Source organism: Clytia hemisphaerica, unplaced genomic scaffold (genome assembly GCF_902728285.1).
Source record: "Clytia hemisphaerica strain Z4C2 unplaced genomic scaffold, Clytia hemisphaerica genome assembly, whole genome shotgun sequence".
Lineage (NCBI taxonomy): Eukaryota > Metazoa > Cnidaria > Hydrozoa > Leptothecata > Clytiidae > Clytia > Clytia hemisphaerica.
The window spans coordinates 605,102-749,280 of NW_027104548.1; the positions used below are offsets into that span (position 1 = coordinate 605,102).

The 144,179-nt window shown below is 34.7% G+C and overlaps 10 protein-coding genes across 13 annotated transcripts in view; 6 read left to right on the forward strand and 4 right to left on the reverse strand.

Moving 5' to 3' along the window:
* Nucleotides 1–10,244: 10,244 nt before the first annotated feature.
* LOC136822771 (WD repeat-containing protein 87-like) lies at nucleotides 10,245–14,691 on the forward strand. Its single transcript, XM_067079053.1, has 4 exons — nucleotides 10,245–11,763; nucleotides 12,266–12,490; nucleotides 13,040–13,321; nucleotides 14,029–14,691. Exons 1-4 carry the CDS (start codon nucleotides 10,245–10,247, stop codon nucleotides 14,607–14,609), a joined length of 2,607 nt encoding a protein of 868 aa, XP_066935154.1. The 3' UTR covers nucleotides 14,610–14,691.
* A 6,918-nt stretch (nucleotides 14,692–21,609) lies between these two features.
* Nucleotides 21,610–102,966, forward strand: LOC136822730 (neuropeptide Y receptor type 6-like). 3 transcript variants are annotated; one of them, XR_010848938.1, is made up of 3 exons: nucleotides 21,610–21,646; nucleotides 35,235–35,302; nucleotides 50,071–50,335. XR_010848938.1 is itself a non-coding variant. In XM_067079010.1 (3 exons), the coding sequence occupies exon 3, from the start codon at nucleotides 101,606–101,608 to the stop codon at nucleotides 102,860–102,862; it is 1,257 nt and encodes a 418-aa protein (XP_066935111.1). In that variant the 5' UTR covers nucleotides 21,610–21,646; nucleotides 35,235–35,302; nucleotides 101,598–101,605; the 3' UTR covers nucleotides 102,863–102,966. The 3 variants fall into 3 exon arrangements, 2 of the variants coding, with proteins under 2 accessions (XP_066935111.1, XP_066935112.1); XM_067079010.1 differs by lacking the exon at nucleotides 50,071–50,335 and adding an exon at nucleotides 101,598–102,966; XM_067079011.1 differs by lacking the exons at nucleotides 21,610–21,646; nucleotides 35,235–35,302; nucleotides 50,071–50,335 and adding exons at nucleotides 100,979–101,035; nucleotides 101,598–102,966.
* On the reverse strand, nucleotides 39,528–41,286 carry LOC136822728 (D(1) dopamine receptor-like). Its single transcript, XM_067079006.1, has one exon. It carries the CDS (start codon nucleotides 41,197–41,199, stop codon nucleotides 39,745–39,747), a length of 1,455 nt encoding a protein of 484 aa, XP_066935107.1. The 5' UTR covers nucleotides 41,200–41,286; the 3' UTR covers nucleotides 39,528–39,744.
* Nucleotides 47,814–71,516, reverse strand: LOC136822727 (histamine H2 receptor-like). Its single transcript, XM_067079005.1, has 2 exons — nucleotides 71,357–71,516; nucleotides 47,814–49,944 (listed from the first exon to the last, which is right to left on the reverse strand). Exon 2 carries the CDS (start codon nucleotides 49,718–49,720, stop codon nucleotides 48,263–48,265), a length of 1,458 nt encoding a protein of 485 aa, XP_066935106.1. The 5' UTR covers nucleotides 49,721–49,944; nucleotides 71,357–71,516; the 3' UTR covers nucleotides 47,814–48,262.
* LOC136822729 (octopamine receptor beta-1R-like) lies at nucleotides 51,899–69,057 on the reverse strand. 2 transcript variants are annotated; one of them, XM_067079009.1, is made up of 2 exons: nucleotides 68,793–69,057; nucleotides 51,899–53,770 (listed from the first exon to the last, which is right to left on the reverse strand). In XM_067079009.1, the coding sequence occupies exon 2, from the start codon at nucleotides 53,702–53,704 to the stop codon at nucleotides 52,394–52,396; it is 1,311 nt and encodes a 436-aa protein (XP_066935110.1). In that variant the 5' UTR covers nucleotides 53,705–53,770; nucleotides 68,793–69,057; the 3' UTR covers nucleotides 51,899–52,393. The 2 variants fall into 2 exon arrangements, with proteins under 2 accessions (XP_066935110.1, XP_066935108.1); XM_067079007.1 differs by lacking the exon at nucleotides 68,793–69,057 and adding an exon at nucleotides 54,563–55,224.
* Nucleotides 102,967–104,446: 1,480 nt separating the features above from the next.
* LOC136822759 (folate receptor gamma-like) lies at nucleotides 104,447–105,590 on the reverse strand. The gene has a single exon (XM_067079040.1). It carries the CDS (start codon nucleotides 105,463–105,465, stop codon nucleotides 104,674–104,676), a length of 792 nt encoding a protein of 263 aa, XP_066935141.1. The 5' UTR covers nucleotides 105,466–105,590; the 3' UTR covers nucleotides 104,447–104,673.
* An 8,446-nt stretch (nucleotides 105,591–114,036) lies between these two features.
* Nucleotides 114,037–115,837, forward strand: LOC136822733 (tetraspanin-33-like). Its single transcript, XM_067079015.1, has one exon. It carries the CDS (start codon nucleotides 114,073–114,075, stop codon nucleotides 114,901–114,903), a length of 831 nt encoding a protein of 276 aa, XP_066935116.1. The 5' UTR covers nucleotides 114,037–114,072; the 3' UTR covers nucleotides 114,904–115,837.
* Nucleotides 115,838–116,098: 261 nt separating this feature from the next.
* LOC136822732 (phosphopentomutase-like) lies at nucleotides 116,099–127,005 on the forward strand. Its single transcript, XM_067079014.1, has 18 exons — nucleotides 116,099–116,224; nucleotides 116,606–116,705; nucleotides 116,881–116,948; nucleotides 118,085–118,173; nucleotides 118,370–118,454; nucleotides 118,662–118,769; nucleotides 119,095–119,264; nucleotides 119,957–120,080; nucleotides 120,267–120,332; nucleotides 120,627–120,724; nucleotides 121,166–121,263; nucleotides 121,760–121,842; nucleotides 122,291–122,384; nucleotides 122,780–122,909; nucleotides 123,598–123,697; nucleotides 124,683–124,772; nucleotides 125,034–125,164; nucleotides 126,091–127,005. The coding sequence occupies exons 1-18, from the start codon at nucleotides 116,138–116,140 to the stop codon at nucleotides 126,197–126,199; spliced, it is 1,830 nt and encodes a 609-aa protein (XP_066935115.1). The 5' UTR covers nucleotides 116,099–116,137; the 3' UTR covers nucleotides 126,200–127,005.
* Nucleotides 127,006–138,186: 11,181 nt separating this feature from the next.
* LOC136822803 (homeobox protein SMOX-3-like) lies at nucleotides 138,187–140,618 on the forward strand. Its single transcript, XM_067079109.1, has 3 exons — nucleotides 138,187–138,505; nucleotides 139,114–139,307; nucleotides 139,829–140,618. The coding sequence occupies exons 1-3, from the start codon at nucleotides 138,451–138,453 to the stop codon at nucleotides 140,339–140,341; spliced, it is 762 nt and encodes a 253-aa protein (XP_066935210.1). The 5' UTR covers nucleotides 138,187–138,450; the 3' UTR covers nucleotides 140,342–140,618.
* Nucleotides 140,619–143,037: 2,419 nt separating this feature from the next.
* LOC136822802 (acid-sensing ion channel 1-like) overlaps nucleotides 143,038–144,179 on the forward strand; it is a 2,952-nt gene continuing 1,810 nt past the window's right edge. The window contains exons 1-2 of the mRNA XM_067079107.1: nucleotides 143,038–143,066; nucleotide 144,179. The exon at nucleotide 144,179 is cut by the window's right edge and continues 1,810 nt beyond it. The gene's annotated coding sequence lies outside the window, so the exon portion shown is untranslated. The remainder of the gene's footprint in view (nucleotides 143,067–144,178) is intronic.

Here is a 144,179-nt window from a genome sequence, read left to right on the forward strand (position 1 = left end):
CAACTAGCGTTTTTTCTTAACCCTTCAAACCCGGCAGACGTGTACACACACGTTTTGAATTGCCAATTTACCAAGTACCAGACTTAAGGCCTATAACTCCTGAGAACTTGATTTAAAAAGGGCGCATAAACCGAATGCCTTTAGATAGAGAATAAATTACCTTGTTAATGCCAATTTAAAATTTAGGATTTCAAAAAAAAAGTTCGAAATTTTCACATTTTTTGAAAAATGTTGCGTGTTGGAAAGGTTATAATATAAAAGTTCTTAAAATTACTCCAAACTGCCCAGAACGACTGAAAATCATGTTTGAAGGTTATTAGAAATTGTTTGGAGCATTAAAAATATTTTTCAAGCATTTCTTTAAAAAGTTCGATTTTATAAGGTTTTTTTTGTGACGTCAAATATCTTTCTGGAGTAATGCGACGTTTTGTATCCATGGTGAGAGTTGGTCTCTGTGACTTGTGTTCTCGGATAACAACTTCCCCAAGATGAGTGTAGGGGTAACTCCAGAAGTTCGGATTGATAATCAGGAATCATATCAAGCGTTTCAACCACCAGTTCCTTTTTTGTGGGTGGAAGGACCAGTACGTATATTAACAGCAATTATTGACCAACCTTTCTTTGTTATGTGTGACCTTGATTTTGAAATCATTATTATTTTGCTACCTATAAGTAAATTTCCAAATTTCTTTATCTCCTTAGAAAATTCATACTTTTTTTACAAGAATATAATTATTTAAAAAGTGAAACATAAAAGCCTTGTGATGTGCAACCAAATCAAGACACAAAGTGGTCGAAGTATCGTAAAGAAAAAAAAATGTGTTATGTTTTATTTTACTTTTTTAATAAGAATACTCATGATGAAATTGGCCAAAAAATTAAGATTAATATGCTAAGAATATCACCATCATTGAATTTTGCAGCAAAACCTAAGAATTTCATTTATAATCCAAAATCTTTGAAACCTTTGGATACTTTTTGATTTTTAAGCTTAAAAATGTTCTTATACCTTAAGGGGGTAGTCATATGAGATTTTGAAAATTGGTGAAAAATTTATCAATTTCGGGATTTAGGGCTTTTTAGGATCCTTTATCCTTCCTGAACATACCCTGAAAATTTCAAGGCCGTAGCATAAATATCTGCCGATATATTGGGTTTCTTATGAGCCCTGGTATATAATTTTCTCCTTAGCAACGGGAAATCGCATCCGTTGCTAGGGCCTCATTTCCGTATGGCTGCTCTAAACATAGCATCATGACATACCAAATGAAAGCTCTTTTTACGCCCTTTTTGGGCGTCTAAGTCAATACCGCCTTTTTTCCCCGGGATTTCTTAATATTACGTAATTAAAGATGGTAGCCGAAGAAGTGGTATTTTCAAAAACATTCACATTTTGGAGGCAGTCAGCTGTGTTTTTGACATGGAAACTGAGCTTATGTATTGTTTTGGATTGAATTATGATATTATTGAATGTTTCATTTCATTTCTCACATCTGGGAAAGCTTTGGAAGCCTATAATTTTAGTGAAAGCAACAATTTGATTCTGCGAACTGATGTTTTCGAACAGTAAAACTTGTACACCGAATAAAACTTTTCAAAGTGATGGACTATAGACTTTGAATAAAGTTTGAAGCAAGGAACCAAACACATTCAATGATGTATCTATTATGAGTCTTAAATCCAGTGGAAATCTAGTCTTTGATGAATCATGGCTCTCATGGCGCCAGAGGCGATCCTGGTAAAAGTATGCATGATTGACATTCAACCTGAAGACACGTTTCCCTAAGATCAACACTGAAATTCAACTGTAAATGATATAAACAGATTTGAGAGAGCACAAGGATGATATGTTTTGTTGGCAATAGTTTTTTTGATGAGAAAATGCACTTTTATTGACTTAAAGCCATGTTTACGCGTTGTACGCAGAGTTGACGTAAAATACTTGGAGATTCCGGAGCACGTGGAAGGCCATTTTTTTCAAAAAACTTGGACTATTTTAGTATTTCCAGTACCTTTTCAACATTAAAAGTTATGTGTCAATCCATTTTGGTCCACCACAGCAAAAATTTTGTAAAACGGTCTATGTATCGCAGAAAAATTTAGAAAAACCTATATTTTCAACTTTCTGCGCCGTTTTCTCAAAACCTGTTTTAGGGGGTTTTCGCGCACCTTGTCAGCCTTTTCTCAGGATTGAGAAAAGCTATTGACTTGAAATTTTCAGGTAGTTTTCAATGGTAAGCCTCAGGATGAATGAAGCAGTTTTTTCAAAAAAATCATTTTTTGACTTTTAAACTGAAAAGAAATTTTAGAGTTCCAGACCCCCTGGCTTGAATTTGGAAAAATTTTTCCACTCATTCTGGAGACTTTCATAATACTAACCTTCACCAGAAAAAATTTTTATAATAGCTTTCTTAGCTTTTCCTAAAAGGTTGACACAATTTTTATAGCTTTTACCCCCTGGACGATATTACCCCCGTCTTGCTATTTTTAGAATTTTTTTTAATTTTTCATATTCTTTATAGTTGTGCTACATTGTGGAAGTTTCATTGAAAATATTTACTACTTCACAAGATAACAAAAAGTTTAAAAATGACTTTCAATTTCTCATATGACTACCCCTTAAGGGAAGAATTTCGCGAGAAAATTTTCGCGGAAGAAATTTTCGCGGAATTTAATTTCGCGAATTGGGCGCGCGAAATTAAATTCCGCGAACACACCAAAATTGTTTGAATCGCGAAATTCCGCGAAATTCTCGTCTTCTTTTTTTTTGTTGTTTTTGCCAGGTGTACCCCCCCCTATGGACACAATTAATTTTTAAGCATTATAACGTGATTTTTATCAAATATAAACAAATATAAACAACTCCGTGATGCTTAAAAGTTAATCTAAGTTGATAATTTCTTCTCAATCGCGAAATTAAATTCCGTGAAACTTTTGAAATCGGCTCATTCGCGAAATTAAATTCCGCGAAATTTGCCATTTTGAAACTCTGATTCGCGAAATTAAATTCCGCGAAAATTTCTTCTCGCGAAAATTTCTTCCCTTAAGGTAAATATGTTCTTATTTTGACCATTTTGTGAATATTTTGGACCCTTTTCCTAAGAAATAAGGTGTTTTGAGTCCACAAAGCCTTAAAATGTTCTTAACTTGTTCTTAACATTTTGGCCAGCGAAGCCTTATGTTCTTATATAGTTTGTTCTTATAAAAAACGTGTAGCATCGAGAAAAATAACTTTATGATAGGAGCATGTAAGGATGAATTATTCCATTTTCACTGTGAAAATCATGGTATCACATAAACGATGGGTGTGAAAATATTCATTCCATATTCTAATTAGGGAGCTTGGCTGAGAAATCTAAGAATTTTTGTAAAAAGAGCAATCCAGGATGACAATATTCCAAGTTTCTACTAGAAAGTGATGGTATAACAGTTCATTACGTCACCATCGATTCCTTACCCTATCAGAGTTTGAGTTTTCAAAGAATATATTAGCGAGGTTAAGCAAGAAGCTATCTATTACGTACGGAATCTATTACGTGAGTTTTTAGACTGGATCCGAGGCGTTTTAGCCTGATTCCTAAATCTTCACGGCATAGAAAAAAAAGTGGTTAAGCAAAAAGGCGATCTATGACGTATGACGTAATGTTTATTTTTCCGTATCTCACTTTCGGCCCCAACTTATAAAATTTTATTTTTCTTTCTTTCTTTTCCAGCTTTCTTGTTGGTGGTTGGTCTATAAAATCCCCTTACTTTCAATCTTAATCTACTAAGTTTTTTCCCAAGACAAATGTTTTCACAAAAATTAAAACTAGACAAGCATAGTCAGAGTTTTCTCTGTATTACTTTTACTATTTTTTATCACATTTTTATAAACAAAAAGTATGTGTCTATGACTTATCATTTCAATTCTTAACCTTGCAATAAAGATATATAATTTCATAATTTCATTCCTAGTTTACATAGGTAAACCAATCATAAATTACTGCTTTATTTATAAAGAAAAAAATAATCTGTAAGAGCATAGTGTACCAGTCTGTCATCCTTATTTAGCTGCATTTCCATATGAATGCTTCACCATTAGCATTACCAATAAAAACACTCTTATAATAAAGTGTGCAAACCAGGTCTCGAGTTTCATATCTGGCAGGTGTTCCTTCTTCTACTTCTTTGCATTCCAAGATATCAATATCACCTTTTTAGGAAGGGAGATGTCTCTTTAGAGTCAAACTAAACTTTCTGCTGGAACGTATAACATAATGTCGAAGAGTTGAAGATGACCAGTCCATAAAAATTTTTCAGTAAAGGATTGAGACTTAAGAGTAGTTGTCCAGAAGATAGATTTATATAATTTTTGAGAACGGTTTGAAGTTCAGCGGTTGTGTGAATAGTTCTTACTCAGGCCTGATTTGTACGTACAATATATGGTTGATGATGGAGAGCAGAAATTGAATCTCGTTGCTTAGTTGGAGCAGTTGAATGGAACAATAAATAAAGATTTCGTCTGTTATGCTTCGGGTGAAGGGAAATTATTGAGTTGGCAGAGCATCTTTTTCGTGTTTTTTGCTTGGTTGGGGACATTATAACTTTGGCTTCTTCGCACTTGATGGTGGCACCACAGAAACACTAAAAAACATGAAAAGAATATGGTTACATGCTGTTCATTGTAAAGGTTTATTTGGAAAGTATTTGGACTTTGAGCATAAAAAAGCAAGATAAAAACAGACGAAAAAAAAACGACAAAACGATAAAAGAAACTTCTGTTTTTTTTGGTTTGATAAAACGTCAGCAAAGGTTATTTATTACATACATCTTGACCTTCTTTTGAGCAATAAATTCTTTCACTTTGTTTGGCTCATAGTTTCCACGATGAGATTCAAAAACTTTCTCTGTCAGCTCAAACTGTGTCGAAATCAAAAAGCTACCAAAGTTTTTTTCTGTTTACTTTTTCGGTGATTTTGATCCTAAACGATTCAGCCCAATCTCCGTAAGGTAAATTTCCCTGGATCATGCTTATATCCTAATCGATATCTATTACGTGAGATTGGAGAATTTCGCGCAATAGATCCACTCCCCAAACTATGACGTACAGGTTAAATTTCACGGGACAGAGTTAGCCTTGAGATTTGGGCGCTAGCCTGCGAAAAACTCACGTAATAGATTCCGTACGTAATAGATAGCTTCTTGCTTAACCTCGCTATTAACCTCTAAAGACCAATAATAGAAGTTTTATCGCGCATGTGTCAATCTAATCATTGTAGAATGAATCAAAGATGAAGAGCAAATATTACTAATATATACATGTTTACTATTGAAGAATTCCCCAGTGTAATTGAAATGAGTTTCTTTCAAAAGAAATCTTATACATGATTCCCAAGTGTATAACAATAATCGAAATAGTAGACCAAATCTTTATTTTATGATTCTCTATCACTGACTCTTTTTAGAAAGCGTTGATGACATTTCTGAGTTGTGTTTTCAACGATCCGAAGAAAAAATCAACTTTGAACTTAATCCAAGATCTTGGATTGTCGTCATGGTTACTTTTCTCTGCGTTAATTGCGCGATGAATAGAATCTGGATTGGTCGGCACAGGTCGATATATGATTTCGGCCTGTTCATTTCACGGTATCAATTCCTACCAATAGAAACTGTATATTTGAGTTAAAGTTTTGATGGAATGTCTATCCTGTGAAATTCCTTATCAAATTTTACCAGTTTCATGCTTTTTGGAGCAACTATGGATATGATTTATTCCAATTTCTCCTCTAAAATGGATGTCGCGATTTTCGGAATATTTGACAATCTCGTGCTCGGACTTTCGAGTTTTTCATCAATAAAATTTATTACTTGTCTTGGAGTATCGTCCTATTAAGGTATTTGTCGATATAAGAGCTCACAACATTGAATATATTCCAATACGTTTTGCCGTCCTAGGTTCGTCTTCGTCGTCTTTCAAAATATTTCTTCCTTGCAACGCTCCCGAGGCACGGCCTAATCTTAATTTGTATTGTAACAACCCATTTTCATCTAATCCTTCACAAATTGACTTTTAAAATCAAAATTTTGAGCTTGAAAAAAAATCGGATTTTCTTATTTGGGGAAATTCCCTTATGTCATTTTTAGGGAAAAAGAGTATTTCTCGCGATTGGCTTTATATTTTTTGCTGAATTTTTGCACAGTAATGTAAAATGGTAAATTTTATAATCTGATGGAGCCCGATTTTCAAAAAATAATTTTTTGTGGCAAATTTGGGTAAAAAAGTGCCTAACATGGGTTTTTTTTGGACTTATTTTTGGAAAATCACCTTTTATCGTTAATAGGGAAATCACGCTAAATTATTTATCCACCCCCGTAACTACGACTATAAGTTACTATACTTCACAGGTCGATATTGATTTGAGCTGTGATACTCACGGTATAATCTATTCAAGCTGCTCACTACACTTTCTTACTCTCTTGCTATTTGTCCTTCTTTTATCTGATTCTCATCGTCAGATAGGTCCATTCAGCATGTTGCTTGTCTGCTCTTTAAAGTGTTATCCTAAAAATTGGGCTCTGCTTTATATATCTACTTCAGTTAATTTTAAAAATCAAGTTTAGAAATTCCTTAAAGTTCCAACACCGAAAATCGCACTTTTTTGAATAATTCATCCTTCTTTGCTCCTCAAATAAAATTCTCCGGTAGCGGCATCAATAGGCCTATTTGTTGGTCCAAAGAAAATTCTATTTAAGGAGATATTAATTACCTGAGGGCAAAATAACAGATTTATGAGTTTTTCAATTTGCCATTTTCGTGCAGTTGAAAAAGAACACTCACTTAGGTTGATTTTCGATCCTAACCTAAAAATATACCGTAAGAATATTTTAGGATGATTATTCTCATTTAAAAAGCGTGTACCAAAGGATATTTGACAGGACCAGAAATCAGTTACATGCGCGTTTGCCAGGCCTGTAATTTATAACGCCATGGTTACATGAAATTATTTCCATAAAAAGAGTGGGAGCCTCTTTTTTAACCCTGCTGTGGCGAAAATATGATGCACTTAAAGAACTTTGAACCGACCTGTCGAAAGGGGTGATTATTTAAATTTGATGAAATTTTGATAAATGTAATGCTTAGGTACATTAGTATATAACAATTTATAAATATAGCTTTTTAGTTTGATTTAATGTTTAAGGATGAAACTGAGCTCAAAAATGAGCAAAAAAGCACTATAGTTAGGCTCTTTCTAAAGTCTCTAAAAATTGACAGATTAGATTGAAATTCGGTATACTCATTTCTGAGATAGGTATATTGTTTCAATTTAGTTCAGATAAATTCATATTTCACAGTTGATACCAGAAACCTTTGTTTTTCCAATATTTAGATTATATCTGGGGCTCGTCGCTCACTTTTGTTTTCATTTCTACATAGTCCATATTATGATAGATTTAGCTCTTTTTTTGGTTATTTCATGTTCCTATCCACACCTAAAATTTAAGATATTTAGTCGCTTGACTTACAGTAGACGCTCTCTAATTCGATTTTCAATGGGAATCGGGTTTTCATCGAATAATCAAGCGTATGGAATAGAAGAGCGCTTTTAGGAGAGTTTAAAACGGTGACTTTCCATGTTATCGAAAAATGGAGCGCATCGAGTAGAACGTCGAATTAGAGAACACCGAACTGTATTTTTAAAAGTACCCTTTATAGCTATTATTGTCGAACTTTTGGGTTGGGTTTAAGATCTTTTTAATGTTACATCTATGTATCATAGTATTGTTCGTTAAGGAAATTCTCATTTCTAATGTGAACAACTCTAAAGTTTTGGTCTCCAAATTAAGATTTCTACACGTTACTGCCGTTATCACATTAATTTCAAAGCCCCTGCTATAAATCCGAAACTCCGGGACGGAAATTCAGTCACTTATTTCCCATCCAGAACACGTGACCCCTGTGTTTTTCAAACAAAATGTATAAATGCGGGTTAAACTTAAGACTTCACTTTTTCTTGCTTGAGAAAGGTCGAAGATTCCTCTCTAGACCCTTTCGGGGCTTCAAACTCAATGGTTTTTCAACTATTTTCAAACGTCCGCCTATGGAAATTAAGATTTTAGATGTTAGATGTTTTAGCTAAATGTCGTGTGTTTGGACCTAGCACATACTTTCTTACGGAGTGCAGCATTATTTAAATGTACTAATATTATCAAAGTAGTCGCTACACAATACGGAGAAAATCTAACAGATGAAGAGGTGAATAATATGAGCTGGAGTGAAAAAGTTCAATATTTAAAAAGAAACCCTGTCACAGTAGCCAGACAAATCGATCACATTTTCAATAAAGTTTTTCCAAAAATGCTCATGAGCGGCATACATCCAATAGATAAATTATGACGATAGAAGAGAATTTCAACATCGTACGGGGCTGGAACACGTCCATTCACAAATCCATATTAAAGATGCGCCTAAAATCAATGAGAGAGACACTAGCAAAGACAACGAGGTTATCGATTTTATTGACAAATATATCACGTGTCAGCTACCGGATAAAGAAAAATATCCTGAGCTCCATCATCTAGTTAACACAGTTCAAAAACATCATCACACATTTACTTGTAGAAAGAAAAGTGGATCAAGATGTAGGTTTAAAGCACCTGTGGTGGATTTAATTTCGCGAGTCAGGAATCTCACGCGTTTTCGCGAGTTTTAATTTTGTGAAAATGGCAAAAATTCGCGAAATTGTGAAATTTAATCTCGTGAAAGTTAATCCGATTAAAGTAAGCTCCTTCTTGCAATCCAAATCAGCTAGAAATTATTATCCAGTTACTGAAACAGAAGTATAATGTTAGTAGTTCCTCTGGTACATTATACTTTTTCCAGAATAAACCAATGCCCTTGAAAAATCAAGTGAAAAAAAAACATGTAGAAATGACAATTTTCCAAGGCTGGTTGGAAAACATGACTTTTTGGGTGGGAAATTTTTATTTTCCAAACAGTTTGGGAATTGAAAAAAAGGTCAAAAATCGATGTGAAAATACATATTTTTGTAAATTTGATACCTCAGGTTGAAAAACTAGACTTTTTGGGTCTGAAATTTGTGTTTCTCCCAAACAGTTTGGAAAACGTTAAAAATCCATGTGGAAATTACATTTTTGTGAAATTGAAACTCTTTCGATTGGAAAACTAGACTTTTTGGGTTGGAAATTTTTGTTTCTCCAAACAGTTTGGAAAACGTTAAAAATCCATGTGGAAATTAAATTTTTGTGAAATTGAAACTCTTTCGATTGGAAAACTAGACTTTTTGGGTTGGAAATTTGTGTTTCTTCAAACAGTTTGGAAAACGTTAAAAATCCATGTGGAAATTACGTTTTTCTAACCATTTTCTGCGCATGTCCTTTGAGAAAACCACAAGCGATTTTTCGCTCAAAACTGTTTTGATGTATAGCTAACCTAGATATTCGGTTATAATGTGAGCAGTCAAGCTGTAAGCTTCCGTCAAGTGAGGCGTCCCTTCGGAGCGGCCTCGGCCAATCGCAGTGAGTTCGCACAGTGAAGCACAATAGGGTACTTGTGTCATAGTTTCAAATAGTGCCCTGCTGAGCTGTGTGAGTGATCTAAGATCAACCACGTATCTGTGCGAACAATAACGAGAGATTGACCGGGAGCCATCGAGCCTAGGCTAGCGAGTGACTGTTCACGAAAACAAAACCTTGTTTAAGATCTCTTTTCCACATCTCTGCCATCACTTTTTGGATTTTGGCTTTTTTCAACCTGAATTTACAAAAATTCCAACCATGTATTTCGGCTTTTTTCCACCTGGATTTTCGAAAATTCCAACCTTGTTAAATTTGGATTTTGGCTTTTTTCAAACTAGATTTTCGAAAATTCCAACCTTGTTTGGTTTGGATTTTGGCTTTTTTCCACCTGTTTTTTTTGACAATTCCAACCTTGTTAAATTTGGATTTTGGCTTTTTTCCAACTGAATTTTAAAAAATTCCAACCTTGCTAAATTTGGATTTTGGCTTTTTTCAGTACCTGGATTTTTGAAAATTCCAAGCCATGGAAAATGCAAAATTTCCAACCTTGGAGAATGTCCCACATTTCCAGGTTGGATTTTCCATTGGATTTTATCTTTTTTCCAACTAAGAAAACTTGAAATTTCCAACCTTGGAAATCTAATTTTTTTTCCTGTGTACTGTAATTACTATTTTTTAAACTTGTAAACTTTAACGATTTGAACGAAGTTTAATAGTAAACTTTCAAAATGTCTACTTACATCACTGTCACAAAGGCTATCCAAGAGATAGAATATTGGTTGCGTCTTGCCACCTTACTTCATGAGCCAATGAAAGAATCTCTTCTTAATGTCTTGCATAACAAGTACAATCAGACTGATTATGTTGGACTCCCCTCAAATCCTGTTCTTCTAAACACAGAACTTAAAAAACATCAAAATAAAATCAACCAACTAAAAGGAAAGAAACTTTTAAACAAAGATCAAATTGAACTTTTATTACCTACTGGTAGTAATCAAACAGATAGTTCAAAGTTCGATATCACTTTGATCATACTTTTGATAATTGATTTCACTAATTTACCACCGCCTACAAATGGTTGGAAAAAGGAACCATCACCAACTGACATGAGTTTGGGTGCATTCGTTCTCCGTGCCCGCAGGTGGAGAAATGACCTCATTCATGGAGATGCGAGGGGTATTACACCACATGATTTCAACCTTCGTTGGACTGAAGGGGAAGTGATCATTAAAGGTCTTTTACTGGTTAATTACAATACCAATATACTAAGAACCATTACTTTAGATGTCCGAAATAGCACTGTCTTAAATGCTCTTTCGTTTTTCTCCAAAAAAATTCTCGGCCAACTTACTGCACATGACTTAGAACTTAAGGATCACGAGAATAGGTTAAATACCCATGATACAACACTCGCCGACCATGACGCCATACTTGCCGACCATAATACAACACTCGCTAAGCATGATACAGCACTCGCTGGCAATAATACGACACTCGCCGACCATGATATAACACTCGCCAAGCATGATGCAGCACTCGCCAAGCATGATACAACACTCGCCGACCATGATACAACACTCGCCAACCATGATACAACACTCACCGACCATGATACAGCACTCGCCAAGTATGATACAACACTCGCCAACCATGATACAACACTCGCCAACCATGATACAACACTCGCCGACCATGATACAGCACTCGCCGACAATGATACAAAACTCGCTGATCATGATAAAGCACTCGCTAAGTATGATACAGCACTCGCCGATTATAATACAACACTCGCCGATCATGATACAACGCTCGCCGACCATGATACAACACTCGCCGACCATGATACAGCACTCGCCGACAATGATACAAAACTCGCTGATCATGATAAAGCACTCGCTAAGTATGATACAGCACTCGCCGATTATAATACAACACTCGCCGATCATGATACAACGCTCGCCGACCATGATACAACACTCGCCGACCATGATACAGCACTCGCTAACAATGTAGCAACACTCGCCAAGCATGGTGATCAATTAAATAAACAACAGTTTGATTTAGCTGGCCTCGATGCAAAGTTTGAACAACAAGCGAATAATTTAGCTGATAATAAAGAGTCTTTGCAAGACTTGACACAGAAAATAAACGAGAACGAAATAAAATTTGTACAAACAATTGACCGCTTGGAAAAGGAATTTAATTTTATCCAAGCCATTCCTCAAGAGAAAAATGACCAATCGCTAGGTATGTTCAAGTTGAATTTTATCAATATGATAGATACAGTATGGAATATAACTTAACAGCAGCTCTTAGACTCGGCCCGCAAATATTGTTAAAATTACTCAACCCTTAGACAATCATGGTGTACTTATAATAATAGTGTGATGGCTTGACTAGCGACTGGCACTAAAATTAGTCCAAAAGAAGGGTTCATTTCACAGGATCCTCAGTAAGCAGGTTAGCTTTGGGGTCGAACTCATAACCTTACGCACCGTAGCTGAATGATTTACCTTCGTGCTAGGACTGCAGGTTAGCTATCTCAGCAACACGAGTTTCTCAACGGTCTCAAAAAGCTTTTATGAATGACTTATTTTAGAGCCACAGTTTAAACGTTTTATATAGAGAAAACGGTAAGAAAATGCCAACTCTAAAAACAGTATCCTGTAGAGTGGATCTGATCTTTCCTTTGGTTTATTACATTTGTTGAAAGATCACATACCCGATTCTTATATGTTATTTATCTTAGAACCAAGAGGTCTTTGTTTGGCTGAGGTTCTCGAACACATCTTAACAAACATTGGTCCACAGGAAGACGAATTACTTAAACGACTAGGATTAGAAAATGTGGAAGAAGATAATGTTTATGAGCTCCTTAAATTTGTACCTTGGTCTCGTATCAAGTTTCATCTCGAGCGACTCGAAAGATCAGACATCGTAGATTTTATCACTGCAAATACACTTATTACCGAAGGTACAGGTTCTTCCACATTTAGATTTTCGCCTATACCTTCCGAATTCATGAGCAAATTAAAACTAGTACCTAGCTAGATTTCTCAAATGATTTAGTTATTTACAGTTTACACTTTTTGATTCGCAAAACGTTCCTAAACATTCCTAAACAACGCTTTGCTGTTCAATACGCTCCCTTATTCGATGAAATAATTAGAGAGTATCAATGAATCGGGTTCTAGGGCAAAATGGGTTATGGGAATGCGCCGCTGGTTAGGGTACCTTTTTTATCCTCCACCAGTCCCAGTTAGGGTCGCAAAAATACTAAAATAGAAAAATCAGTCCCTCGTAGGGTGCCTTTTTTGGAAAATTTGGGGAAAAAGTAGAAAATTTCATCTCATCATCATCATCATCAAAATTTTGGAATTTTAGTCCCATTCAGGGTCACTTTTTTCGCAAATTTCGAGTCCCCCGTCGGTCGGCAAGGGTAGTACCCCCCCCCCCGCCAGGTAGTGCTGACGCCTTAGACCACTAAATCGTTTCTCCTACCTTGTCTTTTCTGTCTTTGTAGACATAAAACTTGCATCTACCAAACTCCGATGTAGATACTCTGAAGAAGTCATCATATCCCTTGCTAACCAATCTTTGAGTGGAAGTCAAGAGACATCGTATTACAACAGTAATGATATGTATACAGACTTAGCTGTCCTTAAAGCAAACGTTGTCGACAGTGAAATTGACAACTCTGATCGAAAAGCGCTCATGGAACAAAGATATTTCGACAAAGAGAGTATTGAACTCGATGATTTGTTTCAGCAAAAGAATGACACTGTATTCGTACGTGGCGTTGGAGGTATTTTTATTCTTCTAGCTTTTTGTTCAAGAGTTACAGTCTTAGGAGGCTGTCGGTTGAATACCCGGCGGGAGGTGGCACTCATATGGTCTGACCCACGTGCAGCCCTAGGTTTTTCGAGAGCCTCTAAATGCACTGTAAGGGTGTACTTTTGAAAGAGCGCACTATAAGGGTTTTCTTTTAGCCGGATACACTGTAAGGGTGTGTTTGGGGACTACTGAATTGCAAGTCTGACAGTAAAAATCTGACAAAGTTTTAACCCGCGCCCATTTTGATTTGTTTTACACATTGTGTCGACATCTCTGGCTCACTTTTAGGTGCCTTTAGCAAATAAGATATGAAATCAAACTATACTGTCAAACATGCTGTCGTTTAAAATCGAGCCCCCTCCCCGGGGTGAATGGTGTTTTTTTTTCGGATGATTTTTTTCAGATAATTTTCAGGCACGGTCCAATGTTTGTGGTAAACTCTCATTCTGTGGGGACCACTGTATAGAAGTACCATCACTTTAAATTTCGGAAAATTGTTTGTTTGATTTCAACGAGACTTCACACCCAAAATAAAAAAATGTTGTCACTCTCGACTTAATTCAGGTGGGGTCAAAAATAAGACGGCGCCGGTCGTGGCATTTAGACCTACCGGGAATTATCTTATAAGATGCCAATGGCTCTTGATAGGTTAACATAATTTGTATTTTTTTGTCTTAGGTATGGGCAAAACGACGATGCTCGAAATGTATACGTTAAAATGGGCAAAAAAGGAACTTGAACTTGACCTTCCTCTAGAATTCATTTTCTTGTTTTCATGTCGAGAACTGAACCGATTGACTGGGCGTATTACATCAATTGAAGATTTGTTCACAGAAAAGTATCCCGAAATATTCTCCATAGTTTCTTTGGAAAACCTTGCACAAATAGCTGATCGAGTCTTAATCATCATCGACGGTCTTGACGAAGTTCATGGTGTTTATGAAACAGAGGTATCCAAAAACAGTCCATCTTTGACATCCATTCAAATATTATCAGAATTAATCAACACCCAAGGACCTCTTCTAAAAGGACATAAATGCATTGCTTGTGGTCGACCAAAGCTTGTGATTTCATCAAGAGAAAAATACATCAAATGGAAAGGCACTCAACGAAAGTGGCAACTAACATTAAAACTGTTGAAGTTTGTGGTTTCAGTAAAGCTAATGTTGAGAAATATATTGAAAAATTCTTTGCAGGTAACACTGAAAAGGCGAATCGTGTTCGAGAAGCGATTAAAACCTCAGAGAATTTACGTGTAATGGCATCTGTACCTGTATTCATTTGGGTTATCGTGAATGTTTATAGCGAAGACCTGATCACGAAGCCACTGAACACGCATACAGAATTATACATGTACGCTTGTCTTGTGTTCCTAAGAAACCACATGCATGGTGTTGGGACGAAAGATTACAAAACATTGATTGAACTTCTGGAAGATAACACCATTTTTGAGGTTGTTTACTCGCTGATGACTCTTTCAGTGAAAACTTACATGAACAACAAAGTTTTATTCACGGAACAGGATATCAAAAGTTTGAACTGTCCTATTCATTTGGAGCAGACTGGCCTCATTGTTAAGTATAGTCGTGGTGAAATACAAGAGCCGATATACCAGTTTAAGCACATTGTGCTTCAAGAGTTCCTAACGGGACTTTTCTTTTGTGTGACTAAAGGGATTTCGCCCTACTTAACTAACCGTGAGTTGTCAAGTTGTTCACCTATTATCTTTGGTATTCTTAGGTTGCTCGAAGAAAACGACAATAAGCTATTTGTTGAGTTCTTTACTCGCTTAACAGGGGTTCATCGAATGAAATCAAGCCTTTTTAAGAGGATCCAAGGAACATTTCAAGCCCGAACATTTCAAAAATTTATCTCTCGCAATACAATCGAATTTCCGAAATGCATGATCTATTTTGATTCATTAGTCATAGACACAACCATACCGGAATGTCAAGAATTCTTGACAGTTTTCTACGAAGCTAAATTCAAAATTGAATGTCCGTTTGCCACCGTTGAAATTTTTGGTTGTCCTATCGGTATTGAAAAAAGGAATATAGTTTTTCTTATTTGGTATCTGAACCTTGAACTGAAACTGCCAAATTGCATGTGGAGCTGCTCTGGATTATCACTTACTACAAAACCCGAGTGTAATCACTTCATATCACTTTATTATGGAAATGGAGACAGAATCAAAGTACAAAACCATTTTCGAAAGCTGACAATAGATGAACCAATAAGTAATTTCAACAAAGAGGAAATCTTGTATCTGATTGAAAAATTGAATCTAAAATCTTTAGAGATCCCGAGGTATATGTTTACAAGTTCTAGAGAGCGAACTGAACTAACTATAGATGCTAGGAATCTACAATGTTATCAATTCATTGAATTTGTTTGCGAAAATAAACTGAATGTTGAATGCGATGGGTTTAAAATGGTTGAACTGCGAGGAAAGTTTAATGAAAAGAGCAGGAGAAATGCTTTCTTCCTCATGGATCAACTTGAGCTTTCGTTGAAAATTCCAGAATCCATGATTTTGAATGATACGTTAACAATGGATGATCGTGTGAATCACATCACATTTCTGGATGCTTTTCAACACGGAAGAAAAATAAGCACTCACGGTTTGCAGGGAGTCATTAAAGCACAGATCATGCCGTCTTTTGTTTCAAAACATCCTTTGGAGCCGTATGCAGTACTGCTTCATCATTTGCAGATATTGGAAATCAAAGTTCCGCCTAGTATGATATATAATCGGGACTCTGTAATCATTGATGCGGATTCTAAAAAGTGTATGGCTTGCTTAAAGCTTTTTACATGTCTCGCTAAACTGACGGAGAAGATTCGCACTATAAAAGAGAGTTTTCCAGAATTAAAGTACGCCAATGTAAGGTTCGATAAAATTGGCGATTACGACAGCGTAGCTTGTTTCATTTCGAAATGCGGACTTTTGATCAGGTTGCCACCAACAATGACTATAAGCAGTTGTGTTTTCTTCAGCGATGGCGAGAGGTATAATTTTGATAACTTCTATAATCTTTTGAAATATGATGGTATTCAATGTGCTTTGGGCGGGGTGACCCATTTTTCCGTATTTGATACAGAATTTGAAGAATCGTGGCTTCAAAAACTAAAATTTATCGTATCAAAATTAAGGCTGGATTTGGAATTACCACATAACTTTCTAAAAGGAAAGGATGTTTGCATCAAATCAGACAGAGATCAAATAAGATTTTTCAAAATCGCAAATATTCTACCCTCCACAATCGAACGACCATTCAATCCAAAATATGCAAGTATCTATTTACTACCACCTGATACCAGAGAAGTTTCTACATTTATCAAATATCATAATTTAACCGTTAAAATTCCAGACCAACTGCTGATGGCAGACGGTATATTAAACCTCGATTTTAACTTACCTCTAACAACCCCTTTCCTGAAGATGATTTATGAAGAAAATCTAACCTTACAAAATGAAAATTTGAATCACGTAAAAATAATTGGTGAAACCTCTATAGATGTTTTAAATGCTGTTGTCAGTCTTATCACAAACTTAAAATTGAATATTTTGGCGCCCGAAAAGCAATTCAATGATTATGGATTATTCACAATTGATATTACTGTACCAGAAAGTTTTAACTTCATTTATGTTGTACCACGTATTCAGCAAAATGTTGACCATTTGCATTTCTATGTAAAACATTTTTGTTCTGAAGATGAAATTGTTGAAGAATTTTTGCAACATATCTGTTACAGTTGTTATTATGAATAATTTTATTTTTAAGATGATGCTCTTATATGTGTTACAATCGGCGCCGAAATATATTGGCACTTTTGGGTATTTTAACGTTTTTCAGAATTTAAAGATCGGGCGAGAATTGCACTTTCAGTACTTCCACTTTGTTTCATTGGATTTTTTTACTTGAGAGGGGTTAAGTGGCTTTCCAGGCTATATTCTCAGCCTTATTGGAACATTTTTGAGCTTTTAGATTCTGAGATCTTAAGGTCTTAAGTTATAACTCATCTTTCCAACCGTACTTTAAAGCACTTAAAAATCACTTGCGGTTTTCAAATTTAAGGGAATTCCCCTTTTGTGCCAAATATTACGGCTGCGGGATTGTATATGTTGTTTTCTATTTTTATCATGGAAGCTTTGGCCATTGTTTTGTTACTTTTCACATTTCCTTCGGTAAGCTGAAAGAAATTTTTGTTTATTTGTAGATTTTCATGCTATATCTTAGCTATGGAGGTCTGATAATAGAGTTAACCCTATTTATATCAGGGGTTAAACCACTACTTTCCTATAATTCTTTGATATGTAAGCAATGCCTTGAGAAGTTCGACATTAATCCACCCTCAAATATCTCTTCAACAAGCACAACACCGCTTTTTAATTGAAATTCTATCAAAAGTTGCCATCTTTTTTGTCCCCGCTAAAGATTATATTGAGACAGACTTGTAGTGATGTCTCATTGGGCTTATATCGTTCTTATGTTGCTTTTAAGCTTGATTATAGGTATTATTGAGTCTTATCTGTTCTTAATTTTCTATGATAAAACTTGGTTATATTCATCATATTATTATTACACATTAAATTTAAAGCATTTGTAATCTATTTACATATTACTGCTTTAGCTTTTCCTATAAATATACTATTTTTAACTTCTAATTTTCATAATATATGGAGAAGCGTTTAAACAAGAGGAATAAGAGACTTATTCTGTAAGCTGTGGCCTACTATGGCTAGCCGCTTTGTAATAACTAGCCCGGCGTCGCACCCGCCGAGGAGTGGATAAGCTGAACGTATCATAAGCCCTTTGGATGGTGGGGAGGGTAAAAAAATCTCATTTGTAAGCCCAAAGAAGAAAAAAAAACTTTGAATGGATGAACACTATAAATATTGCAAATTTAATGTTTTTCATAGAAGGTGTAATGAACTTTTCACATGACTGAAACTATTTCTTCATTGATCAAATAGATTCTTTTGATGATTTCCGATCCAATGAGGGGCAATCGTATTGTTTAAATCCTTGTCAAACTCGAGATATCGCTTTTTCAGGTTTTGATGACGTCATTGGACCCGAAATGGCCCAAATTGCATACAGCATGTGGCCCCCAAAACGTCGATCAAATTTAGAATTTCTCTCAAATCTAGAGGAAAAGAGGTTTTACAAAAATCTTTGCTGCATAAAAAACTTTAACATCTCTACTTTATTTCCCGACAGTTCTTTTTCAAAATTTTCAATTTCAACAATATTTTTCAATCGCTTAAAGATAGGTAGCTTTTTTCTAATGGCCCCCAAAACGGAGGTTTGCAATTTTAGGGATTTCTCGAGATATCTTTAGGATATGAATACAAAATTTTTACCATAGTTTGGAAATGTGATTTAGAGGGTTTTGGGCATAAATTTGTTTGATAGAATTTTTACAGTATACCGCTGGTTGTCAAAACGCAGGTTTGGGGCCCCAAAACGGAGGTGTAGTTAAAATCAAATTATTAAGCCCAGTGGTAATAGGGGGAAAACTATGAACATATTTGTGTTTACCCCTAAAGTTACGACCCGATGGATATAAAATTTATGATTTTTATGAAATATTTCAAGATTTTCGATATTGCAAAGCTGAAAATTTAGAAATTTTCAAAATGACAATTTTGATTTAACAACGTCTTAATCAAGTTTCTGAAACCAATCTCTTTTGAAAATAGTTCCATTCATGTATGGAATAAGCTGTGAAAATTTTAGAAAAAAAGCTTAGCTGAAACTGAAAATATTGAGCTTGAAAGGTATTTCAAGGTATTTCTTCTATATTTTGCAAAAAAATGACAGAATTCGCCGTTTTTGCTGATTCAGCGAAAATTTTTATATATAATGTTAATTTTTTGTTATCAGCTATTACCCCAAGCTGATAGGAATGGAATTCCAAGATTTTTTGCTGTTCCTCATATTTAGAATTTTAGGTTTTATCAATGCTGATTCTACGGTCCCAGCATACTGGTTGACCTTTAAGATGCTATATCCATCCTCTAAAGTCACAGATGTATCTGCATTTTCTTAACGGCATTAGGTGTAGAAAGTCTCCTTTACCCCATTTTCATTACTTATTTTCAATATCCAAGGAGCTATAGTGAGTTATATGCAATTTTTATCTAATTTTGGTGTTAAAATATTTCCTTCAGACACAAATATGTTATTTTGAATCTGTCTCAAACCATCAAAAACGTGCTCATTTTTAAGTATAATCATCATTCTTTCAAAATAAACAAAAATCGTCTAACTCTGATAAATCTACATGTCAGAATCCTCATTTTAATGACGACCTCCGTTTTGGGGGCTCCAAATATACCCTCCCAGCCTTATAAGTTTTAGGGTAAAATGGTCCCCCGCACCAATAAAATCATTTAACTATACTTAAAAAGGCTCTCTGTAGCCGTAGCTGTAGAGCGGGAGGGTGGTTCAAGTCACTTACTGGGTGATCGAAGGAGCCCATACGATAGTGAACCAGCGTTACTTTTTTTCGAGTCTACTCGCTATCTTTTTGCTTTGATTAAATGATTTATGTATTAACATACCATAGCGGAACTTGCAGGTCAAAAGGTGATAAAGGCCTGCAAACAAACCTAAAACAATTTTTCACAGACCCTGTGGGGCCCACAAACCACTCAAAAATTTGTTCAAAACTCCGTCTCCAGTGAGAAAAAATACCCTACAATTTCAGACCCACTGAGAAATTGACTTTGATTGCGTCCCTATTCAAACTCAATGTAAAAATTGCACTCCAAAACCATTTCAACTGAATTTTATGATCTTGGAACAAAATAACTTATATCCCCATTGGGATTTCAATTGGAATTTTTATCCCCGCCATGGCAAAAAATTCCACCGATGCTGTGAGGCAGGGGTGTAATACAAGTATTATCTGTAATTATCTTACCTGGCTTGTACGACAATTTCCAAGTTCTTTGGCTGTGAAGGTCTGTGGTCATTGTTTGCTCTAATTTGAGATTTTCCGGAGGTGATCACAAAATATTATTTTCTCATAGAGAAGTATTGACCTAAATCCACAATATGCACAGAAAATTTATTCACACCACAGAGTGCACTAATAAAGGATAAACTTTGGTGCTAAAGCGAAATTAACCATGTGAAAAAAAATCGGTAAAAGAACCAATCGCTACTCGATAGCCCCATTTTCTCATTTACGAAGCCTCGCTAAATCTCTGTGACAATAACAGTATGGATTCAGGCGCCATTTGATCAAAAATGGTTACTAGAGTCTTTAAAAAAAAAGCCAGTCCGCGCTATTTGATACATTGCTCTTGAAGGAGAAAATATATAATTAAAAGTCATATCTCGTTGAAAAGATAATCTGAAGCGGCTGATTTTGAGACTTAAAATTCTTTCTAAAATTTTGAATTAATATTTTTCTGAAATTTTGATGATTTCAAATTTGTTTTCAGGTTTTTCATATCTTTCTTGGCTCATAAGTTACAGTCCTCCAAAGTGGGTCCATTTTTGCGTTTTTGGCCATGTTTAGCCATTTCTAGCCTACTATGGATTTTTTTTGGAACAGACTTAAATTAGTACCATATACCAACACGTACCAATACGATTAGATTTTGAATAACTAACATTAAAGGTACCCAAGCTCGCGCAAAAAGTTGAAGTTTCTCACTCTTCAACTCTTCCCAGGGAATTTCAAATTTTAAAAATCTAACCCCACTTGCTGCTCAAGACCCACTGGGGTACAGAGACAGGGGTGTTTTTTAAAGTTGTCATCCCATGAGATAGGAAAATAGCCTTTCAAAATCATCTCACTGAATTTTAAAACTGCAATTAAAATGATCATATATTCCTATTACAAGATTTTTATCCTTTACTGAGTGAAAAGGATCCGATGGGTCACCGTCTTTGAAAATGTCTTTAAAATCAAGTTTGTGAATCTATCCACATTTTTTTATAACAACATTTAAACTTTTTAAAGCCTTTGGATGTTCTTAACTTTTCTAATTTTAAGCCTAAAAATGTTCTTAACATGTTCTTTTTTTCACCATTTTGTGAGTATTTTTGTTTATTTTCCTAAGAAATTGGGTGTTTTAGAGTCCGCAAATCCTTAAAATGTTTTTCACTTGTTCTTAACATTTTGGCCATCGAAGCCCTATGTTCTTATTTAGTTTGTTCTTATAAAAAATCGTGTAGTATTGATTTCGATTTTCATCTTGTGATTTCTCCATTTTTCAGATTTTGTAACTGGGAACAACTGTAGGATGAACAATTATTGGTTGACTTTTAAAAAGGTATACTTGTATTTACGTATCTGATTATTCTCTTTATTTCAGGCCCAATAACCCCATTAAAATCACTTTTTTTTAAAGAACTAATTTTATAAATTTTTCGTTTCGACTTGGCTCTGTTCTTATTTTTGTTGACACTTATAGTCTAAAATTGTTCTTATTCTGTTCTAATTTTTAGGGAAAATTTGGATGATTTCTGGTATGATAGCCTTTTTTACCGTTTTGACTCTTGATTTGCCCAAAACTCAGCCATTCCAGGCTGCGGGTTGTTTTTAGAATGTTGTTATATTTTGGCATTTTTGAGTCGCATTGCTCTTATAAAGTTGTTCTAATGAAAAAAGAGTGCAGTGTAGGAAGTGAGTTGAGTTTTTTTAATGGGGATGAAAACAAAGTCAATTCCAGCCCCCCATTCCAATTTCCAAGTGCGTTTTGTAATAGTAGGGTATTTTTTTCCCACCAGGAACAAAATTCTTTTTGGCGTGTGATACAGGGGCGTGTTTTCTTTATTTTGGACGTTTTTTCTCTCTTTAACACGACAGAACCCACAATTATTCTCAACTTCAGTTGAGCTAGAATCTGAGAATGTGTGTCTGTCTGTGTGTCTGTCACAAAAACTTTGGGGTAGGCTGGAGACAAAAATTGTCCGATTTTGTTGAAATTTTGCGCACTTGATCCTTGGGCGAATCCCTGGGGGTATTTTTTCATTTTTAAGGGCGTGGTCACGAGTTTTAGTCCCAAAACGAGGCTAAAACTTTGGGGCAGGCTGGAGACTTCAAAAATTGTCTGATTTTGTTGAAATTTGGCACCCTTGTTCCTTGGGAAAATATTTTGGAACGGTTTTTTTATTTTTCGAAAATTATAATTTTTGGGGCCTGGGGACAAGTTTTTAGCCTAAACGAGACTAAAACCTATTTAAGAAATGCTAAAACTTTCCTTAACCCATTAAGTTTACAATTGGGCCTACGAATGATTTCAAAGATACTGAAGTTGAGCCAGTTGAACCTATTTAAGAAATGCTAAAATTTTCCTTAAGCCATTAAGTTTACAATTGGGCCTACGAATGATTTCAAAGATACTGAAGTTGAGCCAGTGCGGTTAGCACGTTCGACAGTGGTCATAATACTTGACAAAATGGGATTTCCCTGCACAATTTTAGAAACCACAAATTATTTTAAAGTGCTCTAACTTACATGTTTTTTTTCTTAACAAACTATATAAGATGCGGATAAAAATCAGTAGCGTAGCCAAGAGGGGCGCAAAATTTGTATAGGAGAGCAGATTTTTATGCCATTATAATTATCTTTTAATGCCATAAATAGATAATTACAGTGTCATAAAAATCTGCTCTCCTACACAAATTTTGCGTCCCTCTTGGCTACGCTACTGAAAATATTGAGAACATATACAAATATTTTAAGGTTCTATGGACTCTAAAACACTTAATATCTTAGGATATTGCAAAAAAAAATACTAACAAAATAGTGCAATTAAAAAAATTTTTAGAACATTTTCAGGTTAAAACTCAAAAAGGTAAGAACATTCGAAGGTTTCAAAAATTTTGGACTTTTTATTAAAAAACTTGAATGTTTTTAGACTTGGGGATTTTAGGATCTCATGATCCATAAGCTCAAGAGTTTTCGAAAAAGGCTGAGAAAATAATCTGGAAGCTACCAAGCCCCTCCAAAATCGAATTAAAGTGGAAATGCTGAAAATGCCATTCTTGCCCAAACTCTAAATTTATTTTAGATTAGATCCAGAGCAAATTGCCTATATAATTTTACAGTAAAAGGCTTCAAAATACAATATTTCCAAGCTTAAGACCGAGCTGTAGAATGGATATTTGTCCGATCTACAGAAGAATAGTTTGCCGTGGGTTCTAATGATGTGAACAAAGCAAACAAAAGAAACTTAAAACAATAAACAATGATACTCTTGTTTCTTTAAGCTTGGTTGGGCACAATAACATTCTTTATTTTTCACAGAAATAGTTCGTTCACGTTATGTTAATTGAAACAGAGACAAAACAATGTTGAACTGTGCTTTTGATTACTTTCTAATTAGACATAATTAACTAGACGAAGAAGTGAAAATTAAAGTTTGTACAAACAAATTATTGCTTACTGGCAAATGAACCAAACACCTGTCACGAGCATGCCTAAAGTGTGCTAAATATTATGCAGAAAGAACAATTAACGAGTATTTTCTTCATGAATAATTAATGAAGTAAAATTACCAAGGCGTATCTTTTGTTCAGTAAACTTTTTTTTTCATCGGAGAAGACCAATTCAAATTTTATTATTTGATACTTGAGAAAAATTTTAGCGATTAAAATTTTTTCTCAATGTGTCGGTAATATTATAAAATATTTTTGAAAATAATATTAGGAAGGAAGAATATTTTTAATAAATCATGTTGCCGGTCAAAGGCAATTTACTTGTGTTATCACTTGTGGTTTTTTGTGTGGCTGTTAATGGCTTACCATTTAATGCTAAATATAGATTTGCTAGAGACACTGCAGAAGAATTAATCCCTGAAGAAGAGGGAAGTGGAAGTGGTAATTTATATGAACGTGATGCTATTGCTCAGAATGCTAGTGTATTAGCTGCTCCAGTACCAGGAGGTCATGCTAATGCTACCAAAGAAGGAGCTAAAGACTCTAAAGCTGCATCTGAGAAAGCTGAAGCTAAGGAAGAACCAAAAGAGAAAGCTACTAAAGAGCAAAGTAAATCTTTCGATGATGGGCAATCGTTGACCAGCAGTGAATTCGCCAATAAACCAGCTGCTGATAATAAGGATGTTAAAGAAGCACCTAAAGTTGAAGAGAAGAAAGCTCAAAGTAAGAGTGATATCAATGAGAATCAAGCTGAGGATGAGGTGTCAGAACAACAAGAATCACCAGCTGAGGAAACTTCTGAAGAACAACCCGCTCAAGAAGGTGAAAGTGAAGAGGAACCAAGTGAAGAAGACGGAGGAAATGAGGAACAACAAGATAATGAAGAAAACCAAGAAGATTCTAACGAAGAAGATAGTGGTAACAATGAAGAAGAGAAGAAGAAAGATCAAGTTGCATCAAACCTCAAAATGTTCTTCATTTCACCATACCAAAAGAACGGTGAAGAAGATCCATCTACCAGACAAATCTTGACTTACCCAGCTAAATCACAAGGATGGGGAAACACTCATCAGTTCGGACCATCTCACATTTGGAACAGTGATTACCCATATTTTGCATATGGATACAGTTGGGGCTGTGGACACCACGGCTATGGAGGTATCGGTCACGCTAAGAAATCTGGAGTTGCCAAAGAAGAAGATGCTCAATGCCGTGATTACGTTTTGATTCCTGCTGCCCCACAAGCATCAGCTGTGTTGTCACCTGCTGAAAATGGAGTTGCACGAAATTTTGTCAACAAAGATATCGCATGCAACGACGGAGATACGGAATGCACACAACGTCAAGTCATCGGTAGCATGGCAGGTGGATCTATGTTTGGTGATGGAATGGGTGGTTTAGGTCTTGGATTCCCAGGTGTTCCAGGACTCCACACTGGTATCAGTGGTTACAATATGGCTGGTGGTTTCGGTGACCATATGGGAAACGGACATGGCGGTCACCATGGAGGTCATCGTGGTGCACATGGAGGAGGTGCTGGTGGTGGATACGCTGGTGGTTATGGTGCTCATTTCTTCAAAGCTGAAGAGCATGGAATCCCAAGCTACTGGAACGCACGTGCTGATATTCCAAAAGGAGACGTCAAAGGATTCTTCGGTGGACGTGGAGCTGCCTTCTTCCACGGTGAAGACATTTTACCTATCCATGAAGCAGCTAACGGCATTGGATCAGGAAGCAGCTATGGCGTCGGTAGTGCACAATACTGGGACAAAACACCAAACTTTGGTGCCATTCATTCCGGATTCTTCGGTGGACGTGGTGGATTTGGAGGATACGGTGGAGTCGGTTATGGAGGACGTGGTGGTTTCGGAGGATATGGTGGACGCGGTTATGGATTAGGAGGGTGGGATTCTTCCGGATGGTGGTGGATGGTGTCATGGAGGAGGTGATGGGTGGTGGATACGGCTGGTGGTTTTTCTCTTCAAAGCTGAAGGGCATCCAAGCTACTGGGGTGGAGAAGTTGAGACTGTGGAGGTACTGGATGTGGTGGTCTCGGCTTGGGAGGTCTTGGTGGTGGTCTCGGCATGGGAGGCCTTGGTGGTGGTTGTGCTGGTGCTGGCTGTGGTGTCGGTGTTGCACATGCTGGTCTTGGTGCAGGATGCATCGGCGATGGTTGCGGTGCTGGTATTGGGCACGCAGGAGCTGGCTGTGTCGGAGATGCTTGCGGTCTTGGAGATGGCTGTGTTGGTGACGGTTGCGGTGCCGAACTTGGTGCCAGACTTGGTGCCGGACTTGGTGCTGGATGTGTTGGAGACGGTTGCGGTGCTCGGCTGAGAGCTCTACGCCATTGATCAGAGAAACGGCATTTTCTTAGTGCGTATTAGTGCACAAATACTAACACCAACAAACAAGCCATTGGTTGATTTCCGGATTGATTGGTGCGTGGTGGTTTGGCGGGATGGAGTGGCGTTGGTTAGGACGTGGTGGTTTAAAGGATATATGGTGGACGCTTGGTTATGGGAGGAGGGGAGGTGTTACTGGTGGTGGACGGGGGGGTCTCGGGTGGGAGGCATGGGAGGCTTATGGGGTTGACTTGGTGGTGGTTCGGTGGTGCACTGTGGGTGCGGTGCTGGTGATGATGGTAAGCTGGATTGGACACGGGTCCGCTGGTATTTTGTGCTTTGCTTTGGAGATGGCTGCGGGGTTAAATGGCGGTGTTGGTGGTTGTGGCGGTGCCGATGTGGGAGATTTTGCGGCTGGGCTGAGCTGTGTCTACACCAAATGGCTAAATTGGTAAATTATTAATTTTTGGTCAAAAAAGAATTTCAGCTTGCATCGAATCCAACATTTGTCCTTTAACTATTTTTGAAAGAATAATTTTGACAGAGAATGCCTTACGACTCATAGTGTTGGTCAATCAAAGGACTAAGATCGAGTCAGCCTGATTACTATCCGTGTCCCCCACAGATTTTAGATTTTCTGATAATTCGGAAAAATACGCTTTTACCAGTTTTATATTACTCAGGTTTAACCCCCCTCTTTCATTAGTACTTGAAGAATGCGAACATAGTTCCAGAACCCGGTAGAACTATTCTTTTGTAATTGATTTTCTTGTTTTCCAATGCTTCATCATATTCTCTTCGTTGAAGAGTGATTTTACCCGCATATTTTTTGCAAAAAAAACTAAACGATTTTACGGAGAAATTTCGGATCTACTTTCTTTTTTAATAACGGATACTCCCACAACGCTGTTCAATACGCCAACGGTGGATTCCCTGGTCGTGCAACCACCCAATACACCTCAGTCCACCATCAGTCAATCTCACATGACGATGGAGATGCTGATGGCTACGTTGATGGAGGCGCAGGATACGTAGGTGGCGCCGCCGCTGCCGTCCCTGCTGTCAGTGCCGGATACGTCACCGGAGGTGCTGTCCCAGCTGCTGGCTACCTCGGAGGAGCCAGTGTTGTTGGTAGTAGATATGCAGGATCAGGATATTTGGCACGCTCTTACCACCCACGACATGTCCATGTTGGTGTCGGTACCCCAGGTGTCAAAGTCGAGGTTGAAACTGCCAAATCTGTCATCACCTCAAAACCAGTTCATGTCACTGGACAGGTATGGTCAAATCAAATTATTTCATTCACCAAAAATGACGATATAAAAACGTTTTAAATGAATGCGCACTTAAAGTTCAATAACTACCCCCATCACAATCAACGTTCGATTTAGATTTATTGGAATCTGTAGCAATTCTTTTAAAATTCATTTTCATTTTAAAATTCACAGAAAATGAGTGAAATCAAGAACATCGTCAAGGATGTTACAGCTTCATTGGCTAAAACCAGCAAGAAATTGAAGTCCTTGAAAACTGGTGCCAAACGTCAAATCACACCAGCTTTTACTCCAGTCGTTTCTGAGCCAGTCGGTGTCCCATCAAACAGATACCCAGTCCCAGCTGCCGACAGATACCCATTAGGAGCTGGGTAAGCTATTTTCTCTTTTCAAGGTTATACATATCAAAGTTATGCAGACAGTCCCTGTAAAATACAGTCAATATATTTTTACCTCTACATATTTTTATGGAGAAGATAAAGGGTCAGTCGATGAAAGAGTCATATACTGTATCATCCTTTTTACAGATTACAATTACAGGTGAGTCTCCATAACTCGAACACCCACGAGTGTTTGCTCGAGTTAAGTAAATTTCGAGTTATAGAGTAAGATTAATAGGGCATTCTTAACTGGAGGGACGAAAAACTTGTTCGGAGGAGAAATTCAAGTTATAGAGGTTCGAGTTAAAGAGATTCTATTATACTGGAATTATTTTACGGGTTTTCACGGAGGGCACATGAAAATTTACTCTACTGAGAAACATTTAATTCTCTTTTGTCCTTCAGATACATCTGGCCATCAGCTAACTACGGCCATCAATACGGAGGTCCATACTCATGGAGCAAATCTCACACACCAAAAGCTGCCCCAGCTGTTGCTGCAAAACCAAGCACTGCCAAAACAAGCAAGAAAAGCAATACCAAGAAAAGCAGTAAGTTCACTTAAGCATGAATTTATTTTGATGTGTTAAGCCTCGGGGATTGTACAGTCTATCCGTTGATCTCTTTTGCATTTACACTTGGCATGTATTTTTCCTTCGGGCTTGGTAAAGGAGATTTTTATCCCTGCAGTATAGTAAATTATCTGATGAATTTTATTACGATTTTGTTGATGTTATTGTATTGTACAGGTGAAAAAGCTAAGCGTTCAGTATCTGTGAAAACACCAACGGTCGTAGTTGCCAAGAAAGGAGTCAACAAGAAAGGTTCCAAACGTCAGTTTATCCAACGTGGTTACGGAGGTCAGTTCCTTTACAACAGCGATAAGGAATGATTTGCAAATTTCTCCCTGAAATTTTGTTACACTACATACACACATAATAAAAACATTCACTCATACCATTTATAGGCATACAAAAACCTAGAAAGTAAAATTTGGACAAAAAAAAACGAAAAATTTGATTTATAAAATAATGAAATTTCATCAAGAATTCGCATTTCATTTCTTGGGCTATCATTTTATTTATTTAATGTCAAAATTGATCTTTTGAGTATCATTATTTAAACAAAACTTTAAAAAAAGATTCGAAAACGAATAGCAACAAAATCAAAACGAAAAACAAATCCTGAATTCGAATTTTTTGTCCGTTCTAGGTATGCCTATATATGGTATGGGAGGAGAAGGAGGAGAGGTCATGCCATCACCAAGGTCATTCGGATATGGTGGTATCAGAGGTTATGGTAGTCATCATCTCATGGAAGGAGGTTTCGATGGATTCGGTGTCCCTGGAGGACATATGGGGTACGGTCATGTTGGTTATGGTCATCATGGGGGTTACCCAATGAGTGTATTGTCAAACCACGGTGACTTTGGTGCTGGATACGCAGGTCCACTCGGTGGTAACTTTGATGCAGGACACCATGAATATGGAGTTGAAGGTGATATTGGTTTCGGTGGACATGGTTATGGTGCAGGTTTAGGAGGTGCAGGGTTAGGAGGTGCAGGATTAGGAGGTGCAGGATTAGGAGGTGCCGGATTAGGTGGTCTCGGTGGACACTATGGTGGTAGATATGCTGGTCATGCCGGTATCTTTGGAGGTAGCTTCCATCATTTGGGAGGTCCTGGAATTGTTGGTGATTATGAAGGAGATCGCGGTGCATTGGTTATGTCTGACCATGCTGGGTTTGGTGCACATGGATATGGAGGACCTGCATTATTAGGTGGACGTGTTGGATTTGCTGGTGATCACGGTTACGGCTATGAAGGCCGCGCTGGTTTAGGATATGGCCATGGATTCGGTGGATATGGACATGGTATTGGTTACGGACATGCTGGAGTCATGGACGGTCATTTAGGCTATGGTCATACCAGTTTTGATGCTGGAGTACACGGTGGTCTAGGACTTGATATTGGTGCTCATGGTATTGAAGGACACAGTGGATATGGTGGTATGCACGGCTTTGTAGGTCTTCCTCATGCTGCTGGTGCTGGATTTCCAGGCTATGCTAGAGAAAGTAAGCATCCTTTAGATATAAAGCTACACAGTAAAAGCTATCAACAAAATAAGTTACACTTTAAAGTTTAGATCTTTTTTGTTAAGGACAGAGAATTTACTCAACAAAATGTTATATTGTACCGAACGTGTAGCGAACAGTCCAACATCAGAAATGTTTAAAAATGTTAGGACGCGTCATCCACTCGAAACCGTTGTAGAAATAGCACTTCCTCCGCCGCGCGATATCGGTTTAGTGCCCACCCTCTCCAATAAGAGATGATATATATTCCATTATAATAGCTTTCATCAACGATAATCAAGAAATCTGCTACGAAACACTGATCTTCCGAAGCCTGTAAAATAATTCTTTCGGAATTTTAGTATTATTTTTACTGTAAAAGATATGATCTTAGGTTAAGTTAAAATCAGTAACGATATTTGAAAATTCTCTATTTTCTGCTCTGTCACTAATCTTTTATTTTCATTATTTTCTCTTACCAGACATCGAACAAGCATCAGAAGAGCAACAACAACAACAATATGCACCAAGCAGCCGTTCAATGATGCCAGATCCTATGTACAGCAACGAACAAGAACAATATGCACCAGTAAGTCCATTGTCTTACTTCACACAACTCTGAGTGACATCATATCTTTCATATGATCCTAGAATCGGCGTTGCAACTTTTCCTTTTGTAGACGAAAATCCGTCCAGGGGACTTTTTTTTAGAATTTCTGTCTTAATTGTAAGCTTCTGACTAAGGGCCGTTTTTCCCTTTCGCTGCAAGTCCCAGTTAGGGCTGCAAATACACAAATTTGCAAGATTCATTTTTCTTAGGGTGCCATTTTTGGTAACAATTGATAAGAATTAGGAATCAGTTTCTATTAATCGGCAACCAAAAGTTTCTAATTTTTTATTGGATACTTTTCTTTCAGGAGAGCCAGTACGAGATGCAACAACGTATGCAACCTGAATATATGTCAGCCAAAAAATCATCCGTACCAAAGAAAGCTAACCACTAAAGGAGAGAAAGGTATGGGGAGGACTCTACTTTCTATGTTTGGCAAAGTTTCTATGGCATCCACTACCTTAACATTTTTCCTTGATTGGCTTAACAAAGTCCCGCTAACCTTTCTACCTGATATTAAAAGTTTTGTAACTCAGGGAAGGTATTCGAGCAATTTTGCGTAGAAATTTCAATTGCTTTCCACACACATCTATTTGCTTTGTTTAAAATGTTAATCCTTATAATTAATGAAGATTGTTAAATAATTATCATTAATTGACTTTTTACCTCGTTTCTAGAGCATTCAAGGATGGCTTTACAATCGCCAATATTGATGACTGGGTATTGAAGAACCAACCCAAATATTGAATTTTCCTGCCGTAAAGATCCTCGGATGGGAGAAATGATCGTACATACACTGCTTCGCTACCATATTGCTTCAAAATAGATCAAATATGTGTCCATTATTATTCATTTAAAAAATTTGTGTTTTATTTTATTTGTTACTAACCATGTCATACTATATAGGAGCCTTGTAAATTTTTTAAAAATTATATGTGTTCGGCTCAGGTTATACTTTATTTAGGGTCGATCATGTTGTTGTTTTTTCTGTTAGAAAGCTAATAGGCATAATGCCAGGGAAAGTAAAAGATCAATGTTTTTTTTGCTCAAGCCTTACATTTTGTCTTTAGTTTTTATTTGAATTTTTTGTTTTTGTCTGTTTGTTTCAACGATCTTTAAGCAATTTGGAAGCACTGTGAAGTTGAAAGTTAGAAAAAAGTGTAACTCTTAGATAATTATATACATATATTTTTGTCCTCGCATTTATTTAATTGTCTAATTAATTTGTTAGAGTATTTATTGCAAAATATAAATATAGTTTTTTACAAATAATCGAAAAAGTTGATATTTGAATTCATGTCGTTCTCCCAAAAACAACTGGATAAATTTTCGTTTGAAAATTACTGTGAAATTTTGTTCTCGTTTGTGAGAGTAACACCGGTGGTCATGGGGTGCACACTGTGAAATCATATCATGGTTCTAATTGCATATTTAATTTGCAAATGAAATTGTCAACTTACTATACTTACTTTTTACGTCAGCCCTTTATTTGCGTCGATTTTTTGGTAAAAATAGGCTGGCAGTGACCCCTTTGATTTTTTTCGTTATAAGAAAAATTATTTCATTCAGTTAATTTTAAATTCAATTTCCAAGTGGGCTGAAATGTTGAGGTATTTCTTCCACCGTGGCTAAATTTTCTAGTGGGGCTGGGGTCCCAGCGAGTGTGTGACATAGAAGCGTCTTTTAAAGTTTTTGAAGTAAATTTAGCGCTCTTTTTGTTTTTGGCCCTTATTTGCATATCAAAATTGGAGATCTTGGAGGCTTCCTATTTGAAATTTACGCTTTTGTTCCATTTTAATTGTACAATTCTTCTTGGTGTCTTTGTTTATGTGAAAATCACTATGGTTGCCACCGCTTTACGCCTACGTGAATTTTCGTTTGTTCCAACCAATCAAAAGAAGCTAATTTCATTCAATATATATTTACCTACTTTTAGAATGATCTTGTGCAAAAAGCGGCATTGCAAAATTTTGGCCAACCATCTAAATTTAGATCTTTTTCCAAATTGTATATTGATAGAAAGTATAGATTGCTTAAATCAGATTGATTGACGGGGGGTGGAGGCCTACGTATTTTAACTTTAAGCCACGTCATTGGCCTAGCTGGCGCATGAGGTTGTTTCGACGTTCATTCAGCACGCACAAAGTTTTGACTGAAATCTGACCACTGCAGTTCAATTCTTTTCCAGTTTTATCCATCTCTGCCCTTACAGTGTATTTTCATAGCCTTTGGTCTGATAGGTTACTTGTGAAAGGGCTTTCAAATCCATTCGCTTTGATTGTGCACTTACAAATCTTCGTTGTATTTCGCATTTGAATGAACTTTTATTCTAGAAACTTCATTTTTGGTTTAGAGGTATTGTAAAGCATCCAAATCCCAGCTATATAGTTATTCTTCCTGTAAAATTCTTACCTTAAAAGTTGCAGCCTCTAGAAGGTAGCTCGTCTGAGTCGAAAACCCTTATTGTTTGCTACAATCATGGAGAAAAATGTTTGAGAAAAACACATGAATTTGCAGTAAAAATGTAGAAAAAGGCTCTGCTTCCTCCAGCTGCAATGATCAGTCCGCAAGGCCGTCACACCAAGCATTGAACATTGCAAATGGGGGAAGGGGGAAGCAGCTTAGAATTAGCTTTTGTCTCAACATTTTGTCCATGATTGTAGTTATTGCACTCCAACTTAAGCAACTTTCTGAAAAAGGCTTATAAAATTTTTTATGTATTAATGGCATTAATTCTATGTTTAAAATAATGTACATCTCAAACCAGAAGGCTTTAAAGACCCCCTCTGGACCAAAAATACAAGGATAAAAAATTGATTTTTTCTTCTTCATTTTTATCTTCATTTTCTAGAATTTGTTTAACTTAGATGTTATAGTACTCTAAATTTTCTTTTCAACGGTATATAATTTGTTAGATTTGAAGCATGTTGAATTTATTGAAAAAATGGTAAATGAAACAAAATTTAGTAGTAATGCACACGTGGCCTTAAATACTCTGTTCCCTTCGGGGTAACTCTTTTGTTGTTAAATGCATCATTTCTGAATCAAATGCTTTGTTGTTATGCAGTCGGTGAACCAGAAAAATTACCAATTGACGTCCTTTTCAACATATTTCGTACCGGCAAGGTCATATTTCCCAGGTCATCTAAAATCCCTTTGAAAATCACACCAAATCAGTGTTATCAACTTCTACTGAAGGTTTTGTTGTCAATAAAACAGAAGAGTGAAGTGGTGCTAGTATAGAATGGTCAAATTTGTGATTTTTTTGCATCGTAAGACTATTTTCTAATATATTTTTTTCATTTTACCTTCGGTTGCTGCCAACTGACCGTAATATAGGACTAATTGTATTCTAAACGATGGAGTTTAATATGCTTATTAAGCTTACGAAATTTTTTAATGAGCTCTCATTAAATGGACTTAATTGTCTAAAAATTTTAGAATGAGCTACTGCTAAACCAATATTTTTTAAAGAAGCATGTTTACAGACTAAACTTAATAATTTTCAAACTGGACCCATGTCCATTCCAGTTAGACCATTTAAGCGCCAATAACTTTTACCCTAGACTTTCAAAAAACTTTGCAAGTGATATCTAGTTCCGGGCTATGTTTACTGCAACCCTGCATGGACAATAGAATCTTCTATTGACCTTGTCTCCGCCCCTTTCTAATTAATAATATTGATTGACGTATAATCAGTACTAAAAATTTGTGACAGTGTAAGAAGAAAAAGGGAGAAAAAGAAGTATTATTTTTTGAGATGCAATATCAAAAATTGTTGATGGTTGAATCAATAGTATTGGACAGATGCCACAAAATGACAGCCTTTCTATTGACATTGTGGCTTTTACATTGGTTTCGTGTTGCACAAATTGTGAAAATAAAATACCGCCTTCTTTTCAATGTTTGGTGGAAAAGCACTTGGATAATCACTTTATGTCTCCTTAAACAGTTAAAATTCGTCTAAAGCCTTAATATTTACACAATAGGGGGTTTCAATAGCACCTCCCTCTTTTGAACGCCAAATAAATACTCAAACTGTGGCAAAGTACATGTAATAATTCATATACTCCTTATAAAGACTTCACCGTCCTCCATCACAGAGTTTTTCAAATCTTAACACGTTCGTCGATTTTTTAATGATTCGCGCACGTCATTAAATGGTTAATGCGCATCTTTGTAAATCATAGGCTAATTACATTCACTTTTTCACTTCCGTTTACTTTAAAGAAATTTAATGTAATCTTCAAAGTGAAAACTTAATTTATGTTAAGGCCCAGGTGCTAGGGGCTTGACCAGTTGAGGAATGTGCATGGCCAAAAATTACGGATGTCAAAGTTTGACCCTTAAAGTGCTCAGAAATTTTTGGTGCAAGATTTAAGCAAAAAATCAACTCTAGTGTTGCAATATTTAAAAACTTTAAATCCTTAATGATTGAAGTCGACCATACATTGCACTTTTCGCGCCCTCAATCGAATCCTAAGGGCCGTTCCTATTGTTCGTCATTTATTTTTAGTTCCCCTTCAAGGAGGCTCATACTTGTGAAGTTGACTCCATCGTTCACCTAAATCCCCTACTCTAATGAGGTATTCCTCAAGATGGATTCCAATATCTTGATATTTACAGGTGGGCAACTGACCGAAATTCTACCTGGAGAAATTGAAATTTCAATGCCAGGGGAGGGGTGGGTGGTAATTTATGGAAAACCGTTCATTGGAGTAGTTGGCAGTTTGGTAAAGCCTAGTTGGTTACAAAAATTCATCAGTCACAAGCCTTCATTTTGTTGCATTCTTCTTTAGAATCGATGTACGGTACGCTGTTTGAATCTAGAAACTCATCATTGGACAGCTCCTCTAATTAGCTTGAGGTGAGAAATTTTGTATGAAGATTTTATAGGTTTTTATATAATTTCTGATACTTGACATTTCTGCTTTAATAAACATGACAATGGATATACATGTTTTGAATGTGGGTGGGGTTTCATGTCCGACAGCCCCAGGTGGGATAATAACAGCACAAAATTGAAAATAAGTTTCTCATAGAGTACTTTTTGTTGCTAAAAATGAGAAAAAATAGGGAAATTAGAAGAAAATTTAGGGATTTTCATTCCCCACCTTTTAGTCACCTTTTATATGTTTACAAGAAAAGGCATAAATAAGGGAGGGGTACCTCGTCAGGAATACCTACTTAACCCTCCCTTCGCTCCTGTGTTTCATAGAATTTGCCATGTAGGGAAGATTCCAATGGCGAAATATCCATTCTTTTCAGGTAAATTTGGAAAGTTTATTTCACACTTTATTCTCAATGGGGTGGGGCTGTCTAGGAATTGTTCAGTGAAAATGACATTTAATCTTTAAATTTTCCAGTTGGGAATAGGGAAACGGCTCAGGTATCTGTCTGGTAATTAACTATACATTGGGTATAAAAAAGTAAAGATGCCATTAACTTTTTAACCATTTTGATTGAATACTGATGTGAGAAATGGCTTGGGTTTTCTCTACAGAGCCTAATGGAGTTGTTATTAAAAAATATACAATTTCATTTCCGGTCTAGAATCTCGTATTGAATGGGTTGTTTTTCATTTGTCAATTGCACAATGGAAATATCAATTACTTTCAATTTATATTGAGGTTTTGTCGCTGTAATTAAAATTTATACTGGTAATGTTAATGATCATTGAAGGTCATTAATATGGTTAATTTGAGATGTAAACTTTGGGAACGGGGGAGGGAAACCTTGAACTACGTATTAGTTTGGTTTTTGTGACGTCATCAAGATAGTAAAGATTTGTTGGTTGAATAAGGAAAGAGTGGGAAAAACTTCTTTGTTTACTTTACATGTAGTTTTTCATGAGTAATAATTATTTGACCGTCTTGATAGATTGTAGATGAGGTAAAATTATAGAATTCGAGGGACATATAAGATATGACATTCCAGCTTTTGTTTAGCGGGGGGAGGGGGCTTGTTCGGCTCTCTCCCCCGCTCTCTCATCTGCGGAATAATAAAATCATTCACTCTTCTTATCTTCACTCTCTTATGTTGGTGTTTTTTACATTTCTGGCAAAAACGTGAAGTTTTTTTAAACAGATTTTAAAATAAATACAAAATGCACCTTTTCTTAATATGATATCAGGGGGATCGGCAAATGATTGAAGATTTCATTCCATTTTTCCCGAGCCTTCTAGAGAAATTAAACCAGTACTTATAACCTCCTAAAGCTAGGAGCACGTTAGGATTAAACGATTCCATAATGAAAATGGATTATGGATTCCATGAGTAATAACTTTTGATCTAATGGGGCTTTAGAATTGAAATTTGGCAGGATGGAGCATTTATGTATTTTCTATTCCTAAATAAAAAATCTTCCAACTGGGAGCAGTTTGGGATCACTTATTCGTAATTTTTCTTTGAGTTCAAGCCTTTTTAAACTGAGGATTGTTTGTTGTTTATTTGATATTAAGTAGTTCAAATTTAACTATTTGGAAGGTTCAGGCTCTTAAGAACAAGAAAATAAGATTTTCCACTAGAATAGAGCATCTAAGGATTATCAAATCCTTCATTGAAAGTAACATACTTTGCCTTATCCGAAATGAGCGTCTTAATCTGGAATGAAATATCCTACAAGGCTCTAAACTGATTTTTTACGTTATGCATGATATGTCGTTACGTTAATGACCTAAAATAAGCTCAGATAGAGCCCCGAAGGATTAATAATTCCATTTTGCGACAAGTTGGGGTTGGGGTAGGTTCACCACTTGTTCACCGCACAAAATGAAATTTTTAATCCCGAAACGCTCGCGAAACCGCACTTTTTGGTATCTAAGAATGTTTTAAAATTAAGTGGAAGTGACTTTTGATTAATTTTAGATTGTGATCAGTCCATTTTAACGATGAAATGCATCTTTTATAATTGTTCAAGTTCAGAGATGTTTTTCGGATGGAATTTCGTATCCAAAAGTGCTCTTCATCATTGTTTCATAAAATATAGAGATCATGTAACAAGTTCAGACCATCAGAATCAATCCAAGAGCCACTTAACTCTCATAATTCCAAAATTCTTAAAATCTAATATTTTGGAATATTGGATCCTTCTTCACTCCTGGAACCAAAACCAAAAGTTCTAAGCTCGTGTGTTACACTTTTTTGGAAGATTTCATCCCAAAATGCTATTTCAAATTCATTTTATTCAAGAAAAACCATTTTTTAGAAAATTTAATGTCACGTTTTTGCCAAAAGTGTAAAAAACACCGACTTATCCTCTATCATAAGTTTAAAATGCAAGGCTTTATGTCAAAATCTGTTCTTTTCTGCTATGATGAAAGCTTCTTTCTCAAACTTTCCAATTCAAATCTGGTAATTATGTGGAATCTTTCCTCATCATCTTATTCTGGTCAGTAATCAGTAATCAGCTATTCATCCTGGTCCAAGGATTTGCTCTTTCACATCTCGAAGGAAGTAATATCTTTAAGGCTTTGCAGACTCTAGAACACCCGATTTCTTAGGACAAAAATACTCCAAAATGGCGAAAATAAGAACAAGCTTGAGAACATATTTTTTAGGCTTAAACCTCAAAAAATTAAGAACATCCGCCCTTATTTTCGACTTTTACAGTACAGTATAGTACATATTTACGTTGCCTGACAAACCTAGTACACGGTTTTTTTATAAGAATGGTGTTTTTCTTTTGAATCATATATTCTTAAGCTTTTTGAGATAATCATCCTAAAATATTCTTAAGATGATTAGGATCATCTTGGTTAGGATCCAAGTTCAACTGATAATACATTCCTCAATGGAAAATATTTTTGTGAAAGCTTTGATGCTTGGAGATAATTTCCAATTTACAGGTAAAAGTGCTCTCGAAATTCAATCATAGGTCCTAGGTTCAGTTGCAAGATCAAAAAAGGGGCATATACTTAGCATATTCTTAATTTTTGGCCATAATATAGATAACATTTTTTATAAGATAAATTTACAGAGAATAAGGTTACAGAGTAATCCCATGCGCTTATAATTTGTTTTTCCAGAGAAGTGCAGATAACTGGCTCAGGCACACTAAGTGAATTTTATTAGATTTTTACATCAAGATCTCTATCGAACTTTTTATCTGATATATACCTTCGACGCCATCTCATAACCGTACTAATACAATGTTATGACGCCAATATCACTATGGTGATTATCGTTCTCCCTCGTTCTCTAGCAATATTCAATAAAAGGGCTCTTTGTACAATCTGCTCCTAAGCTAGTTTTCTCTCCCGAATGATGTATTAATTTTTATGATTATGCTGCAAAATTTGTGTAAAATTTTGAAATCCATGGGGTGCGTAACTGAAATTAAATTTGAACAAATAGTTATCTCATTTTAAACAATCTTAGGTTAAATAAATATACAATTATAAAAAAAAAATGAATAAAATCAAGTTCGATTTTAATTATAAAAAGAATATTGTAATTTTAAAATTATTTACAAATTGTCAAGCATAAATTAGCCATACTGGCTTGCGTTTTATAATAATATGATATTAAGATATCCCCAGAAGTCAAAGCAACCTAATTTAGATTTTGTAGACCCTAAGATCTCTTAAGCTCTACAAATTTAACTAAAAACCTCTGTAATTTGATCGACATTCGAGAGATTCAATCTGATCCCATTATGAAAATGGTTCCCATTGCAAACGGATAAATTAATAATTAACCCCTCACTTATTGGCATACTGAAATCAACAACGGTGTTAATTTCCGCTTTTAAATACCTTATCCCAAGGTCACCATCGACCCCTATGTCATATGTGTCATCTTTGATCGGAGCTTTAGAGCTTTGGTACCCTAATAATAGCACTTCTTAAGGTGGATATTACTCTTTTATACACCCCTTCTCACAGACCCACTGGGAACCCTTCCCACTGGAAAAATTCGCCAAAATATTGTCCCCGGTGGAAAATTATCCTCTATTTTTTGTCCCCACCGAAAAAAATCAAATAAACCAAACCTCGCTGCGAAATATTTATTATCTTTCCCATCTCCACTGAATTTTATTAACTTAAAAACTAAAGAATTGAAATCCTCATTCATAAAAAATATGAGAATACCAATCCCCACTGAGTTTTAGTCCGCTATTTTCATCCCCACTGGCGGAAAAAATCCTACCGGGTCTGTGAGAAGGGGGTGTTTTTATAACAGTATCCCATTAAGAAAAGCAGTACTTACATTATATTAGTACTACACCGGTAGGCTACCAAATTTCTAAATTCCAAATATTTTGTTAATCGGTAACCAGTATTTATAATGATCAGTGCTATTCACTCATCATACTTTAACACCTTTTCCAAGTTCTACTTTTTCAATCAGAGTATCCTGTTCACATGACTCAGACGGCTTCTTTTCATTATCATTATGGTCTGATAAGTTAGCTGATTGTCTTTGAGAAGCCGGTTCACCTACAACTAGACTGTTCCGATCGTTAATCACGAACGACATACTTGTTAAGTCGCCTTCCCGTTTGATGAGCGACTGTGTTAGTTTTTTACATAATTTTGATCTGGACAGTAATACCAGCGAACTCTTCCTCAGAGATCGAGTGAACATTAAATAAGTCAATGGATTTAAACATGAAATTACGAACGGTACGAAAGGGATTAACCAATTTTGAAAACCGGTAATATCCTTGCCAGCTACAATTTCATACGTATTACACGTCATGAAATAACCCCATCCGCAAACAAAAGGAACTGTCATTATTGCCACGTTAAAAGCGATCTTGATTTCTCGAAACCTTGCTGGTCTCATTGATGCAACTTTTTCCAGATTCTCTTGATCCATTGTGGATATAACGACAATAACTTTGCTGATTTTCTTTTCCATTTTCATATTCTTTAACGCTGATACCAGAATAAAACCATAGGAGACAAGTACTAATATACAAGGGATGAAAAAGCTCAATGTAGCAGCGATGAAGAAAAACACTGAATTGTAGACATCGCTGACAATCGGTATTCTTAGTAAACCCATGACGAGGAGCACCAAACAATAAATCCAGATTCCAACAATGGTACGATTCGCTGTTCGTTCATTAAGGTACCTTGGATATCTCAAAGGCATTGATACAGCTATGCCTCTTTCCATAGTCACTGCTGTTACATGTAGCAACGAAGCTGAGCCAATAACGACATCGATTGTTGGAAAGAAGAAGCTTTGAACTCGGGGACTTGCATCTGACATTGCACCAGACGTATACATGGTCACAAATAGTAACATCTGAAAGATAACCAGAAGATCAGAAACTGCTAGATTGCAAATGAAGTAACCAGTGGTATTGCGAAGATGTTTGATTTTGTATACGGTCATTAGAATCAAAACGTTAGCAAAGAAACCGATCGGTGTCAACACAGAGAGGATAATGAATGTAAGTAAGCGCCAGGCTGGATTCAAAACACCTGCTGCGTGATGATTAGCTGACAAACAAACATCTCTGTATAATTGCTCTTCCTGTGGGCTTCTATTATCTTTCATATAATTGCAAACATCCCTAATGAGTATATCAGGATGAGTCTCATTGTTAGGGTTCACAGTCTTGTTCAGGATCATGAACGGTATCGGGTCACAGCAATGATCGTAAAAAATTCTCTCTTCAAATGTCACCATTGATGCATTGATACTTTCAATTATACCACAAATGTTCGGCAAAATAACATAGATTAGCTCAGAAACACTTCCTGTCGGCTGCATCATCTGCATAATATCATTGCAAGATGTAACATTCATCTTTATTCGCTTTTTACTTCGCCACGTTGATTATGGTCACTCTAGTTTTTTTGCCTAACAGAATCAGTAGCATTGAAACTTATCTCATCATCTAAAAAGAACAGTTAGAATTACTTTACACATCATTATAGTCAATCAAGCGATAAAGATTTACGAAGAAACATGTAGATAGAGGAAATATCTTAATACCAAGGCATCACGCCTTAAATCAATTAGGAAGACTTTTAAGCGGAGGAGAATCCCCTGATAAAAGTTCTCTATTATACAGATAATTGCAAAAAGTATTTTTCAGTTCTATTGTTATCGTGTATGGTTGAAAGAAATTTCCCATTTTTAAGTAAACAAACAAACAAACACACAAATTAAACTTTGACAGCAAACTTTAATTTATTCCTCATCAGCATCATAACGATCATCATCAGCACATTGTTCACTTGACAAAAAACAAATTGCATCTGACAACTAGATGAGAAAAGTACCAAAAATATTTTTCAATGATCAGCTTGTAATTAGATCTAATTTGATTAGAATGTGAGGCATTTATCATAACTTTGTGACTATTAGAGACCTCTTTAAAATATTGTTACTGCTAGCTCAATGATAGCCATACCTTTTGTCATTTGGATCGAGCCAACAAATAATTAGAAAGGAAGGCAAATATTGGATATATAGGTCCTTCTTTGTTCCTTCTATAGGGGAGGGGTTCTTCGTTTTGCAATTTCTAAATTGCATGATAAACAAATAAATAAAAAGGAGTTCCATCGTTGACACGGAATCAAATTGAAAAATCGTTTGAATAATTTCTCAAGGTAGCCGATTAATTTTGTGTTTCTCAAAAAAGGAAGTACGTCATTGCAGGGACTGATCACCAAGAACAGACCCAGGTTGTGTTAGTTTAGACAACATAGTGACTATACCGAATGAGTCCGTTGCCTTAAGTGCTCCCCCTTGGAGAAACAACATAATAACAAAATCATCAGAATAAAAACAAAATTATGAGCATAAATGCAAATTCATCAACATAAAGGCATAAAATATTCAGCATAAAACACAAAATATTCAAAATATTCAACGCCTAGTAGTGAGTGGTCATCGTTTTTTACTTTCGTGCTGAAGGTCAGGGTTCGATTCCCACTCGGTGCTACGGTTCACTTAGCAAGTGAATGTACCTTGGCCCGAGTCAGCCTATACCATGTGAGGGGAATAGGGTACCATCACTCTGATACAAGAGTATGGGGAGCTATGCCGGGCATTGAATGTGGTGTGATGTTGGTACTAATATGTTCAGTACCTGCGAGAACGCAAGGTTCTCACGTACTGTGCGAGTATCATCATCAATACAGCACGGCTCTAATGTGTCGCAAGCACATAGTATAATGTCTGGTAAGCGCTGTGATTTCCCTATCAAGGGGTAGGAAACTATCCCGGGATAGGGCCCGGTCCGATGATATCGGAGGGTCTGCTTCTCTTCTCTTCTCTCATTCAACGTGAAAGCAAAAATATTAACATAAAAACAAAATCATCAATGTAAAAACAAAATCATCAACATAAAAGCAAAATCATAAACATGAAAGCAAAATCATTAATGTAAAAGCAAAATCATCAACATAAAAGCAAAATCATCAACATGAAAGTAAGCTGATAACAGATAGTCATGATTTTCTTATTCACTATAAACCTCTGAAGGTGCTTGAAAATTAACCATCTGAAGAGCCACCTTCATAACTTGTTAAGTGCCGTGATGTCAAAAGGATCTTTTTCTGATGGATACAGTGCTCTTACGCGACGACGTAGTGTAAAAGTCGATGTAAAAGGACCTTGTGTAAAACGGGCCGCAAAGGCTTTCAACCGTTACGTCAGATCGCGCCAATGGAATTGCTTTATTTTTCTTTTGACCAAAAGCGTGGAAGCTTTGTTCGAAAAAGTGCGATCGCAGCGCGTGCAAGTGGACACCGGCCTTTAGATTACTCTGTAGACTTCAGAAATGACTAAAATTACTCCAAACCAAAAAGGGTGCAAGCTGACAAATTGGGGTCTTGAGTGCTCCCAAAGATTTGGGAATACCAGGAAATGGAATTAACTCTCCTACACAACTGATTCTACAGCTTCAGTTGAACTCGTAATCAACACCGATAAATCGAATGTGTCACCATGAACTGTACTGTTAAGCAACATCTTATGGTTAGTTCTAAAGCAGCTGAAAAGAGTTTACAATTTCTGGTACTTGCGGATCCATGGTTGCAAATAGTCACAAAGACTTCCAAAGTAGGTTTGCGTTCAGTAAACTTGAAAAGATTTTACGCTAAAGCTCCTTCCTATTTTACAGTTGTGAAATTTGGACCATCTACGAAGAAATATGTTTGGAATCAAAAGTTTGATAGAGTTCCAAATTAAAAGATCTAAAACATCTCCAATGATAACTGTTAGATTGAACCAACCAGAATCAACTGAAGTTTCTTGGTCACAACTTGTCATTGGACAACAATGAGATGACAAAAAATCTGTGTGCTCTATCTTCACGGAAAATGGAGAAGCTGTCAATCTTTATTATTATTATAATGTAAAAAAGTTCTAGACGCACGAGGGCCTCTGGAACTGATCGCGATTATACGTATTTTACAATTGTCTTGTGTTGAATCTTTTCGGATGTTTACTCCATGCAGTGTTGAGTCTTTCTTTGAAGACTTTGACTGTCTTTGCCTCAGCGACATCTTTTGGCAATTTATTCCAGGTTGGTATAGTTCGATAAAAGAAGGAATTCGTTTGTACACCACGGATCTTGATTTAGATTATAAAATAAATCGGCCCAACTGATATTTCTGTGGTTCAAGGCTGAACTGACTCACCCGCTCTGCTCGGCTTAGGGGCCACTCACATATCGATGTTTCCAACGACTAACGTCAAATCGACGCAAGGGGGTGGGGGATCAGAGGCATTGACGCTAAGAAGCTGATTGAATACTCATTTTTCTAACAGATATGCCAGATATTTTTTTTATTTTGTTAACTACTCTCGCTACTCATAGTTTACACAAAATATTGGTGTCAAGACGAGACGAGACGAGACGAGACGAGCCAATCGATTTTCTAAATTTTCAAGTTTGGTTGGTTCGTGTAAAAAAAATAATAGATTACGATTTTATCGATTTTCGGTGGCTGATGCTGATGCTGAGGGTAGGGGTGGGGGTCTTGGACGAGGGCCGAGTCTCAGTTATCTTCTTTTTGGACTATGGAAGGCTTTTCCCGTCAAAAGGTGGACTTTTTGAAATCAAATCAAAATGAAAAATCAAATCTTTCGAAAGGTTGAAGTTTTACGAAACAGAAGGTTTAAAAGTTCTGTATTCCGCCCTAAACGATATTATTTTTTCTTTCGTCGTCGGCTTTCGACTGTAGAGCAGATGAGTCAGTTCAGTCTTGAGCCACGGAAATATCAGTTTTATTTTATAATCTAAATCAAGATTGACAGCTTCTCCATTTTCCGTGAAGATAGAGCGCGTATATTTTTGTAATCTCATTTTTGCCCAGTGAGACATTCAGTTGATGCAATCTGACAGTTATCATGTGAGATGAGATGTAGCTTCAAAGATTTGTTAATTTGGAGTTCTATCAAGCTTTTGATTCCAAACATAATTACACCCCTGTGTCACAGACCCACTGGGACCCAAGCCCCACTGGGAAATTTGGCCGAAATTTGTCCCCGGTGGGAAAATACCTTGAAATTCCAGCCCCATTGGGATATTAATTTTGATTTCATCCCCATTAGAAATTCAAAGTTTAAAAATTGCACTCCAAAACCATCCCCACTGGATTTTTTAACCTTGAAACAATAGAATTTCTCTCCCCATTGAGATTTTGATAAGAGTTTTTATCCCCGCTGAGGAAAAAAGTTCCACCGGGGCTGTGAGACAGGGGCGTATAATTCATTTTTGTATGAAATGTGTTAATCTTTGAAGTCATTTCTTCGTAGATAGTCCAAATTTCACAACTGTAAAATAAGACGGAGCTTTAGCGCAAAATCATTTCCAATTTTTGGAACACAGACCTACTTTGGAAGTCCTTGTGACTATTTGTAACCATGGATCCCAAGTACCAGAAGTTATCGACTCTTTTCAGCTGCCTTAGAACTGACCACAAGATGTTGCTTAACAGTAAGGTTTATGGTGACACATTCGATTTTTCGATGTTGATTACAAGTTCAACTGAAGCTTTAGAATCAGTTGTGGCAGAAGAGTTGTTAAAAGTCCACATCTGTCAGACTCTATTCGTTTTTGTTTTGGAGTAATTTCAGTAATTTCTGAAGTTTGCAAAGTAATGTAAAGTTGAAGATCCACATCTCTTTGAAATCTCAATATTATTCACTGTTCGTCTTTATGTGAAGTCAACTCAATTTCTCTTAATCTTAATCTTCATAATGATTTTCGAATAACGACCTTGAATCCCGAATAACAGGGAAAAATTTATATTTTATACATAGGAAATGTTGAAAATTCAAATTAAAGGCAGTGGGTACCGTGAGTATCAGATTGTATGAATCTTATATAATGTAACGACATTTTGCGATTTTAATCAGCGAGAACCAGAACAAGAGTGACCATGGTTGCCATCCCAGATCTTGGATGAAGGCCAGTCAATCGAATCACAAGAAACAAGGGCAAAAAAGCATAGTACAGAGTAACATCTCAGAATATAGCATGCAGACCTCTCTACTATTACGAGTCAAATAAACTACAAGTGCCTAATAAAAATCCCCCCCCCCCCCGCTGGTTAATTTTTCGAGTGTGATTGAGACGTAAAAGTCTTACCGTAGCTCTTCCCACAGGTTAAATTTTAGAGAAAGCTAATCTGTAGTGTTCGCGGTATTTATTGATTGCATCTTTTAATGCTATTGCTTTGAGCCAAAAAAATCAGACCAGATTCTAAAAATCGCAGTGTTATTTTCTAATCGGAAAGAGAGTTATGGGTATTTCTGAAACCATGCTCGCACGTGACGGTTCTGTTACGCTCACTGACTTTTATATACCCTGGACGAATTTTCTCAATCCTGGCCAAGCAAAATCTTTGATCGGAGTTTTTTGTAAGTGGTACCCTAATGGTAGCACTTCTCAATAGCGGTGAAAATGAATCGAGAGCGCTAGCTCTACTTTTCCTCGAATACTTTTTATGATGAAGCGCCGCGTTAGACGTTAATTTTTAACATTGTAATGGCTTCTTCTCGGGTACCAATTCTAAAAAACTCCAAACAAAGATGGCGGATATAATATAGCTTTGTCCAGGGTATATAAAGGTCAGTGGTTTCGCTACGAAACGAAATGAAGCCATTCTATTAGTTAGAAGTGACGTAAAACTTGAATGTAAGCAATAGAATATGGCTTCAAACAAAGACGGCGAAACGGAATCGTAACGTCTGAACAATCTGAGTATCTGCAAAATTAGTAAACGAGAACGTTGGCGATTTTTGATAGGTTGTTTGTAAAGTCTGTTCCAAAAAATTTGACACTACGCACTATTTTAAATATCACAGGGAAAAAAACATAACTAAAAGTAGTATTTCGTTGGAAAGATAATTTTGAGCAGTTTGATGTAAACTTTGCAGATTTTTGGTCCAGCGCGCAGCAGAATGGACCTTTAAAAAGCAACTGATTGAAAAGATTTTGTCTTTGTCGGGGCCTGTGCGCGCAATAAATTAACAAGTCCAGGCTAAACCAACCACCGATCTAGAATTTTTTGTTTTGGAATGAATTGGTAGTAGAGTCAAATTTCCCGGTTAGATTATTAAAGGGTTGTTTCAGGTAGGGTTAGGGCTAGGGTTGGGGATGGGAGTTAACCCCTGGTTAGGGTTTTAGCCCCCGGGTAGAGTTTGGAGTAAATACCATGTTTATAAGGAAATTTGAACTCCTGAATACAGTTGTGACTCGATGGCCGAGTGGTTAAGGCGCTGGCGTTCTAATCATAGGTGCTTTGTATATAGTGTGTTCGAATCCGACCATCGGCAAAAGTTTCGAAATTTCGGGAAATGCTTCAAAAATTTAAAAACTTAGCAATACAAAGAAAGTGTCAAAGAATAGAAGCTCAGAGTGGAGGATGGGAAGGAAAGTTTTTTGCGTCACTTAAGGAACCCGGTACGAACGACATTCGGTTATTGCCACGTCAGCTGGACCTTCACGCCGCTCCGGCTTCTTGTTCCTTATCAAAAAGCTTTAATATTATTCTTATAAAATTTTAAACCCGCTAAAAAGTTGAGATATTTTACAAATTTCCCTTTACTATAATTAATTTACGTTGCGAGGTTGTTGGTTTGATCCCAAGTCGGGTCATACCAAAGATTCTCGAAATGGTACCTGGTGCCTCTCTGCTTGATTGTCAGCAACTACAGAGGCGAATCGAGGGTAAGTAGAGAAATCCAGAGAAAGGAATGGAGCACTGAAATACCTTCGGTTGGGCTTCGACTGTAGTCGCAAACTTACTTATGTATCTCGTTTTCTGGAAACTAAATACTCGTCGAAAAACGAGTTGATTGATTCAAAAACAATATGGGTGTTTTAACAGGCTTAACACTCGAAACTGGAAAAAAAATGATGGAAACCATTTTAAGTATATTCCTCTTTTTATGGATAAACGTAGAAGATTAAATATGTTTTAGTACCTATACAAGTATTATATACAATTGTCACACGAAATGCAACAAAAAAATACAAATGAAAACAAATTTTCGATTTTGAACTTAAAAATATTAACTTCTAAATATATACATTTTAGATATGTAGGTTACAATAAAAACGAACGATGCAAGGTGAATATACCTGCCGGTATGTCGAAAAACAGAACAATATGGAGAATTTCCTCTCTGCATTTCAATTTGTCAATATATTTTAAGGAAGTTAAAAAGAAAATTACTCGCGATCGTAGATAAAGTAATGACTATAATTCTTAGAGGTAATAATAGAAGTAAATTCGTAAGATTTTAATCTCACGCCCTACAAGTTTTTCAACTCACCAAAGTTTACCCTTCAGAATCAGAGAGTAGTATATTAGAATTATTGGAATTGAAATAAAATCTACGTGCATTATACATTAACGCCTTTATCTAAATCTTCACGTTCAATTAAAGTTTGTTTCTCTGGAGATTCATTCGTGGTCTCCTTTTTGCCATCACCGTCTAATAGATTTTCAGAATGTCTTCTCGAAGCTGTCTCGACCATACTGTTGCTTGACCGATCGTTTATCACGAAAGACATACTCGTTAATTCACTCTCGCGTCTAATAAAAGACTGCGTCAGTTTTTTACATAATTTTGATCTTGAAAGTAGCATTAATGAACTCTTCCTCAAGGATCGAGTGAACATTAAATAAGTCAATGGATTTAAACATGAAATTACGAACGGTACGAAAGGGATTAACCAATTTTGAAAACCGGTAATATCCTTGCCAGCTACAATTTCGTAAGTATTACACGTCATGAAATAACCCCATCCGCAAACAAAAGGAACTGTCATTATTGCCACGTTAAAAGCGATCTTGATTTCTCGAAACCTTGCTGGTCTCATTGATGCAACTTTTTCCAGATTCTCTTGATCCATCATAGATATGACAACGATAACTTTGCTGATTTTCTTTTCCATTTTCATATTCTTTAACGCGGATACCAGTATAAAACCGTAAGAGACAAGCACTAATATACAAGGGATGAAAAAGCTCAATGTAGCAGCGATGAAGAAAAACACTGAATTGTAGACGTCGCTGACAATCGGTATTCGTAATAAACCCATGACGAGGAGCACCAAACAATAAATCCAGATTCCAACAATGGTACGATTCGCTGTTCGTTCATTAAGGTACCTTGGATATCTCAAAGGCATTGATACAGCTATGCCTCTTTCCATAGTCACTGCTGTTACATGTAGCAACGAAGCTGAACCAATAACGACATCGATTGTTGGAAAGAAAAAGCTTTGAACTCGTGGGCTCGCCTCTGACATTGCACCAGACGTATACATGGTCACAAATAGTAGCATCTGAAAGATAACCAGAAGATCAGAAACAGCCAGATTGCAGATGAAGTAACCAGTGGTATTGCGAAGATGTTTGATTTTGTATACGGTCATAAGGATCAAAACGTTAGCAAAGAAGCCGATCGGTGAAAGCAAGGATAGAATGATGAATGTCAATAGTCGCCATGCTGGATTTAAAACGGAAGAATTATTTGTTGAAGAATTTAAACAGATCTCTTGGTAGAGAGCTTCTTCTTGTTGGTTTCGATTATGGTGCATATAATTACACACGTCACTAATCAATTGTTCTGGGTGCGTCTCATTATTTATATTTACAGTCTTATTGAGGATCATAAAGGGTATCGGGTCACAGCAATGATCGTAAAAGATTCTCTCCTCGAATGTCACCATAGATGCATTAATACTGTCAATTATACCACAAATATTTGGCAAGATGACATGAATCAAATCTGCAGACACTGTTCCGGAAGGTTGTACCATTTTCATGATATCATTACATGAAGTCACGTTCATTTTAACAATAGTTGGGATGTAAGGCTTCCCAATGCCCTTCTTGTTCTACTGATGTCGATCGAATGAATGTACTCGCAGTAGATCACGTCTTTTTGTTCAATTTGTCTTATCTTCGCTCACACCACTCAACTTTTCGTTAACGTTGATAGTGGACTTTCTGTTGTCTTTGATATCTGATGTCCCTTTGAAGATGACTATCTATATGCCTTGCTTTTCTGTTTTTCCTACAACGAAAGTACGATAACGGTACATTAGAGAAAAAGGAAAAAGTTAGGGAGCTAGATAACAAGTATAAAATTCATCCTATTTCGTCTCTTTGAAGGCTGATCGTGTATCTTTCTGTATTGTAGGTATGGATTAGTCAATTAACCGTCCCACAGGGAATATATGCGACCATTTTATATTGATTTGGAAAAAATATACTGAAGTGTCGTTACTATACAGCCAAGCTGTTCTGATGATGCTTTTCCAGTAAGTATTTTCCATACCCTCAGAATTAAGATTTAAGATTGTTGCGGTCATTTCATTGCAAAAGAATCAGTGGAGCTAAAATTTCTGTTTCTATTGTGATAACGGAGGTTTAACCGTGGCTAAAATTGTTAGTTGGGATAAAACATCCCTCGTCTCAAGATTTAAGTTCGATAATTCTTTATCTGGTGTTTTTGAAGGTGTTTTATTAAAAATGAAGCATCTATGCACAGAGAAGACTTTATTCATCAAGCATTTAATCTTCAACCGAATTTTTCGATGTCTATTTTCAAAAAAGAATTCTTTAGCTTGGATTATCATGTTTCCATAGAAACTTTCTTAAAATAGTAACTTCTTTGTCTGATAACCTCTAAATAGGTCGTCAGCTAGTCAGTGAGTGTGGGATCTTTATTAAATTAGATTTGCGGAAAAGTGATAAATCGTTTCTATTCATTGGAGAACTATGATGAGTATATATTAAGTAAAAGCGAAGGTTGTCCAAGATTAAAAAATCAATCTGTTTTGATTTATCGTTTACGTAATATTTAATTCAGTTAGGTGATCTCAGTTATTTCTAGAACCATGAAAATTCTTCTGTCATAGCAAATTGATCAAAAATCTATTGAAAATTAACTATAACCAACCTGACAACCTTTGCGAACAGCACTATACTAATACCAGCTATACTCATGTAAGTGATTAACTCGCTGCTGATCTTTTACAATTAACATTTTTGCACACAAAAATATATTTTCAAGAACAAACTAGATATCCTAACAAATCATTTAAATGAAGCTCACGAATGTTTTGGTGGGGCTATTGATGTCGACCCATAAATTACTTCCCGTAAATTGCATATATTTTGATTTTGTGGTCTCTTTAGCTACGGGAAATTGCTTTTTGTTTTGAAAAAGAAACAATTAAATATGGAAGAGTTCTGATTGTTAGCTGACAATGCAAGGAAGTCCAAACGACTTTTGAGTGGAAAAAGGTGGTGCTTACAGTTACAATCAGGCTTTAAAATGAGGTCCTCATCAATTTGCAAAACTCTATGGTCAACCACTAAACGGACCGTTAAATTATCGATTCAAAGGTCTTTTTAAAGCTATTGTTAACTTATGAAATTCTTTTGGAATTTTCTTATGATCTCGAGCTTATGATTGAAAACAAACTTTCATCCTTCTTCACACGGAAGTAGTTATCCCTCAAAACCACTAATTATCTTCGAAAACATGGCCCGTATTTCGACTCTCTTGTAGTTGGAGGCTCATTCTGTTTTTGTTGACGAGTCAAATTGAAATTAAAGGCTTGCAAAAAACTGACAGTCCGTAATCTTATCAAACGCAATGCGAAAGGCAATTGTGAATTCCAGAAATGTTATTTCCTCCTTTTCCAAAGTAATTAATCTTGTTCGGATTTTGAGCGTAACTTCTATTTTTCAAAAAGAAGACATGCAGAACACAAAAGTATATAAATATGTGTTTTCCCTTTGTGAAACAATAGAAATTCTAATTAATATAAGAGTAAAATACTTTTGTTTGACTTCTCGCCGAATTGAAAACATTTTTGAGACCTGGAATTGATAAGTTCTCTTTCAAGGCAATAAAATTGTCGCCTAAAGCGTTTATTATTTAGTTTGAGTTGTCCGAAGATAAGTAGCTCAATGTTTGACTCGTGTCCTTTGACCCACTGCATTATTTTACGCGTTCCAAGCATTAAATGGATTAAAAACTGATCAATTAAAGCAGCTTTTCTTGTTGTTTTCTTTTAATTCTCAAATAAATATGATATTTTTCTATACTATCAGCCAAAAATTTACACGGATAATAATATTTTACAAAGATAAATGGTCGTTTTAAACATGTTTTCTATTTACATCTCCCGTAGCTATATTGCTCTAAATCTTTTTATATACGTTGAAAAAAAATATTTTACATTCTAAATTTTGGTTCGTGTTCCTATTTCAAATTTACGTCCCTTTGGATTTGAAATATTTGTCATTTTTAATTCCGTTTTAATGTGTTTGTTCCATTACTTCTGAATGTTTACAAGAATTATAATTGTTTTTATTATCTACTTAATTAGTGTCCCTGCTATGACCTGTTGCTTCTTCTTTTGTCAATACACTCAATACAATCCCTCCTACCATCGGATAAAGCTTTAGTAGTCAAAAGCTTAATCGTTATGATGGGATCTAGCTTAAGCTTAGACCTCCCTTTGCATCATACGAGCGTCGGACGAGTCTGAGTGTCTGCTACTATTACGTGAGGTAAAAATGAGCGATGTCGATGAGAAGCGTCGATGGTGTAGTGAGCGGAACTTACTGAATGGTTTCAGTACCAATTTAATAGCTTCCTTTCGTAAAGTCTTTGTGAATAGTAGATATGTGATTGGGTTTAAACATGAGATAAGATAAGGTAACATGTTGAGGAACCAATTTTTTAATCCATCCAATGTAGTCTTTGTTACTTCCTCATAAACATTACAGATCATGAAATATCCCCAACCGAAAACAAACGGTGCTGTCATAATGGTCAAATTGAGAGCTAGCTTTAATTCGCGTATCTGATGATGATATCTCGGCGCTCTCCTTTGAGTATCATTCAGCATGGAAACAATAATTAATGATCGTTCAATTCTTTTCTCCATCTGTAAATTCCGTAAGGCTCTGATTGAGATGTTCAGATAAGAAATTAATACCAATATGCACGGTACACCGAAGCTTAAACAAACTGCTATGTAAAATATGATTGAATTGTAGATAATTGGTTTGACGAATACTCTAGCAACACAAGCGATAAATAAAACGATGCAATAAACCCATATAAGTAGAATCACCTTCTTGGCTCGTTCTTTGCACAATATCAACGGGTACACCATGGGTTTTGCAACAGCTATGGCTCTTTCCACACTAGCAGCTGTCACGTGTAGCAATGAAGCTGAACCGATAAAAACATCTAATGATGAGAATATCATCAAAATATTAAAATTTTGTTTCAGTTCAATTTGTGAATGGGCTATCACGTATGCCATCATAGATAAGATACATAACAGATCGGCGATGGCGAGGTGACAAATGAAGAACCCAGTAGTTGTTCTGAGTTTCTTAGCTCGCAACACTGTCATTATAATCAATAAGTTTGCCATTAAACCAATCGGTGTCAGAAGTGACATTATTACATACGTTGCTGGTGTTATCGTAAACGGTTCCGGGGGCATGTAATATGGTTCAAATTCTCTACAAATGTTATTTTCAACATCCACTGTCAAATTCTGTGAATGACAAATCATGTATAGCGTTTTACGCATAGAGCTATCGTCCTGAACCGAAACTGGCGTGCGATCAACACAACAAACTTGTTCGAAAAATTCCAATGTTGTATCGTTTTGTGTTTGAGTAGTGTCTGTTGTAACGGAGCAGAAATAATCAAATACGTCTGGTGTAAAGTCTGGGAACATCTCTTCACATGTCATGTCATGAGGGAATGTAAAGTTGCCGTCCACGTTGTCTAACATTTCTGTAGTAAAATCTGTCACGACTCTTCAGTACTCGTTTTACCTAATAATGACACCAGCAATAACCTAGAAAGAAAAAAAGAAGTTATTTTTAACATTCATGTTTAAGGATCTATAAGTTGAAAGGCAAGGGTAATATAAACCTAAAATATTTGTTTAGCTCTATTTAAATCACACAAGTTTTGTTTTCCTGAGTGATGAGTTCCCACTAAATTTGGTCTCTTTTGTGTTGTAATGATTGATGATTGCCCTCGCTCAATATCTAAGTTTTCCTACTATGAGATCCTAAATAAGTTGAGTAAACTTAGTTAGGGTAAACAAGAAAGAAGGAGAAAAACAACAAACTGGATCATGAAATAAAGTACGTTTTTTAATTCAAGTCCCTTCCCTATTTCGTCATTACTTCATTATTTGAATCTCAATGTTGAATTTGAAGATTAAGTTTAAGTATTCGCTGCTAAATGAAGGGAAAAAATCTAAAGTGTTGGTCTCTCTTGAACATTTTGTAGACAGAAGTACTAACTGAGTCGTTTACAAATAAACAAAATGTTTTTGCTCTATCAATAAAACGGAGTCTCCGTCTATAAATTACATTTTTGGACTTTTTATTCAGAATTATAAATTGGCTTGATAGAAATAATTTAGAACCTTGAAATAAGTATATTAGAATTGTGTATGTATAAAAGGAACTGAAGGGCGAGCTTGGGCAATCAATAAAATCGTTTTACTTTAATATAAAAAATCTTCATTTTTCGGTAAAAACTCATCATTCAGGAAAAGAAAATGCTTTATCTAAGAAGAATAAATGACTTTCGGAAGATGTAGGATTAAGGTTGAAGAAGAACATGAGGAACTTACCTTGTAGTAGTAGTGGAATCTTCTTGTTGAGAGCAGGAAAGCACAATATCATTCAAAAATGCTCCTATAATCGCGCTCAAAGTCTTCACGCGTCGCATTTTTTAACATTTACATTTCCTTACGGACTTTCAAAATCCGTCCTGTTCATATGGCAGTATTTAAAAAGTGCTGTATGTCCCTTAATCAGTAAATTGTTTGGGACCCTCATACAACAAAAAAAAAGTTTATCCATTTATTGTAAAAAGAAATATTATTTTAGTTATAATTCATTAGAGCAATTAGTAAAGAAAAAGTTCAGCTCATTCAATTATTCTTGCGTCAATACAAAAGATAATAAAAAGTAATTAGAAGCGGATTACAGCCATTCTATTTGTCTCCTTCTAATTAAGAAAGAGAATCAACCAGCCAATCAGCAACCTTGAAATGATGTAGGCAGGTTAAGAGATACTTGTTCTTTTTTTGTTTCTAAAGCATCGTCGTAAAGACTTCTTTTTATTTTCCTTAAACTTGAAATTCAGGTTGCCTAGCGTAACAATTTTCAACCGGATTAAGCGAAAAATGTGATTAATTTTCACGTTGTGACGTTGTTCTTTATTCAAGTAGACTTTAAACTTTATGTGCAAGATATTTGAAGACTAAATCAACTAACTTGCAGATATTACGAAAGAAAATCATTTAATTCTTATAAAAAGTTGTACATAAAAAATGTTGCGTTTTGAACAAGGTAGTAATAACGTGATATTCCAAGATAACTGATCAAAACAAAAGACCAATTAAAGATATGCTATTTTTGTACACGAAAAAAAAAACATTTTAAAGACTTCCTTTGATCTTGTGGAGTTCTTGACTACTTTAAGCACTGAAATGATAGATTGATTCATTTGAAACGAATTAGCAAGTCTTTGAATAAAGTGTGAAATTCTAATCCGTTCATATTCATGGTATTTTAGTTTGATGCTTTATTTATCCCAAACCTAAGGTTTTAGTGGAACTTTAAAATCAGGGGTGATTAAAATTTTCTCATTGTGGCATTTCTATTCTAATTATTTCTTTGTTTCTAGCACTTCTGTTGTAACTTTTGAACACTCATTTCTATTCTGTTGTGATCAAGTAATTGTAAGAGGCTATTATGCATTTCCTGTTTTTCAATTTCTTTTGTTCTTAGAGTTTCCGACTTACTTAGATTCTATGGTAACATTTACTATTTTTAAAAATAGTTGAAATGATAAAATCTGCTATTTTCAACTTTACAGCAAAAAAGAAACACTTGTCAATTATTTCCATTGAAATTACTAGTGTTGTGTATTACAAACACATCACAAAGACTCGATGACTAACAAATAGCTTACATTTGAATACAAATATGAGTTACTTCAAATTAGTGTCACACTTACGAAACCGTTTCTGAGTAAAGCCATAATATTCAATTTCAGATATAAAACAATCACCAGACGATTGAAAAATTCCAAATATTCCTATTGTAAATCAAAAAGAAAATTTCTTTCTTTTACAATTGACTGTCATTTCTATTTCAAGACATATCCAATAAAGTTGAGGTGCGAATTACAAATAGCATGTTTTATTATGACTTCCCAAGGGTCGATGAGAGAGAAGGTGAGAAGAGTTGTAAACTCGAGTTATTTGCTGATCCCTTCCGATTGGAAATTCTATCTCAAATAATGATAAAGTAAATAGATTTATTGGTCTACAACTGCTGACTCGTAAAAACTTTTGAACACTGAGATTTAGATATTTATCACACTGATGTCAAAATACTACTAATGGTCAAGACATTATCTTACAGCCCTATGAAGAAGATAAAAAGCTCTCAAAGACAAAAGTATCGGTACCCTCTTTAGTCATATAATTTTAGTATAATACTGTAACTTTATTGTGACAAACACGATAATTATAACAAGCCCTTGTTGAGACAAATATATCTTTTATATTCTAATTATAGTACAACAGATGATTGCCATTTCCCAAAATAATATCAGTCCTTTTTTAATTTAGAAATTGATCTTCATTTAATAGCATACAGTGTCATCGAAATTTCAGTATTAATCCTTTGAAATTGTCTCTGCCTGTCAAATTAAACTACAATTCAATCACATCATTCAAGAAGAAACTTCAATAATTAAAACATCATTAAAATGAAGAAAACAAGAGTGAAATCAAAAGAATATACCATGAAACATTATAGCAGAAAATGTTTCATCTTATAGGAAATCTAATATTTCCGATAAAAGTATGATAACAATGAAAGAATAATGCCAAGCTTTCTTAAAAACTGTGAAAAAGATTTAGTAATATTATCACAGAAAAAAAGAAATCACAATACTTTTAACTTGGAAATCTTCAAAAACGTCATAATTCCGAAGACGGCAACTTTACAAATGATTCTGAAATGTATCATCAATTGATCAACATTTTATCTTTCCTCAAAAATGAAGATTTACCTGATGAAAAGTGCACTTACTTGCCAAAAACTTAATGAAAAACTCAAACTTTAAAAGAAAAACATATTCAAACGGCCATCCGTTCCACTCCACAACAAACAGAAAAATTAAGAAACTGTTCCAAAACCTTTTTTTTTCACGTAATTGCTCTGTAATTATTGTCCATTTTTAATTGCAAGTATTAATTACACCATTAAAATTTCAGTTAACAATAGAAATGTAGCTTTAATGACATGCGTTAATTACCAGTGTATCCAAAAATAATAGATTTTTTTCAGTCTTTCAAAACATGAAGGTCATTTATTCATCACACCACATTCTTCAAAATCTTCTGAAATTTTCTAATCATCTGAAATATTTACATTTATACACTAATTATGGTATACTTATTACTGCTGTTCCTATATGCTTTTGTTCTTTTTAAACTGTGATTTTCCTTATATTTCTTCCTTTGTTGGTACGTGCCCCAAATCATTTCCAACGTTTTTCTAATTTTTGCTCAAAGTGGCTATATGTTCCTGTTTTTTTGATAAATTCGTTTTTCACTACCCCATTTTGAAAAACTTAAAACTTGAAAGAATCGACAACAAAAGAAGTATTTATAAAATTTTACAAATTATTCAAAGTTCTACTCCACTTTTAACGAGTGATGAAGTTTACCATTTGCGCATTAAAACGAGGTAAAATGAAAAACTCTACTCTTTTGTTTTACAGGATGCACCTGATTAGAAATGATTAACATTATACAAAAAAGGATATCGTTAACAATGTGACGTCATAAAAGTCAATATCAGTTTTCGTAGCACTTTTTGCAATGCTACGGCTGTGATACCCTAAGAAATATATTAGTACTTTCACTTGGTACCAGAGCTTCGATAATTTAATGGTATTGGAATGATACTTCCTCTAAAACCCTCAAACCATATTCCCTTTTACTTGTTTTGAATTCTGAAAATGATTTATCGTGACTTTAATTTGGACAATATGCCAATTTGTCCACAATTTTGATCTTAATCTATTATAAGAACCAAAGACCATAAGAATCGAAAATAGCATAAGTGAATGATGGTGCAGTTTAATTTGACTAAGTGCTTACAAGAGATGTGTCCAAATTTCTCGAAAATTAGCTTGACGTCAAAAATTTTTTAGTTTCCTTAACTTCAACCTAGAGAAGAATTTGAGCATGTAATCAAAGGAAGATTAATAACAAAAAAATGACCGGTAAATAAAAGGAGGTCGGTACCTGTAAGGCTTAATGAACTTATGCCTCAACACTATCAACTGCAGGAAAATCAGTGTAGGCGTTGAAGGAATTAGAAATATTTCTAATCTTATACCAAAATATCAAAAATCATATTTGCGGTGCAAAGGAAGCATGGAGTTATAAATCTAATTTTTAAATTGAGGACAATTTACTTTCATAATTTTCCGCACCTCACAAAGGCTTATAAAGAGGGCAATATATTAATCTTCCTCCAAACTAGAACTTTTATACCCTGAGTATCAGAGGTCAAGTTTTCAAAGAATATATTGACCTCTGAAGACCAATAATAGAAATTTTATCGCGAAAGTGCCAACCTAATCACTGTACACGTTTTTTTTTTATAAGAACAAACTATATAAGAACATGAGGCTTCGAGCCTAAAAATTTAAGAACATTCTAAGAACATACTAAGGCTTTGGAGACTTAAAAACATGCAATTTCTTAAGAAATTAGATCAAAATGCTCAAAAAATGCTGAAAATAAGAACATTTTAAGAACATTTTTAGGCTTCAAATCCAAAAAACTAAGAACATCCGAAGGCTTCGAAAATTTTTGACGTTCTTATAAAAAAAAAACGTGTAGAAAGAATCAAAAATGAAGAGCAAAGATTACCTTATTGTAATGTCAGACTGTGGCTGCGTTTAGACCAGCCTGGCATTTGTAATTGCTTGCAGTATTCTTTTGAATTCTATTGTTCCGCGTAATTGTTCGGTTTATCAAATGCCTAATGATGCCAGCGTGTTGGCATTTCGTTGGCATTTGAAATGCCATTTTGAGCAAAGGAATCCCCTTTTCTGGCATTTCAAATCAAACAAAGGAACCAAAACAAAGAGAAAAAATGACATTTTTGATTTTTTAAAGTATTTGCACGTTTTTTATTCAGTTCTTTCTATAGATTGTAAAATTTGCAAGATTTGCCATAGCCTAGCCCTACGGCAAAAAGTTTCAGTCTTAATGAAATAATGACTGCAGTTTTTGAGAAATTCCATGCTTTTCATTGTTTGATCTGTCAAAGTTGAACTTGAGGGAATCACCTTTTCAGTAATGACTCTAAGTAAAGACGATTCCTTAAATGCCATGACAGAAAATACAATGGGAAAGCTATTAAAATCGAATCCCTCATGAGCAAATGCCAAATTACAAATGCCAGTTGGTCTAAACGCAGCCTGTATCAGTATGCAGTTTACTATTTACGAATTACCCAGAAACCTCCAAGTGTAATTGAAGTAAGTTTCTTTCGAAAGAAATCTTTTACATGATCCCCAAATGTATAACAGTAATTACTAAACTATTAATTATGGAAATGTCACTTTAATTGAATCGAAATAATAGACAGACTTTATGTTGTGATTCTCTATCACTGACTTTTTTTAAAAAGCATTGATGTATTTTTTAGTTGTGTTTTCAACGACGGGAATAAAAATATCAACTTTGAACTTCATCCAAGATCTTGGATGGTCGTCATGGTTACTTTTGTCTTCGTTGATTGCGCGCTGAATAGAATCTCGATTTGTCGGCACAGCGTCAACGGTAGAACTTTTAACAACTTAAAAATCTGGATTATTTTTAACCATATTCTAACTTCATACTCGTATCAATCACTCATATTTCTGTATTTGACCAAAGATAAACTCTCTCTAATACTCCTTCATACTGCACTAGTAGAAAAATCCAAATTATTAAAAATTTCAACATAACAAGAACCGGCAAGAACCGTTCAAACGTTGATGCTAAAAAATTGCAAAGACATCTAGTCAAGCTTTCAAGATCCACGGTTATATAGCTGCAAAAATTAGTCTAAGTCATGTACTTTAAAGTAAACATTTATTTGAATTTGTTTATTGCATTGACATTTCGAATTAGATTGACAAATTTACACACGAGTATTAAAGACAAAATGACACGCAGACATTTACTATCAAAATACTATATTTTAGCACTCAATGGTTCTCTTTCAATACTACTCTTAGGTCCTGAATAAATGTCCCCATCCATTTATTAATTTTAGAAATTCTTTTTGTATTGCTCTAAATAGCCTATTCTTAGCTTACAATTACCTTATTTTGGGGTTTTTGAAGGTACAATTTTGAACCCCCTTTTATTCGGACCCCGTACTATTCGAGACCTTAGAGTACCTAGCTAAACTTTCTTCATTTATAAACGATTCTTTCGGCTACCTATAATTTCACTGGACCGAAAAAATAAATTGCATTTGAAGTTGAATTTCAGTTTCCCACAGTACTAAACGAGTTAAACCAACAGCTAAATCTTTCTCGGTAAATTTCAAAATAACCAACATACCACATGAGAACAGGTAGTAACAAACTCTTCCATGCCATGCATGTGCAGGGCGTGACAAAGACTACACAACACTGTTGACACATTGTGCGGCGCGAAAATACGACTTTAAAGCAAATATACTGAAGTCGTTAAAAATTCTTGATGACCATGTCAAGAAGGATGCACTGTATTCAATATTACCTATTACCTTTTGTTCGTTATAATTATAAAGATATTCTAAATATTTACTCGCCGCAATCTAAACTTTTTGTCAATCTACTCTAAAAAAGACAAAATTACACATTTTCCTTTGTTTTTCACGCAATATGCTTTGATGACGGAAATAATTAATACAGTTCGGTTTCTTTTGAAAAATCAACTTTCGAGTCAACCTTCATTATCATTAAGGAATTGATAGAATTCCCCTCTTTCTTTGTTATTGCCTCAAGTACCTTTATTTCTTCTTTTCTTTATCATTTTGTTGGATTAAGACTCATTTTAAACTTCTGTATCAGTTTACTTGAAACTAATGAAAATGTACAAAAAATTGGTTTCTATCAGACAAATTCTGACCATGACCCGCAAGGGCAAATCGATCCCCTGGACATGAACATGTTTATCACAATTTTTTAAATAATGTAACCTTGGAAAATATACGTACGGTTTTTCCTGGAAAAGCCCACTCCACGGAGGAAAATTTCTTGGAAACAGATGGAAAGTTTTAGATATATCAACCTTGATAAATCTTTAAAACTTTCTAAAAGTTATACGTCTGGAGAGATATTTATGGAAATCTTTCCTAAAGATTGCCAAGATACTGTTTTTAAACAACTTCCGAATAAATTTCCCACGTGATGTCTGACTTCTTATCTGTATTAAAATATCCAATTTCGTGTTGAAATATCCAATCTCAAGAAAAGTCACTTTACCATAGGCTACTTCACAGTCGCAAAGCGTAATGGGTAATCAGGACCACTGCGCGCCAATAACGACTTACTATTGGTCGAATGTTTTGAAGAATTTTGAAGATTTTTGCCCCTAAACAACGGGAAACCGTTATCGGGGTGCAATCAGTCCTGATTACCCATGATCCATTTCGACTGTGAAATAGCCTATTGAACACAAATTCGTGCTAAATACAAAATGGCACCCCTTTACGGGCCCTTATTTACTCAACGAATAGTTTTGCCCTGTTTGAGAAATCCCCATAGATATCAATAATCATGCAATCGATTTTGGGCCCTAAATGACGTCATCGAAAGGTCAATAAATTGCTTACTTCACTGAAATCAATTTGTCATTTACCCAAAAGATTCTCTCGATGATTTCCGATCCAATGAGGGGTCAACCATTGCTTAATTCTTTCTCAAACTCAAGATATCGAATTTTTCAGGTTTTGATGACGTCATCGGACCCAAAATGCCTCAATTTGAATATATTTATTTTTGAAAATTTCTATATACCCACTGTTACCCCTCCCATCTTATTCCCCATAGTATTCTCGATCCAATGAGGGGTCAACGACCTCCCAACTCCTTCTCAAACTCGAGATATCGCATTTTGAAGTTTTTCCCAAATCTGTAACGTCATTCGGTCCCTTTACCCCTAATTTTGTCAACGGTCAATTCGCGAATTTTGGAATTTTTGCGGTCAACAGGTACCTTGTAAAATAAAACGAATTACCTTGATTACCTTGTGCCCCAAGGGTACCAAAATTCCAAAAAACGTCAATTATTTCCACGGGAAAGTGGATTTTTAAATTTGCGAAAGTGATAGACGGAGATAATCTCTTAATGCTTGGCTAGCGTTACAGAAATTCTATAAATATAAGATAAACATGCAATCGATTCTTTTCCCACTTGGAAAAAATACTAAAAACTTCCAAAATGTTCTGGGTTCGTGCTCATACCTCAATTATAGCTCCTTTATTAACCATATTATATCACCACTGAATAAAAATCGTACGCATCGGGACAGGGGTCTTTATTCCTTCGTACAGAAGTCAAACTTCCATGTTGTCACTATCATCAAAGAGCCTCTCTATCTGAGGGTATACACCTTTTCGGCCGTAGTCGCGCAGTCAAGCGCTTGCCACTTTATTATTTAATTATCCCCCTAAACTCGATCCAATCCTTTTTACACCTTTTTCTATTGTCTCTATGTGAAAAAAAGAGCTCGCGCGGCAATTGGCGGCTACGGCCGAAAAGGTGTATTGCCATCGTAGGAGTGACAAAACTTCAAGTGAGTACAGATATATGTACTAAACGAATGCAATATGTCGCTTATATATGCGGACTCAGATGGCAAGACAAAAATCTTGAAAAGACTCTTTGAAAGAGAGAATAACAACAATAGATTTTTTTTTCGGACAGAGGATGACGGTTTTTCTGCATGAATGATAAAATTTGAAAAACAAAGAAATAACTATTTCTTCTTTATTTGTCGAATTTTTCTCGATTCTAATTTTCTTGGTCTATATTTTTTTATTGTATAACTTAAGGTTTTTTAAAGTATTTTACCCCTTTTTTTCCTTTTTAGTTACCTCCTCCTAGAAACTGTCAATGTGTTACTTTGAATTAAATACGTTTCTCTGATAATGCAACTAAGAATTTGATTAAGGCAAATTAGTTTTCAAGTAATGGTCTCTGAAAGGTACAAACTTGCAATTTTTCAATTTATTCTGTTTGAAAATATTAACCTTGAAATGCTTAAATAAAGCTTGAAGAAAGCCAAAAATCAATTTATAAATCATAATATATATTATTAAGATATTCTCTTAATCTTTGCCCAACAATTTCCAACATTCTTATATGGGTGTTTCTTATAAAAAAACGTGCAGCAGTTTTCGATTACACCTATTTTTCGAAACATATGACCAATACACTTTTTTTTATTAAGAACAACCAAAATTTTTGAAGCTTTCGAATGTTCTTAGCTTTTTCAGTTTCAAGCCTAAACATGTTCTTAACATGTTCTTATTTTCTCCACTTTTATGTATTTTTGTCCATTTTCCTAAGAAATTAGCTGTGTTTTCGAGTCTACGAAGCCTTAAAATGTTCTTAACTTGTTCTTAATGTTTTGGCCATGGAAGCATTATGTTAGTTATGCCTTATATAGTTTGTTCTTACTAAAAAAAGTGTAATGCCGAGGAGGGCAAATAAATCTGTTTTTTTTATTATTGCTATTATTATTTTTTTATTACGCGCTTTTTTCACAAGAACAATTTTATAAGAACATGAGGCTAGCCAGCCAAAATCTAAGAACAATCTGAGCTTTAGATTTAAAAATTATTAAGTACTGGATTTAACAGATTTTAACCCATTTTCAGTTTTTAAATCAAGACACCATATGACTACTTAATAGTTATAAGAAAATCGTAAGAACATATAAGCCTGAAAATTTAGGAGTTTGAAAGTTAAGAACAGCCCAGCCTCAGCCAAAATTTACTTGTTCTAATAAAATAGCTTGTATTTTAAAATCATAACGACATAGTCCTATCTGTTTGAAGTGAATAACATTCCGTCAACTGTTTACAACGTATTACCATGGTAACGGCCTTCATTTATTCTGTTTTGGTGGTTTCTAATTTGTGGTAATGAACGAACAATATAGCATCGTTAAGTTAAAAAACTATTCAAAATGTTTTGCTTAATGACCCTTGATACCAGTCCCTTTAAACTTGTCATTATTTATGTCGATAATTACACGAGGTATTGGGTTGAGGGAAAACATCCTTATAAATAAGTCTTCTCGTAATAACATCAAAGTAGGCTAGGAGACAGAAAGTGTAACACTAGGACAAACTTAGAAAAATGTTACGTTTGTAGATCACAAAACGTGGAAATGGATATTGAGAATGGCATCATTTTCAGCCTATAGTTTGATTTTATTCAGGTTCAGGACAATACATGATCTTAGTATCTTAATATGTACCTCGTTTGTAGCCACAGACCTTGTAGGGGTTTCTGGAAAAGTTAATCATGCAAAATATTTTCCCCGCGGTGAGCAAAAATCCTTTTGGGAAACTAAACTAAACTCTCATCCCCTATGGAAAAGACACTAAAGCTCTGAAACCTCCAATGAATTTTATTAAACATAAAAGGTTGGAATCTCCATCCATAACAAACAAGCGATTTTCCGTTCCCCATTTTGATTTTTAGCTTTTTCATTGAATATACACTAGCTATTTGCAAAATTTACTTAAATTAGCTGGAAAAAACTTCAACTACTGGTACAGCTGGTCATTGAAAAGTAGTAGTTTACAGCCCGCGCAATATTAGAACATTTTGCTGAAATTTCGTCCCCGTTTGGAAAATACCCTACAATTATCCCATTCGAAATTTAATGAAAGAAAATTAATTCAAAACCATTCTCACTGGATTTTTTTAGCTGGGAACTATAAAATTTATATTTCTATTGGGATTTTTGTTACAAATCTTCATTCACTGAGGGAAAAATGTCCACCAGGCCTTTGAGACAGGGGTGTAGCCTTCTGCTTTCATTGCAAGGTTCTTAATTTTACTTTTTCCTGCCTAAAATAAATATTTATTGAGTAGACAAAACTATTTTACACCCGCCGCAAATTAAATCCGATAGGAAAAAAGTTTTATCTTTTAATTCGATTACCTGGTTATCATTAACTTTGAATGCAATTTTTAACGATGAAATTAATCTGATAGGAAAAATATTTTTCCATTGTCATACCTCTTGTATGTAAGGTAACTTTAAATAGAAAATGATTCTTTACGAAAACACGTGCCATATCCTGAAGTCCTAAAACGATTTCTTCCTATAGCTTTAAGCTGATTTTCAAATTCTAAATTATTCGTAATTTTGAAAAAGTCCACCCATATTTACCCTATAATGGACAAAAAAATAAAGATTTACCTTAAAGGAAGAAATTTTGGCGAGAATTTAATTTGGCGGATGGAGGAAAAAATAAATTTCGGCGGGAACTTAATTTGGCGGATTTTGGCTAAATCCGCCAAATCCGCCAAATTTTCTTTCCGCCAAAATTTCTTCCTTTAAGGTATACCATTGGGTCGGTTTTTTGTCCCAATTTGCTCAAATTTTGCTGCTTTTTTACCCAGGGTTAAAATAAAGTTCAAATTGATTTTACAGTAAAATATTGTAGGCTCTTGAAACAAGAAATAATATGTTCGAAACATTTTCTTCAGCAAAGAACTCAACATATACAGCTTGTGTAATCACAGGTGGCTTGTCCAATTTCAAAAGAATGTTTTAATTTTGTTAAATAATAGAAATCGAAAGAAATGACGAAAGGTGAATCAAGCAACCAGTGAATTAATGGATCAGTAATAGGTATTATTATAAAAATGCATCATTAATGATAGTTCCAACTGCATTATCAATTAAGTGGGCTGATTTTAACGAACATGTAATTTGATTTATTTGCTAAAAGTCTTCACCTTGCTACATAGTTATTTCAAAATTAACAATCCTTTATCTTTTTATTCGCATTTCGCGATTTTTGCGAATTCGCGAAACTTAAGGGCTCTGACCATAGTCGGAAAATTGATTTTAGTATTTGAACATAAAAGTTATGTTTTAGGTTCTTTAACACTTTCAACAAAGAATTACCTTTATAAATTGCTTTTTAATCAAATCCCTTCAGAGTATTTAAGAATTTAATTGCAGAAATGACGTTATGAACTTTAAAAAGACGTTAATAATATGTTGCATCGCCTTCTTTTATAAAAAGTGCTAAGTTTTAATGGGTAATTAACCTTTTTGTTTCAAAATGTCTTTATACTGTCCACAAAGAATTGAACTATTTTAAATTTTGCGGAAAATTTTTCTAAAAAGAAGTGTCAAAAGTTATGACTGTTTTTTTAAGCAAAATCCAGTTAAAAATTGATGAAAAACCACTATTTCGAAGATTTCGAGACAAAGAAGTATTTACAAAATTTTTCCGCAAAAATTTTTATTGTTCGGTAAAAAATACACCATCTACTGCAAAAAAATGTTCAAAATGTTTTTTCTTCGCCGAAACTAAGCTCTTCAAAGTTGAAATACTCTTCCTCGCAAAAGTCTTCATTTTCTTCTTCATCAAAATTTTTCAATGCTATTTTTGAATTTTCAGATTCAGGAATAGTTTGTCTAACAGAAAATGTATAACATGCCATAGTTTTGTTGGTTACATCAGTCAGAAAACACATTTTAAACACGGCAATTATGAAAAATTCACTATGGTCAGAGCCCTTAATTCCGCAAAAAATATTCGTAAAAGTTGTTTCTCGCAAAATGAAAAAAAAGAAAGTATCTTTCCACAACACTTTGGAAACTCTTACACTCGAAGAAACTCGAAATCTCGGTAATTTTAGCATTATCGCCATTTTTGTTGTTTTTTGCTATCAATTTTACCAATTGTACTAATCATCCCATGAAACTAACTTGTATCGAAAGTATTGGTACATAAAAACTGATTACACCGATAAAACTCAAATTGTAAGATTTCAGTAAACTTAATCACTTTTTGTATTGGGTAAAGTAGTCTATATATATACCCTCCCCGTAAATCAGTAATTCAAGGTGAAGTTCAAAAATGATCTGATTGGCTGATGAATCATACCCTTTAAAGAGGTCATTAAGCAAACTACCGGCTGTAAAAAATCTTAACGCATTTTTAATTAAGGTAATATTTTTTTGATGACAATCAAGTAATATATCAGACAAAATCAACGAATTTTGACAATTGCCCTAAGATAAAGCCTATTGAAATTTTTGGAATGAAACAAAATTTGTAAAAACCAAATTCTTCTTTAGAGAAATAGTATTGACCAAAAAATTAATAATATTTAAATCTTCAATGGCATTTCGTTTGAAATTTTGAAACTTTGAAAGGGGTCAGTTTTATTTTCAAAATCAAAATCTCAAAATATATTTCAAGAAATTTTTTACAATAGAAAAATAAAAATTCTCACTAAACCTTAAAAATCTCCCAAATCTTTCATCCCTCTGTAAACAAAAATCTTTAGATTCAGAGCATATTTTGCTGGAGAGAAAATGTTTCTTTATAGGTATAATGTTCAGAAATAACAAAATAAAACCACACTGAATTGTGCAATAATTTTTAAGTTTGAAAAATCAAAGGCACGTCTAATTCCAACAATACCTTCCTGGAATAAATTATTAAATTGACTGTCGACCCTAAAAATAGACTTCCTTAGACTAGAAGAACATGTCTGCAAAACAGTATCGTTTTATTAAATGGAAATTTTATTGATATGGCAAATTTAGTCCTTTAAAATTGAAACAATAGAAGCGAAAAAGGTCTTTCCTCAATATGTTACCCCGATGGAACTTCTTTTCACAGTAGGATGACAATTTCTACCGCAATCCAAATTAGAATAAAAATTATAGTGTTCTCAGGTCAAAAGATCCAGTGGGGATGATTTTGATGTGAAATGTTCTCATTAGAATTTTGAATTGGGTTGAAAGTGAAACAAAATTAATTTTTAGTGGGGTTGAAATCGTAGAGCATTTTTTACCACCAGAGGGACGAAATTTTAGGGCGGTGGTCCCATCGGGTATGTGACCCAGGGTTGTAAAAGGTTACCCAATTTAGTAGAAATTGAAAAGGAAATTCTTTTGTAAGTTAGCAGAGTTAAACTTTTACCCAAATTCACCCAAAAAAACTTACAACAGAGAAGATTTGAACATTTATCCAAATGGTTTGATGCTAGGTAACAGTAACTCCAAAAGGAAAAGCCTGACAATCGTCAACGGAAATCCCAATGTTTAATTGTATTGAAAACAAGAAAGAAATCGACCGAGCATCATGTATAGTACACGTTTTTCCTTGTTATTCTAGAAACCCTGACACCTGAGTTCCTACAGACATATCTATCATAGGTTCTAGAGACCTAATATAATTGTAGATTTTTTGAAAGAACGCCTTCGATACCTTTTATTGATAATCATGAATAAAATCACCCATTTTATCAGTAATAAATTTTGATTTATTGGAAAGTGATAAAAAAATACCTTATTTAGGTTGTTCAAAACTATATTTAAATATGTAAAACGTTTTAGATCTTTGGAATTGATAGGACGATTAATTTTGTCAACCGTTTCTTTCCGCCGCTAAGCGCCAACTTTGCCAAGAATTGCTTTGATGACATTGTGCTTTCCTGCTCTCCAAGCCCTAATTGTTTTGAAAAGTCTGAAGAAAATAAATGAGTAAATAAATAAAATTTTATCTAACCTGGAGCTAATGTCTTTTGAGAAGTTGCTGCAAAATCAAGATTCCAGTCCAATTTCCCTCAAAAAAGCAAAATGTCGACGTTGTGTAAAACGGAAAAATCAGACAGCCACAAAATGCCGACAGTCTGCTGCCATTAATGAAAAATGAAAATCAAAGTCAGTTTGTTTGTTGCAAGAGGTAAAAAATTAGCACTGTCTTTTATAATGTCATCATTGAATGATTAATGACCTGTCCTTGCCCTTTCTCGAAAGTTGTTATTGTGTCTCTATTCTCTCTCCTTTTCAAATGAAGGCGCATACATTAGAAAAAAAAAAAGAAAATTTGCCAAACTTTTTGATTCTTTTCAGTTCCATCTATTATCATCATTAAGTTTTTAATTTCTATAATTAATTACAAGGTATTACTGTATCCGTTGTCCTTGCTAATCAATGTGGTCAATTTCTAATAGCTATACCTCTGCCTTTTTCTAATTATGCAAAAAAAAAACTGGTATGTTGGATTTTGCAACGTTAATTTTCAATTTTGGACGCATTTTTGTACGCAGTGATTTTAAAAGTGGTATGGTATTTTAGAAATTAGAGAAAATTTAACATAATTGCATACCAACCAGCCTCTTGAAAATCAACTGTCAATCATTTATACATATTCATTATCTAATTCGTTAAAATTTTGCGTACCGTTAATTTTGCGATTTTAATTTGCAGATCCACCTTCTTTTTTGTGAGTTTCAACCTCTTCATCGGAGACAGAAATAGTGTATGAAATATCTCCTAGACCTTACCTTCAAAAAACTTCATTTAATTGAAACTACCTTTACTGTTTCTTTATTTAAAGTCCGTAATTTTAAACCAAGTAAACAATTGCAATAGTCTCGGTCATATTAGTATTACGTATGATAGGTTAAATACATAGTTAACAGGAAGCTTTACCCATGAATCTAGACCTCGAATTTATTCAAGTTTGAACTACAAATGATATATGAAAAAAATACTTGACCGTAAATTTTGAAAAAGTGGAAGATTTGAAGATGAGGTAATTAGATATGTCATGACTGTAAATGACATGGATTTTGATAATCTCCTCCCACATAAAGGCGAAATCATGAAGAACGATTGATTACTGGGAAACACCCCCAATAACGAGTTTGATTAGTGTATTTAGTGCTAACGTTTGGAACTGAAACGTTCAAATTTGTTCCAAACTTTGATCAGAAAGTTCAAGTTTCGTGCTTTTGTAGAGGGGTTATTATTACACCATTTTGTCACTTTCCTATGGTGGAAAACTTTCCCCGCTAGAAAGTCTATCCAAAAACATTTCACGGTGAACAGATACTTTTAAGCTTTTATCTTATTGGATTTTGTGAGCTGAAAATGTTGTATCTCGTAATTTAAATTTTGATGGCAATATTAATCGCTATTTCGTGAAAAAGTGAAAAATACACTAAAGTAGGAGTCTAATATTTTGGGTTTCGTTTTCATTTTCACCCCTTTTCACTAAACAAGACGGAATGTGAGTTAAAATAAATAAAATCAACTAAAATCCTGATATTTCAACATCTGTAATTTTTTTTGGCTCTTTTCCAAAATCATTGGAATGCTTAGACAGCCATAATAGTTCTATCCTAATCCGTGTCGCCTGTCAAAAATATTCAACATCGATTCTAAATTTTAAAGACCCAAAATAACCCTAAAAGGATTAAATCCTAAAGAGAATAAAGCTTAAAATTTGCAGGATTTGCGGGAATTTTTTCGCTTTCAGAACATGAAACGTCTTAAACGAATGTGAAAATATTTTTTTGTTTTTAAGAAAATGAAAATGTCTTACGAATCTGCACTATTTATAGTGCAAACCGCACCAGTGATTAAGATAAAAACCAATACGTGAGCGAATGAGTGATGTATAGGTAACATCAAAAGAATTGCTAACCAACCAATAACTAATAGTTCAACAAACCACCAAAAATGACCAATACAATCAACTTTTGAACCTCTTTCATCAACAGCTTCGTTCTTTCACAAGGAACTAGAATCCCGTTAAATATTTTCAAATACAGCTTGACTAAAATTAAACCTAAACTATTAAGGTAAGGCTTGACCGTTGTCACGGCCTGTTGTTGGGAGCCCATACCAATGAAAAATGTGTTATATTGCTCCTATAGAGAAAAAATAAACTTAATGTTAATGTCATCCCGATTGTTAAAACTACATTGGGTTGATATTTTCAACTACATTAGCAAACAAAGTTCATCTAAAGAATGAAATCCGAATTTCGGACTACAAAAATCAAGAGAATAAATTCCATCCTAATTGGTACTAGACTCATGCAAGCCACTACTCTGATGCCACAAGACAAAGATGTACCTTCGTTTTTAAGCACAGCGTTGGACCAAAAAAACTGCTAGAGATGTACCACTAGAACACGATAGAAATAATGATATTCAATTCGTTGTTGCGCAAAATGAAACGTAAAACTTAAGGTTTTCAAGTTTCACGCCTGTAACTTTCACTCTACTCTTTCTCAATGGGATACATATAGTAACTTGAGGAAGCTTGATTAAAGAATACCTGATTGCCCATAATATTGCTGTTGTAAATTCTTTGAAAATTGAAAATTATTCTTCTTCTCTTTCTCCATATCTCCATGCCATGCACGTTAGAAGCGAACTAATAGAAAAACAAGTATCTATTTTCCTTTTTGATGTGTTTGCGATGTCTCGTCAGTAGGTTTGTCGCCATCTAACCTTCGACATGGTGCCCCGGAAGGAAAAAGGGGGTGAAAGATATTTATAATGATATTAGACTCTTTCTGTTTTGTGCACGCTCATCACCATAAAACAGGAATTGCAATATCTCATTATTGTTGTGAAAAACAAAATTTTCCCCCTTAAAAACATCATTAGGGTCATTAGGGCTTATTTGTTACTTTCGTATACTGTATCAATAAAAAAACTGAAGCTGTCAATATCAAAGATTTAGGAAATGAAAACAAATATATTGCTTTTACAAAAAGGTGTTAGTTGCCTTTTTTTTCCGATGATAATTTGTTTTCCTTTTAGGACTGGGTTGTTTTTTTGGTATAAGAACTTGTTATAGGAAACTCAAACATTTTTGCTCCCTTCTACCTTTCTAGCAGTTTCAAATCGGTAAATTTTGAAAAATACTTTAATGTTTATCGATGCCTGCACTCCTATTCGACGTAGAGATTGTTAAATTTTAATTAATTCGAATACAGTAAAACTGCTGACTTCTTTTACCATTCCTACTTCCCAAATACCTTAAAGATATCCTTTTCTAATAAAGAAATGAAATTTGAAAAATATAATTATATTGGAGATGATGATATTGAAATTGTGTCATTGGAATTTTTTCGATACACCCTCATAGCGGTGTTTTTGATGTCGTGAAGATTACCCTATTAAACATATTGGAGCCTTTCTCTTAATGAGGAGTTCTTGGAGCGAAACTAATTTGTAGGTCATTAAAGAAATTATGGGTCAGAAAAGTGTTAATCCAACGTTCAGAACATCCGAAGAAAGTTATTCAATATTCTAACGTAACTAAATCCAAAAAGAAAAATGCTTATATAAGGTAAAAAGGATTCTGTTTATTATTTTAAACACTAGCATGCAAGCAGCTGTCGCATTCATAATCGAGAATCAACATTTAAAGGCCACATTCCACCAGACCGTTTTTATTGGAGCGACATCCAAAAAGCGCACAGCTAGAGATTTCTATTCGCTGAGCGCTTGTTTCGCTCCTTTCAAACCAATGCGAGAAGCACAATATCAAAAATATTTTTACGCAAGATAAAACATTACAAACAGAAAAATCAAATGTTTTTCTTCTCTCTGATTGGCTGATAAGTAAGAAACGAGGTGTACAGCTTAGCGCACACAGTAAAATATCTTGATATCCCTTGTTTACTTTGTAGGAACTAATTACCGAAAGAAATATGGCCTGTCTATCAAGAGTTATTGACTTGATTCTCATAAAGTAGATGCTTATGAGAAAAATAAACATGCTCATATTGTGCACTGTCTCTTGTTTACTTTGTAAGAACTAATTACCGAAAGGTTTATCACCGTCTATCAAGAGTTATTGAATTGATTCTTATAAAGTATATGCTTATAAGAAAAATAAATATGCTCATATTGTTCGCCATCCCTTGATTACTTTGTAAGAACTAATTACCGAAAGGTATATCACCGTCTATCAAGAGTTATTGATTTGATTCTTATAAAGTAGATGCTTATAAGAAAAATAAATATGCTCATGTTGTGCGCCATCCCTTGATTACTTTGTAAGAACTAATTACCGAAAGGTATATCACCGTCTATCAAGAGTTATTGATTTGATTCTTATAAAGTAGATGCTTATAAGAATAATAAACATGCTCATATTGTACGGAAGCCCATTAGTGTCATTTAGATTTTCCTTTAATTTTTTAACAACGAAACTAAAAAATTGACGACGAAACTAAAAAATTGACGACGAAACTGAGAAATTGACGACGAAACTGAAAATAAATTATTATTTCGTTTCGTCGTTGAAAAATTGACAACGAAACTAAAAAAAAATTGAAAATGGTGGCCCTAATGGTTTCAAAATGCAAATATCATTGATTCTGGTGGATTCTGAAGATGGATTTGATAGTTTTGGTGAATGCAATCCTGGTGGTGCATTTGCACTATTGATTTCATCATTGATTAGTTCCAATGATTCCAATGACACCGGTGATTCCAAAAATCTCCACCATCACATCCTTATTCTGGTTCATCATTGCCAGCATCTCATCCACAAGGACCATCTTCACCAGGATTGCATTCACCAAAACTATCAAATCCATCTTCAGAATCCACCAGAATCAATAATATTTCCATTTTGAAACCATCAGTGCCACCATTTGCAATTTCTGTTTAGTTTCGTTGTTGATTTTCTTTGACGACGAAACGAAGTAACAATTTATTTTCAGTTTAGTCGTCAATTTTTTAGTTTCGTCGTCATTTTTTTTAGTTTCGTCGTTAAAAAATTAAAGGATAATCTAAATGGCACTGATGGGCTTCCGTAATATTGTCACTGTTTTACTTTGTAATAGGAGAGGGCTATACAGGGTGATTTTTTGTCAAACTAAATTTTTTTGAGGTCTAAATTATAAGTGTAGACAGGATCAAATAGAATTTTTGAACAAAAATGAAGAAAAAAAATGTGGGAAGCCTTTTTGTAGACTAAGGTTTGTGCCCTCAAATCAATCTTTTTCCATCTACCCAACTACCCAAATTATGTTGGAAATGAGACACACAGTGATTGAATTGCGCTCAAATTTGGCACATTCACTTCTCAGGGACAGAAATAAAGTATATAAAAACATTTATTTGCAGGGAAAAAGAGGAAGGCTTGACTATAAAGGCGAGAAAACATTCTTTCCTGCATAAATTTGGCCCATTACCTCTTCGGGTGAAGATTTGTCAGTGTAAATTGTGAAATCTTAAATTTTTTATTTTTCCTACTTAGAGGGAGTGACTTGTCCTAAATATATGAAAACTTGACAACCTTTTTTTTCTGTGTTCTTGAACAACAGAAAATCCATCAAAATTTATGTTTGTGAATTGTAAGCACTTCTTTTATATCTGAAATAATGTAAATTCTTGTAGAACTGCCGACAATTTTTGCTCTATGTGATAAAAACACTTTCCTTAATTTAGCACTACCTCAGTGAAGTTCATAAGACGTAAAAAGGGATCTGAAAGCGGAAAATTGAAACTTTTACATGAATTTTGACTCTGAAAGGCTTCAAAACTGTTCTTGGATCAAGAATACCAATTTTTAGAGGGAATTTCAATTGAATTACACGATTTATGAATGAGGCCTAGCCCGTCTATATTTCCCCTTTTTTTACGGACATTGAAACAATTATTTACGAAATAATGAATTTACTTTGGGAAATATTCTCAGGATTCGTCAAGATAGATAACTGAGGGTAAGTATGCAAAACTTTAGGGCAAAAATATAATTCCAAAGTTTTCTAGAGCTACCCAATCCTTTTTGCCCTTTTTGACGCCCTAAAACGTCCGATAATGAAAATTTTTAAATAATACTGACAAAATGTTATTATTGTTATTCAAGGAGGACTTGTACCAAATTGCAGCAAAATTGAATGATTTTTAAGGTTTCCAGGTCAAATTGGGGATTTTTTTGTCTTACTTTATATGAGCCTAATAGGGGGCCAGAAAAGGGGCTCCCACATTTTTTATATTTAAAATATCTCAAAAATTCTTTTTGATCCTGCCTAGATATGCCATACGGAGCTAAAGAAAATTTAGTTTGACATGATTTGACGAAAAAAATGAAAGTGACCTTGTATAGCCCACTCCTATGTAAGAACTAAAAATCAATACAAGTCGCAACAAAATAGATAAAACATCTAGACTAACTATCGTCTACACATTATCACTAAAAAAGGGAATAATTCAGGCGGGATAAATTTGAAAGCGGAGTTCAGTTCGGGGCGGAGAAAACAGTGGCGGAGGTGTTAATAGTGTTCCAAAACTCAACCGCCACTATTTTTGATATTTGACGACCTGACTCTGCACATATATACTTTCCTGCGTTTACTGACCCTCTAAACGGACAATAGCGTCGTCTACGACAACATCATGAATATTTTTTTGGCAAGCAAGTCCGCTACGTGAAACAACAAAAGCCCATGCGGGGCAATTAGTGATAATCTAGTGTTGGCTAAAAAAATAGTGAACCTAGGAAAAAAAATTTGAGCTGGTCTGTAACATTACAATCTAGAAATAAGCATTTTAAAAAAGATGTTTAAAGAAAATGTTAAGAATGCATCAGAACCTCGAAGTACGTCTTTATTTATTCAAATTGGATAAAAAATTTACCAAATTTTTCGTTGGAAAAAATTAATTTTGTGTGTTTTCATTATTAATGTGAATTTTATCCTGATCTTTTTCAATTACATAGGGAATGGATCCATCTTCTTGGATGCAAAGAACTTTGAACATGTTGATATTACTGTTCAGCTACAAATATCGTCAATGAAAAAATACATAATATTTTAAAACAGGAAAATTTTGACCCCACGCGATGACCAGATGGGAGACATCGGTTAGAATAAAGGATACTAGGAATTCTCTAAAAACTTTACAGTTTTGCAATAACACCACCTTTTCAATACCAAATTTCGTGCAATATCAATCAAAAATATATATATATATATATTAATTATTTCCATCATATAGGAGGATATTTTCACAAATGGCCGAAATCCTGTGTAGGTCGAAAACTGAGGAACAGATAATGTGTTTTCTTGAAATATTTTTTGACTCATATTGAGTTACTTCTTTCCATCTTAACTCATATTGAGTTACTTTCTTCCTTAAAGTCATTTTAGATCACTAGTTTTACATTGACGGATTTTTATGTCATCATATTTTCCTTTTCTACTCCAACCTGATTGATTTTCTGTGAATGTTCATTCTAGATTTTTGTTGTATTTGTATTGTCTTTTTGTTTTGTGGGTTTTTGTATTTATTGTTTCCATTTTGAGTAGTTGAAGGTTTTATACTTCTAGACTATATATATAAATACCCCTGTATCCGCCTGGTATCATCTATTCACGTGTATATAAAATGAGCTTCTTTCCCGGGGGGGGGGCACTCGATCTGAAAACGACCATACGTTCGGCCCAAAATTTGGCTTCTTAAATCGGACCCTTACAGTGCAGTTAATTTCCATAAATAATCATACCCTTACAGTGCGCTTTTTCAAAATTTCTCGCCCATAAGGGCGAAAATTTTTGCAATTTTCCAAGAAAAATGTGGAATTCTTCCTCCAAAATTGACCAATTTTGTGCCAATTTTGTGCCAATTTTACCAAAAAATTGGCTTTTTATCACAATTTCCTACCCTTACAGTGCACTAGCTGAACTATGAAAAACCTACCCTTAAGGGCCGAACGTTTGGTAGGTCATTTACCTTGAGTGCCCCCCCCCCGGGCTTCTTTCTGAATTGTGCTATTCCACTTTGTATCCATACAGAGGGTGGACGAACAATCCAGGGGGGTATTCCGAGAAGAATTTCCAGGAAAGTAAAGTTTTCTTTTATTTCAAGGGGGAAAAATTATTTAAAAAATTTCAGGGGGTAAATGACTAATTTGAGTTCGTCCACACTCAATTTAAGACATGAAGAAAAATGTTTCCAATGGTTTTTAGCAAATTTTCCATTTTCCAGGGGGCATAAGCATATTTTGAAGAATTTTTATTTCGGTTTGAAAAGGTTCGTCCACCCCTTCTTCTGTATGGATATTAAATACAACAGTCCATTCTGTACTAGTTTTGAAAAACTGGTCAGGAATTCAACCAGCGTCTCCCAAAAAGTGGACCTGACCCAACTTTTCATTAGAGAGTTGTCCTAAAGAGGGGTAAATAACCCAATTACATCATACCTCTTACTGCTAACTTCTTGTTGATGAATTTTATATGTGGAAACTTCATTTTATAATATCTCAACTTTATTTAACTCTTATACCATGCTATCTTCAAAAAACATTTCAAACTATAACAATGGGCATATCCTCACATTTGCAATACATTGGACAAAAATCGTTGTCTCTGTACATCTTCACAGGAAAAAATGAATTGAAAATGTTCTAAATTTGTATTTTTATTTCATCAATTATCATTTACTTCTTGTTCAAGGAGAAGTCATTATTTTTCCTATCCATAAATGCAGGTCAGGAAATCCCTCTGGAAATCTCTCCTCAACTCATCAAATATGCAGCAAAGCTTCCAACGGATCCTTAGGATTTGTGGAAAATTGCTGTGTCATATTCTGGATACTATTGTTAAGAATATTATAATATTTTAGTTGAAGTTTGTTGTTTAATCTTTAAAATTCATTAACAAGATAAATCGGAAAAATTGTTAAAAACTTAAATACTTCTATGGTTTAACTGACCATATACTAAGTATAAATTTTTTTATTTATCAAACATTTTAAAAGAGTTCGCGTTTGACTTTCGTTGAGGAAGGAGTGGCAATTTTATTGTTTTCAAAATGGCTAATTTTGAATCTGATCTTCAAAATGTCACTGATAAACTGGATAATGTAACAATAACTGAGCCTCCTGAAGTTAATGATAAAGCTGTTGATAACAGAGATGCATTACTCGCTCTGATCAAGGAGAGGAAAGACAAAAAGAAGAGCTGTGATTTTGACACTCTTCTAAAAGATTGCTGGGAGAGATTTAAAATGGATGGGGATGATTTCAAAACTACCATTAACAAGCTAAAGTCCATGGGATGCATCAAACAATCTACAAGAGCAGGAAAGGTAACGTTTTCATTGCTGCAAGCTGTAGTTCCTACACCAATTTTACACGAGCGAGAGGAAGATATGTACTCCGACTTTGTGGATTTTAAAATATATGTGACCGAAACTTTGAGTGCTCTGAATGAAAAAGTCATAAAAATGGATTCCACCCTTGAACTGAAAGACACTGTTATTAATCTTTTGCAACAACAGCTTAACACTTCTCAAGAAAATCTAAAAATCGCTCTCGATAACAACGCTCAACTTATCAAAAGTTTCTCTCTTTCAAAAAACACTATCGAAAATGTTCCTGTTTTGAATAAAGATCATGAAAAAGTTGATAAAGACATTAACGAAATTATCAATGAAATACCATTAGATAGCAGTATCAATAATGACATCTCTATAACTCAGCCTAATGACTTTTACACTTATGAAAATCAAATTTCAAGATTTCGACAAAAGATGAAGGATGATTTCTTAACAAAAACTGCTAACTCGCAAAAGACAACTGTTAAGAAAAAGGTTTCTTTCAAACAGAAACCAGAAACTGCAAAAAACGCCAATTTGTGTAATGAAGTTTATGTGTGTGGAGATAGCTTGTTGAACAATATCGATGGGAAAGGATTATCGTCTAAACAAGCAAGGGTTCGTGTTAAAAACTTTCCTGGTGCAGATACGGAAGATATGATAGATTTTGTGAAACCTCTTTTGAAGAAGTCACCAAAATTTTTGATTGTTCATGCTGGTACAAACGACATTACGTCTGGTTGCCAAACTAAAGAAAATCTGGAAACTATAAGAAATCTTGTCACGGAAACTAGTCCTTCGACCGAGCTCATATTCTCTGAGGTGCTTTTAAGGGAAGATAGAATAAATTCTCAAAGCTTGGTGAAAGAAAAGAACAAAATCATTGGAAATTTCTGTGAAAGGTACAATTTACATTTTATTGAACACAACAACATTTCACGAAAGATGTTGGCATCAAAAAAGCTTCACTTAAACGGGGGGGGGGGAGGTATCTCGACCTTTGCTCAAAATCTTAAAAAGTTTGTGTGTGGTAACTGTTGATATGTTGATGGCAATTTGATTGACCGACCTGATAATGATGATGCTGAGCTTCCTAATTTGGGAAGAGAAATTGATGTTAATGTTATTTACAATATCAAGTCTAAAAATCCTTCGAATATATTATTGGGCTATTTGAATATTAACTCTATCAGAAATAAGTTCTCTGACCTGAAAATTCTGCTTGAAAACTCTTTTGATATATTTACTATCGCGCTGAAAACAAAGATCGACGAATCCTTTCCTAGCTCCCAATTCAAATGGCAGGGCTATCACTTTCCCCCTTTTCGTCTAGATTGTAAATCCAATAGTGGAGGCTTACTGACTTATGTAAAATCTGATATCCCTGCACGTAAACTAATTAAATTCAAGCTTGATCCATCTTTGCATATCTTACCCATTGAGGTTAGATTCAGGAAAACAAAAATACTCATTTTTAATATTTATCGGCCAGATAGGATTAGTATAGACATATTCTTTGAAACACTGTCTGAAGCTATTCATTTTTATGAAGTAGATTATGATAATATTTTTATTATAGGTGACTTCAACCTTGAACCCACTGATCCAAAAGTTTTGAATTTTCTTGAATTAAACGACATGATCAACGTCATTAAATCAAAAACTTGTTTTAAATCAATATCAGGGTCATGTATTGATCTCATAATAACAAACACACCAAAAATTATCAAACATAAAGGAACAGTGGAAACAGGGTTGAGTGACTTCCATCATCTGATATACTCAATGCTCAAGATCAAATATGTCAAATTATCTCCAAAGATTATTAAATATCGTGATTATAGAAATTTCAATGAGAACCATTTTTTATATGAGTTAGACTATTGTATGGCCAATAATATTTTAGGAAATTATAATGAATTTGAGAATATCTTTACTAATATTTTAAATAGGCATGCACCTCTTAAAACTAAATATCTTAGAGCCAATAATAAACCCCATGTTTCCAAAGAACTCAGGAAAGCTATAATGAAGCGATCACATCTTAAAGCCTTGGCAATAAAATCTAACAAACCTGAAGATGGAGTTAACTATAGGCGACAAAGAAATTTGGTTGTAAAGTTAAATAAGAAGGCAAAGAAAACGTATTTCAGTAGCACTACACGCCAAACCAAAACATTTCTGGGATGCTGTAAAGCCCCTGTTTTCTAATAAATCTTGTGCTTCTGAAAGTAGAATTCAATTGCTGGAAAAAGAAACTTTGCATACATCTGACGTGGAGGTAGCTGATATATTCAATTCTTATTTTAATAGGATCACCGATAGTCTTGAAATTCCAAGCTGGGAGAATGGCGAATCACCTCTGAACTCTGATGATTCTCTGAAAACTAAATTTGAAGATCATCCCAGTATTAAAGAAATAAGATCTAACAAGAGTTCTGGGGTGGTTTTTGACTTCAGTCAGGTTGGAGAACAAGATGTTTTTAAAGCCATCTTAAGTTTGAACAGCTCAAAATCTGTCAGTGGGAATATACCGACTCGTGTGCTTAAAATTGCTGCAGCTTCGTGTACTCCATTCTTGACTTCTTGTTTCAACGAATCCTTAATATCTGGAACTTTTCCGGATAGGTTGAAACTAGCTGACATTATTCCTACTTTCAAAAAAGGTGCTCTGACAGACAAGACCAATTACAGACCCATAAGTCTTCTCCCTGTGATATCAAAAATTTTTGAGCGTCTCCTAACAAACCAACTTACTACTTTTCTTGAACCATCCTTCTCCAAATTATTATGTGGATTTCGAAAAGGCCACAGCACTCAGCATACGATTCTGAATTTGATCAGAGGTTGGCAGAGTGCTCTAGGAGATAAACAAAAAGTGGGAGCTGTATTGATCGATCTGTCAAAGGCCTTCGATTGCCTTCCCCATGACCTTTTGCTGGCTAAATTATCAGCTTACGGTCTTGGGGAAAAAAGTATAAAATTAATGCATAGCTATCTCAGCAATAGAAAGCACAGAGTCCGTATAGGCTCACACTTAAGCCCTTGGCTTGATGTATTCTTAGGTGTTCCCCAAGGCTCTATCCTTGGCCCGCTACTTTTTAATGTATTTATTAATGACCTATTTTATATTGTTAAGGAAATCTCAAATTTTGCAGATGACAACACTTTATCTTCCTTTGGACCCACTATTGATGATGTAAATTCTAATCTTATTTATAAATTGACCATAGTCTTAGACTGGATCAAACATAACTCCTTAGTTGCTAACCCCTCTAAATTTCAGTTGATCTATCCAGGAATTACCAATGCCAGTTCGTCTTTGTGCATAAATAACATAAAGATTGACAGTGTGGAGGTTGTTAAACTACTGGGTGTTCAGGTAGATATCAACCTTTCCTTCATGCCATACGTCACTGAACTTTGTAAACTATCTAATCAAAAACTTAGAGCACTGAGACGACTGAGAAAATTCCTGACTGATGAACAAACAAAATTTCTCGTCAATGCTTATATTCTATCATCACCTTTTAATTACTGCCCACTTATTTGGATGTTCTGTGGAAAAGGGGCTAGCAACATGATTGAGAAATGCCACCATAGGGCACTTCGAGTTATGTCCAATAGTGGGTTGGATTACGAAGCTCTCTTGACTGATTGTAATACTCAAACCATACATTCTCGTAATTTAAAACTCCTTCTTTGTGAAGTCTTCAAATCTATTCATAATCTTGGTCCAAAGATTATGCATGAAATTTTCACAATTAGACAATCAGTCTATCAGCTCCGTAACGGTCAATCCCTAGCTTTGCCATTATACAAACGATATAACACAGCTTTTGGTGTAAACACATTCGATTTTAGAGCTGTATCCACTTGGAATAAATTACCCTCATCAATTAAAAATGAGAACTCTTTAGTCTCTTTTAAAAACGCTCTAACATCTATTACACCAATCTGCACATGTAAGGCTTGTACATAAATTATCTTAATTTTGTTTTTAAATTGTTTTTTTTATTTTTTGAAATTATAATAGTTGGACTTTATTAGAGTTACTTTATGTAAATCTATTTTTATTACCCAACTTTAAATAAAGAATAAATAAATAAAAAAAAAGACCAAAAAGAATATATTAAGAATCATATTCTTATAATTATATGCCTACGAACAGAATGATTTTATTTTGATTGAAAGATTGGACACTTTTTTACAACAATTTTCATTTTACATAACCATGGATATTAAAAAAACGCCCTTGCTAGCAGGATGTTTCGAATTCAAAGGCGAGTGGAAATAAGTATTAAAGTGAAGAATTCCAAACATTTTCAACCTCGTTTTCAATTTATTTGTCGATTCCTTTGTGAAGTTCATTAAAATAATAACATTTCCATTGCTCCTTATCTCAAATTTTCAGTCTCAACTGAACGAAATATTAAACTTATGCTTGGAAATTGTTTCATAACAAAATACGTGTTTATAGCATTTCAGATTGCTCGGAGAGATTGCTGAAAATTCATGAATGATCAGGAAGGTCAATGGAAATTTCTAGTATAGTATCTAATCCCTTCGGAGTGATATTCTTGCAGTTGAAAATGTATTTTTGAAACTTGAAAGTATTTTTGAAACTTCAAAGGTACCTCCAAATAAAAAAACAAAAAAAAAACAAATAAATTTCTTTTAAGAAAAGACACTCATTTCCAAGAGGGAAGTATGTATTTTAAACAAATCATGAAGAAATTCAGTTGCTTTACTCTAATTATCAAAAAGAGAATATTAGGTATCAGAACCCCCTGATATTACTACTAAGGTTCTACTGATTTTATCAACTAATGATATAGACCAAGAGTGGTCTGAAAAGTAGTATAAATGGTTTTTACTTCATTTTCTCGTTATATGGGATTTACGTGGGACTTTAAAATTAGTTTTTGCCAAATGGGAACACTTTTTATTAAAGGTATACTGTAATGTTTAAGCCTCAGAATATTTTTCTTTCTTCTTGTTCTTATTTTCAGCATTTTGTAAGTAGCTTTGTGCAATTTACTAGGAAATTTTTTGGTGTTCTATCAATCTCCGAGTAGATTCTGATACTCCACACATGGCACGTATTCACTTTGAAGACCATGACTCTGTAAGAGAATCTGCCCAGGTTGGCGCACCGCTTTGATCTTTTTCATCCAGAATTGGGAAGATATTAATTGTGCTTTTAAGCACGGTGATTGGCTAAAGCCAAACAATCGCAACAAAATCAACTGTCAATCATATTCATAAACAATACACAGACATAGACCCAGTTGCTTTGGCTTTCGTTTTCAAGCAAAAGGTAACGCGGTTTTCAATGTTAACCGGTCAGATCGTCACATTCGTTTGAGCAGGTCGTGGGTAGATTGTAAATGACTCTCCAGGATTTTTTCTACTTTCTCTATTTCCTATCTCCCATTCTATCTCCTCGTCTTTTCTATTTTCTGACTTTCTGAGACTTGTTTTCTGATGATTTCTACTAACTTTTCTATATTTCAAAATTTCTCCAAATATCGACCCGACCGGGGTTCGAACCCACCAAATGAAAGAATCTCTGATCAGAAACCCAGCGCGCTATCCGTGAGCCACACTCGCATAGCAGAATACAAAATTTGTAAATACTTATAGAATGACAAAAAAGACGGGGTAATGTTATTGTAATATGGGTAAAAGTACCCCTTTTTTAACCTGACTGAAATTCGAGCCGTTACTAGCAACCCTGCGGGGCCCAAGGCGCCGAGTATGAATCCGGCACAGTGACAAGCCGTTACTAGCAACCCTGACCCTACCTAACTGATAATAACAGAACCCCCGTCTAAATGGAACCACCATACCCCCGTCTAAACGTTTCCGCAGACTGAAAAAATTTTCGCCTTGGTAGTCATTTACAATATACCCGACACCGTTTGAGCAGAGCATGGTATGTGGAGAATGGATGATCTGTTATGAAATTAGTGTTTTAGAGTCTGCAAAACTTATTATTTTGGCCATCGCAGCCTTGTTTACTCTTATGAAAAACAAGTACTGTAGACACTTTTTCAAAAATTAGGAAGAAGCTGTTCGAGTATCTGATTCAATAAGTAGTCATTTAGCTATCTTCTGAAAGTCAAAGAGTGTTCTAGCTAGCCATTTTAAGATTTTGATTTGAAATAACTCAACCATTTGATGATTGAAGTCTAATTCTAAATTTATAAATTTTGTGGCCCTTCTTGGAAACAATTCCCCAGCTGCCTAAAAGCTGTTGAATTTTTCGAAGCATCCCAGGTAAAATATTTGTTATTTTTATTAGAATTTTGAAGGCAGAAGAAGCTTCTGATGGTAGATTTTTTTGCATTTTTCAGGAATTTACTCTCCTAGCGAAAGTTTTTTATCTTTACCTCACTTCCCTGAAACTTTCTAACGCCATGTACTGTACCTTTTTATTCAAAATTTAAAAGTGCAATTATCTTGGCGTTTGACGTCAATGGGTCAAGTATGTATTTGGGTCATTAGATGACCAATATATAAGACTTAATCCTTTGATTAGACATTAATTAAAGGCACTATTACTTATATTAACAGGCAATTTAGTCCAAACATATAGAATTTCACTTTCTCTCACAGAATCAAAGGAACAATTAACCACTTACTAAAAACTGTCATTCTGCCGATGCAATAACTGGGAGATGTAAGCTTTTTCATCTATGAACGCAACAGCTTTATCAAAACATCGAATTAAGCTCAGTGGCAAGTTAAGAACAAATTGAAGATTTAAGGAGCGATGGCCAAGTGGTCAAAGGCGTCATCGTCTTAAATCAGGGGTTCGCGGTTCGAATTTCCGCTCCTTCCAATGTTCTGTTCAGTTCATAGATAGCCGACCCGGCTTACCGTGAACCCCGTGAAAAAAATCGAAAGACTGCCTAAAAGTCCTAGATTACTGGGCTATCCACGTAAAATATCGATTCTATCTAATTGAGACTTCAGATTTCAGAAATGACTGGAAATTGTTTTCGCTTTTTAGGCGAATATCGGTCAAAATTTAAAAATTAGCACCAACACTTCAAATAAAATTTAGAAATAATACTTGTAAGTTAATTTTTCCCCTACTCCAGTGAAAATTGAATTGAAATTTCTCACCTAAGTGAGTTTTTGAGATCTTAAATTTACACCCGGTGTTTTTTATAGCCACCCCGGTGGAATTAAAAACTTCACCGGGTCATCGAGACAGTCGTATCCAAGGGGATGATGAAGAGTAAAACTTTTAATGATACATTATTGGTATGTAAATGTTGGTTCCTCATCTCAGATCCTCTCTGAAGTATTCTTTCGTCACAAACTGTTTGTTATTGCTTACAGACAGCGCGAAAAATTCTCATTCTATTTAAGCTCACAGTTTGTATTCCTTATATTAGACCGTAGTACAGTGGTAGAGCATCCGGCTACGGTTCGCAAGGTTGTGGGTTCAACCCCCAGCCGGGTCATACCAAAGATTCCCAAAATGGTACTTGATGCCTCTCTGCTTGATGCTCGGCAACTAAGAGAAGGATCAAGGGTAAGTGGAGAAATCCAGGGAGAAAGAGTGGCGCCCTCCCCTACCTTCGGGTAGATAGCTATCGAAAGAGGAGCCTTCGGGTCGCCTCCGACTGCGGTCGCAGACTTACTTATATTAGACGGAGGATCAAGGTCTATGTGTGTATGTATGTATGTATGTATGTACATAGCCCAAGATGCGACACTCACGGCAGTTACTCCAAATGCCGATTTTTGACCAAAAGAACCAAGTTTTCTAAAAGTGTGTTTTTATCTGAAAATATGAAATAAAAAATGAAAAACTCCAAAAACGCAAAGGAAACAGATTCAAACTTAAAAATATGTTAACTCTAATCAACTTTCTGATGAATTAGTCCAAGAAGGACACCTGTTTTTGAAATCGGACCTTCACAGTGCAGCTTAAAATCGGCACTTCAGTCGTTTAGAATGCTACTTACTTACTTACTTACTTTGACCAATTACACTCCTCCTCTTTTATTTTATTTTTTTTATTTTCTGATTTATTTAACGTTGGTGTTACATAGTTATAATTAAATACTAATTTATACCAACTCATCAATCAACTGATCAACTAAATTCGCTGTCTCAAAATGATTTGCATCTGAGACAAAAATGGTTGTAACTTTTGATAGAATTCAAATCATGTTGCGATTTTGTGCACGTTGAAAAGATATTTGCGAGTGAAATATTATCAAGCAAAAAAAAATGAAAAAAGAAAGAAAATGAGAAATGAGAAATGAAGAAGAAAAAAATCAACTTCTTGTAGAAATGTAGTATGACTATGATTACCATTTTCAGAGCAGTGATTCTGCAATCTTAGCTCATCATCACTGTAAAAAAAGTTTCAAAAATATTCATTCAATCAAAGGATATCAAACAAAGTTTGTTGCTGGTTGATCGACAAAAGGCTGTTTTTTTTTTCGTTTTTTACTACTTTATAGAGTCAATATATCTTTTCAATGAGCACAAAATCACAACTTGATTCGAATTCTATCAAAAGCTACGTAACCATTTTTGTCTCAGCTGCAAATTATTTTGAGACGCGCAGACTTTATTTACAAATTGAATATAAAGAATCTTGATGACGAATGTTTTGTCTTCCACCAATAGAAACTTAACCACTATCAACAAAACTATCCTACATTTGAAAGCTAATCAAATTCTTAAAAACATAAAATGAAGTCCAACCCTTATGAAAGCCGAAAGACCGAATGTAATTATCTGGTTTGGACATTTTAAATGTTTTTGTTTTGATGAAGTTGGAGATGATAGAAGATTCTGACCAACGGAAACTCTTTTCTAATAAACCGGCGCTGAAAATCTTTTGAGACAACAAAAAGATAGATTAACTTAAGACGAAGCCAAAAAACTTTTTCACTGTGTCTCGATATCCAGCCAATGATTTTGCCCGTTTCCATAGCAATAAAATACTAAAAACCACAAAATAGAAGCGCGTTGGGTGGGAAAAAGAATATCAGAGAGAGCGGAGAGGAAGTAGTTTTTCACAGTTTTTACTGCTAGAAATCGATTAGAAAGGCTACTCAATTATTATCAAACTAACTACCGGCTTAAATTTATCAGCTCTTTTTTAAAAATCTGCTCTTCACTTGTGGCTTTGATGAACAAAATTACTAACTCTAAGTATATATGGCCCTTGAAATATTACGCAAAAGACCCTATATCGATTCTAGAATCCCAAACGGCGCGCGGCGCCATTCACAGTTTCAAAATTGGAGATAAAGATCAAGAAATGAAACCTTTAATTAATTTTCCATTTCAACGAGTGGTATAAATTTCTTTGTGGATAATAAATTTTTTCAAATGCACTTCATGCCCCGACATCAACTATGACAAATTTGGTGACATCAGCAAAAACAGGCCTATACTCTTGTGTTCCTAAAAACCGGGTGATTTCAAGCTAAGAACCGAACCCTTTCACTTTTTTTGCAAAGGGTTGAATCTTGTTAAGGTAGCTTAAAAACTGAAAATTGAGCTTCTTAGAAGTTTCCGAAATTACCCTTTTTAGAAAAATTTCCATAAAAAAAAAGTACACCAAGTATAATCAAAACTCACGACTAGACACGTTGATCACAATGCATAATAATTAGTATTTTATGCTAACAAGAAACCTGATGCTAGTCTAAGCAGTTTAGATATTCCATCTTATCGGAAAATGAAAACTTCAGTCTTCTCAATCAATTTCCTAATTAGATTTCTGGCATACTTCCATTACCAAACCTTCAAAAATCTGTTTCAACCACCAAAAAGCGTTCCGTAGGGAAATAAATTCAAAAGACGTGTACATAAACACCATCAACTAGCAAAAAAATCACAAAAATCCGTTCATCCCAATAATGGCAGAAAATGTTATGATGACAATCTGAATCATATTTAAAATTAAATCGAAAATTTGACTTCAAATATTATTCGCAGAATTCGATAGTAAAGATATTTCTTACTTGGTAAGAGTTACAAAATAAATCAGTGCAAGTGTTGCAAGCAGTGTGTTAAAAAAAAAACAGTACAGTGATAATTTTGTTCTAAAAACCAAGGCAAACCAAAAAAAAAGCTCCTCGTAGTGAACAAACATTCAAATAATCATCTTCCAAATAAAGCTATACAACACTAAACAAGCGATTGTTCAAAATAGCACGATTTAAGGATAAATGAAACACTTTAATAAAAAATAAATATACTATATCTCAATTAACCAAAACCCTTTATTTAGTACGGAGGCGGGTCCAAACACATCTTAAAATGGCATCAAAAAACCGTTTGAGGTAACACAAAACAAAGAAAACTGTCATTATCTTAATGGGCAATTTTTATCCCATCAATTTACAGGTGATTAGCTTGCGAAATGAAACCTCACCCAACCAAAATTTCGTCTGTCTGCAACAGTAATTTGACAGCGTTAAAAAGCCGTTTTATTAATGCAATCAATCATTATAAGTACCCGAATTTTCTTTTATATGGCTATCCTGCCTTTCCGCTACATTTAATACGTGAGGTCAAATATACTTGCTATATGATTCGATAGCTGCTGATTCTAAAAATCCTGAGTAAGACAGTCAAAATGTGTGTCCTTAGGGTTTCGATGCCATAAACGGAGAGGAGCAAGGCTCTGGGGAGCTTTGTAGCCATTATTGGACGAGCTTTTTCTAGAATATTCAGCTGTTTCATATTCAAACTTTCTTTGCTGCTGACTAATCAGCCACTTACAATGTTGCATCATAACGCCATTTAATCATAATAGATCATTCTTTCTACACGTTTCAACACTGCATTTAGACTAGAGTCAACTTCTGACTGAACTTTGTCTCCCGATGATTTTGATGTAGCTGAGTTCAGTGAAGTATACTAGAGGATATCGCTATCTTGGAATTTTTCGCTTTCGTTTTCAAAAATAATATAAAAACCAAAACAAGAAAAACATCTTCAAATCCTATCAAAGTTTATGAAACTATAATTAAGATGAAAACACCTCCGAAAACCTATTTGTTTTTCTTCAAAACAGGAATGGATCTAGTGGTATGAATTTGGTACCATCTCAAGCAGAGCTGAAAAATGAAGTCTGCCAAGTTACACAGGGCAACTTATCGGCGTCATCCAGTCAATCAAAAAGTGGCCCTGAGCTACACTGCACTATGCTATGGCCTATGCGATGATTTAAACTTGCTGTTTAGCTTTTTGCCTAAAAATGAAAGTGAAAGCAACTTGGTTCTAGTGTTTATGTTTATGTTTAGAATTTGATTTTGATGCAAATTCTGTCATAGCCATAACCGCGCTTAAAAGCTCATCTCACCCCAAATCTGGATAAAAACATTAAAGCGGTTGTCTGACCTTGACAGATCGTCTTATGATGTGCGGTTATGGCATTCAGAATGAATACGTGCCATGCGCGGTGTAATCAGGATCTGCTCAAGAATGCAAAGCTACATGATGACACTCCTCCACACTGAACAATTCGGCGGGATGTCATTCCAAGAGGGAAATATACTCAGAATCTCAAAAAGTGAGAAAAACAGCGAACCGGAGAAAACCACCTTCCTTTAAATCCACAACTACACACTTTCTTTTTCTAGACCTTGAAAATTTCAATTTTTAACCCAATAGCAGAGGCCACTATGTCTTTACGTGTGCAGCAGCTTGTGCAAAGGAATTTAATGTCGCTTTTCCGCGACATAGTGGCCCCTACTACAACTGATTGAATAAGATCAGCCGAGGTAGAGTTTTACGATATTGAAGACCCAACGGAACCCGTTGTCAGTTTTTGCTCTCGTCACGAATGGTCGGAATTGGTTCATCACACATTAATAGTGAAAATAGCCCAAATCACGATTGCGCATCAAATATCTGCTCTATCATGCATATCGTGAATCATGTCAAAAACTTGATTATACATCATGCCAAAAACTTGATTATACCATAACGCAGATAAGGTCTCTAAATCACGCCATCGTGTAAAGCCCCAATCACGCCATCGAACAAACAGCTAGGGGCTCCCTCCTGGAACGCAACATTAATTTTTGTTTATGTTTGGCTAGTTCACGATTCAGAGGATCGCAAAAGACTAAATTCAAGCCATTTTATTCCTATATCAAAATGATATAATATTATATAATGACATAGATGTATAAGCAAGTGTCTACCCTTATACCAAGCTCGTTTCATGCTTAGCATTCTATTCTTTATTAACAATAGAGCCATTGTTTAGTTATTAACAATAGAGCCATTGTTTAGGTACCAAAGACTGAGCCTGTACATGCTCATATAAACGTCATGCTTAAAGAAAGAAACACGTAAACAAATTAATTGGCTTAAGATAATGGCAATAGTGAAAACGGTGAATAGTGGAAACGTGGAAGATGCTTTCACTTGGTGATTTGCGGTCCTAAGACTTTAAAAACTAATTTAATTAATACCTTTGGTCGTAGGTCGTAGTATCAACTACTGTCAATTTCAAATCACTCTCTACGAACTTAGATAAATACTAGCCTAGTTACTCTAAGGTCTCGAATAGACGTCCCCCCCCCCCCCGCTTATTAATTTTCGAAAATTTTTCGGACCCCCCCGTTCTTATTAGGACCCCCCCCCCCCCCGTTATTAATTTTCTAGTTTTTTGTTTTTGAGTTGAAGTATAAATCAGGCTTAATCCATTTCGAACGTTCGAATTTTGGTAAAAGGTAAAAGGAAACTTCTAAATATTTTCAGACCCCCCCGTTTATTCAGACCCCCCCGTTTATTATATTTTGCAAAAATTTCGGACCCCCCCTTTTATTCAGACCCCCCCTACTATTCGGGACCTTAGAGTAACTAATCCCGTATTCACAAGGCTAGGACACACGGCTTATGGCAATATAGCGTTTTCGGCGCTTTAAATTTTTTTTATATTTACGGATTTTAAGTTTGCCTTGGAATACTGTTATTCAGTCACAACTTAACCATCAGATTTATCCAAGTGACTGAATGGACTGAATCAAACTAGCTTAGATTTCTAGGCTAGATAAATACCTAAAACCCTTTTAATGAATTAATTATAATGATAAAAGTAACGTTTAATTAATTACCATAGAAACATGATACAGTGTGAAAACAAAAGAAGAAACGTCTCCATAATTTTATGTTTGACTGTAGTAAATAAAAACATACCACCTGTCTGGTCCAAAGCATCTTATTTTTCCACCAAATCTTGTAGACTAAAATTCACAACTGGTATTACATAAAGTTACTTTAAAGAATACAAAATCGAAATTACGTACAATAGATCAATACAACCAACCAGAAAAAAAGAGGAGAAAAGATGAAAAAATATTGTGTCTTTCCAAATGACTTGATGAAAACAACTCATTAACGTACAGGAACATGCTAATCACTAGAAAATAGCTTTCTCATAATCACTCTTGCTGGATCATTGACAATAAAATCAATTATTCTTTAATATTTTCTTTCTACTGCTATGTAGGGTAAGATTTAAAATTTTCCAGTATCTATCAAAATTGAATCTTTTCTCTTTTTTTCTCGAAAACTATAGTACTTCGAATGAAAATCTTTGCTTCATCTTACTTAAAGAAAAAATCGCTTAAAGTTGGGATCATCCGAATGCTGTGTATCAAAGCTGTTACCACAAACTACCATACTATCGTTTTACTATGTGATTGGTCAAAGTTTATACATTTACGATGAAGCTGTGAAAATCTACCGATCAGAGAAAATAGAAGCATTGACAGTGAGCTTTCTATAGAAACACTGGTCCAAATTTCAACTTTCAAGTTCAAAACATTCTTTGCTCCACCCTTAATTAGATATGCAAAAAAGGTAAATTTAGGTGGATCCTTTCGTTGAATACACGCTTTTTTTTTATAAGAATGGTGTATTTTCATTCCATCATGGATATTCTTAACTTTTTGGCGAAAATCATCCAAAAATATTCTTACGGTATTCTTAGGTTAAGATCGAAATTGGCAATCTACAGGTTAAAATGCATCAGTTGCTAAATTCCATGATGGTGATATTCTTACCATATTCTTAATTTTTTTACCATTTTCATCATGGACATTTTTATAAAGTGTATTCTTATAAAAAAAAAGCGTGTAAAGAAAAGTTTTTCAAAATTTGATGATGACGTCATCAAATTTAACAATAACGATCTCAATCCATAATTGGGTCACACTATCTTAATTTCCTCAAATGGTTAATATATCGAAAGTTATTAAAATTTTCGTCCAAGTGAAGAAGTTACTCAAAGTTGATACATTCTCTAAATGTTCTAGTAAAAGATCTAGTAAAATTTGGGCCAATCAGAAAAGAGATATATTTTAGTAGGGAGGGGGCAAACCCTTGTGATCCGTAGCATCTTTTCACGGACCCCTGCTCAAAAGATTTCAAAATCCTTATCTTTATAACCAATCACATGCGGTTGCGTCCCACGAAATATGCTACGGATCCTAAAGGTTTGCCCCTAGACGATCATAATATGGATGTTTAAGACGAATTCGTATAAAAAGAAAGTAATAGTAGCCGCGCGGGAAATAAAAAGTCGGGCGGGAATTTTGTCTGCGTGTGCTGGTAAAAATTCGTTAAATGTTAACCGGGTTATCCTCTAAGATTCCTTACCTGACAAAACATAAAGAAGAATTAACCAGCAAAAAATGTCACACCACCGATAGAATGATAATAATGACCTCTACTGGAAAACAACCAAATAAAATCATATTACTTTTCGTTCATTCGACCCCTCTTTACTTAACGGTTTTTTGGCATTACATTTTTATGATGAAATGAAAAGGAATTACATTACAAATTATATAATGATCACCCCAATACCATGCTGGGTAATTTTTTAATATCATAGCCCGTATCGATTAGTATGGATTAAGAAAAAAAAGTTATATATATGAAACGAGTTTGGAAACTATTCTAGTCGCGAGTTAGGGAGTTGCTAGTTTCGAGTTGGGGAGTTGCTAGTTTCGAGTTGGGGAGTTAAAAAATTACCGGCTACCGAAAAAGAATAACATACATCAAAAGTACGATTTTGAAAGTAAATGTAATATGAGAGTAATATATAACACATATAATACGTATAATACATATACCACCTGTAATAAGCTTATTTGGCTTAAACACGTGCGCTGAGAGCATGGAAAGCTATTTTCTACCATAGAGGTATAAAGAAAAACAGGAGTTGAATGTGTCGGTAATTGGTCGTTAAAGTCTTTTGATTTCTTTTATAAAATGTATCAAAAGAAATTCTAAGCTCGCCCGATGAAATAAGACTTTTTAGTAGAACTCAAGTTTGCTATGAACATTCTAATAATCAGTATTGAAGATTCTCGCCTTTTAATATACGAAAATTAGATAAAAATTCGTCCACGAAGCAAGTTTATGTTCCATTTCGCTATCCGTTCAATTTTGTTTTGAAAAGATATTATCTCAAGCCAGAAAATGAAAAGTTCTTTATAAGCACACACGATTTCAGACTCAATCTGTAGACATAAAGTCGCTGGAGAATTTTGGAGGAAAGTATCAAGCAATAGAGTTCACCTTAAGGAAAACATTGATCGAAAAATCTTATCATTTGATGAAGGATTGCCAAGTTTACAGGCCTTTTTTTAGTCCAAATATTTTCTTACACTGATGTCAGAAACAATGAATCTCGTCTCATCTAATTTCTAAAGCTTAAATGAGCCAATAGGATTTCACCTATGGATAAAAGAGCTCATTAAAAATGCACGATATATGAGATTATGAGCATGCATACATCGTAACTTTTTTAATCGTAGGGCGAGCTTGGTTACAATAGCATACTTCTCCTGTTTCTTTATACCTCCATGTTTCTACTGCCAATTCATATCCATTTATATTTCCAGCATCACATTGAGTATAAATATAATTCTTGATTAAAGTGACTTTAGAACCATTGTATTTTATAATGTGATCAAAATTTTTATTAAAAAGTGTCAATTCCAATGATAAAATGACAAAAGAAAGTGTCATTATTTTTCTAGCTCTATAAGCTATCTCTACGAATTTTTTGAGGCTAAGATGACTGTCAACTTATATCCTTTTATAGAATAAGCATCACTTGCAGTATGATCAATATTTTTCGGGGAATTTGTTTGACAATCATTGTATTTAAAGATTTTGTCAATATTTTTACAAGAACGTGTCATGTTGTCAGCATTATGACAATGACATAACAGTACTAAGTATTTTGGCTTTGCTAGCCAGCACCTTACCATTTTCATGATCTTAAAGTCAATAATATGTTTGGTACTGGCTAATTTGAAATTTGTACTTTTAGGCTACATTAGTTTAAATTAGAAAATTTTCGGTCGCCGTAAAGTTTTACGAACATCCCAACTCGAAACTAGCAACTCCCCAACTCACCAACTCACCAACTAGAAAATTACCTAGACTCATATGAAACAAAATAGAAAGTCCCTCAAAATTCTCAAAATAGAAAATCAGTTTGATTTTTTCTTTAAAGTTTGCTCTGTAAGAAGATTAGAGTGAATTTTTTGTCATTTACAATGGTATTAGCTCTTTAATCATTTCTCCCATTCTATTATCATTGAGCTCAAAATCATAAATAAAAAACCCTTTTTGACATGTTAGTTCCAAGTACAAGAATTATATCAAATGAAACATATTTCTAGAATTTTTCAAGATAACCGTTATTGAGAATACAAGTGTGTCTCTATATACCCTTTTAAGACTAGGAAATGGGGGGTTCACTTTTACGGTATGACGGTATTGGGCCTTTTTACCCCCGGTAAATCGGTATTACGAGGAAAAAAACGACGGGATTACGGTATTTCATTTTCTACCGGTATCGGTAAATTGCCTGTTTTTTTGTCGGTATTTCGATATTTTTATCAATAAAAAACGGTATTTCGGTATAAAACTATTTATCTTTTAGTTTCTTCATGAGTTTCATGCAGAAATTTTTTTAAGTCTATTCCGCTATTTTAACCAGTAAAATTTTCTTGCTCGCTTCGCTCGCACAATCTTGGATGTCCTATTGAGTTATTGTCATGATGAGGTTATTCAAAATAAGCAAAACTTTACGATATCTAAACAAATATTTTCGTTATTTTTCTGCGGCCGCATTTTTTTAATGACAACTTTTGTGATGCAAATACTGCATCCAACGAATGAGTCTAGATAAAATTTTCTCCGTCAGCACTAAATGATATGGTCGTCTCTCCGTATTCACTTATATACTACTACAATACAATACACTGATACTGCAGTAACTTAGAGACAGTAAAGGTGGTATTTACTCCTTCAACAATTAGTAAAAGTAGGTAGTTCTAAAAACATCTTGCGTAGGATCGAACGATTAAAAAATAATTCACATCATGATGCACATGATGCGTTTTCAGGCAATCTAGGCATTCTAAATTTTGAATCTTTTCTTGGGCGAAACTCTTGGAACGCCGCACCGGGTACGGCAGGTACGTCGCTCGCCGTACCATATTTTTCTTTTTGCCAGCAAATGGTCAGTGTTAAATAAAATCAAAAATTGTGTGACCAAACAAGGCATACTTGGCTAACAATAGCGTATTAAGGCCGTTTTTCAATAACAAAGGAAAGCGAAAATTGTCGAAAAATTTTCACTCTCGCTTCGCTCGCGTTCTTATTCTCCATTTATTTTATTTCCTCCGATAGGGGGGGGGGGGTAAACTTTAGAATTCGCGTCCTCTAGTTGCACCGCAGCACCACCTCTCTATGAAGCCTGTGTTGAAGTCTACGGCTTCTCAGACCATGATTGGCCCAAACCTCGATTTTAAATTAATTCTCAATATAAAAGACATCTTACGGGTCTGCGAGGAAGAAATTCTTGGGGGAAAGGCTTAATTTTGCATTTGCCTCCCGTAACAAGCAAGTAACTTTGGCGCGGCAGACCTAAAACATTGCTTTATGAAAGCTCAAATAGCTGTAAAAGATGCCTTAAAAAGTCGAGGATATCGAGAATAAGGTCACAAAACTAGCAAAAAACTTTATATATTGGCGAAAATGTTTGGTATAAGAATAGGTCAATCTGATCATGAACATATAAACGACTGGACGTCTATCTTTTATTGTCTCTTTGAAGCGAGCTTCGTTGCCGCCTGTATTTCAAAATTGGTATGAAAAATCCGACAATATTCCGTCATAATTTTATTTCTTTGAATTATGTAGGTAAAAGGATTGATAGAGCTTGAACATTACTCCTAATGCACAAAAAAATTATTTTCGAATTTTTTTACAAGTTTGCAATATATTTTATCAACATTTTAAACTCTAAAATGCAGAATTTCAACTGCGTGTATACTTTTGAATCCCTTTTGTCACTCCAATAAATTTTTTTATGACTTAAAAAAAAATAGCTTGCCAAAGTTGAGAGCCTGTTTCATAAGAATATCGAAATTAGAATGTGACACTCTCTAAAATTATTAGACACTTTTAAGTCAAAATTTAGAAATATTAGTCGGAGTTTTGACAAGCTGACGATGATTTTGCCTCTGTTATCTTTGTTATTATATAGATAAACGACTTGAGAAGAGTAGAACAACAGAGACTTTTGTCGAAGTTTTGACGTTGTTAGCAAGGTATTCCCAAGTGGTATATCATCAAAATCTATTGTTTCATTTTTTGCTTTTAACGAGGCGGCAACGAAGCTAGCAGCCTTTTCTACAAAAAAGACAAAGGAGATGGATGTCCAGTCGTTTATATGTTCATGATCTGATTAAAAGAGACCATAAAAAGGTTAAATTTAGCCCAATAAGGTCACAATCGTTTAACCAAAGATGTAAAAGCAAAATTGGTGCGTGAACGGGAAAATGATTTTTTTCGCGCGTGAATACGTGAATTGGCAAAAATTTGTGCGTGAATACCTGAATTGAGGGTTGACTGGGGGGCCTCATAAAGTACAAGACTTGTTTGCACAGTTTCTAATTTATTACTACACAATAGATTTGATAACTGAAAATTCATTATTTTCGAAAAAAACATAAAATTATAATATCGGTATCGGTATTAGGCTTCCTTACCCGACGGTATTACGGTATTTGACCCAAAATTTTGTCGGTATGACGGTATTTAAGACCCCTGAAACCCCCCAGGAAAAGGTGCCGTAGTGTAGTGGTTGTCAAACTTGACTGCCGTCCAGGAGGTTGGGGTTCAATTGCCAATCTGTGTTGTGATTCACTAGGTCTGTTGGTGACTTTGCTAGGTATTCACGTCGGGTTAACGCACTTGATCCGAAAACTGTGTGTCAGTGTCTCGCAAGCTGACAGGCAGTATAAACTGCAGCGTAAGACGGCTCTGACGAGACGACTCCTAAACTGCTCAATATAGAACTGGGAATCTTCTGTAAGGAGAAACTAGTCATAAATCAAGACAAAGAAAGGCAGCGCGGTGTGGTAACTTGACCAAGTTGAGGTAAGTCAAAAAAATAGTTGCTGGTTCCCCAGAAAATAGTGAAAATGTAAAGAACTAACACGAGCAAGACATGTGCGAAAATTTTTACATTGTCTCGATTATTTTGTTTTAGCTACACGCTTTTTTTTTATAAGAATACACTTTATAAGAATGTCCATAATGAAAATGGCCAAAAAATTAAGAATATGGTAAGAATATCACCATCATGGAATTTAGCAACTGAACCTAAGAATGCCATTTTAAAGGCATTTTAACCTGTAGATTGGCAATTTTGAACTTAACCTAAGAATACCGTAAGAATATTTTTGGATGATTTTCGCCAAAAAGTTAAGAATATCCATGATGAAATGAAAAAACACCATTCTTATAAAAAAGCGTGTACAAGCACATTTTGTGAACAGGGCAAAGATTTTTATTGCGTTGCGTTGTGTGTGTGCTTATATTATTCGTGACATCCACTATGAAAACGCAATATGTGTGATAGGAAGAGGAAGAAAACGAAAACTAACTTTAAATGCCGAAAATTGTCAAGCCTTTTTTATGTTTTTGAGCGTTCTTACAAAAAGGAAAACTGACAAAACACTGTTTACTAGACACAAATCAATTAAAATCATATTTCTCTTGCCTGAAAACGAGAGGGCACTCGCTAAGCTCTACCAGATAGAGCGTGACTGTTGAAATTTTGACACTGGTTAGCCTTTTTTTCTAGTTTTTACTCAAAAACAGGGGATCCGTCCTGTATTTTTATAATCTGATGTATACAAGACGGGTTCGAGCTGTGAGGAAGATTTTTGCCTGAGAAAATTTACAGTGGTAAATTAGAATTTAGCGCTGTCCTCACTTAAAAAATTAACAACAATTTTCGGAACTTGCGTTTTTTTATAAGAAATTATGACCAGTGAAAGAATAACAAAATTTGATTGGCCGTGTTTTCAACCGTCATTAAGATCTTGGAAATTCAAACTCTCAACCCAAACCATGCTATTCATTTCGCCATCAGTATATAAAAGAAGAAGTCATAGATCTCCAGGCTAGTTTTTATTTTAACAGCGGCAAAAATAACCGATCTTTTCAATCAATATTTTCAAAATTTACTTCCAAAAAATAAGTAACTTGAAAGTTAGCAATTATAAAAAACATAATTACAGATGAGAGACCTAGACATTTAAAAAGAAGATGAATATTCTTTATGCTCCGCTTTCCAACACAACCATTAAAACGGTTATTTAAAATCCTTTGACGCCCATAATAACTTTCTACTCCAGTTTATTTTATGTGGGGTGAGATTTTTGAAGGAAACTTTTAATTGGATTTCAGTCCCCATTCCAAACCACACTCTCGCCTTCTTCAGCGATATAAAAGTCTGAAGCTCGGTCTGAAGAATAACAAACAACGGGTTCGTATACGTCAGAAATAAAGAAGATTACATAATTTTGAAAACGAAGACAGTTCTCCCTTATTCCAAAGTCAAAACAGAAGACTTTTACAGTTTTTTCTATAAGAATTACTTAATTCTTGATTTAAAAAGCCCGAAAATTTAAACATTAAAAAATTCTAACTGCAATCATGGTCAAACCTATTGAGAGCTTTATTTCCTCGTTTTCGAAATTTGGAGTTCGGGCGAGAAAGTTGCTTTTGGGCTAATTGATAAATTTATTCGAGTATTTCAATTCGGGGGGGGGCTCTGAGCCATATTGGACCATTCTTGAACTTTTGGATCCTTAGATCCTGAGCTCCTATTCAGAGTTAAAAATCTACCCTTCCAACATGATTTAGAGCGCTTCCAAATCGTTTAATAAGATTTCGTAGGAATTTCCCTTTTTTCTCAAGTACTATGACCATGATTGTGGCGAAAAAAATATGAATTTTTTTTGGACACTGACTATACCAAGCTGACCCAGGCTGACCTATACCAATGAATCAGCGATTTTGTTACCCTTTTTGTGGAGAGATTTTGTTTAGAATCTTTTTTCGTACGTTTAGACCACAGTTTATACAATCTTCATTAAAAATAAAGACCCAAGAAAAACCTGATTCGTACTGGGGGCTTTTTGTATCAGTGAATTCGAGTCAAAATGAAAAAAGTGAAAATTTTCTGTGAATTCTAATTTATATTCATTTTCAAAATAAAACAAGAACTGGAGCGGCGTGAAGGTCCAGCTGACGTGGCAATAACCGAATGTCGTTCGTACCGGGTTCCTTAAGTGACGCAAAAAAAATTCCTTCCCATCCTCCACTCTGAGCTTCTATTCTTTGACATTGACACATTCTTTATATTGCTAAATTTTTGAAAGTTTTTGATGCATTTCCCGAAATTTCGAAACTTTTGCCGCTGATGGGATTCGAACCCACTGCATACAAAGCCCCTACGATTAGAACGCCTGCGCCCTAACCACTCGGCCATCGAGTCACAACTGCATTAAGGAGCTCAAAGTTCCTTATAAACATGGTATTTACTCCAAACTCTACCCGGGGGTTAAAACCCTAACCAGGGGTTAACTCCCATCCCCAACCCTAGCCCTAACCCTACCTGACTCTACCTGAAACAACCCTTTAATCTAACCGGGAAATTTGACTCTACTACCAATTCAATCCGGTTGGTTTAGCCTGGACTTGTTAATTTATTGCGCGCACAGGCCCCGACAAAGACAAAATCTTTTCGATCAGTTGCTTTTTAAAGGCTTTAAAGGTCCATTCTGCTGCGCGCTAGACCAATTATTTCTACATCTAAAAAATCTTTGGGAATAAAAGTTTTTTAGTATTGCAGACATATTTTTAGTACAGCAGCCAAGGTTTTGTCTGTTTACCATGGCTTTTTAGAAAGATGAACATTATGAATTATCATGTCAACATTTCTCTTTATATTGTAATGATGTCTGGGACTCAGGACTCCCGGTGCGAAATCCGTGACGTGGTCTGGCGAGATTCCGTAATCCAACTTTCCAGATGTTGAAAAATTATCCAACCTTCAACGCTTCATTGCATCGGAAGAAAATTTCTACTGCAGGTGCCAGATATTTTGATCTTCAGATCATGGATTAAAGTAATCGTGTAATGTTTGCAATGGCCCTTTGAAAATTGGTTTCAGATTTTTTTATTTGCTTTCGAGGAATTTTTCGCAGACATGATCCAAAATAATAATCGTATTATGTTTGATTAATTATGACAAAAGTACTAAAATTGATTTTCTAGATCTAAATTAAATTCTTTTTGCGAACAGAAACAAATGGAACTTGTTGAATTAGCTGTCACTAGTAGGCTATAACGTTATTGAAAATCCATACATTAGACAAAGCATTAATTTTTCCCAAATGTTTCTACAAACGATGTATGGAAGAAAACATTTTCATTATATTTCATTTCAACCCATCGAAACATACAAAGGACGGCTTTATTACGTACAAGGCAAAGGGAAGGTTAGAAATGAATTGTTCATGAAAAGCCAACAAGGACTTGTTATCTGATTAGCATCCATCTTTTATCGATGAAAATGTTGAGTCCTTTTTCTCAGACCACAATCATTGAATCTTACCATGGTCAGAATATGTTGGTATTTCTTGGTGCTTTTGTGTTTTGCAGAATCTAAAGTTTGGGAGAGAATGACATTTTCAGGCTTTCCACTTCATCATATGTTTCGATTTGGGAGGGGAATAATGGCTTCCAGGCTATATTCTCAGCCTAGTCAGACCAGGATCCTCAGATCCCAAGCTCTCAAATCTTATCGTTATAAAACTCAAAGTTGAAACTCTACTTTTCCAACCCTAAGTTAATGCACATAAAAACTGCTTGCGGCGGGACTTGCGGTTTTTTAAATTTTACAGCGAAATCCTTTTTTTGCCAAATATTATGCTCATAATAGTTGTAGTTCATGCTTAAGTATTATAAACATTAGTTCAGCCTCGTGATAAGCTTACATGAGTCTGAATTTATACCTCAGAGAAATTGGATAATATCTCTTTTTTCAAATTCACTTTTCAGATTGTGCCATGCGTGAGAGACTGTTGTCACTAGAGCAGAGCTTTATTCTTGTTCCATTGTTATTGATGATACCTCCTGTAACACCTTTCGATATAGTTAATGAAGTCCAACCATCAGGTAATACCGATATTGGTAATCTGACACTCCAGCAACTTTGCCAATTCATTCTTCATTACAATGAATCTATGTGTAACTGTCAAATCCTGGAAGAAATATGTTTAATCTATAACTATACTGATCACTGGCGATCTAAGGAAAAGGTCATTTACAAGTTCGAAGATTGTGATGAAATAACTCAAGCAACTTTGGTGATCTCAATGTCCATTTTTGGTACCTTTGGCAATCTTTTGGTGGTTATTATAACATACCATAACTGGAAACAAAGCTCTTTATGTCATAAACTGATCGGTGGTTTAGGAATATGCGATCTGGCCTTCGCACTAATGGACTTGATTCAGACAGTGCCTTTACTTTGGACTTGTAGTGCTTTCTACGGTGAAATAATGTGCAAGTTCTTCGCATTTGCCAACAATACAGTGGCTATGATTGGTCTTGGTTTCATATTGATCGTAGCTATCGAGAGATATGTTGGTATATGTTATCCTTTCACAAGAGGACTTTCAACCAAAGCTGTTCTACTCATGATCATTGCAAATGTATTACTAGGTGTTGTTTTGAATATACCGCTAGCGATCATTTACAAAGTTGACGAGTTCAATCGTTGCAGAGAATTCTGGTCGTCTCGTCTCCGTGCTAAAGTTTACTCTTGGCTCATGTTGATGCTTTCTTTTGTCCTTCCTATCACGGCTATCGCATTAATGTACTATCGAATTATTTACACAATGAGAAGATCAATGAAGCAATATCGGAATGTCTCGATCAAGGATAAACCAACCATGAGGCGTAACAAAGAACAACAGCGAGTAATGTTTATTCTTATAGCGATATTAATTGCGTTTTTCCTGCTGGTGGCACCCGATAAATTCATATGGGCGTTAAAGGATCAAGGATTCCTGGAAAACCTAACCAATCAAATGTTGAATATTTTGAATCTGTGCGCAAGAATTCCGTTTTCTTTCCATGTGGTGATAAACCCACTTATTTATTCAGTTATCGATCGAAAGTTTCGTGAATCTTTAAAAAACTTATTATCATGCCGAGACTATCATCGGAGTGAACCGGGTGGTAAGAATAAGAGAGATTCGGTAAATGTCACTGGTAAAGATGGATCAATGAACAGTGACGAAAAAGATTGCGCAGTTTGACTATGTTTGATTTGGCTCCCTTTTGAACTCTTTATATGTTTGTATTATAGGTCGGTTTGTATATTTTAGAATGAAAACGACAAAAGACATCAGCCTGTGTTCGGAGAGGCTTACTATGTTAAATCTTGTTTCCAAAATATTTTGTTCTTCTTACAAGAAATAAGTATAAAATATTTCTGTTATGATTAAAAAAAATTCTGAATTTTATGTGTGAAAAGCATACAGCGGAATAGCACGCGATCCGATCAACAAGTATTACCTAATTAAATAAATTTTATGTTTAAAAAATACCTTTACCAGTTTCTAAATTTCCCGAGCCAGTTGTTTGAGCGAAGCAAGGTTTTGAAGTAACTGACCAAATGTGCGGCTCCTTATGGTCTTAAAATGTTACTTTTGAGGAGGGTGTGGCTCAGATTTTTTGATGTTTAAATCGATAAGAATGGGTCAAAAATACATTTTAAAGATCGATTTTTCGCTTAGATTCCATTACAAGCTTTTTCTTGGGTTGTGAATTTAGACCTCCACTCTAATCTTTTCAAATCAGTCGCCAGGATGTATTGTCGTTTCCAGATCGAATGGCTCTGCGTGCATTGATGAACTTTCAGTCTTGCCTTATGCAAGGATTTGGTATATATAGAGTAAACTTTAAAACTTAATACCTTTGTTTAGAAAGAATTATCAGTGTTATTATTTCAAAGATCGTAAATTTAAAAAGCTGGGGGATTAAATGACGGTCATATCGGACCGTTTCGGCTTATCCCACAATCGCAAAGGAAATTCGATATAGTGTCCTTTTATTTTCATATGGCCTTTGGTGAGACCTTTTAATTTACTTCTACGGTATATTTTTGCCACCCTGAAGGTTCTATAACAATACAAGGGAAAATCTTGTGTTGAACTTTGTACCTTAAAGAGAGAGAAACCTTTCAAGTCCTAAGAAACACCTCCAAAGTTTTTGACCCAATTATTTTCCAAAGTAGATCTACTATATCTCGAGATATTTGATTTGAATTTTCAAATTTTTACTTGTAAACAATAGAAATTCAACGTAAAGACTCATTTTTTTTAGAGATTTCAAATTCAAATATCTAAGATACCTTGGAAAAAAAATAGGTCAGAAGATTTAGAGGTGTCTCTCTGGACCATAAAAAATATCTCTAAGCAAAATATAAAAAATCATCTGATAATCCCTTTAAAATCACGGGTTGTTTTTTTTTAAAGTACTTAAAACCTTTCCACTTTTTTGCATTCTGATACGCTGCAATTTTGATGACAGATTGATGCATTTATTTCTGTCTTAAGTGATATCTTATTATTGCAAGTGACATATTTAACTTCAATTCAGCTTTCATTTGAAAAAACCACACGGATCACGCGTCTTAGATTGGGAGGGTATAAGTTGTTTTATTTCCAATCAAGGACCTCACCAAGGATTTCCAAGACTTTAACTCCCCAAAGCTCACTGTTCCCGTATTCCATTACGCGAGAAAAAAAAGTCTAATGTTATTGTAGCGTAACTTCATAACTGAAGACGTACAAAGAATGCATATATGTTTGTTAACTGAAAGAATCAGAAAAGTGGCGTAAAAAAGCTGAGTTTCTTTCTCAATTTTGTGACACAGGCTTATAATTCATCATAAAAAATCATTACGGATAAGATACAAGAATTACTTAGTTATTATAAACGTACAACAATTGCTGAATAAAGGGCAACGATAACACTTAAAAAGATTGACAAATAAAATTTGATAGGGTACCATTAATTTAGCTTTTTTTCCCAAGTTATTTCACGATTACTTTTTTTCTCTATTTCAAAATAGTAAATTATAAATCAAGCTAGAAAGTAAAACTCCAAATATCGATTGTTGAATGCGAGCAGCAGTTGAAGCTAGATCTTCTGCTTTTTTTTCGGATACTTTAACATTGTTATCACCGACAGGTACCATGTTCATGCAGTTTTCGTTGTTTTCAGAATACACGAACGATCCGTCGAAAAGCTTCTCACAGAACTGTTTAGCAGACGAGAAATAATCCTTGAACTTCTTGCACGATTTTGGACACATAGCTGGTGTTCCTTTCTTTGACCAGTCCCATCCAGTAGCCCAATTATCATTGCACGTGTAATCCTCACTACAATCCGAAAACCATGCTTCACAATCGGATTTACAAATCGGAACATTTCGGACTCTTTCTTTCCGGGTTTTCTTGGAAGTCGTATCAGCGACGATCCATGGTCCAAGGTTTGGAGAACATTCATAGAAACAAGTATCCCGTTTGAAATGTTGTTTGCATTTGTCAGACATGTTTTGAATTTTCGGACATTGATCCCAAACGATGTTGTACAGTGACAGGGCGCCGTCTTTGTCAATATTATCGGTTGTATTCCAAGTACAGCATGATTTGTTTTGCCAAGGTGTACAGTGATAATTTTCCATGGCTTTACCTTCTTTTCCTGGTACGTTTTTATGGTTTGTAGATGAGATACATTTGTTCAAATAGTCATCGGCCGTTGAAGAATGGACAAAAACAGCGCACCAAAAAATTACGCCCAAGAATAGTATTAAATTCATCCTTTTCGACAACATCGTGTACATATCATGCATCTAACACAGCTACTATGCCTCACTTTGTGTTGAGTGTATGTGTAATAAGTTGTGTAACTCTACACCCTTCCTCTTGACTAAAAGTTTGTAAAGTGATCGAAATGAAGTCAAAAAGCCCAAATTATTCGCAACTTTGCGCTTTTTATTTAATGCGTTCAGTTTTTACCGCATAACGTGATATCCGGTTGTTCGAATGAAATATCCGGGCATTAAAATTTTATGAATTTGCCGAACTTGAGAAATATCCTAGCTGTTTCAGCATTTCTTTTCTCTGAGTTTCCTAAGTCGAAAGGGTTGGGAAGGAAAATATTTGAAAATGTGTATTTTACAGAACAAAAGCTATACCCATTGATTACTCATAAAGGCAACAGTGTTACAAGCAAGAAGATAGCAAAGAAAAAATGGGAGGAAACTTAAATTCTTTTTATTATTTGGTGAATGTTTATGAAATGTCATGGTTTTGTAATATTTAATAAGTAAATATGCCATTCACTATCCCTGCTGTATGATTTTTTTTTAATTACATATCGACAGAAGCCTGCTAAAACTATGGTTTTAGAGTTTAGAAGAGTAGTGGCCATAAGGAAAATATTTTATTTTCTTCATAACCTTTTATAATTTACAAGTCATACCTTTCATTTACAGCTACTAACTAAAGTATTACATACTGAATATATTATATAAGGGATGGTTGAAGAGGACTCAACAAGAGGTGATGAATGCAGGAACAAGAATTTCCCACAAAAAAAAACATACTTAAAAGTTTCATTTTGTTTGGGGTTAGGGCGGCAATCGCAAATATCTTCGTGTTTTAGCTTGGAATATTGGCGAAAATCAAAATTGACATTTCCTGGAGCCTTCCCTGAAGTGTTTGGTTGCTGAGAATCTCAAGTGTGAACCTTGCTTTCACTTTGAATTTTTTTATATACTTTGCCATTTGACGATCTGTACCCTACAATTGATAATCGAAGTTATATTATTGAAAGTAATCAATCAGTCAAAGTACTCCATGGTTATCAACTCTTTAAAGGGATGTTAAAAAAGTGATGGAATATCACAATTTTTTTGAAATTTTGGTACTTGAAATTCCATTGTCATTCGATAAGTGGTCGTTGGATTACTTTGATCATTATCAATTACTTTGATAATCAAATTTATTGATTAGTAATATGGAATGTTACTTCTCGTCATGTTTCTTTTTGATCGCTGGCCTGATGGCCTGATGTTTTTTCTTCTCTTTGTTTGACAGCCCTCACAGCCCTTGAATTTTTGTAGATGGCTGTTTTTTTTCTCCAAGCCGGTGTCAACCGAACCCTATCGAAACCGATTTTCGTAATCGAACCATCAAACTTTATCGAACATAATCTAACAATACTGTGAGTGGTCCTAAATCCGACAGCCCTGCCTCAATCCGACCCCCCAAATAACTGCTATGAAAAAAATTCTATGTTTTCAAACATTCCCTCTCCAAGTTGAACAATAAACTATATTGCAAGAACTCTCGAAACAAAACATCTAACAAGATGACTAAAATGTCAAGATGTCAATTAATGTGATAAAAAAAGTGTGAGTTGTTAAAATAATTACCTCTATTATTCTGAATCTGTTGTTCGTGTTTAAAACGTTAACAATTTTGTAATAAAAAATTATGTTTTTTATAAGAAGCAATTAATGTTTTGGTTCAATTGGTTCAGTGTATCAAATCTCTCAGTTTAGTTGACACTTTGGCATCTTCATAGCGTCACAGCGAAAGGTTTGTTTTTATTTTAGTTTGTATCTTTGAAAGACCCCATCGGATTTAGGCAGTGCTGTCGGATTTAGGACCACTCACGGTAGCTGTCCGATTACCAAACCCAAGCGAACAGCTATCGAACTTTACGAAAATTTCTTGATAAGTTCGATTTAGTTCGATGAGTGTTCTTTGTTTAATGAATTTCTATTGATGTTCGATGAAGATCGATTGATGTTCGATGTGGTTTGATGAAAGTTCGATGTGGTTCGATGATTGTGTTGGATTGATTCTACTTTTCTTTACCTTTCAGAAAATTAGGAGGTTGTTTAATCAAAACACAGGCACTGTATGCTTCACTCATACACTTTTTTTGGACTTACCCCGGTGGGGTGGAGGTCCTATAAATTAACCAATGTTTGTTCGTTAGTTAGTGTGTTCGTTTACAGCTTTTCTTGAGATTGGCTGATTAGTTTTTTCTGATTTTTGGCACGAAGGTGCATGACCATAAACCCTCAAATGTGACGGAGCCCGATTTTCAAAAAAAAAATTGGGGGGCAAATTTGGCCCAAAAACGGGTTAAAAACAGGTTTTTTAGACTTTGTGAAAAATTGGATCATTAATTTTTTCTGATTTTTAGCATGAAAGTAAGGTATAATCATAGTTAAAAGATGGCTCAAGCAGATTTGCAAAAAAAATTTTGGGTCAAAAATCGCATTTTTATCTATAAGAACCACTTTTATAATAAGAATACATCAATGTTCTTAGCCATATTATTATTAAGTTTATTAGTTTTTTTTAAGATGAAAATTTCACGGTGGAGGGTAATGATTTGAGTTTTCTAGAAACACTTATTATTTTTTTGGCTGAAAAACGAATCTTTTTTTATCTATAAGAATCACTAATTTTAAGCATAGATCAATGTTCTTAGCCAAATTATTATTTTATTATTATTTTTTTGGCTGAATTTAAACAAATCTTTATCTATAAGAATCACTATTTATGAGCATAGATCAATGTTATTAGCCAAATTATTTTTTTATTATTTTTTCTAAAAGAAGAAAATGTCACGGTAGAGCCATAGTATGAACCCCCCCCTTTTTTAAGGGGGGGGGATCCGAGTTTTCAAGGAAGGCTTTATAGGGGGGATGGGCAATTTTCCAGTTAAAATGGGGGGTTTGAGCTTATAGGGGGGATCAAATAAAAATGGGGGGGATAGTAACTTTCTGGTTTTACTATTATTAGTTTACTGTTTATTTGCTAGTGTTTTCAAATTCATTGACTATTGGTATGAATTCACACTGAAAAATATATTTCATTCATCAAAATTCTTCCCCAATACTGGGAGTACAAATTATATGTTGGGGGCTCGGACCCCTGTAAATGGTGCGGGATCAAAAAATTTTAAAAATAGGGGGGATACCTTTATAGGGGGGGATACCTTTATAGGGGGGGATGAAATATTAATAGGGGGGTTCAGACCCCTCTGCACACTATGAGAGCGCGACAGTTTGAGTTTTCTGGAAACCTTATTTATTAAGCTGTGCATTTTTCTGATAGTGGTTTTTATAAAGAAAAGCGTTTAATAGCTTTTTTATTTCTTTTTCAAAAATCTTTTTCAATAGTGTTGATAGTTTCTCTCAATAAGAGAAAGAAATCGTGTATTTTTTAATACCTACCTACCTTGAGTTACCTTGAGCTTGTTTCGTAATATCTTTACGCATCCATCCTGTGAGGACCGATGTAAATTTTCATATTGATGATGCTGTTTGTTTCAGCTCATCTCATCATAGTGTAGCCAGTCACGAGTGGCTCGTCGGGAACTGTAAAAAGATATTTATCCAGCTCAGTTTTGAATTTCAATTTCTTGCACCCAGTGAGATCCCTTAGACGTTTTGGCAGCGAGTTGAAAAGCCTTGGTCCTTGGACTTTAAAACTTGAGTATATGACTTTTTGCCAGGGCCCCCTTTTCACTAGTGGTATGTGACATTTTCTTCCTTGTCTGGGATTGGCATAGAACGTGATTGTCCCAGGATTTGGGACAAGCTTCTCAATAATACACCAAGTGTATATGATAATATATCTTTCACGCCTTCTCTGCAGTGAAAACAGTTTTAATGTTTGTAGTCTTTCCCAATAGTTTTGGTTGTGTAGATTTTTAATCCTCCTTGTGAATGATTTTTTGGAGATCTTCGATCTGGCTGGATCAGATTACTTCATTGGGGGTGACCATAGTTGAGAACTTTCGTGTGTGGTATACTAAGACTCCAAAGAGTGAGCATGACATCATGTTCTCTTGAGCTGAATGTTCTCAAAATCCAACCAATGAGTATCTGTACTTTTTCTACAATGGTTAGAATATGTTGGTTGAATTTCGCATCGTCTGACATGGTAACACCAAGATCCCTTGTTGAAGATTTGGTTTGGATTATCTTTCCTTCACCTGTGAAATAACTGGTGGCTGGTCCGTTTCCATAATGAGAATGCTCGAACTTTTTTCCATTTAACATCATTTTGTTTATGGTCGACCATTGATAAACATTGTTAAGGTCGTTTTGTAGGTGAAACTGATCAATGATGTTTTGGATTCTTTCCTTTACTCGTGTGTCATCAGCAAAACTTGCAAGTTCTGCTTTGGTTGTCCCTTCATCAATGTCTGATATCATGATGATGAAGAATAATGGCCCAAGAACCGATCCTTGAGGTACTCCTGATTGAATTTTTGCCTGGTACGACTTTTGACCGTCTACAAATACTACTTGGTTTCTGTCTTGAAGAAATGACTTAATCCATTTAATTAGTTTGTCTGTTATTCCAATAGATTTCAGTTTTGATAGCAGTATCCTGTGGTCGACTTTATCAAATGCTTTTGAAAAATCGAGATATACAACATCTACATCCAATCCTTCTTCTAGTTTTGATAGGATACTGTCATAGTGGCTGAGTAATTGACTAAGGCATGATCGCCCTTCCCGGAAACCATGCTGTGTTGGGTTGAACAAGTCATTGTTGTTGATAAATTTGACTATCTTCTTTCGAACTATTTTTTCAAACACCTTGGTGAGATGGGACGTAAGTGATACTGGCCTGTAGTTAGATGGCTCTCCTTGATCTCCACCCTTTGATATTGGTGTGATATGATTTCTTTTGTGAATCTCCTCTGTTACTCCATGGTTCAGACAGTTCCTCCAGAATATTGCGAGTGGCTTAGCAAGTTCTTCTTTGCAATTTTTCAGCAAAATCGCAGGAAATCCATCAGGACCTGGAGCAGAGTTTGGTGACAATGTTGAGATTGCTTCAATGAAGTCTTTTTCGTCAAAGTCTATGTCTTTTAGCACGTTTGGACATATTGTTGGATGAGTGACGTCATTTTCCGATGGTACACTGAAAACCGATGTATATTCCTTAATTATGTCTATGATCCAGTCTGTGATTGTTGACAATTGGTCAGCTGTCGGTTGATCATGAAGGTCTGTCCACAATTTATCCTTCATTTTTTCCTTGATTGATACCCAGTTTATTGTTTTTGAATGAAAATTGTACTCACCAAATACATTACGCACAACAAAGGGATCCTCCTTTTGGAAACTTGAGTGTAAATCAAAGTGAATTTTAACATTGATCATTGAGTGATGGGATATGTAATCTGGTGATGGGGCTGATTCATAGCTGTGTATTAGTAGAGGGTTATTTGTGAGCATTAAATCCAGTGTATTTCCTGCTTTGTGTGTGGCTCCTCTAATGTGTTGAATCAGATTATGGTCATTCATAAGAGTGAATATTTCACTAGTCATTCTTTGTTCCTCTGTAGATGCCCCAGGGTTTGAGCACTTGCTGTCCCAATTTGCGTGTGGCAGGTTAAAATCACCTGCTATGAAGATGTCTGGTGTTTTTCCTTCAGTTTGTCTAGTTCGAATTTAAATTAACTCTATAACTGGTTTGAATTGTTCATTCTTAGATGGATTTCCGTTTGATGAGTCGTCTGGCTGTCGGTATATTCCCCATATTTGGATATCCAATGTATTCGAACTCAGACAGATGACTTTGATAACGCCATTTGAGTGTTTAACGGTCTGTTTGAAGTGTGATGAAATATCTTCTCTCATGTATATAGCGACACCACCACCACATCTTCCAAATCGTGACTTTGGTCTTTTTCTGTCGGACCGAAATATTTCATAGCCTTCTATGTGTAACTCAGCATCATTATGGTCTTTGAGCCAAGTTTCTGTTAAAATCATAAATAAAAAGTTATTCTCAATCAACTTGTCTTTGATATATGGTACTGTTGATTGAACTGTTTGTGGTTTAAGTCCTTGAACGTGTAATACGCGGTTCATTAAAATCAAGTCAAATGACCTTGGAGGTTCGGTGAAATGGTGGTGGAATGGCCGTCCCATGTTGCGTAAGATAGTCCCAAGTTGGAGCAGTTGACGGTATAGCAAAAAGAATCACTGGTTTCTAAAATCCTCTAAATAATAAAGTAAATAGCCAAAGCTTGTTTTTTACCTTTTTAAATAAGAACAATTCAAGGCTCAAAGTGCCAAAAAAATAAGAAAAGCCAAGCCTCAGCAAAAATTTACTGGTTCTTATAAAAAAAAAAGTGCATTGCTCATTTGAAATAATAAAGACTACACGTTCTTTAATTTTAAAGAAAGTAATAAAAATTAAAACTTTTTTTTTTACAAATTAACGACCAAAGAGCTTGTAAAAGCTCCAGCTTGTCCCATCTGATGGGATAGATATAGGATGACCCGCAAGAATGGCCCATGGGCGGCCCCCAATACGCCCTCGGAATATGAGTAAAAAATTTGGCGGCAAGGTATAAATCCATTTAATCGAACTTCATCGATCTTAATCAAACTGATCGAACCTCAATCCTATTCATTGAACTGCGATGGAACTATAATGGTATAATCGAACAGTCATCAAACTTTACAAAAGTTTTCCCGATTCGATAGGTGTTCAATTGGGTTCGGTAATCGAACAGCTATCGTTTGATAGGATTCGATTAGTTCAATAATCTAACAGTTCGATTGACCTTGCCTGGTTTTCTGCTGTTTATATATTACAGGATACTAATTCGAGGAATTTCATGAAAAAAATTAGAAATGAGACGAAGATAAAAAAATGTAGTGTTTCTGGAATGCGGGTGAAGGGAAAATGCTCTTTTTTTTTGCTATTTTTGATAACTTAAGTTCATTGAAATATAACTTTAAAGATAACTTTTATAAACAGTATGAAGTAAGCCCTGAATACTAATGTATCAACTACTAACGAACAAAACTTGATTTACAAGCGGGAATATCTAACCAGATTTCGACGTTTGATAGCTTGAACAGTCAACTTGATTTTCATTATGATGAACCATATAGATGAACCCATAGTCTGCGGCCAAGTCAGGAAAGTTTTTTTTTTCACCCGGCCAGTTTCTGAAAACACTACATTTTTTATTTTCGCCTGATCTCTGTTTTTTTTTATATCAATTGCGAGCAGCATTGAAAAACAGCAATTAGGGTTGAATATCATAAACATCTAAAATTATCCCTGAGGGATTTCAGTCATTTGATGACCCCTTACAAACAGCGAGTGGCCATAAACTTTCAGTTGTATAAGACTAACTGAATTGAATTTCCTTTTTTATCAAAAATTACTATAGTTTGAGATGATATTGGCCTGGCTATAAATGCATAGTTCAGAAGGGACGGGGTCTCTACCCTCCCCCAAGTCTAGACTTTTAAACGAGTGTGGTCGATTTCTGTATTTGATGAAGAAGTGGTGGTTTCTCCCTCATTTTGGTCATAAATCGCTTATAAAATGACACTTCTACATCAAATAACTCCTGTTCAGTAAAGAAATCGGCCATAGTCGCTTAAAGGTCTTCTGTATAGTTTTTCGAGAGCTTTCAGATTCTATAATTGGTTTTGGCCTAAAATGAGTTTGAAATTTCCATAAAAAATGAGCCTTTGGGCTTTAGGGCTGACTAAAATTTTTAAAAAAGTCCTACAAAAAATATTAAGATTTGCAAAACTAGTGTAACTCTGGTTATAATTGCATTACAATGAGTTATTTCAAAAACTGCACTCGTAATTTTTTTGTTTTGAATTTTCCTCGTCCTTTCAGACTATAAAATAACAAAAAAAATCACTTGTGCAATTATTCTCGAATTGCACTCTTTATCTTGTGATTACATATATACTAATTGAGCTGTGGTCTCCAAATCTGGTACATAACTATAAACACCGACCTTTATATATCCCTGGACCAAGCTACTCGATCCCGGCGAAGCAAAAAAAAATCTTTGATCAGAGAATGACGGCACTACTCAATAGTGGTGAAAATGCATCAAGACTCTACTTTTCCTCAAATACTCTTGATGATGTAGCGCAGTTAGACAATTTTTAACATTGCAATGGCTTCTTCTCGGGTACCATTTCAAAAAAACCTCAATCAAGCATGGCGGATATAGCTTGGTCCAGGGATATAAAGGTCGGTGACTTTAAACGATTTGGATAAACAATAGAACATATTAGGAAGGTAAGGTCACTCAGAAATCTCATTTACAAAAAGGGGAATTTTTCTCAAATTTCAATTACTGCAGCAAAATGGCCCTCAAATTCAAATTTTGACAAAACCAGTCATTTTTTGAATCTCTTTTTCACTTATTTAAGCCCAACCTACCTATGATTGTCAGTATATAATAAAAACATTTACATACATGCTCATACAATAAATATACCAAAATGTTAAATAATCCAAAATGGTTAATAATGTTTTATATTTTTCTGGTAGTACTCGTTAGAAATAAGTACTCAGGTTGTAAGGATTGAGAACTGATTTGCAGCTGTTTATTTTTAATAATTATTTTTCAGATAAAAATGAATAACATGGATCAAGATACAGACCAATTGATGGAAGAGCCAGAAACAAAAGTTTCTTCGAGGCTCAAGTATTTTCTCCTGGCATTTTCTATGTTCTTTTGGCTACTGGGAGCATTGTTTGCTGCTATTGGTGGTTATGTTGTTTCTCAGAAGACTGGGTATGAAGAGTTGTCAGATTTTGCAACCGACCCTGGAATCATTCTTGCAACTTTGGGTTGCTTTATCTTCGTTGTCTCCTCTTTTGGTGTTTTGGGATCACTTCGAGAAAATGTTTGTCTTCTCAACACATACAAATATTTTCTTTTGGTAACTTTGGTTTTTGAATTGATCTGTGGCCTTATTGCTTTTGCTTTTTGGCCTGAAGTTAAGAAAATGGTTGATCGTAATCTCTCACTGGCTATTGAGAAATACACATCCAATGTTGATCTCCGAAACATGATGGATAAATTGCAAAGAGAGCTTGAATGCTGTGGAAGTTTGACCATTGATGACTGGGATAGTAACCCGTATTTCAGTTGCAAAAATGTTGAAAGTTACCGTTCATGTGGTGTCCCATGGTCATGTTGCTTGAGAAAATATGAAAGAAATCGACAATGTGGTTATGGTGTCCGAAAGAATCGTGTCCACGTCAAAATGTCCAACGAAATATACACCATTGGCTGTCTGGATAAAGGTTTTGAGTTCTTTAGGAATAACATGATGCTGGTTGCTGCCATGGCTGTTGCTTTTACACTCCCTCTTGTCATTGGTATTTTCAGCATCCATATCTTTGTCGGCCAAATCTTGTCACAGCTTGTCAAAGTAAACAGAGAGAAAATTTATTTGTAAGTGAAAAATAAAAATGAAGTAACCAGGACCAGGAACATTCACATAATGAAAACAAAACAATGCAACTTTATTCTTGTTTTCAGCAGATAACCATGTTTTATGAAAACTTAAGGATTGGTATTAGAACCGTTTGATAACAATTTCAACACCGTCAGTTTTGAAATTCAACATTAAAAATTTCATTTTGAGGGACAGATTCTGTATGTTATAAAACAAACATTAATGTATTTTTCTTTTTTTTTTTTGCATCCATTTTATAATATTACTATTTATAAGAATGTCTGATTTTTTAATTAATGTGGTTAAGGTTTTTTAAGTTTTTGTATGTAGCTTTTATTTGGATAATTGATTGAAATTTTGTTGCATGTTTTAAACCTTTAAATAATGTGCAGCATTGATAACGAATATCTCAAAATTATAGAGTGACCCTTCCACGAGACTGTCAGTTAACTTTTGCCAGAGATGGACTTTGATTTCATTTCTGTTTTAAATAGTAAACTGAAATAAGAGATTCCCTTCTTTTGTGTAGGGTCAAATCGATGTCGTCCTCTGGCATGTTTTGTTCTTTCTTTATAGATATTATAAAGAATACGGTTTTAGGTCCTCTCTAATATCACTTTTGATATCATTTTACATTTATTTTTATCAATTTTGACACACAAAATGGTTTACTTTGCTATTTGAATCTTTAGAAATCCATTGATTGTAATGATGTGTCTAGTATCTTGACTTCAACCAACTATCAACTATCTTATTTTTACCTAGTATCCCTAAGAAATATTCGTATCCTCATAAAACTTGAGCACTAAGAAGGAACCAAACTATTTTTTATTATATTCTAAAAAACATCATAAATTTGTAATTTTTATTCACTCATTTGTAAGATCTTTATTCTATTCTATATTCTTTATAAACTAACTACTTCTCCATTAAATTGTTCTTTCATTGCCTATTTATTTTCTTGCCGTCCATCATTTTTTAGTACTAAAAAATCTTTTAAGGCTTATAGAGATTTTTAAAATTATTTTAAAGTGAAGCCTAAAATTCACCAATAACACCCTTATAGAGCAAAGTCCAGTACTGTATGAGTATAATTTTTGTTTTTCTAACTTGTATACAAGTCCAACATGTACACTTGACACTCGTCAACCTGCTTACAAGATCTTTATCAATATCTCATGATTGTATTAATTAAATTTTTACAGGTTACATAGACATTAATTAATAATAGAAAATGGCTGAGCAATCTGTAATTGACTCTGTCAATACTGGTAACCCTGAATTGGATTCCAAAGTCAAGGATTGGCTTAAATGGGACAAGGTAACTAAAAGAGATTCAAGCTTCATATTTGCATATTTGATACAACATTATATCAATTTTGACACACCAAAAAGTTTTGCCTGTAGCTTTCTTAATATTTAGAAACAATTTCAATTTTAATGTTTCTAGTATATTGACTTCAATCAGCCATCAAGTTATGGGTGATGGGCACCTAATGTCCTATAATATATTATCATATCGTGATTTTTAGTCGAAATAGACAGTCACTTTCTACCTTAGCAATGAGCTTTATATAGGAAACAATAAAAATCAAGAAGAGTGATTGAAATCAGCATCGAGTTTTTGCCACCATAAATTATGAATTGGGCATTTATGATAGTGTTATTTTCGGCTTAACGATATGTGTTGCTTATTTTGTAGAATGAGCAAACTTCATCAGAAATCCAAAATCTTTTGAAAATGAAAGACTACGAAGCACTATCCAAATGTCTTCTGAAAAGAATGGAATTTGGAACAGCTGGTAACAGTCTTTCAGTTATCTAATTTATATAATTTTGTAGTCTATCTTCTGGCACAAAAAAAGAAAAATATCAGGAGTCAAATTTTTTTAGTTTCTTCCATGAAATATTGGCAAAACCTGATAATTGTAAGTAAGGAAATACGCACATTTATAACAACATTTTCTTCATTTTCAGGTCTCCGCTCTGCATTGGGTGCTGGTTTTTCGAAGATGAATGATTTGACTGTCATACAAGCTTCTCAGGTTTGCAGATACCTTATTACTTTGGATAAACGCCCCTTTCGAAGTAGCTGTATAAACGGAGGATTACATTGAGGACTTTTTTTCATTAAAATATTAAAAGTATTCTCAATATTCAAACTAAACGCCCATCCTAAAAACCAAAAATTTTACTAAACACTCGGTTCTTTTGCTCAAAGTAATACGGAGCTCAGGATGTATATATAATGTTGCTAAATTATGAATGGGTACGTTTTTCCACTATGAATGACTTTTTCTCACCTGGTGACATTATCTAATTTGTATACTGCCAAAAATAAGACCTCTTTCTCGCTTTTATTGCTTGTATTATAATTTTAACTCAACTTTTCGACAACAACTTTCTCAACATTTCGGGTTTTAGACCAGCAGCCGAGGTAGTGAATTGTTTCACTTCGTAGGGCGCCCCTTAGCTCAAGGAAAATATTTGATATTATGCTCCTGATAATTGATAATTTGGGCTAGTCACACATCCATTGTGTGTTACACGATACCAGCAGGTGGCAAAAAAGTTGACCCTGCGCCCAAAAAGTACATCTCACATGGAGTTGCCTTCCACAATTTGATTTCACAGTACTTCCACTCTGTTTCATTGGATTTTTCTATTTGAGAGAGGTTAAGTGGCTTTTAGGCTATATTTTCAGCTTCGTCGGAACATTTTGCAGATTGCAGATCCGGAGCTCTTTAAGTCATCAGTCTCATGTTAAAACTCGGATTTAAAACTCCACTTTTCGACCGTACTTTAATTGATGCCGGTTTTTCAAACTGAGAGGATTTCCCTTCTGTGCCAAATATTATGGAACCGATTGTAGATGGAGGGAGGTTACAGCTAAAAGAGAAATTTGGGTATTTCGTGGGTGGTAGAAAAAGCCAAGGAAATTACAAAAACAAGAGCAGTTCCAGAATAAAGTCTTGGAAAAAATCGAAAAATTAACATACTAGGCACCTACGTGTATATCTCATATGGCCGTATGTGAGCCATTTGAATTTAGGTGATGAAACAAGAAAAAACCTAGTGGTTGACAGCGAAGTGAGTTGGGATGGCGCTCCTAAGAAGACATCTAAACCTGGATTAAGTTATTTTCGTGTACAACTGATTGTATAAAATTCATTTCTAACAGGGTTTATGCAAATATTTGATTGGTCAATTTGAAGATATCAAGGAACGAGGTGTTGTTATTGGTCATGACGCTCGTTATGGTAGTCACAGGTAAAGTGAAGCGTTTTCGTGCCATCCTTCGATACTGCTACCTTTAAATTTTCGCATGGTCTTATTTTCGCGGATAAACCCCTTGCAAATATCCCTCTGGGCTTATTTTTGCCAAAATTTATTGTCTTCAAATTCTTGCGGCTTTTATATGCGTAAAATACACAAAGTTTATACGTTGACATTTTTTTGTGTTTAGGTTTGCAAGGTTATCGGCAGCCATTTTCTTGCATTGTGGTATCAAAGTGTACCTTTACTCAGATATCGTTTGTACTCCATTTGTTGTAAGTTTATTTTCTACAGAAAGATGTTTACAGTCTGTCTGCGGCCCCTCAATATAGAAAGTGCAAAGTTTTTTCGACTTACCTGGGAGTTTTTTCGAGAAAAATGCCAAAAATTACTTTTTTCGCAAATTTTCGTATGATTCCTTTCTTAAATATTTTGTTTTGTGAAAAAATGTGGTTTCAATGTCGATAAAAATTTATTCGTAGCCATTCGGTGTTGTCAAATACAATTGTGTAGCCGGTATTATGGTCACTGCATCACACAATCCCAAAGAAGATAATGGGTACAAAGTCTACTATTCCAATGGTGCACAGGTATAAATCGCATCTTGTTGGTATTGAGTACCGTGCATTCCCACTTTTCTGACCTATCTGGTGTTAAAAAACCCATTTAAAAATATTGTTTTTGGGGAAATTTTTCAATACTTTCATTCGATTTTTACACAAAGATACCCAAAAAGAATTGGAAATGTGTTTTTTGTTTGAGATTTCCAGATAAAACGCTAGATATTGTCATTTTTCTCAGTTTTCTTAAGGATGGGGCTTATACGTGGTTTTCTTCAATTTTTAATACCTTGCCATACATACTGCTCATGCCTTATTGTAATAAACTTAAATTGTCACCTATGTTCTTCTTTAGATCATTCCACCACATGACAAAGGTATATCTGACAGTATAATGGCCAACCTTGAACCTCTGGCAACATCGTGGGATGAGGATATTCACAAAACCAGCCCATTATGTATCGATCCTTTAGATGAAGTGATGAATGATTATATGAAGACCATTCAAACACATTGTCATCATCGGTATATATTTTCATTTTTGGAAAATTACATGCCCAAATAAGCTATGTTTGAAAAATCTCATTTGAGTAAAATTCCGAGGAAATGTTTCCATTAACTCTAAGTGTGCATTAGTAATTCTTGTTATGTTTACCATTCATCAAGCAATGCTTCTAAGTTCTAATGCTAATAATTGTAACAAATTAAACTAAATTAATGATATATATGTTGTGATATATAAGATCGAGATTGAGACGGTAGCTTCTTGTAGTCATAAACCCCTGCCTGGTTTCTTGCCTTTTTCACACTTAAAGCAAATGAACGAAATGCATGAATTTTTAAGAAAACATTGTATGGATGATTAAAATTTAGCCAGGAAAGTCTTATTCCAACCAATCTCCCTCCTTTTTGCTGACCTTTAAGGAGAATATAAAAATGTTTTTCAAGACACCCTAAGTATCAGGTACCCGGGAGTAGGTATGCAGGGTCCACGCTATGATCTGGAATACGTACATAGAGTAGGTGCAAGTATGAACTATGATATTTTGAAAATAACATATTATTGGGCCCTGTTATGTGAAGTCAATCATTAAGCTTTTTTTAAGAGCATGAGTATTTTAAGGTGCGTTTAAACGCAGTAAATCTGTATCTCTTTTATATATTACACATGTAAATACCTAAATGTTGGATAACTGCTTGCATTATTTTACTTGTAGAGATGTGAACAAAACGAGCACGTATAATATCACTTACACAGCAATGCATGGCGTCGGTGAACGCTTCGAAATTGAGGCCTTTAAAGCTTTCTCTTTGAAACCTTTCTTCACTACACCTGAACAAGTATGTCGACTCTTCATTATGAAAAGTTTTCTTGTTGAAAAGGACTCTAGTTTGACTTTTCACTCTAAGTGTACAAAGCAGATAACAAAAGTGTCAAATTAATGCTTTATTTCGAAATAAAAAATAATTGAATTAATATCTACTTGGTTGGATATAACCAACACTTACTGGTTTTTGTTTTCCCAGGCGAAACCCGATCCAGACTTCCCAACGGTGAAATATCCCAACCCAGAAGAAGGCAAAGGCGCACTAGTGAGTTAACATTCATTTTCATTAATAACTATACTGAAATTTTCCTATCTTAAACCACAGCGACACATGATTTCCCTGTAGCAATACTGTATTTGTTTTTACGATTGATTGCTGGAACAGAAATGTTATAAACTAAAACACATCAGATATCTCTAGATATATTTGCAAAATAGCCTAGTCTTCTATATTGGTGACCTTTCTTTAACGTGTTAAATGAATTTTCATCATGGAGGAAATAGTTTAGATCAAGATTTCGACTTACGCCATCCTCAGGCATAATATAAATCTATTTAGACTCTAGCCATGAAGACAGCAGAAGCCAATAACAGTTCCTTTATCATTGCAAACGACCCCGATGCTGATCGACTGGCTATCGCTGAGAAGAATAAGGAGTGAGTATGTCATACAGGCCGCCTTGGTGTTTCTCCTCGATCCCTACTTATTAAGTAGTATTAAGTAGTGTCAGTTTTAATAGCTATTCTACTTACTCCCAATAAGTATGCTTCACGAGCAATGTTAAAATAATATGCATTGTTGTATGATCAAGATAAGAATATCTGAAAGGCCCCTCCAAAATGAATGCGTGCGGGTTTTGTTTCTCAAAGAGAAAATGATTGCGAAATCTACTACAGCAGAGTCTCCGTTACTTGATCACTTGTCGGGAATGCATTTAGCTATTTAAGGAAATTTCGATTGATGGAGTAAGGTTTATAACGTATTGGGACATTCGAGTAATGGAGGTTCGAATTATGGAGGCTCGACTGAATAAACACCTTTATCCGTCACCGAAAAAAATTAGGTTGATTGCAAAATCTGCTTTCCATTTTGTTTAGTGGTGCGTGGAAGATCTTCACGGGGAATGAAATTGGACTGCTTCTTGGCTGGTGGTCATTTAATAAACACAAAGAACAAAACCCTTCCCTTTATCCTGGTAAGCATTCCGTCATTATACAAGATGGGTTCTTTATTCAATTAATTCATACGTGTTCGAAAAATTAATTGCGATATTTTATATTATAACTTCGTGATGAGACCTAATAATTCTTGCCCAATATGGAGGGGTTTGAAATTCATGAAACCTCAAGAATATTTTAATGACGCCACACGTTTAAAAACTTCACGAAATGTCCGACATGGAAAAGTCTTAAAATTAGCTTAAGGCGGAATAAAGTTGGAGTACGTGAGAGAATTTTTGTCGGTCAGTTTAAGAGTGGTGCTAGCGCGATTTTTGGTCAAATGATAATTCTTTTCAATTCAAAGATACATGACTACTATTTGAAGAATATTTGTCCCTGATATTACAAATCTTCACAAATCAATTTGTTATTCTTTTGATTTTGCAACAATTGTCCTATTTGATCTGCTTTACTAATTTGGAATTAGCGCCTTAGCATAAGTAAGCAAAATTTGTCTCTCTCCAAATTCAGGTGATTCCGTGAATATGATTCACAGTACAGTTTCTTCAATGATTTTACAATCGATTGGAAAAGTGGAAGGTTTCAAAGTCCATGTAAGTTCAACGAAATTAGAAAAAAATTTGTTCTGTTATATTATTGGTGTTTAAAGAACTTTAATTTACTTACTGCATACTGCAAGTTTTTTGGCTTCTATTTTCGATACGTGAAAGATGGATTGTTTATTCCACAAGGGTCCAGTCTGCAGAGTTATGCTATACCCTTCTCGTTATCAGCGTTTAATAATTTATTTACATGGTTCAGACGCAATCTTTTCAAAACACTGGACATTTATTATCTGTTTTATTCTTGATAAGCATAAGTTAAGAAAACGTCATTTTCCCCTAAACAAACCACCCTTGTTTAGCTACTTTTAGTAACAAATAGATGACAAATTCCGGCATTTTCGGGTGTTTTCGATTGGAATAATGACGTATTCATAACTCGCACATATCTTTCCATAAAAACATTTGCGTTGTAAAATTTTTGATTATTTTCCCACAGGAGACTTTGACAGGCTTCAAATGGATGGGAAATGTTGCCGATGAGTTACAAAAAGGAAAGAAGCACGTTTTGTTCGCCTTTGAAGAAGCCATTGGTTAGTGGTGTAATATCATATACATAGGTTGTATCATTGTTTTATAGAGAAAAAAATCACTTCTTGTCAATACAGATAAGAAAATCCTTCATCAAGAGCTTCACCTGTATTTGATCTGACTGCAGCACCGAAATAATTATCAACGACCAAGACTTCTAAGACACGTTCCCGTCTCAGCGAAGTACACAATAGAGGTTTTCGTTGTTGCGTAAAATCTTTCCCTCTTCTGAAACGAAAAAGTTTGATTTTTGTGAGAATTTATTTTGGTAAGCGACATTTCATAGTTTTGGCGAGAACCAATTTTAGCTAATTTTGACAAGTTCGCCAAGATTAGTTTCCGCCAAATAAAGGTACTCGTTTTACCCATTTGATGACATGTACTTTCTTCTTTATAGGTTTTATGTTTGGTACACAAGTTTTGGATAAAGATGGAATTAGCGCTGGGGCAATCATTTCTGAAATGGCTACCTATTTGAATTCGAAAGGAAAAACCGTAGCTGAACACTTAGAAGAACTTTATCAAAGGTATTTTCAACATAATCATTCTGTTTGCATCTCCGAGGTATTGATTTCATGATTTCACCAATAATCTTAAATAAAAGAGATTGTTGTTGTTGGTAAATTAAAAGAGATTGTTCTTTTAAAATTTCTTGTTTTCACTTTTTTCATGTGTTTTTGTGAACATTTTGTTGCACTAGAATTAAAAAAAAACTCTTTTGAGTGAGAATTTTTGAGTGTGTACAGAAAAATCCGAAACAAATTTATACCTGAAAGATCCTCAAAATCGTTTGCCTGACTTTGAATAGATTATTGTACAGTATATTCCATATGTTCAGAAGGCATCGAATTTAATTGGATTTCGAAGCAAAAAGGAATAGGCCGAGATGTCAGTACTAAAAACTCAGACCTCATGGTGTTTGGTGACGTAGTGGTATACTAAGAATCTCCTATTTTTTATAATGGGTTACCAATATACCAAAAAGGTGATTTCCAGACAAAATCCAGACACAATTTTTTTGATGAAAAATGAGATTCAAAATTTTCTTTATTGAAGAAGTCCAATATAGAAATGTCTAGAAACTTTCAATGCATTCGTTTAAACGTATCAGCTAATGCCAAAAATGAATTTAATGTTGCAAATATCACCATTTTTTATCGGACACACACAGTTCGCACTTACAGGAGATTGTAATTATATATTTTCTCTTTACAGATATGGTATGCACATCTCTAACAATTCGTATTTGATTTGCCATTCACAACCCACTATCAAGTCCATCTTTCATCGAATGCGAACCATGGAAAATGGATCTGTAAGTCACGTGACCTCTTTTCATTGTTCTAAATTTTGATTTACTTTGTTAATGGTTCAGTGTGTGTGATGGACAGGGTTGAAGAACAATTCGAGATATTGTAAAGTGCTTGACTGTTTTTTTATAATTTAAGTATGGTTAAGTTTGGATTTATTGATTGGCAAGTTGCGAGTTTAACTTTAACAAGACAGAATCACGAGCTACGAGTTGCCACTTTCTAGAGAATAAGACAATAAGTTACGAGTCACAAGTTGCATTTTGAGAAGCTAGAATTACGAGATGACAGTTAAAATCAAGAGTTAAAGAATAAAATCACGAGTTGCAAAATAAATCACGTGTATCGAAACTTACGATCCCGGGCTGTCGCCTGTCGCGCCAAGACCACAAAGGAAATTTTCTTCAACATAAAATTTCATGTTTTCTGGACCAGTCTTACAGGGTGACATGGCTGGCGGCAATCCTAGGTTTATACCTACCGGCACAGGACTGAAAAATCAGCTGGTCTCATATAATGCCAGTTGTTATTCTTGACATTTTTTCGATATTTAATTTTTCAACTCGTATTTTTGATTCTCAACTCGTGATTTTTGATTCCTTTTATGCGACTCGTAACTCATGGATAAAAATCCACAGTATGTGGAAATGCAAACTGTTTGTTTGTTGTTTCATTGTAGGGAGATTTCCAAATACTCTGCCCTACCCCTTTCTCCTATCATGTAGAGATTGGATTATGAAGCAAGAAGGCAGATCTGTTTTGGTATTTAAATGTACATTTCCCTAGCGATCAAAGAAGAACTTCAGATTATTTTTGTTGGATTTTGCTATCAAAAAATCGAGTCTAACAAACTGAACTCAAGTTTAATTTCTCTGCCACAAAAACATGCTTGAAGATTTTTCTGTTGTATTTCCGTTTCTGGAAGTTGTTAATTAGGATACTATACTTAATAAGCCATAATTAGCATCTCTTTTACTCTTTTGTTTTCAGTATCCATCGAAAGTAGGACCGTTCAAAGTTCTTGGCGTGCGAGATCTGACGGGCGAAGGTTATGATAGCAGCACTCCTGACAAAAAACCCGTAAGTTCATTCTATACAATACTATACAATTTCTTTCTCGATAGATTTTTACAATTTTGTTAGTCTTTTTCTTTGTCATTTGACGAAAATTTTGAAACCCCTTTAAAAAGGTTTGAGGGACAGTTCAACATGAAGTTCGCTTCTTTTCAAGGCGAACAACTGTTTTTGCGAAGTAGTATTAATAAGAGAGGTGCTACCAAAATTACACCCTATACCATGTTTCTGTCAATAATTTTCTCCGATGGATAACTTTCTTTTCAGACGTTACCAACGAGTAGCTCGAACATGATTACTTTCAAATTCGATGAAGGATGTGTGGCCACCATTCGAACAAGTGGCACTGAACCTAAAATCAAATATTATTCTGAAATCTCAAGGCAACCGGGTGACAGGTATGTTTTTGGTATCATTTTTAAACCGGAAAAACAAGTCTTAAGCTTTTTTTATTTTGCTACTTAGAAACGCGACTGAACGCAATTAAAATTTTTGAATTATACTGTCTGGTTGTTTTCTAGTCTCTTTTTTTTGTTGGAATATTTATTTTACACGGCCAATTTTCGGGTTGTTTTGCCGATGGCACAAACTTCGGCTAATTTCCTTTCTCCTAAGCGTGACTAAAAAAGAACTTGACTTGTTTGAATGTTTGTGGCGTGTAAAGGGATAATAGATTGTGGTCCCCTAATAAGGTGAGGTGGATTAGGGAGTCTTTGTTGTTCATTTTTTCGATGAAGATAATAGACACTTCATCTTCTTTTTAGTATGTGGGGAGAGGGTAGATTATATCCTTACTTAAGAGATTTGAAATGATGGTTTCAGGTGGCAGACAAAAAGTCTCGGTCAAGTGGGCTTTCAGTTTTCTTCCTATTGAGATTTTCTCTTCTTTTCTTCCTTTGAAATTTCTTGAAAGTAAGAAGTTGACTTTAACAGAGACAAACTTCAAGATAATTTACTTTACTTTTGAAAGACAAACATTCTCCCAACAACTTTTGAATCAGAAGAGGAAATAAAATTGAATTAACCCAAGTCTCCTCCTTTCTTACCAGTGGGCTTTTCTTCATCCGAGATATGTGACAGCAAAAAATTATTGGATCAAAAAGTCACTTATTTCATAATCATGTTTTTCTTATATTCTGCCTGAACAAATCCCCATCTTTTTGGCACAATTGCTTTTCCAATGTTAAGATATTTAGTTTTGAATGTACACTGTTACACGAGTTTTTTTCAAAAAAATCTTCCTGTTAGTTTTAGGAAGATTAACGTTTTGGAAAAATTTCGAGGTTTCCCTCAGGTCTAATGAATAATGGTCCGCTATTTTCAGTATGTCATGGGAAGATGCCGGTAAGAAGATCGACGAATTAATTGAACATTTAGTGCAAGAATTATTGGAGCCTGAAAAAAATCAACTACAAAGACGTCCAGTAAGTTAACTTTTTAAAATTTGATAATTGAACATATATTTTTAATATCAAAAAGGTTAAATTTTATAACTAATTTATACAATGCCGTTCTGACAATCCGTACTTAGAACTAATTTTTAACATGACCGTAGTGGCTTTCGCACCCTGTTTCAGTTGTTTATTTCCCTCAGTGCAGTCGTCATCTTTTTAAGAAATATTTAAACTCTTTTTAATGTAGTGTTTGGGAAAATCATCTAAAATATTCTTACGGTATTCATTCTTAGGTTAGCATCAAAGTTCAACCTAAATTTAATATGCAATAAATAACTGAAAAAGGAAATTATTTTTTTGCAAAAAATGTGGAGCTTTACTTGGGGATAATTAGCAGAGTTAAGAGTAAGAACCATCTAAAAATGGTATTCTTAACTTGAGTAGAAAAATTCCATGATGGTGATATTTTTAGTCTCTATTCTTGAATTTTTAGCCAATTTGGTCATAAAAATTCTTATAAAAAATCTTTATTCTTTGGGCAGTAGGTAGCAAACATTGTAAGCTTTGTGTTCAGTTACGTTTAGTTTTGTTTCATGTCACCTCAACAAATTTAATAAAAGAATACAATAAAAAAAGATATTTTTATAAAATTTCGTAAACATATCAAACTTTATCAGTCAGATTTTTTTATAAAATGGTTAATTTGTTTTGTTAATTAATAAAGGATAATTAGACAAATTACTAATTATGATTTTGCTATATTTGAACCTGTAAACCCAATTCTTAGTATTTAATTATCTATACAATTATTTTGTAGAAATAGAAAAGATAGAAAAACTTGATTCAAATTTAAAAATTTCGTTGTTTATTCGAATGATGTGAGTAATCGAATCTCGACAGGGGGTTTGCTCTTTCTTATCCAACAGTATCAATAAGCTAAAAATCTGCGGTCGAAAATCATCTCAACTTTTCTTTTATCTTTTTATCTTACATTTACTTTAATCTACTGATAATTTTCAGACCGACTTTTCTCACGCTTGCCTGCGCCTCTATTTGTATGACGTTTTCTATTTGTTACGTTTTAGGCGCGTCATAAATATTTTTTTGGCGCTTAAAATTTAATTAAAAGATTTAGACTTTTACATCTTCTTATTTTAATAATCTGGACATTTTTTGATTTATCGCTTTTCGTCAATTGACTGTTATTTAGGTGTACTTAATTAATAAATAATGGTGTGAAAACAGCAAAAAATATTGCCTGACTGTAAAAAACTGATGTCTTGTAAGTTTTCTGAAATTTCCCGAAAGTTTTTCGTTATTTCCTTAAAAAGGAGTTGAACAAGTACTTTTACTGAACTGTCCGTGGCGAAATTCCGATAATTAGTCAAGTAATAGACTGGAGAATTTTAACCGGTGTACTCAATCTTAAATCTACCGTACGCGCGGCCCAAAATTTAGTCTTTAAAATCGGACTGGTACAGTGTAGAGAAAATTTATCCAAATTTGAGTAAATCTAGACGAACAAGGCAAACAATGGTCTGATTTTTCAAAATTCACCCATAAATCTTTTGTTTTTTCTCATTTTTTCACCTTCACAGTGCACATTGGGAAGCCTGAAAAACCCTGAGGGCCGCACGTACGGTAGGTCGCTTACCTTAAGTCCCCCCCTCCCGGGGCGATCGTATTAAAACTTTGGGTGGATTCCGTTAAAAAATTTTTTATCAAAAGATTCTAAATTATACAAATCATCCGATGTTCTCCAGTTCCCTTGAAGCCTTATCACACAAATCATATAACCCCGATAAAATCACTCATAAGGCATAATTAATATTTCAGCGAAAATTGAAATAAAAGAAGGTTTAATATTATTTTTGCAGATTGTTTACGCTGGAAAATTTCAAAATTTACTGATGTAGCAAAGGGTAAAAGACTGATGACAAATGAATTTATTGTTTTAAAGGTCAAGAAGGTCGAAAAGGGGTCAGTTGGTAGGCAAAAAAAACTTGAGAAACATTTCAAAAAACCATTCTTCCGAAGCTTGCGGGCACCCTAAGGTAAAATAACTAGTAAACGATACAGGTAGAGATTATATTATTTGTCGCGTGATGTAAATGAATACTTGATGCTCTCTCGTGCAAACCATCGATACCTGTTCTGATGAATCGTTGAATACAGAAATAAAGAAGAAAGTGCAAAAAGTGTCTACGCAACTGATCTAATGAGATCATAGAGACGACAAACTGACTACCAGATTACGTAACATGAATCTATTGCAATATTAATACAATAATGACCTGTTACTGAGGTCTGTACTGAAAAATAACTGCCTGATGTCAAGTAACGATAATGCTTGCGAACAAACCGGTTAGCTCAAGTGGTATCGCATAAAAAAGAAGTCAATTTCGGTCCTTGAAGTTAATTTTCGGTACATGTGACGCTAATGTCGCCCTTTTTACTCCAGCAGGGCTCTGTTGTGTCCCAACTATCCCGGGATAGGGTTGATGCCGTCCAAACGGGCTGGATCTTCCTTCCTTACTGTCAAATAGGGGCATTTCTGATGTTTTTTTGTTTGGGACTTTTTTCCACATTGACAATAAAATAATACACCAAAATTTTAAGTTTTTTGAATTTTTTTGAAGTTAAATAGAGTATTATAAAAAAACCGTTACCGTTACCTTTGTAACAGTACTAAATCCAATATCTTGAGAATGACAATACGATACATCAAAAAACACCCCTGTGTCACAGCCCCATTGGAAAATTAAGCAAAATTTCGTCCCTGGTGGGAAAATACCCTTGAATTTCATCCCCGCACTCAAAATTCAATGTTTAAAAATTGCACTTCAAAACCATCCCCACTGCGTTATTTAACCTTGGAACAATAGAATTTCTATCCTCATTAGTATTTCAATAGGAATTTTTATTCCCACTGAGGAAAAAAGTTCCACTGGGGCTGTGAGACAGGGGTGTCAAAAACCACAATGAAATCGTTTTCCATTGAAAATCTCCTCTGTAAGAGGAGAAGCAACCTCTGATACCTAAGGATATTTAGCCACGTCTCAGCATTACATCCAAATAAACATCGAAAAGGAGTTCTTGAAAAACAAATCATACAATTTCAGGTCATGATCAGCAGAAATCAAGTTTTAAATCAAATTTATTCTAATTTGAGTTAAAATTCATTTTTCTATAATGTATACATAATTTTTAAGTTAGACATGGTGTATAGTCTGAAGATGTGCGACGGCGACAAGCCTTTGGAGTTTATAGTGGACCCTAGCCTGGGAATCCATGCTATGATTTCTTCTTTGATAAACTGATAGCGAAATGTATAGCGGGTTGAGAGTTTGAATTTCTCAAACAATAACGGTTGAAAACATAGCCAATCAAATTTTGTTATTCTTTTACTGGTCACACTTTCTTAGAAAAAGCGCAACTTTCGAAATTTGGTTTTTATTTTGGTAAGTAAGGACAGCGCTAAATTTGAATTCCCCACTGTAAAAAATGTGAGACCAATATTGGACTCACAGCTCGAACCCGTCTTGTGTACATCAAATTATAAAAAAAACACACGACGGGTCTCCTGTCTAAGTGGACCCTGTCAGATATGAATATTTGGTGAATTTGGGACCTGTCAGAAAAAATCGAATCTAAGTGGTGAAATCGTCCAAAATAACCACAAGTCGACCTTGTCAGATGATCATTTTGACAATCAGTAAATTTTGGACCCTGTCAGATATCTTCAGAGCCTAAAAAAGGCACCCTGTCCAGCAGGACGTCCCCGTACCCGATTTTGCCTAACTGCACCCCCTCGGGACTAGAGCTCAAAATGATAACTTAATTAGGATTTCAAGTCCTGAAAATTTTCACTACGGAATCCTTTACTATGAGTTAAAAAGCTATACTATGAAAGCACTAGAGACAGCCAAAGCTTTTTTAATTTGATCAATAGTATTGGTTAGAGAGAAAAGACGGTTTTGTCGACGTTCGGTTAATCCTATGAATCATTCAAAAACTCGACATCTCGTCTCTAGTTAAAATCACTTTGAACCTTCAAAAACATTAAGTTTTGAGGCAAAACCAAAATCGATATGAATTTACGGATTTTACGCTAATTCAATCCGAAAATTTAGTCCTTGCTTTTTAGAAAGCAATGACAATCCATATAGAATTTATAATTGTTTATTTTGCAATTTCAAAGGTTTCAATGAGGTGATACTCAAGTGCTTCATAACATAAAGTTTACTCTCCCTAAAACTCTAACTCGAACGGGGAATCTTATTTGCTCAAATTAAATAGAGATTCGAATCATAGAAAACATTTTAAGAATTACTCCCCCGGGTTAACGGGGTTTATAAATAAGTTCGGATTATAGAAAGATTCGAATAACTGAAGTTCGGATAAGCGAGGGTCCACTCATAGTATTCAGTTGGTATTTTTCGAAACGAAAGAGATTTTTATGAAAATAAAAGGAATACAACAGTGCAAAGAGACGCAACGAAAAAGAAAGTAGCTAATCCGCGCCGATTGGATTAAGTAATTTCTAGAGTGTGAATTCCACTAATCTTCTCTTTAATCAATCTTTTCAAAAAGCTACCCTATAAAGAATTGTATCAAACTGTGTCAAAAACAAAAGAGATAGTTGACTTGCGACCTTCCCCTTAAAATTTTTGTCGCCTATCTCATGCAGTGTTGAAGGGACACATGACAAGTACATTTTCTATAACGATAGATGCTTTATAATTGGTGGTTTTTCATTTTTGAATACATTGTCTTGCAAGAACTTTGGGGAGCTTTTCTTAAATCCTCAAAAAAAATTTACCCACGTATTTTTTGATTGAGTAATTTTAATTGCTTTAAGATTTAGATTAGAGATTCTAATTTTCCCTGGGAACATTTTGTCAATGTGTTTTTATCTGAGGCTGTTTAATAAAAGGTTACTATGACAACAAGGCCACAAATCGACCAATGACACGCTGGTTTGTTTTAAAAGACATTGAAATTTTAAGTTATTTTTAAGAAAGCAGATCGTGAAATCTGTAACCGAATTTTGACGATTTTAATTTTAATAAGAAGCTACTAAGTATTTTTTAATTCAACCCTTGCCAATCATATTTTGGTCTAAATTAATCATCGACTTGGAGGCCACATTATCAGAGCAAGTAAAAAGGGTTAGTTTCTAAAATAAGCTTTGAAAAGTATAGATTACAAAATTAATTCAAATTAAATTTAGGTTATGATAAATAAATTTGACTGTAAGGTACGAATCTAAGAATCAAACTTTGAATTTCAAGGGAATTAAATATTGTCACTTTTGAATACAGAAAAAATTCTTTAATTTTCCTAATTAGATTTGTGGCATCAGGAATTTAGGAAAAAGTAAATTGGTCAAGAGATTCATTTGATTTGATATTTGACCGATCAATTGGTCTACGGGATATGAAAACAGTTAAGAGAAATGCTCAAAAATATATATTTAGTGGAAAGAATAATTAAGCTTGGAGCCCCTATCGCACCCAGGGTTTATTTGAGCTCATTAGGTTATTGGTGATTTTGATGGACGGTCGAAGGGATATAAAGTACGGCACTGGTCTTTTTTTTACCCTGGTTGTGTTTATCGGCTCTGGATCGCGAGGTCGGCTAAAAGTTAATGAATCAGTTGTTTACAATTATAACTTTGAAATTGACTATAGGATTTTGTCTTGACTTCAGGATATTAGTTTTGTAGAATGACGGGTATATGCCATCTAAGTTTCGAAAATCGCAAATTTTAGGGTCTAAAAATGAGGAGAAAAGTTAAGATTCGTTATTGGGTCTTCCCCCGAAATTTAACCTTTTGAGAAGCATTTTCGCTTTTTTTGTAGCCGGTATGGGGGGTTGGAATATTGTGCTTTATTGCGACCCCCCAAAGGGATTTTGAAGTTCCAAAAACAACCAGGTTGGTATCCCCGTTGGTATCTCATATATAAAATGGTGGTGATAGAATGATTAAACTGCAGGACAAACTACTTTAGGCGTACAAACTTTCGCGAACAGAAACTTTCGCGAGAACGAAAAATCGCGAAATTGACGACATTTACTTTCGCGAATTTAACGGAAAAATCTTTTTCGCAAGCATAAATTTTCGCGAATCAAGACGTAAAATTGAGAATTTTCACATGAAAAAATAGCTTAGAGGGAAAAATACTTCTTGGATTGGCTTGAAACAATTTGTCCTTTGACTTAGTAGTCTTTTAGCAGGCTAAAAAGTGCCATAAAGTTACATTTTATTCAAAGTTTGAAGTTTTACAGATTTTCTATTTTGTCAAGAATTTTTCGCGAGCATAAACTTTCGCGAATGACCCTTCCTAGAATTTTTAAAGACATTTACTTTCGCGAAAAGGGCCAAAATTCGCGAAAATTGCGAAAGTTTCTGCTCGCGAAAGTTTGTACGCCTAAAGTATGAAGGGCATCGTTTTTCCTATGACACGAAGTCGTGCTGAATTGTAGTAATTTTGCAATTTTGCAACTTAGATTTTCCAACCAGCTGTCTTCTCCAGGTTAATAAAAATCGTGATATAAAGTTCACATAGCAAATTTGTGACAAGGCCATGTGTGAGAATAGCACACGCCAAATTAGCTAAGGTCATCTCAGTGCACCTCTACGCTTGCACGAATGTAAAATCTCAGCTCCTGTAGGATGAAGAAAGTTTTTATGTTATATACTTACGAATCAGTTTTAATTAATTTAGATTGTATTTACGAATTTCAATTAATAGGAAATTAAAATCATCCAGGGGTTTATTTAAGCACGCTCGCTAATTGGCTCCCCGGAAGTGATAAGAACAATAAATTTTGAAATTTTTAAAATTCTTAACATTTTTTAAAGTGAAGTTTATTAGATATGTTTAATTGTGCAATTCGAACTGAAAAATACACTATAAAATCTACGATTCTACAAAATTTACAATTCTGGATTAGAAAATTTTCTTAATCAAATCAAAATCGTGTAAAGCATTTTAGAGGCGCGTTTAACATTTTTAAACTATAAAATATGACAGCCAAAACGTAAACATTGCAAAGAAGAAAACACGCACCAAAATCGAAAACATTTCTGCACAGAAATCGAAAAAGGATACCTTAATTAGATTCGTGTCCAGTCTTTTTTGGAGAAGCTTTTAAAAAAAATATGCGGCAGTCTTTTTCAAAACTATAAAAGCTTTTTTTGTATTTTTGTTAAATAAAAAAATTGTAAGCAATAGATAAATTATCGATCACTAAGATCTGTTTCATGTGGCGGGAGAGATACGACTTGAGTTGGCTATTATGAAAATTCTCACAAACATTTTTAACTATTCACTTACTCGCCTAGTCTTCAAATGCAGGGGATTGGCACTTCTGTAGGAAGGTATTGCGATACTTTGTTTTTGTTTGTTTTTGTATTTGCTTTCACCTATGCTTTCACTAATGTTTACTGACACTAAACCAATCAGAGCGTGCTCTTCAATTGGCATCCATGTTTCAGAGAAATCAACTTAAAAGGGGCCTTTAAGTTCAACTTTTGGGTTTAAAGAATTAAATTAAACCGTAGAGATATAATTTTTTGTCAATTTATTTCCATTTGTGCACAAGAAAAAACTGGGTGTGTCACTGTTGAATGTAGTTGCTAAAAAGCCTAAAGTTTGCCAGCTGGCTTTGCCTTTCTTGAGACTAAGTTAAAATCAGGTTGGAATGATACAGGGGGGGGTTTTCTATTTCGAGATGAGAGCTATTTAGTTGTGAAAAAGAAAAGGGTATAAAGAAACACAAGCTTACTGAATCAAGATTTGCTTTCAAGTGCAGTTCTTATTCCTTAAGCACACTTTCTATGAAATTTAAAGGATTTTTAAAGTTGTGGTAATAAGTAGAAGATTTAAAAATTTTCTTTATTTTCAATTTTTTTTTTTACTTTGCTTTTTATTGTATTTTTATTGCTCTTTTTTTCGTGCTCTGTTTCTCTTTGTTTGTATTGAATAACATCTTCACGCTATTGTTTGAAATAAAAGCCTCCATTCAATAGATTGGATTTAGTATTTAAGAGCACGGCGTGTGTCTGTAGTTTGAATTGTATCTTTTTTTGATTTCATTTTAAGTTCTTCATGACGATTTTAAAGTCATACTTGATTGTGTTTAATTTTGAAATTTTTACTTTGTGATTAATTTGTATGAAATCAAGTTAGAAGAATTTCATTTGAAATGATAATTTTTTCATATATTCAAGATATCGAACCGTATCGAACTATGTAGTATGTAAAGTTTTTAAATGTTTTTTTTTAGTCAAGAGACGAAGGGACTGGTTGCGCTAGGCGCATCCCAGGTTTAGCTTAAATTCCGATATGATTTGCATAAAAAATTGATTGCCAAATTAAAATCGAGATATAATGTTGAAGGTCCGAATTCTTTCAAATGATTTTTCAAACATGCCTCCTTAGGCATCACGTTGTGTGAGAGTGTAATTTGATTGTGAGCCACTGTCTCGAACGGTAGGAGAATTAAGCCATCTTTTATCCCTGGTGTCTGAGAGATGAATAGAACACGCAGAGAGACTTTGCAACTGTATTTTGTAGTGTAGTGTAAGGAATGAAATTAATTTCAGCAAGTGAGGTATTTAGCTCAGTATGTGTTGTTGGACTAAATATAGTTTGAATTAAAGAACAAAAGGGCGAAATGCATCCATGTTAGTGATTAATGAAGAAATTGTTAAATTAAGACTGTGAATTATTCAATATTAAATTCAATTTCACCAAGATATACTTTCCTACCCTGAGTATTAGAAGCTTAGAAGTTAAGTTTTCAAAGAATATATTAACCTCTGAAGTCCAATAATGACATTTTTTAGTTGTGTTTTCAACGACGGGAAAAAATCAACTTTGAACCTCATCCAAGATCTTGGATGGTCGTCATGGTTACTTTTCTCTGTGTTGATTGCGCGCTGAATAGAATCTCGATTGGTCGGCACAGGCCAATATATGATATTTGCCTGTGCTTTTCACGATAATACTTTCCAACATTTAGACAGACGTTTGTGTTTTAATGAAATAGCATGGTGAAATTATACCTGAAAATTTCTTTAACATCCAAACTTAATACTTTAAAATTTCTAAATTGAACCATTACTCAAAGAACCTATTGATGAAACTTTTCATTACATATGATTCCCTTTTCAGAAGAAATTATAAAATTCAACACACATCTCACACCATCATCATTATCACCAACAAAAGCATCACCAATGAGAATTATGATGCATAATCAACCGTGTCATCAATTTTACAGTGTAGATGGTATCTTATCCGCAATGTCCCCTTCACACCAGCAACGGCACTGTGAGCAATCGGTAGTATCGGGCGGCGGTGGACAGCCAATGCCACCACCTTCACATTCACCAGCACCATACTGGCATGCTGGGAGTCATTATGGTAAGATATTGTTTACGTTTTAACTATACACACCCCTGTCTCACAGCCCCTGTGGAGCTTTTTTCTTCAGTGGGGATAGCAATTCCTATTCAACCAAACGGGGACAGAGGATAGAAATAGACGATATCGGCTTAACGAAATTCTCCCCGAATGATTACCCATGATGCATTGCGCAAAAAAATTCAGTAAGTCAATATTGTCCGTGAATTTTTTTTGCGCAATGCATCATGGGTAATCATTCGGGGAGAATTCGGAAAGCCGATATCGTCTATTATATTGTTCCAAGGTTAAAAAATCAAGTTGGGATGATTTTGTAGTACAATTTTCAAACATTGAATTTTGAATGGATATGAAATCAAAGTCAATTTCTCAGTGAAGCTGAAATTCAAGGGTATTTTCCAACTGGGGACGAATTTTTCGCCAAATTAAATTTTCCAGTGGGGCTTGGGTCCCAGCGGGTCTGCGAAACAGGGGTGTTTATAGTCTTTAATGGTTTACATCTTTAAGGGTTTAATTGTAATAACTATAAAATTGCTAGTAAAATTTTGAACTTGATCTTTTTCGAATGAGATCGAAGTTGATCGCTTTCACTACTTACTCGACAGAGAACGAGGCCCTTACAGTATTTTAACATGATGGTCATACTTGGCAAAGTTATCAGGGTTTCTTTCATGAGTAGTCACGGTAAACCTTGAAAATCAAATTAGTCAAGTTTAATTTTTGCTAATTAAAAAGGGTTGAAAAGATCATTACGAGTGGATATTTTAGATACAAACAAATAAAAACTTTTAAGACTGCTTTAGAATAATTCAATATGAAGTATTTTTTTACAATCTTCAATAATGTCTTCTTGGCTTATATGCGAGGAGTAATGTTTTTCAAAAAAAATGATTCCGTTGAAAAAGTAACAGTATATAAGCCTGCCCCAAAGAATGTTTATTCAATGTAACAATGTAATCAGTGACTTGATGAAAAAAAACTATAATTTAATTTCAGTTGAATATAACTTTTCATGGTTTCGAAATTTTGAATTAATACTCGTTGGAAGGATAATCGCGTGCTAAATATTCTAGAATAAAAATGCTGAAGCAGAACTAAGTTTTGAAAGCTATCTAATCATTACGTGAGTTAAAATGAGTTATGGATAAAATTTATAACTTATTGACCAGGAAATGAACCGACTTTTGCTGATTTACTGTTTATAAAAGGTATAAAGGTTTGATGGCGAACTGTATCCGTACTAATGTAATTTTCTACCAAATTTTAAAATTAAAAGGCAATATTAAAATTTGATATATAATTCTATGATTTTTGTTCTGTAGTTTAAAAGTTATAATGATTTGAAAGTCGAAAAAGGAAGCCATTTTTTAGTATTTTTCCACACTGAAAGTTTTTTGAGATACTAATGTTTTCAAATCCAATGTTTTCTTATTTTTTGCCATTTTATCTTCGTCAACTCAAATCAGCTTGGATCATAAATTAAGTAACGTAAAAGTAGTGAGAACACAAATTTTTCTGTGAAGGATTGCGATATTTTGATACCATTTTTAACGTATGCTTGGACTTTTTTTAAAGTTAACTTCGAATTCTTATAACTTTTGAACAACTGATCCAAATTCAAAAAGTTATAAACCAAATTTTAAGTTTGTGTTTCATATAATCACGGTTCTTATTTAGGTCTGGCGAACGGCGAATTTCGCCGGTCAAACACGAAGTCCAAAAATTTAGTTTGCCGCATCATTAACATTTATGCTAATCAATACACTTGGCTTGCTAAGAATTCGCCGGCCTAGAATTTAGATCTCGCTGGAGCTAATTTTTCATTCGCCACCCTATTAAAAACAAAGCAAAGCCCCTGTAAAATTATGAATACGGCTGGCAATTGAACCCGTAAACTATCGCGGACCGCTCGGTAGAATATCTCAATTACGATTAGCCTTCAGCAATGAAACGCATTAACGTAATCTCGATGAATTAGATTACCCCAATATTATTTGAGACGCGCCTTGACAGGCATTGATGTTAGCGTTTTTACAAGGAATTACTTTTTCATCTAGAATTTGAGCTTGTTGGATATACAGACTAATACACTATTTATAAACAAAAAATGCTGATAATGCTCTTCGAAGTTTTTTTTGAGGCATGAGCATAAGGCTTGAGAATGACGAACTCATACTGTGCCTAGTGGCGCCGCCTCGCCAATGACGTCAGAATCTCATTTTCAATATACTGAAAGAATGTTGTAAAAGAAAAGTTTGTCATCGCATGTCTTTATATCCAGTGAACTTGTTGTTGATGAATAAGTTGTTCTCATGTGACGCGATTAAACTACGAGACGATAATTGGTTCAGCTCGAATCTTTAAACCAGATTAGGTTGGTTGACCGCACATTTTCGTCAAGTCAATTTCAGTAATTTCAAAAACCTTGCCCCCAGATTTGTCATTATTAGTTAGTAACATTTCATATTGCATTCCTTATTTAAAAATTTTTGTTTCGTTATTAATTTTCTTTTGTGCTTTTGTGTGAACGATGACAATAAAAATCAGGGACATTGACACATACTTAAAAATCTTTCTTTATTGAAAAGATACAGTAATGGAATTGGCTATAAAGAGAGTCGAATACAAATTTAAACAGTTTAAATATTTCAAGACAAGGAACACAGCTCTCTAATTTTCGTACAATCACGTAGCTTACAACAATTTTTTTAATTGGTAAATCGAATCAAGTTGTTAAAAAAGTGCCTGTTAAATTAGAAGACGGAAGAAAATCCTTAATTGAAGGCAATCAAATTTAGAGGTTTAAAATTTATACGAAACACACGTTGATTAATTGGCAGCAAAGGACAAAAAATGGAATATATAAATTATACAGCAGAGCATCTTTGGCCGCCACAATATTATTTAGGTAATAGATATTGACAAGTTTCAGAGTTTTGTCATTTGCTGGTTAATGACATAGATCCGATGTTGAGATAAGATCCTTTATAAGGAATAGAGCGACATCCCCCCCCCCCCCCCCCCCCCCCCCCCCCCCCCCCCCCCCCCCCCCCCCCCCCCCAATATGTCTTATGTATTTTTGCGGTAGCGCGCTTTGCAATGTTATCAGGTGAAAAATACGTATACACACATTCTTAATGACAGATATGATGTTGTACAGTGACCTTTTTTGATAGTAACGAAATTCGTAAAAAAAGGGAACCGAGACGGGAGGGTGAGATAAACATCTCTGTGAACTGGTATTTGCGGTAGAAATGTTCTCAGCAAGACTGAGTCAATATTTGGTGATTTACCGGTCACGTTTCTCACGTTTTGCACAGATCCTTTTTTAACGCCGCGATTTAACGTTAGAAATACGTCATATTGACATTTCATAACCAACAAGATAATTTCGGGAAAGTTATCAAATTAGCCCGAAATTCTATTTTGACAATCGAAGTCTTAACATTCTGTTCTAGTTCTGTCGGATTTTTTTATTGATACCAAAGTCTATTTACAAAAGATTCAATTTTCCAGGAGCAGAACACAGCGCAATAACCCATGGCTATCCTCCACCATACGCACGCCGAGGTCATCGAAGGAATCGAACCACATTCACACGACAACAACTCGAAGAACTCGAAAAATTATTCGATAGCACGCATTATCCCGATGTTTTCGCGAGAGAAGAGTTAGCATCAAGGATCAGTTTAACAGAGGCTAGAGTACAGGTAAGTTCTCATTTTTAACCTTTAAAAAAATGCAGTGCTCAAAACTAGCTTTTATTCTTTGAACGAAATTCATAAAATAAATTTGACAAGATTCTTAAAATGTTTCTTTAGCAAAATTGAATACTGAATATTGACCAAGCAAATATCCTTAAGTATCTAAAGGCAAGCAAGTCTGCTTAAACATCTTTTGAAGACGGTTTGAATCTCCTTATAACTTTACTCATAGTTTACCGGTCATAATTGAATACCCACCTAATATTCCCGCAATTTTCATATTCTGTTGCGCTCGATTCTTCCTGTTCTTAACAATCTTGTTGTTCCCAAAAAAGGGAAATGAGTTTTTCTCGTTAGTACGACGTTAGTACGAAATTTTTGCATGACAAAGAAGGGTATTTTATAAGTAAAAACGATTCATAGAATAACTGAACGCATTCGAATAACAATCGAAATACTCAAATATTAGCTATAATTTTTTCCTTCGTCTATTTTTTCACTTTTTATGTGTCCTTGTTTTTCCATAGGTATGGTTCCAAAATCGTCGTGCAAAGTTTCGTAAAACAAGCGAGAAAAACAAACGGAAATCGAATTCTACGTCATCATCTTCATCAACCAATCAAAATACAGATCTTTCATCAACAGCCAATCAAATGGCAACTACAAACAATAACAACAATAGTACTATAAATAATAACAATAATGGTGAAACAGTGATCGATAAACAATCGAATGAAGTCGATGAACAAATTCGATTGAAAAACGATTCAATCGAATCAACAGAAAAACAAATTCTCGATCATAACACACGATTACCTGAAGACATAAACAATAAATATAACTCGACTGCTCCCCGGCTGACACACCCACCGTACACCTTTCATACTTATCAAGGCACGTACTGTCCTTCATCATATGGCTCTATGGAGCCGCGCGTCGTAAATGGAGTCTCATACCCTGTATCTGTTGAAGGTGTCAAGGGTGAAAGCTATGGCCGTAACACTCTAGTAAATAATGGTGATTTAGACTGGCGGGCTTAGGAGCTACTAAAAATGCTTATATTTCTAGTTTTTTTGCTATGTAAATATCTTAAAAAGAAAATTTTATGAAGACGTGATATAACATAGAAAGCATTATTTCCTATTTATATCTTTATTATGGTTTTTGAAAACTTTAATCGACACTCTAAATTGTTGAGGGTGTACCGTAAAATTTTGTATATTTTAGATGTATGTTTTAGAGGGATCATTTTTATCGGTTTTTATTATATTCCAAGTTATCTTTTTACCAAAAATATATACTATTTGATTTTTAGAACGTGTTGAGTAAACTTTTTATATGATTGATTAATAATTTCTTGATATTCATAATGTAATCTTTAATTGACAAATCGTTTCAAAATATACGGCTGTTATTATATCTGGCATAATATTTGCGCTCTTCAATATTTCTCAGGCATACTTGACTTCTGGAAAAGATATCAAAAGATTTACACAAAAGTTCAAATACTCATCAACCAAGTAACAACAAAAATTTTATTTTATTGCAATTATGATTAAGCTTTCTTTTTTGCGAACCCCCGGTTTTAATACAAAATTTGTTAGCGGATTTGATCTTCTGCCATACATGGCAGAAGGTTGTCATTTTGATACGTCACACATCTATTGTTTATGCGTAAAGATTACATCATTAATATCTAGAATTGGCACTCTCTTTGATATTCTTAACTCCAAGATAAATTTACGCTAAAAATTGTCAAATATTTTCGAAAGAATTGAGTTTTCTTTTACAAAATCAAGTCTTTCTGAACGAAGTGAAATTTGTTTAAAATATTAGGATCCACCCATTGGCACGTGTCTATCGCAGTTCGAATTTTATTTGATTATGATTGGAATGATTGACATGTTTTTGTGCGATGCGAATTCGCCTCGTGAGTGGCTTTTGAGAAAGGGAGTTTCTAAACATCGACCAGAAATGGCGACCACGACCAGCGACCACGACCGGCGACCAGATAAATTTGGGTTATCGAGTTTTTCCTCTTTCTCCACCGTAGAGTCTTTCTCTTATGATCATTTATTTATCGAATTGAAAAGTAAAGCTCACCCCTGTCTCACCTACAGTGATTATAAAGCCACGTGCTAAACGTGTAGAGAGCCATTTCAACGCTCTTGAAGCTTGAATAGAGTGTCAATTTCTATCCTTTTGTATTTTTGGCATCAAATAAATTAGTGGCAAAATTTGTGCTGGAATTTATTTAGGAACCTTTATATTTGATCATCAGATCATTATTTTGTCAAATAAGTCATTTTGACAATGTAAGGACAATAAATAATTGATGAGGTTGATATCTCTAAAACTGCCCTTCCCAGGGTTTGCCTATTCACAATTTCTATCTATTCATACTAAAAGCATCTCATTCGGTACAATTAAAATATTTGGTGTAATAAAGTTTATAGGCATCACACTTAATTGCCCTGTCAATATTTTTGTCAAAAAGTGTCACTTTGTCTAGAAAATGACTGGTAACGTCAAAGGTCACTTTTAGTATTCTCAGCTAGAGTAATTCTCAGCCACGTGCTCAGTGGTTCATTTGAAAGCCACATCAGGACTCGGTTTGGATGTTCTCTACGGTGGAGAGAGCAGATAAACTCGATAACCCAAATTTATCTGGTCGCCGGTCGTGGTCGCTGGTCGTGGTCGCCATTTCTGGTCGATGTTTAGAAACTCCCTTTGAGAAATCAATTTTCAACAATCGTCAGTACGTGTGCTTTCAAACAACCATACAGTTTTTGCTATTGGCTGTCAAAGAATTTTATTCACATTCCTGTCTCTCTACTCTGTATTGGAAAAGATAATGAAAACAGACCCTCTATGACAATGAATTTTGAATTTAGCCGTAAATAATGGGTCTATGTACAAACTACTGTCTCACAGACCCGGTGGAACTTCTTACAACAGTGGGAATGAAAATTCTATCGAAATCCCAATTGTGATAAAAATTCTATTATTCCAGTGGGGATCATTTTTGAGTGCAATTTTCCATTTGATTTTACTATGGGATGAAGTGACCAGTGCAGTTTTCCACTGAGTTTGGTTGGCTGTGAGAGAAGTATCATTTCACCGGGTTAGAATTTGAAATCTTGAAAACTGCGGTGAGAAATTCTGAACTCCATTTTCACCGTGCTAGGGAAGAAACTCACGTTAAAGCATTATTCCAAGTATTCATAAGAATTTTTGTTTTCTTTCAATTCTGACCTTCAACCAAATGCAATTCACGAGTTTCCTATTAACAGATTCATGTGAAGAATTCACGAAAAACGTCGATCCAAAAGATAATTTTCTTTATATAGAACAAACATCTGAATAATTTAGAAGAACTCAAACCAAACAAATCTAATTGAAATTGAACAGGAATGGAAACAATGTGAAAATACAATGAATAAAGATGACAAACCATAATACATTCAATTCAAAAATTGGTTAAATTATCTCAATAATGGATGATCGGCAAAACCCAACTTCAAAAAGTTAGAAACATGTTTGGACAGACCACTAAATATGAATGATAGAAATTTCTGATTTGTTGAACTAATTTATCAAAATCTATTCCCATAGTAATTTTTATTAAAAACACGGTAGGGGGTGAAAATATTATTGTGTGAAATTAATTTTGTTTTCTTTGGGGTTCACGACAAATTGTTTTTTATATCTTCATTTTCATTTGAGGGGACAACATGATGGAGATAACAGTACGCAAACGAAAAGGTGAGAGAATATATATTTTTCATGGCACATCAGACATATAATATATTGAGAAGATAAACATTAGAAGTTGAGTACACCGCTGATGAAATTCTGTGCATTTTTTTATAAAAATGTGGGGCAGGGGGTTAATAATAAGGCTTTTTTTTGATACGCCTGGAACAAAAATAGAAGAAAACCTTTGTGAACCAAGATTTCGTGAACTAAATCTATTTATGTCACTTTTTGACACATCTTCAGTCAACTTCACAAAATTTGAAGAATATAATCTTGAAAATTCAACATAAATATTGATGATGTATTATTTCATAACTTCTTCGCTTGTAGTAGAATTCAGGATAACCTCGAGTCTCAGTTTCAAATCTCACAAGTAGAATCATAGGGCGGACTATTCCATCAACGACGTATCCTTAGCAGATATGCCCTTCTACAGAAAAACATTAACCAAAATATGTCTAGACTTTCTCAAATGTTACCCATCTTGTGGGCTACCTCTTGAACGATATAACTTTTGAAAGAACGTGTGGCAGAGTCATGAAATTACATCTTTTGGCAAAGATAGGACCCCCAATTGGACCCTCTCTTACCATTTAGGTCTTAATTTTTGTAAAATACCAATCAGAAAAGGGGAGGGTGCACATTTGCAGACTGGTCATTAAATTACTCCAAAGAAAATCTGTTCGTGGAGGGTGGAGGATATATTATTATTTCAATGATCTATCCCTGGATATCTGAATACGAGTTTTACCCCGGAGACAAGCATCAAATTGACCGCTTGGACACTAAATACTACCGCTGGACATGACTATGTTTCACAATTTATCATAACCTAGACAATATATCTCGCATTTTGACATTTTTGTCCATATACGAAAAAAACAGGTGACCGACAAAAAATTTTGTGAATCCTCTTCATTTGGCATTATATATTCAGACTAGAGGGAAGGGGGTTGCCTTTTCAGCATAATCGAGATGTACTGGTCATATAGAAATTGGAAGAAAAAGGTCTGATGGACATATCTCAAAGTTATAAAATAAAAAGTCACGGCACATAGGCTAGCAGACTTCTAAAAAAAAAAATTCAAGAATCATTTTTCTTACTTTTTTATTAACAGA

Bases quoted from the DNA above. Each gene is read 5' to 3' on its own strand.
- LOC136822727 (XM_067079005.1), bottom strand. From the start codon at position 49,720: ATGAACGTGACTTCATGTAATGATATCATGAAAATGGTACAACCTTCC.
- LOC136822759 (XM_067079040.1), bottom strand. From the start codon at position 105,465: ATGCATGATATGTACACGATGTTGTCGAAAAGGATGAATTTAATACTA.
- LOC136822771 (XM_067079053.1), top strand. From the start codon at position 10,245: ATGTCTACTTACATCACTGTCACAAAGGCTATCCAAGAGATAGAATAT. The intron at 12,491-13,039 runs GTACAGGTTCTT...CTGTCTTTGTAG, and splicing joins AAATACACTTATTACCGAAG to ACATAAAACTTGCATCTACC. The intron at 13,322-14,028 runs GTATTTTTATTC...TTTTTGTCTTAG, and splicing joins ATTCGTACGTGGCGTTGGAG to GTATGGGCAAAACGACGATG.
- LOC136822728 (XM_067079006.1), bottom strand. From the start codon at position 41,199: ATGAATGTTACATCTTGCAATGATATTATGCAGATGATGCAGCCGACA.
- LOC136822803 (XM_067079109.1), top strand. From the start codon at position 138,451: ATGGAATATATAAATTATACAGCAGAGCATCTTTGGCCGCCACAATAT. The intron at 138,506-139,113 runs GTAATAGATATT...TCAATTTTCCAG, and splicing joins GCCGCCACAATATTATTTAG to GAGCAGAACACAGCGCAATA. The intron at 139,308-139,828 runs GTAAGTTCTCAT...GTTTTTCCATAG, and splicing joins TAACAGAGGCTAGAGTACAG to GTATGGTTCCAAAATCGTCG.
- LOC136822733 (XM_067079015.1), top strand. From the start codon at position 114,073: ATGAATAACATGGATCAAGATACAGACCAATTGATGGAAGAGCCAGAA.
- LOC136822730 (XM_067079010.1), top strand. From the start codon at position 101,606: ATGCGTGAGAGACTGTTGTCACTAGAGCAGAGCTTTATTCTTGTTCCA.
- LOC136822729 (XM_067079009.1), bottom strand. From the start codon at position 53,704: ATGTTAGACAACGTGGACGGCAACTTTACATTCCCTCATGACATGACA.
- LOC136822732 (XM_067079014.1), top strand. From the start codon at position 116,138: ATGGCTGAGCAATCTGTAATTGACTCTGTCAATACTGGTAACCCTGAA. The intron at 116,225-116,605 runs GTAACTAAAAGA...CTTATTTTGTAG, and splicing joins ATTGGCTTAAATGGGACAAG to AATGAGCAAACTTCATCAGA. The intron at 122,910-123,597 runs GTATTTTCAACA...TTCTCTTTACAG, and splicing joins TTAGAAGAACTTTATCAAAG to ATATGGTATGCACATCTCTA.